The sequence below is a fragment of the Oncorhynchus masou genome, chromosome 16 (genome assembly GCF_036934945.1).
Source record: "Oncorhynchus masou masou isolate Uvic2021 chromosome 16, UVic_Omas_1.1, whole genome shotgun sequence".
Classification (NCBI taxonomy): domain Eukaryota; kingdom Metazoa; phylum Chordata; class Actinopteri; order Salmoniformes; family Salmonidae; genus Oncorhynchus; species Oncorhynchus masou.
Window position 1 is genome coordinate 25449564 of NC_088227.1, and position 144179 is coordinate 25593742.

At 43.2% G+C, this 144179-nt stretch overlaps 2 protein-coding genes across 3 annotated transcripts; both read left to right on the forward strand.

The window, feature by feature from the left end:
* Positions 1-6997: 6997 nt before the first annotated feature.
* LOC135557752 (metabotropic glutamate receptor 1-like) lies at positions 6998-58594 on the forward strand. 2 transcript variants are annotated; one of them, XM_064991320.1, is made up of 8 exons: positions 6998-7745; positions 10956-11208; positions 45775-46010; positions 47635-47881; positions 48643-48811; positions 49944-50070; positions 52949-53879; positions 55164-58594. In XM_064991320.1, exons 1-8 carry the CDS (start codon positions 7019-7021, stop codon positions 55981-55983), a joined length of 3510 nt encoding a protein of 1169 aa, XP_064847392.1. In that variant the 5' UTR covers positions 6998-7018; the 3' UTR covers positions 55984-58594. The 2 variants fall into 2 exon arrangements, with proteins under 2 accessions (XP_064847392.1, XP_064847393.1); XM_064991321.1 differs by having other exon boundaries at positions 55199-55392.
* Positions 58595-58968: 374 nt separating this feature from the next.
* Positions 58969-86754, forward strand: LOC135557753 (ras-related protein Rab-32-like). Its single transcript, XM_064991322.1, has 3 exons — positions 58969-59336; positions 76176-76453; positions 85416-86754. The coding sequence occupies exons 1-3, from the start codon at positions 59123-59125 to the stop codon at positions 85563-85565; spliced, it is 642 nt and encodes a 213-aa protein (XP_064847394.1). The 5' UTR covers positions 58969-59122; the 3' UTR covers positions 85566-86754.
* The last annotated feature ends 57425 nt before the right edge of the window (positions 86755-144179 follow it).

A 144179-nucleotide genomic window follows, 5' to 3' on the forward strand; every position in this document is an offset into this window, starting at 1 on the left:
TGCGTTTACACAGGCAACACAGATCTGATTTTTTTGCCCAATTATTTGCAAAATATCAGATCTGATAGGTCAAAAGACTAATGGCAAACATAGCAAACATATCAGAATTAGCCTGCCTGTGTAAATGAAGCCTTGAACACCTGTAATGTCAGATAGTGAGACCTATCATGATTTTTTATCATGTTGGCCTACATGCTGGTCGAAGCTATAACCACAAGAGGGCGAAATTGTTTCATAAACTATTCTTTGCTCAGACAAGTTACACTACAAAGTTACTAGACCTACAGTGCCTTCAGAAAGTGCACGACTTGACTTTTTCCACATTTTGTTGTTACAGCCTGAATTTAAAATGGATTATATAGATTTTTCTTGTCACTTGTCCTACACAATACCACATAATTAGTTATTAGCTAAAATGTCTTGAGTCAATAACTATTGAGCCCTTTTGTTATGGCAAGCCTAAATAATTTCAGGAGTAAAAATGTGCTTAATTAGTCAAATAATACATAGCATGGCCTCACTGTGTGCAATAATAGTGTTTAACATGATTTTTGAATAACTACCTCATCTCTCTACCCCACACATACAATTATCTGTAAGGTCCCTCAGATGAGCAGTGAATTTTCATTCATTACACTTTGGATGGTGCATCAATACACCCAGTCACTACAAAGATACCGGCGTCCTTCCATGGAGAGGAAGGAAACCGCTCAGAGATTTCACCATGAAGCCAATGGTGACTTTAAAACAGTAACAGAGTTTAATGGCTGTGATAGGAGAAAACTGAGGATGGATCAACAACATTGTAGTTATTCCACAATACTAACCTAAAAGACAGGGTGAAAAGATGGAAGCTTGTATAGAATACAAATATTCTAAAACATGCATCCTGTTTGCAACAAGGCACTAAAGTAATACTGCAAAAGAATTTGGCAAAGCAACTCACTTTTTGTCCTGAATACAATGTTTTATGTTTGGGGCAAATCCAATCCAACACATTACTGAGTAGAACGCTCCATGTTTTCAAGCCTAGTGGTAGCTGCATCATGTTATGGGTGTGCTTGTAATCGTTAAGGACTGGGTAGTTTTTAATAATAAACGGAATGAGCTGAGCCCAAGCAATATCCTAGAGGAAAACCTGGTTCAGTCTGCTTTCCACCAGACACTAGGAGATGAACTCTACCTACATGTAAAGTGTTCTTAAAACATCTTAAAGCATTGTTGGTTAAGGGCTTGTAAGTAAGCATTTCACTGTAAGGTGTTGTATTGATGTTGTATTCGGCGCATGTGACAAATAACATTTGATTGGATTTGAATTCACCTTTCAGCAGGACAATAACCCAAAACACAATGCCAAATCTACACTGGAGTTGCTTACAAAGAAGACAGTGAATGTTCCTGAGTGACAAAGTTACAGATTTCACTTAAATCTACTTGACAATCTATAGCAAGACCTGAAAATGGTTGTCTAGCAATGATCAACAACTAATTTGATAGAGCTTGAGGAATTTGGAAAAGAATAATGGACAAATGTTGCAGACTAAAGGTGTGGAAAGCTCTTAGAGATTTACCCAGAAAGACTCACAGCTGCAATCACTACAAAAGATGCTTCTACAATGTATTAACTCAGGGGTGAGAGTACTTACGTAAATTAGATATTTCTGTTTTTCATTTTCAATACATTTCAAACCTTTTTTTAAGTATGTTTTCACTTTGTCATTATGGGGCATTGTCTCTAGATGGATTATAAAAAAATAGATGGAATCCATTTTGATTTCAGGCTGTAACACAACAAAATGTGGAATAAATCAAGGGGTATAAATACTTTCTGAAAGCACTATAAGAACGTTTAAAAAGATATTCGGCAAACACCAGAGGGCAGTCTGTGCTTTAAAAAAGAAGGTTGGTTGGAGTCACTGTCCTTGGTGCTGAAGCTATCCAACGCATGATGCTGTGTGCCACTTATATGAATTTGTGGATACGTTTATTAATTCATTATTTTTTACCATTGACACAGGCTATATTTTCCCATCAAGTCTATGTGAATTTATTTCTGATTGAGGGGGGTTGCAATAGGCCTACATTGCTCTCTGGCTCAACATACAGTACCAGTCTAAGGTTTGGACACACCTATTCATTCACAGGTTTTTCTTTATTTTTACTATTTTCTACATTGGAGAATAATAGTGAAGACATCAAAGCTATAAAACAACACATATGGAATCATGAAACAAAAAACATGTTAAACAAATATATTTTATATTTGAGATTCTTAAAAGTAGCCACCACTTTGCCTTGATGATAGCGTTGCACTATTGGCATTCTCTCAACCAACTTAATGAGGAATGCTTTTCCATCTATCTTGAAGGAGTTCCCACATATGCTGAGCACTTGGTGGCTACTTTTCCTTCACTCTGAGGTCCAACTCATCCCAAACCATCTCAATTGGGTCGTTGTCGGGTGATTGTGGAGGTCAGGTCACCTGATGCAGCACTCCATCACTCTCCTTCTTTGTCAAATAGCCCTTACACAGCCTGGAGGTGTGTTTTGGGTCATTGTACTGTTGAAAAACAGTGCAAAATAGATGGGATGGCGTATCGCTGCAGAATGCTGTGGAGCCATGTTGGTTAAGTGTGCCTTGAATTCTAAATAAATCACAGACAGTGTCACCAGCAAAGCACCTTCACACCATCATGCCTCCTCCTCCATGCTTCATGGTGAGAACCACACATGCAGAGATCATCCATTCACCTACTCTGTGTCTCACAGAGACATGGCGGTTGGAACCAAAAATCTAAATTTTGACTCTTCAGACCAAAGGACAGATTTTCACCGGTCTAATGTCCATTGCTTGTGTTTCTTGGCCCAAGCAAGTCTCTTCTTATTATTGGTGTCCTTTAGTAGAGGTTTCTTTGCAACAATTCGACCGTGAAGGCCTGATTCACGCAGTCTCCTCTGAACAGCTGATGTTGAGATGTGTCTGTTACTTAAATTCTGTGACGCATTTATTTGGAATTCAATCTGAGGTGAAATTAACTCTAATGAACTTATCCTCTGCAGCAGAGGTAACTCTGGGTCTTCCTTTCCTGTGGCGGTCTTCATGAGACCCAGTTTCATCATAGCGCTTGATGTTTTTTGTGACTGCCCTTGAAGAAACTTTCAAACTTCTTAACATTTCCGGTTTGACTGACCTTCATGTCTTAAAGTAATGATGGACTGTTGTTTTTCTTTGCTCATTTGAGCTGTTCTTGCCATAAAATGGACTTTACCAAATATTTATGGTCCTTTACCAAATAGGGCTATCTTCTGTGTACCACCCCTACCTTGTCACAACACAACTGATTGTCTCAAATGGATTAAGGAAAGCAATTCCACATATTAACTTTTAACAAGGCGGACCTGTTAATTGAAATGCATTCCAGGTGACTACCTCATGAAGCCCATTGAAGAATGCCAAGAGTGTGTAAAGCTGTCATCAAGGCAAAGGGTGGCTACTTTGAGGAAATCTCAAATCTCAAATATATTTTGATATATTGGTTACTACATGATTCTACATGTGTTATTTCATAGTTGTGATGTCTTCACTATTATTCTACAATGTATTAAATAGTAAAAATAAAGAAAAACATTGGAATGAGTAGGTGTGCCCAAACCTTTGACTGGTACTGTAAGGGACTCGGGTTGTCTTGACTGTTAGGCATATTTGGATATGGTTGAGTGGGACAGTCAGTGACTTATAATGTTATTCTAGTGCGTTTTCACACGGTTCTGTCTGGCCTACAGTCACGCCATTGTGCTCAGGTAACATCTGCTGTAGCCTTCAGTATCTTAAATTCCATTCAGTGGTGGAAAAAGTACCCAATTGTTATTCTTGAGTAAAAGTAAAGATAATAGAAATAGAATAATAGAAAATGACTCAAGTAAAAGTGAATGTCACCCAGTAAATTACTACTTGATTAGAAGTCTAAAGGTATTTGGTTTTAAATATACTTTAGTATTGAAGGTATAAGAATAAATCATTTCAAATTCCTTATATTAAGCAAACTAGACAGCACCATTTAAAAAAACATTTTTACGGATACCCAGGGGCACACTCCAACACTCAGATATAATCTACAAACGAAGCATTTGTTTAGTGAGTCTACCAGATCAGAGGCAGTGGGGATGACCAGGGATGATCTCTTGATAAGTGCATGAATTTGACCATTTTCGTGCCCTGCAAAGCATTACAAACTTAACGAGTACTTTTGGGTGTCATGGAAAATGTATGGAGTAAAAAGTACATTATTTTCTTTATGCGTGTAGTGGGGTAAAAGTAAAAGTTGTCAAACATATAAATAGTGAAGTAGAGATACCCCAAAAAACGACAAGTAGTACCTTACAGTATATTTTACTGAAGTACTTTACATCACTGATCCCATTGACTGTTCTCGGTAGGCTATCAAATAGGGTTGTGACTATGTGGTATACCGCTACGACCAGAAGTGACTTTTTCATAGCAGATTAGGAAAATTAACGTAGTAGGATAGGAAAATTAGTTTAAGGTGAGAAAAAGGGTACGGGTCAGCTAAAATGCTCTCCTAACCTGCAACGAAAAGTAACTTAAGGTCGTTGCTAGTCACAACCACCAAATAGGTAGGCAGGCTACTACAGTAGGCTAACGCCGTGTGTCAACCATTCCTATTAAGTGTTCTCGCTCTCTCTTTCTCTCTCTCAGACACATACATAATTATGCGTGGTCTCCATATCCACACTCCACGGGGTGCGTGTCAGGGAGACATGTCCTCGTATGCGCTCCGGTTGTTTACTGATTAAATGCCTTCTGCTACTGGCTCCCTGCGTGCCCACGGAACACGCCCCTCTCTAGCTTCGTGGAGTCCTTGTTAGTTCTAATTATTTTTCCAAACGCTGTTTGATATTATGTACAGTTATTCCTCTGCTGTCGCCCAAACCCATTTGGGCACAGAAATGACCCAACTAAACCAAGCACCCCTCCAAAAATTGCAGAACTTTCGCATTTGCAAAATACCAGTTGACTTTTACCAATTAACTAAATCTATCTCTTCTGCCACCAGCTACCAGTTAAGGTCTTCAACTTCAAATATAGGCGGGAAGCCAATATTTTTCGAACCTTGAGGTGCTTCCTTAAAAGGGTACTACTTCGATTTAAGTCAGACTGCAACAGCAGGCATTTCTGGCATCCATCCAGTGCCCTCCGCTTTTAAAGGTCAGATAGTGTGGATCAACATGTACAATGTATATCCTATAGGTGGATTAGCTAGGGTGGACCACGATGATGGTCTCTCAACCCTTAATATAAAAAAAACCATTTGTTTGATGATTCCTCCATTACCTGGTCAACCATTTACAAAAAAATGGGGTATTCTCACACTGAATGTGTTTTAGCTGTGAGACGGGTCCCGTTGTGGCATGGGGTAATGGCAGGGTCACGATTCTGTAGACAAACACCATTTATCTTACGTGTCTAAGCGGCTCGCGCACCGCTCAACTCTCCATTGCGGCACCAGTTTGAAGCTGATTAACCCTCGTGTGAAGAATGATACCATTGTCTATTGTCTAAGAATAAGTGACCTGTAGTGGGGTTTTAAACGTTCAGCGTTTTGCCGTATTAAGGATGCAGCTTTTATGACCCGGTTTATGAAATGTGGTGAGAAACTGTCAGAGCGAGAGAAGAAGAAGAGGAGGGGTGGGGGGCTCTCGTGCTCTCACTGGAGGAGCGAGAAAAAAACGTCCGTTCGAGCGATACAAACTCAACTATCAAAGCCAAGGACCGCGCTGCAAAGAAGACCGAGCAAGACACGCGATATGTCTCGCGGATTCAGGTACGTCCCAAGTTTTTCTCCCAAATTAATTTATGAAAGAAGAGATGTACAGGTTAGGGCAGGTGTCGGTTTTGATATGCTCGTGACAAGGACAGCTAAAGTGTAAGGACTATGTATCGGCTTCTCTCCTGTTCGATAATGCAATATCATTGAATGTTTGGAATCAGGCCACTGAGGTTTGTGAGCAAGGAATTCGGACAGATGAGGGTGAAAAATATTGCATGCTGCGTGTTGGATTGTACAGAGCATGATATATGGCTTATATACCAAGAGACAGCATGGAAATCTGATCTGTATGTTCAAATATAATTTCACACCACTCAGAGAAACGATGTTCCATGTCATCAGACTGGGTATCAAGGATTTGTTCAGTAGTGTCTAATGAAGAGAATATAAATGGACATTGATTGGTTTAGGAACTCAATTAGATACTTTCTAAACCTTGGAAATACCAGCACATAGCTTCACTAGGCAGTAGCCTACATCAGCAGCACCTGTACGACGCCGTTTCCTCAATTATCGTATGACTTCGTTAGTGCGCTGTCCAATGTGCTGAAATTGCCTTCCAGGCAACTCGGTTTCTCAATGGACCGTACGATTGCCATATGCTCTTATGGGGAAATTGGGGGAAACGATGATAAACTGTCTCAAATTTTAAGTATGCTATAATTTATGTTACCTGTCGGAGACAATCGAACGACTAAAAAAATTGACTTCAGTGTTATTCTCAATAAACTTGTAATGATAATTGCCCCCGTGGGATAAATAAAGTATATTGAATTTAATCGAATTCTTATTTTATGTTCTGCAGTTCTTGTTTGCAAATGGATACTGAATTAGCCTTATTTCTAGTAGGCATGTTGTGTTTGGGCTATGAACCTAGTCAATTTAATAAGAATATGCTCGTGTTTATTGCGAGGGCCACCATTATTTTCAAACCCGTGTATATATAGAGACTATATGATAACTGTAAGACATTGCATATCTGTTGATGCCTTCACAATCTTGCTTGATCTTTTATGATCTCTCTCCAGGTCTGTTTGGATATGCTCAGGGCGCTGTGTTTCCAAACTATGGTCACTGGGTTAAACGTGGATATACTGAGAGACTGTCAACGTTTCTGCTCAACTGCTCGGAGCGGATAGTATATCCGTGCAGCTGGCACCGCTCACAGGATGTGGAATATGGCACATGTAAATATGGGTTTCCTCGCGCTCCTGTGTCTTCCGACGCTGTTCTTCAACGTCCTCGTGCTGTCCCACAAAAGCAACATCTATGAGCGGTCGGCAGTCCCGCGAGCCGCACCCCGCTCAGTGGCCCGGATGGATGGAGATGTGATAATCGGTGCCCTCTTCTCCGTCCACCACCAGCCGTCTGCTGAAAAAGTGGCTGATCGAAAGTGTGGGGATGTTCGGGAGCAGTACGGCATCCAGCGGGTAGAAGCCATGTTCCACACTCTGGACAGAATCAATTCCGACCCTTTCCTGCTCCCCAACATCAGCCTGGGCTGTGAGATCCGGGACTCCTGCTGGCACTCCTCCGTGGCCCTGGAGCAGAGCATTGAGTTCATCCGGGATTCCCTCATCTCCATCCGGGATGACAAGGATGGCTCCAAGTGGTGCATAGACGGCACGCCGTCCAATCAACCCCCGCCCTCCAAGAAGCCTATTGCGGGGGTGATTGGGCCGGGTTCCAGCTCCGTTGCCATCCAGGTACAGAACCTCCTACAGCTCTTCAACATTCCTCAGATTGCTTACTCAGCGACCAGTATCGACCTGAGCGACAAGACTCTGTTTAAGTACTTCCTGCGGGTCGTGCCCTCTGACACGCTCCAGGCCCGGGCCATGCTGGACATAGTCCAACGCTACAACTGGACCTACGTGTCTGCGGTGCACACGGAGGGTGAGTCACTCAACCCACTCAACACAGGGGTTCTGAAAGCTGTGTGTGGGGTAGGATAGGATTAGGCCCAGTAGGCATAGGAGGACTGGCTCGGCTTTGGAGAGGGTTTTTACATGCTGTCAAGTTGATTTTGTCTCGTATGTGTTTGGGTTTGAGATAAGAAATCAATGCTTAAGGTAAATATGCCTAGCTATAGAGGTGGTGGATAAATTGTTAATGTGGTTTGTGCACAGATAAGTACTTGCTAGCAAGCATGTGTGTCCTTCTCCCTGTCGTCCTCCCTATGGGTGTGCTCCTATGTGCAATATTGCTTTGGAGGGAAACTTGCTGTGTAATGGAATTCCCTCTCTGCAGACAGAACGATACATCTGGTGCAGTATAAGTATTCACACACCACAGGCAAAGTCGGTTCTTTAGCCGTTCATCACACCTACACCTCAGCAACACATCCAATCTCTCAAGCCACAATTTACTAAAATTGTGGTCAATGTTATCAGAATGGAAATGCATTTGGGTGTTTATTGGTATCTATTTATATTAAAAGGAAATTAGATGCTAGATGTTCTGTCTCCCAGGATGTTAAATTTGATGCTAATTTTATTCCATTAGAAAATAACAGTCATGCTCTGTCATCTTCATTATTCCTAAGCATGTCTTAATTAATCAATCAGCCTATCATATTCAACAGGGGCACTAATGGACTGTTTCCCCTCTGCTCTGTGCGGTGTAGCCTACTATCAGGCTGGGGTTACAGGTGGTGGAACCACATCATTAAATAGTAATTTAAAGTATCTCTGGGTGGAATCATAGAAATAGAATCCCGCTGGTCCATCTATACTAATATTTCTAATTCTATGTGTGTAACTAATACATACAAAAGTTCCCCCGTTATGTGTATTGATAGAAATCAACTCCCATCTGTGTTATTGCTATTCAGATGTCGAGGAATTACTGTGTTGAGGGTGTTTCCCATCATATCTAACCCCTGGTTGGAAGGGATGTGTAGTCTAAGCACAGCTTGCAAAGGGGTTCTGGCAATGCCCCTCAATACCTGAAATACCAGCACATCAATACAGCAGCCCACATAGCTTCTCAGCAGCACTTGTCTGAAGGTGTTATCGGCTGTTTGTGAGTGTGCTGTCCAGGGTGCTGAACTTGTTAATATACCAGTAGAGTACTCCACAATGCAAACACACACCATGTAACTCAATCACATAAAACTCTTTCACCAGTTTACCACTATTGTAAGTGGAAGAGGGTAGAATGAGATGTGGAGATAGCTAAATTGTAGTTACTACAAGTAAATCTCTGCCATTAGAAATTAGCCAAGGCTCCTCAGCGTAAACCTCAATGAAATGTACCTAATGATGAGAGTAGGTAATGATTGACAGGCGGAGTGTATGGCCACTAAGGAATTCTGAGAGTTGTTAGAGGGATATGTGATAGACAGGCCCTAAAGGGACGGTCGAACTTTGAATCAGCTTGTAAAGGTGGAACCTAGAAACCCGTTTGTCTAGAAAAGCAGACCTTAGGCAACACAGTGACTAAGGTCTGGTTTCAATGATGGACTCTTTTGCAACTACGTCACTGCCTATGCTACTACTTTATCCGCTTGAATAAAATAGTCGCTAGCAAGATGGAAATCACAGAGGTTATTTTTAATGAGTGATTTCCACAAGTGGCTAGTATGCATCAACTATCTTAACCAAAACCACTGTAAAGGTTGTGCCTGAAAACGTTGCTTTTGAATCATGACGTTTTGGCATGTCTGCATCATGATTTGTTGGGAGATTCCTCAGAAGGTTTTTATTCCTCTTATTAGCGTTGAGGCAGTGACGTAGTTCCTCTATGCCAAAAGAGTCCCTCATTGAAACCAGACCTTTGTTACTGTGTTACCTCGGGTCTGTTTTTTAAAGACTAGAAACCTGTAGGGGGGTCACAAAGTTCACAGGTCACGGTCAGGTTGAGGGGCAGGCAGGGCCAGAAGAGAGTGGAGGTGAAGTGCCATGAGGCTCAGCTAGGGGGTGCCAGGTATCTGACTGTCACCAGACTTGGTAGGTAGCAGTCCACTGGGACCAAAGATAAGAGTGTTGGCATAGTAAGGGTGTTTTATATGAAGGAAAAACAGTGGAGGATAACAGTATGTGTAGTAGCCACAGTACAGGGCCACTGTTTTGATCTTCTACAAGGACCATTTTGCCCAATGTGATGGCCACAACATTGGATTCATTGGATCTAATTAAGCATATCTCTTCAGTTTGAACTATGGGCCTACTTGCCTATTTGACGTTTAGAATATTAAGTGTATTGGGTAAATGGTGTTTCTGCACTTTGGGAATGCTTTTGGATTGGTTAAAAGTGTAGTATCTGCGGTGAGATGAAAATTGAATGAATATGTTAATTGATATGAAAAATTTGACTGAATACAACACTGAAATCCTTACATTGAAATGCTATGAATCTAAGGGGTTTATAATTGATCAACCATTATGTGAATTCACCTGTTCAGATAGAACTGCTATACTGGCAAACTAACAATTGGAGCCTAGTCTATAATATCATGCCAGAGTAATGCATTAGTGTGCTGCCAATTCAGCCCTTTCTCATTTTTCAGAATAAGACAGGTGTGTATGATTGTGTAAACAAAGGCACTGCATTAACATTGCAGACACATCTTTGATTGAAGCCAGCACTTTGAATATACATAATCTTCTTTGCGGGCATCCTCCATGCACTACTAGGACTATGTCCCAAATGGCACCCTTCCTCTACAGTGCACTTCTTTTGGCCAGAGCTTCATCAGCTCCGGTCAAAAGCAGTACTCTGCATAGGGAATATGATGCCATTTCAGACACAGTCTATCTATGTAAAATAAGACAGCATTGCAAATATTGTACAACTGATTAGGATGTTATCATGGGAGAATGTAGCGCAGTCCTCTCCACCCCATTCAGCATCCCTGATTGCAATCAGTAGGCACTAGACTATCTGGCTATATCAGAAGATGGATCAGGACAGCAGCACAGTCACAATACACTCACGGCCTGATGACTCAAAGTCATCAGACTACCACAGTTGTTAGTATGGCTGAATCCAGTCACTATCAGCCTGGAGGAACTTGGGCATTTTCTGTTCCAAAATGGTGACTCCTCGTTGGCCATTTTGTGTCTGCAGTGGTGACTTACCCCTCTGTTCCTCTCTGAACCCTAGGAAACTATGGGGAGAGTGGCATGGAGGCCTTCAAGGAGCTGGCCACCCAGGAGGGTCTGTGCATCGCCCACTCTGACAAGATCTACAGCAACGCTGGGGAGAAGCACTTTGACCGCCTGCTTAAGAAGCTCCGTGAACGTCTGCCCAAGGCTCGCGTGGTGGTGTGTTTCTGTGAGGGAATGACTGTACGCGGCCTCCTAATGGCCATGAGACGTCTGGGTGTGGCTGGAGGAGAGTTCCTCCTCATTGGCAGGTAAGGCACAAGCCTTTAAGGCACTGCTTTCTGGGTAGTTTTGGGCAAAGGGTGGCTTTGTGCCGCATACTTCCAGACACGCATGTCACCAAGGCAACAAAATCAAATCAAAGTTTATTAGTCACGTGCGCCGAATACCTTACAGTGAAATGCTTACTTACAGGGTCTAAACAATAGTGCAAAAAAGTATTAGGTGAACAATATGTAAGTAAAGAAATAAAAACAACAGTAAAATGACAGTGAAAAATAACAGTAGCGAGGCTTTATACAGTAGCGAGGCAACATACAGGCACTGGTTAGTCAGGCTGATTGAGGTAGTATGTACATGTAGATATGGTTAAAGTGACTATGCACATATGATGAACAGAGAGTAGCAGTCGTGTAAGAGAGGGGTTGGTGGGTGGTGGGACACAATGCAGATAGCCCAGTTAGCCAATGTGCGGGGGGCACTGGTTGGTCAGGCCAATTGAGGTAGTATGTACATGAATGTATAGTTAAAGTGACTATGCATATATGATAAATAGAGAGTAGCAGCAGCGTAAAAGAGGGTTTGGGGGGGCACACAATGCAAATAGCCCGGGTAGCCATTTGATTACCTGTTCAGGAGTCTTATGGCTTGGGGGTAAAAACTGTTGAGAAGCCTTTTTGTCCTAGACTTGGCACTCCGGTACCGCTTGCCATGCGGTACTAAAGAGAACAGTCTATGACTGGGGTGGCTGGGGTCTGACAATTTTTAGGGCCTTCCTCTGACAACACCTGGTATAGAGGTCCTGGATGGCAGGCAGCTTAGCCCCAGTGATGTACTGGGCCGTACGCACTACCCTGTGTAGTGCCTTGCGGTCGGAGGCCGAGCAATTGCCATACAAGGCAGTGATGCAACCAGGCAGGATGCTCTCGATGTTGCAGCTGTAGAACCTTTTGAGGATCTCAGGACCCATGCTAAATCTTTTTAGTTTCCTGCGGGGGAATACGCTTTGTTGTTCCCTCTTCACGACTGTCTTGGTATGTTAGGACCATTTTAGTTTGTTGATGATGTGGACACCAAGGAAGTTGAAGCTCTCAACCTTACAGCACCGTCGATGAAAATGGGTGCGTGCTCGGTCCTCCTTTTCCTGTAGACCACACTCATCTCCTTAGTCTTGGTTACGTTGAGGGATAGGTTATTCTTCTGGCACCACACGGCCAGTTCTCTGACTTTCTCCCTATAGGCTGTCTCATCGTTATCGGTGATCAGGCCTACCATTGTTGTGTCGTCTGCAAACTTGATGGTGTTGGAGTCGTGCCTGGCTATGCATTCAGGGGTGAACAGGGAGTACAGAACGGGACTGAGAATGCACCCCTGAGGGGCTCCAGTGTTGAGGGTCAGCATGACAGATATGTTGCTACCTACCTTCATCACCTGGGGGTGGCCTGTCTGGAAGTCCAGGATCCAGTTGCAGAGGGAGGTGTTTAGCCCCAGGATCCTTAGCTTAGTGATGAGCTTTGAGGGTACTATGGTGTTGAACGCTGAGCTGTAGTCAATGAATAGCATTTTCACATAGGTGTTACTTTTGTCCAGGTGGGAAAGGGCAATGTGGAGTACAATAGAGATTGCATCATCTGTGGATCTGTTTGAGCGGTATGCAAATTGGAGTGGAATTAAACCAAGTGGAATTAAAGCAGATACCACTAGTGCCAGTGAGAAATTTTTGCCAGTAATTAATCATTTGTATCTGTTAAAGACACAAAACTGGAGAGGAAGTGCTGTCTCTTAATATGTTGTTTCAATGTGTAGCTTTTGGAGACCTTAAGAATTGGCAAGGGCATTGTAGGATAATCACCTATATTCACTACATAAAACATTCCACAGACTATGAGGACCTACCAGTATCACATACTAGGTACATACTGTAGCTATAAGCGTACCGGTATGAAAAGAAAGATTTGTTGAAAGTGATCTTTACAAGTATATCCACAAAGCCTTCAAAGGTGTTACACGGAGTGGAACAGGGGAACCCAAGAGCAGACTCAGATGAGGAGACTGGCATGAAGTAACCCAGGTATTTATTGACACACAGGGGCAGATGGAGTGCAGGTCAGGGGAAGCTCGGGCGGGTTGCTGGAAACCAGGTGCAGAGGCTGAGGCTGGAGCAAGAGGGGTTGAGGCAGGGTAAGCAGGTCCGGAGGGGAGTCCAATGTAGTAGTAGAGTGGGGAATCCAGGACAGGGTAGCAGGATGACGAGATGTGGGACAGGAGACAGAGACCAGAGTCAGAGCGGGCAGAACTGTAGCAGAGAGGAAAACAGCGTCAGGCAAGGAAAACAGGCACAACAGGATAACAGGATCTGAATAGTAACACATGGCTGGAAACGGAGACTGACTGAGCAGAAATGACGATCTGTCAGTGTGGAAGTGACAGGGCTGAGTATTTGTAGAAGTCTTGATTATGGAACACGTTGCCAGCACACCTGTCCCCGCCCACACAAACACACAGAGAGAGAGAGGGAGAGAGTACTGTGGGAGTGGCGTCAGGTCAAGGAGACACAGGATGAGCAATAGAGGGCGTTGCAGGAGCAGATGTGACATTACCCCTCCCCCTCTATTGGCACCACCCAGATAAGCCCGATCAGGCTTATCTGGGTGTGAGGTATAGAAATCCCGTAAGAGGGAGGGGTCCAGAATGTGACTGCGGGGCACCCAGCAGCGCTCCTCAGGCCTGTATTCCTCTCAGTTCACCAGGTACTGCCAGCCACGATGGCGCACGTCCAGAAACCGCTGGACGGTACAGGAAGGATGGTCATTGATGAGCCGAGGGTGTGGAGGAGCTGCTGCAGGAAGAGACAGGGGACTGGAGCAGACAGGTTTAATCAGGGATACATGGAAGTTAGGTTGGATCCTGAGAGAGGTTGGGAGTTTCAGGCGCACCGCAGAGGGGTTAATGACACGGTCAATTTCAAAGGGACCAATGATTCGGGGTGAAATTTTATTCGATGCTACCTTCAATGGCAGGTCCTTCGATGAGAGCCATACCTTTTGACCTGGGGTCTAGTCTGGAGCTGAGGCCTGGCAACGGTTGACTTGGGACTGGGTCCTGTCTGAGACACGAAGAAGGGCAGCCCGGGTCTTCCTCCAGGTACGGTGACTACGGCTGAGATGGTCCTGGACAGAGGGAACCGCAACCTCTTGGGCAGGGAACAAGGGGCGTTCGTAAACCAGAGCACACTCGAAGGGCGACATACCTGATGAGTCGTTGGTGAGGTGGGCATATTCAACCTAGGGTAGCTGAGCGCTCCAGGAGGAAGGTTTAGCAGAAGTCAAGCAGCGTAGGGCAGTCTCCATCTCTTGGTTGGCCCGTTTGGTCTGGCCGTTGGTCTGGGGGTGATATCCAGAAGAAAGACTGACATTGATACCAAGAGCTGAACAGAAGGATCTCCATACCTGGGAGGTAAACTGGGGACCTTTGTCAGAAACGATGTCAGTGGGAATGCCAAGCAGACCAAACACATGGGCTACTAACAGGTCCATAGTCTCTCTGGAGGACGGGAGTTTGGAGAGGGGAAGAAGTGAGCCATTTTGGAAAACCTGCCAATAAAGGTGAGGATGACGGAGTTACCGTTAGCTGGGGGGAAGGCCAGTGACGTAGTCCAGAGCTATGTGTGACCAGGGGTGACTGGGTATGGGAAGAGGGTGCAGCAGACCGGAAGTCGATTTAGTGGAGGTTTTGTTCCGGGCGCAAACCGAACAGGCTGAGACAAACCCCCGGACATCTCTCTCCATGGTGGGCCACCAAAAGCGCTGACGCAGGAAGGTGAGGTTCATACCAGGGTGACAGGTGAGGTGGGTAGAATGGCCCCACTGAAGAACATCAGAGCGAACACAATCTGGAACAAACAGAGCATTACTAGGACCATTACCTAGGTCAGGCTAGTTCTGCTGAGCCTGGCGGAATACGGGACTCGATCTCCCAGGTGACGGCGGCAACATTGCAGGTGGATGGCACAGTGGCTTCTGGCTCGGTACCCGTGTTGTCGGTGGTGAACTGGCGAGAGTGGCCATCAGGCTTGGGGCATTAAGTGAGTGTGAAATTGATTCTACCAAAGAACAAGGCTCACCTGGCTTGCCGGGAGTTCAGACATTTGGCGGTCTGGATGTAGGACAAGTTTTTATGGTCAGTCCACACGATGAAGGGGTTTACAGAGCCCTCCAGCCAGTGACGCAATTCCTCTAGAGCCAGCTCAACTGCCAGGAGTTCCAAACGTTTTACTGGTGAGCCTCAGGGTCCTTGGAAAAAAATCAGGATGTCATCTAAATAGACACAATCAAAGCATCCAATCACATCCCTCAGCACGTCATTGACTAGGTTCTGGAAAACAGCAGGAGCGTGAGTGTGTTCCGTTAGTAAGACCAAAAGGCATTACCAAATACTCAAAGATACCAAGTGGTGTGTTGAATGCAGTCTTCCACTAGTCCCCCTCTCTTATGCGGACAAGGTGGTAGGCATTCCAGAGGTTGAGTTTGGTAAACATCGTGGCACCATGGAGGGGGGGAAAGCAGAGCTGATGAGTGGCAAGTGGTACTTGTTCTTAACAGTGATATTATTCTGCCCACGGAAGTCTATGCACGGCCTCAGTGACCCATCCTTCTTCACAAAGAAAAACCCAGCACCCACTGGGGAGGAAGATGGCTTGATAAGTCCTGCAGCCAGAGAATCCTGGATGTACCTCTCCATAGCCTCTTGCTTGGGGCGAGAGAGGTTAAACTACCGGCTACTGGGGAGAGGAGCTCCAGGCTGGAGGTTAATGGCGCAGTCGTACAGCCAATGAGGCGGCAGCGACAGGGCATGGTGCTTGCTGAACACAGGAGCTAGATTGTGATACTCGGGAGGGACTGATGACAGATCCGGAGGTTCTGAAATGAACTGGGGCACAGACAAGGCAGGGGGAAGGACAAAATGTAAACAAGTTGAGTGACAAAATTAACTCTTCAAAATGAAGTGGTTACCTTTCCGGTGGTCCAGTCAATCTGTGGGTTGTGTAGCTTTAACCATGGATGACCAAGAACCAGGACAGTCGAGTAAGGACAGTCAATGTGGAAACTGATCTTTTCAGAGAGACGCATGATGACAGGGACGGTTCCCTCACAGACACGGGGCGAGGAGCTGTCCATTGAGAGCATTGGCATCGAGGGGTCAATTGAGTGGGACAGTGTCCAGTCCCAACTGGGCAACAACACCTCGGTCCAGGAAGTTCTCGTTGGCGCCTGAATCGATGAGATTAGACAGAGGAAAAGCCTGGCTCTGCCACATAAGGTTGCCTTCAAGCAGGGGTCTGGCGGAAGATGGGCAGGCGATTTGGCTCAACAGTATATCCCCCACTACTGCCGAGCCCCCTCTTTTGCTGGACGCAGGGAACAAGTGGAGACAAAGTGACAAACCTGGCCACAGTATAGGCAGCTCCTAGCACCGATTCGTCATTGCCTCTCCTCAGGAGAGAGACGGGCCCGGCCGAGCTGCATGGGTTCAGGATCAGGATGAGCCTGGGGATGGGATGCAGTCGGAGAAGGAGGACAAGGCACAGAAGCAGATGTTATGGGACATGCAACCCTACCTACCCTCTCCCTCCACTGCTTACGGAGACAGTTGTCGATGCGGATAGTGAGAGAGATGAGTTCATCAAGTCCTTCAGGCTCATCCCTGGACACCAACTCGACCTTGAAGATCTCAGTGAGTGTGTTCCGGAATGCTCCCTGAAGGGCCTCCTCAATCCAGCCACTCTCAGGGGCGAGGGTGCGAAACTCACATCAATCTCAGCAACACTATGGGGGCTATGACGGAGGGACAGGAGTCGTTTAGCTGCATCCTTACCGCAGACCGGGTGGTCGAAGACTTTCTTCATCTCCTCCATGAATCTGGAGTAGAAGAAGCCGATGGGGGACTCTCCCACACCGCCGTGGCCCAGGAAAGCGCTGCTCCACGGAGGCAGCCAATCAGAATGGAAATCTTGGCCCGTTCGCTAGCAGAAGAGTAGGGCTGTTGCTCAAATACTAGTGAACATTGTACCAAAAAGGCTCTGCAAGCTCCAAGGTTGCCATAGTAATGCTCGGCAGTTGGAGCAAACGGCTCTGGGAGTGGAGGACTTGGAACTGGTTGTGAGCTCTGGGTGAAGGGTCAGCCCTGTAGGTCAGACAGGCTCTGTGAAAGCTCCTTGATGTGCTCCAGAAGGGTCTTCAGGGCTTGGTCATGTTCCTCGAGCAGTGCGCCTTGGCCAACGAGGGTTTGCTGGAGAGTAGCAGAGTCTACTGGGTTCATCTCCATGGACAGATCATACTGTTACGCGGAGTGGAACAGGGGAAACCAAGAGCAGACTCAGGCGAGGAGACTGGGATGAAGTAACCAAAGTATTTATTGAAACACAGGGGGAGATGGAGTGCAGGTCAGGAGAAGTTCGGGCAGGTTGCTGGAAACCAGGTGCGGAGGCTGAGGCTGGAGCAAGAGGGGTTGAGACAGGGTAAGCAGAGGATTCCAAGGGAGTAGTAGAGTGGGGAATCCAGGACAGAGTAGCAGGATGACGAGATGTGGGACTGGAGACAGGGACCAGAGTCAGAGCGGGCAGAACTGTAGCAGAGAGGAAAGCAGCGTCAGGCAAGGAAAACAGGCACAACAGGATAACAGGATCCGAATAGTAACAAACAGCTAGAAACGTAGACTGACTGAGCAGAAATTACGATCGGTCAGCGTGGAAGTGGCAGGGCTGAGTATTTGTAGAGGTCTTGATTATGGAACACGTTGCAGCTGGTCTGCTCTGACTCCAGCACACCTGTCTCTGCCCACACAATAAAACAGAGAGAGAGAGAGAGAGAGAGAGAGAGAGAGAGAGAGAGAGAGAGAGAGAGAGAGAGAGAGAGAGAGAGTACTGGGGGAGTGGCGGCCGGTCAAGGAGACACAGGTTGAGCAGTAGAGGGCGTTGCAGGAGCAGATGTGACAAAAGGGCTTTTAGCTGCTCTTTTGAAGTCAAAACAACCCTTCCCCCTCTCTCTACCTCCCACTTTCTCATTCCTCCCCCACCCTCTCTCTGATGGGCTCATCCTGGTGGCAGAGGGCACAGCCATCGGTGTCTGAGAGGCTCTCTATGTGTCACCGCTGGGTGACTCCAGCGTGAATCTCTCCCATTAGAAGAAGAGGAAGGGGGGAAATGGAGAGATACATTCACAGTGTGACAAACATCCAGTACACCCTCAAGACTAGGGTTGCAAAGGGAGGGTATATTACTAAAAACTTTAGTTTAACAGTAAAGTACCCAAATTTTGGTAACTTACAAGTTTTTGGAGGATATTTTACAAGATGATATCTAGTGGTCTTTTTGCGTACTTCGGATGATCACAGGTGTCTGTAATGATCTCTGCCCCTTTGTGTGGCCTTATTAAATGTAAAATAGATTAAAAAAATAAAAAAATATAAGAGGATTTAAAAAAAATAGCATGAATACATTTATTAAAAGTTATTCAAGTTTAAATTACCAAAGTTACCATAAATTGCCATAAATTACATGTTAATTACCAACATTTCAGAAGATTCCGGTAACTTTGGTATATTCCCGGTAGCTTTGCAACCCTAATCAAGGCCTTCAAGGACAAGGACAATCCTCTGTTGTCATCAAAAGTCATGTCTCAAACCTGACCTCCACTGTCTCCTTTCATGGTGCATGACATCCTCTCTATTTATTGGGGATTTTTGGTGTGTGGAGGTTGGTTGTAGGACATTGGTTCTTCTAGCTGCCAGGCTTATGTCTGAGGAGGAGGACAGTGATGAGACAGGCAGAGTGATAGGGGGGGCAGTAGACTCTAAGCCAGGGTAAGTACCGTTCTTAGTGGATTTGACGAACGCTTCTCAAAACATTGCCCAAATGCTGCTCCATCATCAGGGCCATCTTCGTGGAGAGCCCTTCTGTTGTTCCTCTTTTCTCTCACAGCTCTGGAGATGGAGGCTGTTATGTCTAAACAGCAGGGATGAAGGGAAATCAGTTGCCTTCGTCAGGTTGTCTTTGTGTTGTTTGTGTCATATTCTATTCTATGGGAATTCAGGAGTTTTTGGATGGGAAACAGAGGCACTCTCTCTTTTCCATATTAATTATCCATCCTAATGAAGCTCCAGTGTTTCCCACTCTCTCTCTTCTCTCCTTCCCTACTCCTTCCTCGCTCTCTCTCTCTCCTCTCCATAGGAGAGTGGGTCTTTTTTTAACTGGTGTGGAGGTCTCTATGGGAGAGAGAATGAAACTGGTGGCTTAGCTCCACATGCTTCTGGGTCAGAGAGAGCGAGGAGTGAGAGATGAAGAGAAAGAGTGAAAGAAAGAGAGGAGTGAGAGAGAGAAAAAAAGTGAGAGAGAGAGAGTGCGTGAGAGGAGAGAGGGGAGAGAGCGAGAGAGAGGAATAAGAGAGAGAGAGAGAGGAGTGAGAGGAGTGAGAGAGCAAGAGGAGAGAGAGAAAGAGGAGTGAGAGAGAGATAAATAAATTGAAAGAGAGAGAGGGGAGAGAGAGAGGAGTGAGAGAGAGAGATGAGTGAGAGTGAAGAGAGAAAGAAAAAGGAGTGAGAGTAAGAAAGAAAGTGAGAGACAGTGAGAGAGAGAGAGAAAGAAAGTGAGAGAGAGAGAGTGAGAGAGAGGAGTGAGAGAGAGAAATAAATAAAGTGAAAGAGAGAGGAGTACGAGATAGAAAGAAAGTGAGAGAGAGAGGAGTGAGAGGCGTGAGAGAGAGAGCGGAGAGAGAGCAAGAGGAGTGAGAGCCGTAAGAGAGAGAAATAAAGTGAAAGAGAGATTGAGAGAGGAGAGAGAGAGCAGAGTGAGGGAGAGAGAGAGGAGAGAGTGAGAGAAAGAAAGAAAGGAGAGACAGAGAGAGAGGAGTGTGAAAGAGATGGAGAATGGAGTGAGAGAGATAGGAGTGAGTGAGAGAGAGTGGAGAGAGAGGACAGAGAGGAAGAGGAGTGAGAGAGAGAGAGAGAAAGAAAGAAAGACAGATTTTTATTTTATTTTTTTATTTATTTTTTATTTCACCTTTATTTAACCAGGTAGGCTAGTTGAGAACAAGTTCTCATTTGCAACTGCGACCTGGCCAATATAAAGCATAGCAGTGTGAACAGACAACACAGAGTTACACATGGAGTAAACAATAAACAAGTCAATAACACAGTAGAAAAAAAGAGAGTCTATATATATTGTGTGCAAAAGGCATGAGGAGGTAGGCAAATAATTACAATTTTGCAGATTAACACTGGAGTGATAAATGATCAGATGGTCATGTACAGGTAGAGATATTGGTGTGCAAAAGAGCAGAAAAGTAAATAAACAAAAACAGTATGGGGATGAGGTAGGTAAAATTGGGTGGGCTATTTACCGATAAGACTATGTACAGCTGCAGCGATCGGTTAGCTGCTCAGATAGCAGATGTTTGAAGTTGGTGAGGGAGATAAAGGTCTCCAACTTCAGCGATTTTTGCAATTAGTTCCAGTCACAGGCAGCAGAGAACTGGAACGAAAGGCGGCCAAATGAGTTGTTGGCTTTTGGGATGATCAGTGAGATACACATGCTGGAGCGCGTGCTACGGGTGGGTGTTGCCATCGTGACCAGTGAACTGAGATAAGGCGGAGCTTTACCTAGCATGGACTTGTAGATGACATGGAACCAGTGGGTCTGGCGACGAATATGTAGCGAGGGCCAGCCGACTAGAGCATACAAGTCGCAGTGGTGGGTGGTATAAGGTGCTTTAGTGACAAAACGGATGGCACTGTGATAAACTGCATCCAGTTTGCTGAGTAGAGTGTTGGAAGCTATTTTGTAGATGACGTCGAGGATCGGTAGGATTGTCAGTTTTACAAGGGTAAGTTTGGCGGCGTGAGTGAAGGAGGCTTTGTTGCGGAATAGAAAGCCGACTCTAGCGTTTAAGAGCAGTTGGAGGCCACGGAAGGAGTGTTGTATGGCATTGAAGCTTGTTTGGAGGTTAGATAGCACAGTGTCCAAGCACAGTGTCCAAGGACGGGCCGGAAGTATATAGAATGGTGTCGTCTGCGTAGAGGTGGATCAGGGAATCGCCTGCAGCAAGAGCAACATCATTGATATATACAGAGAAAAGAGTCGGTCTGAGAATTGAACCCTGTGGCACCCTCATAGAGACTGCCAGAGGACCGGACAGCATGCCCTCCGATTTGACACACTGCACTCTGTCTGTAAAGTAGTTGGTGAACCAGGCAAGGCAGTCATCAGAAAAACCAAGGCTACTGAGTCTGCCGATAAAAATATGGTGATTGACAGAGTCAAAAGCCTTGGAAAGGTCGATGAAGACGGCTGCACAGTACTGTCTTTTATCGATGGCCGTTATGATATCGTTTAGTACCTTGAGCGTGGCTGAGGTGCACCGTGACCGGCTCGGAAACTAGATTGCACAGCGGAGAAGGTACGGTGTGATTCGAGATGGTCAGTGACCTGTTTGTTGACTTGGCTTTCAAAGACCTTAGATAGGCAGGGCAGGATGGATATAGGTCTGTAACAGTTTGTTCCAGGGTGTCTCCCCCTTTGAAGAGGGGGATGACTGCGGCAGCTTTCCAATCCTCGGGGATCTCAGACGATATGAAAGAGAGGTTGAACAGGCTGGTAATAGGGGTTGCGACAATGGCGGCGGATAGTTTCAGAAATAAGAGGGTCCAGATTGTCAAGCCCAGCTGATTTGTACGGGTCCAGGTTTTGCAGCTCTTTCAGAACATCTGCTATCTGGATTTGGGTAAAGGAGAACCTGGAGAGGCTTGGGCGAGTAGCTGCGGGGGGGCGGAGCTGTTGGCCGAGGTTGGAGTAGCCAGGCGGAAGGCATGGCCAGCCGTTGAGAAATGCTTGTTGAAGTTTTCGATAATCATGGATTTATCGGTGGTGACCGTGTTACCTAGCCTCAGTGCAGTGGGCAGCTGGGAGGAGGTGCTCTTGTTCTCCATGGACTTCACAGTGTCCCAGAACATTTTTGAGATGGAGCTACAGGATGCAAATTTCTGCCCGAAGAAGCTGGCCTTAGCTTTCCTGACTGACTTCATGTATTGGTTCCTGACTTCCCTGAACAGTTGCATATCGCGGGTACTATTCGATGCTATTGCAGTCCGCCACAGGATGTTTTTGTGCTGGTCGAGGGCAGTCAGGTCTGGAGTGAACCAAGGGCTATATCTGTTCTTAGTTCTGCATTTTTTGAACGGAGCATGCTTATCCAAAATGGTGAGGAAGTTACTTTTAAAGAATGACCAGGCATCCTCAACTAACGGGATGAGGTCAATGTCCTTCCAGGATACCAGGGCCAGGTCGATTAGAAAGGCCTGCTCACATAAGTGTTTTAGGGAGCGTTTGACAGTGATGAGGGGTGGTCGTGGAGGTGTATTTGGAGGGCCAGTTGGTCAGGATGACGTCTATGAGGGTGCCCTTGTTTACAGATTTAGGGTTGTATCTGGTGGGTTCCTTGATGATTTGTGTGAGATTGAGGGCATCTAGCTTAGATTGTAGGACTGCCGGGGTGTTAAGCATATCCCAGTTTAGGTCACCTAACAGAACAAACTCTGAAGCTAGATGGGGGGCAATCAATTCACAAATGGTGTCCAGGGCACAGCTGGGAGCTGAGTGGGTCGGTAGCAGGCGGCAACAGTGAGAGACTTATTTCTGGAGAGAGAAATTTTTAAGATTAGTAGTTCGAACTGTTTGGGTATGGACCTGGAAAGTATGACATTACTTTGCAGGCTATCTCTGCAGTAGACTGCAACTCCTCCCCCTTTGGCAGTTCTATCTTGACGGAAAATGTTATAGTTGGGTATGGAATTTTTGGTGGCCTTCCTGAGCCAGGATTCAGACACGGCAAGGACATCAGGGTTAGCAGAGTGTGCTAAAGCAGTGAGTAAAACAAACTTAGGGAGGAGGCTTCTGATATTGACATGCATGATGGAGCATCACATACGCCAAACCTGTGTGTGTGTGTGTGTGTGTGTGTGCGTGTGTGTGTGTGTGTGTGTGTGTGTGTGTGTGTGTGTGTGTGTGTGTGTGTGTGTGTGTGTGTGTGTGTGTGTAAAGCTTGGCTATAGTGTCATGGTCACAGGCTTGGAGGTTGGTTGACAGATATTAGCTCATCAAAACACAGCCTGCTATTCCATGCTAATTTGTGCCCTCGCCTGCCAGCCGAGTGAGAAGCTGTTGCTGTGTATGTGTGTTTGTGAAACAGAGAGAGAGAGAGAGAGAGAGAGAGAGATTTAATTTATAGCTTAGGGTTTTAGAGGGAGTGTGAAAGACAGGCAGAGATACAGAGAGAGACAGAGATGAAACAAGGTTAGGAGGGCTCATAGTTGAAATAGGGAGTGTGATAGAGGGAGAGTGACTTGAGTGAGACATAGCGAGGACAAGAAATGGAGAGAGAGAGACAGAGAGAGTGAGGGGGTAGAGGATCTCTCTCTATGGCTGACAGTAATACATAAAATCACAGTGTGAGAGAGAGAAAGGGCCTGAGAGAAAGAAGGAGAATCAGACAGAGAGAGATACAGACAGGCAGATTGGCAGGTTTAGAGTCTGAGAACTCTTGTTTTACATCTCTGCTGTTGAACACTTGCCTGCTCTTCAGACGAGGGCCAGGTGCACTCTCATACGGGAACACTTTATTCCTGCAGCCCTAGGCCTGCCCCACAACCCTATCTCCCCAACTCACTCTCCTCTGCTCTTCTATTCTATTCTCAGTCATATGGCTCGTCCTTTGTCTCCGTCTCTCTGTGATGTTGCAGAGGGTAGCTAGCGGGGGAAGGAATCAGACTGTTGCAGATTGATCGTCTCCATGGTTTCACTACAGAGCGTTGTATCTTTTGCTCTGGACGTTTATGTCAATCTTTTGGGCCCTGTCTCAACCTGTGCCTGACAGATCTGTCTGTAGAGATCTCTGGGGATTAAACAAATGCCTTGGTCTGTACTTTGAATCAAAGTGTTTTTCATTACTTCAGCCAGTTTCATGTCAGCATAGATAGATAAATGTATTCAGAAATGTGATTGGTAAGCAATTGTATTATGTGTCAAGGCACAGCTAAGCAAAAGTGGAAAGTAGTTAGGTTGGGTGTGATGTTGCATGCCATGTCACTATGGTGAATGGCTCTCATTGTCTGGGAGCTCTTTGTTACATACTTAATATCCCCTTCTATCTCTCTCTTCTGACTGTCATACACTTATGCAGCTCACAATAAATGAGCAATTTTTCATCGATGACATCCGACAGCCCAGAAAATGGGTCTCCCCCCTTTCTTTTTGGCTGAACATTAAAACGTTACTCAGGATCGTCTTAGGTAACTCAAATATTGACTTTCTTAAAACATATTTCGTGGAGTAGCGTTTACATGCAGCCACCCATGGATTTCCCATTAAAAGTGAATAATCCAAGCAGGTATTTTACATGTCTGGTTCCCTACCTTAAATTGTCTGGGTGGTCATTGTGCCTAGCAATAAAATGAAGGTTTCCATTGAGCTTAAACAAGAATGAATGCTCCTCCCTCGCTGAATGGATGAAAGTATATTACTTGCAGCATTATTTATTCAATTACATTTTGTTCCCTGGCTGTCAGTAGATAGAAAAATGAATGAATTTGATCCTGCCTGTTGTGTGGTTGGGTTTGTCTAAAGAGATGTATGGTTCAAGATTAGTTCTATCGTTCTTATCACAGCCATGGGTCCCAGGTTCAGACCAGACCTTCGGGGTTTAGGGTTCTGATGAGTGACTTGGCGTTAGATTTGATATCTGATGGCGTGATGTCTTGGCTGGTGTTGGAGGCATGTGAGAGGAACTGTATATTCGAACCCAGGATGTGCTTGGGTGTGAATACTGAACAGATGTCGCATCACAAGGGGGCACTAGCACCTCATGTCAGGGGGACATCCCGTAGAGGGAATCATAGATCTGGGGAGAAGGGACTATTATCACACGTTGAGCTCTGACCCCGGAGTGAGCTACAGACACTGGTCTACTCTACACAGCCTCCCAGCATAGCGGACTGAGCTGTGGAGAGAAGCACATCTGTGACTCTAGAACCCTTGCGAGCTGTCTCCTCTCACTCATAGTATATCTCTTTCTTGTATGGAATAATATGCCTGACCTTCTTACTGATTTGACTTAATTATCCATGGGGTAAAGAACAGTTCTGTTAGCTCAGCGGTGAATCTGTCTGTTTGATCATGATTGACACACAAAGTAGCGATTAGTGGGGTGAAGAAACACTGCTAAGAGACTATTTCCCTCAACGGTGTTGGCTGTTAGTCGCATCATATCTACCTTTAGTCATCACCACCAGTGCCTGTTCCGTCCATTACCCAAACCTCCCCCATTAGAATGAATGTGTGGGGAGCAGAGTCAGTCCCACCCACCTGCTCGCAATTAGTACCATTCATATCCTATATCTCCCCCTCTAATGCTGCCTGCATCAATGCTGTTATTACTACAGACATTTGCATAAGCTGCTTTTCCACTTGTTGTACTCACTCATTTTAGCCCCAGTCTTTTTTTCATTTAGATTTTTGTCTGTTTCCTATTTTGTATGGCAACCATAAATTCCTCACTCTCTTCAATTTTATCTTGCAAAATGGAGATAGGCAGGCAGAGAGACAGACAGGAAGACAGGCACATTAGCAGCCCAGGGACTTTTGTGTCTGAGAGATGGAGGTGAATCAGTATTTTCTGTCTCTCTCTTCTCTCTCTGTCTCTCCCCTCTCTCTCTTCTCTCTGTCTCTCCCCCCTCTCTCTGTCTCTCCCCTCTCTCTCTGTCTCTCCCCTCTCTCTCTTCTCTCTCTGTCTCTCCCCTCTCTCTCTTCTCTCTCTGTCTCTCCCCTCTCTCTCTTCTCTCTCTGTCTCTCCCCTCTCTCTCTTCTCTCTCTGTCTCTCCCCTCTCTCTTCTCTCTCTGTCTCTCCACTCTCTCTCTTCTCTCTCTGTCTCTCCCCTCTCTCTCTTCTCTCTCTGTCTCTCCCCTCTCTCTCTTCTCTCTCTGTCTCTCCCCTCTCTCTCTCTTCTCTCTCTGTCTCTCCCCTCTCTCTCTCTCTTCTCTATCTGTCTCTCCCCTCTCTCTCTTCTCTCTCTGTCTCTCCCCCTCTCTCTTCTCTCTGTCTCTCCCCTCTCTCTCTCTTCTCTCTCTGTCTCTCCCCTCTCTCTCTCTTCTCTCTCTGTCTCTCCCCTCTCTCTCTCTTCTCTCTGTCTCTCCCCTCTCTCTCTTCTCTCTCTGTCTCTCCCCTCTCTCTCTCTTCTCTCTCTGTCTCTCCCCTCTCTCTTCTCTCTCTCCTCTCTCTCTCTTCTCTCTCTGTCTCTCCCCTCTCTCTCTTCTCTCTCTCTGTGAGGCAGTGCCTTTTCCATTTCCTTAACGACTGGGCTCTGGTTTTTCTCCCAGCTTAAATAAATGAAACATTTAAGGAGGCAGAGAGATGGAGAGAGGGAGAGAGAGAGAGGAGTACGACGACACATTTAGCTGTGTCCTGCTTTTCACAGGCTTTTATCTCTCCTCTTCCCTATCTCCATCTCTGAGGAATGAAAGAACAGGAAGTAATTCCTGCATATTCATTATTGCACAGCCAGAACAGAATGGAGTGAGCAGATTCATTATCTCCCTAAATTAATGGGCTACTTTCTCATTAGATTAGGACTTGGCTCTGCAATCACTGATAATGGTTCAGATTGAATAAGGACCTATGTAGTCAGGTAATGTAGGGCTACATTATGGACATTTGATAGGGAGACTTCTCACCTTATTCTGGATTTACTCCTGTACTGGCATCCCTCATCCCCTGTGTTGCTTGGGTAGGCCTAGGACAGCCTGGGCAACCAGCATGGGCTGTATTATTGTGAAGTAGGTCAGTATAGTGGGACAGAGGAGGCTTGCCTGTGATTCCTGCCTTATAGCTTATATTTGTACCCTTTTCTCAGAGAAGGCTGTGAAGTGAAGGGTGCATTTTTCTTACAATTTCCTACAATTCTACACATTGTGTCATGACTTATGCCATGTTAATATGATATCTGAGTGAGAATGAGAACAAAATCAATGTGGGCCCCTGAAGGTTAAGGCCCTGGGCATGTGCCCCATGTGCCCGGTCAGTAATTGGGCCATGATTACTACAGCTGGCTAGATTAACTAGACTCATTTACCAATCCAACATTTTTTAAGGTAGACTCAGCAGGCCTCCCGACGCTCTAGCGACTCCTCTGGCGGGCCAGGCGCATGCACGCTGACACAGTCGTCAGTTGTACGGTGTTTCCTCCGAAAACATTGGTGCGTCTGGCTTCCGGGTTATGTGAGCAGTGTGTCAAGAAGCAGCGCGGCTTGGCAGTGTCGTGTTTCACAGGACGCATGGCTCTCGACCTTCGCCTCTCGCAAGTCCGTACAATGGGACAAGACTGTAACTACCAATCGGATATCACAAAATTGGGGAGATGACGTTGCCAAACGACGTTGCCATGAGCAGCACCACAGAAAATGAGTGAGATGCAAGACTTCACTCTCCCACAGTCACACACAGATCGCATGTGTACAGATTCACTTCACAGTGTGGAAGCCACGGGACCAAAACAGCAGAGAAGCCTCACTCTATTTGAAGAAATTACCAAGGTCGGGACCTAGTTGTCCTCATATGTAGCTACGGCCCTAGATAGAGGGAGAGGGAGGGAGAGAGAGGGAGAGAGAGTGGGAGAGAGAGAGAGAGAGAGAGAGAGTGGGTGAGAGCGAAAGTGAGAGAGGGAGGGACAGACAGACAGACATAAATAAATACATCTCTACTCTTCTCCTCCCTGTGCCATGTTGCTACCCTTTTTACCCATTTTACAAATCTGGGTTTAGAATCTGGGTTTAGAATCTGGGTTTAGATGTAGTTTATTAGGGCATGTTGTGGGGGCGTTGGCTAGTTGAGTGATATTAGATTCAGTTTATTAGGGCATGTTGTGGGGGCGTTGGCTAGTTGAGTGATATTAGATTCAGTTTATTAGGGCATGTTGTGGGGGCGTTGGCTAGTCGAGTGATATTAGATGCAGTTTATTTGGGCACGTTGTGGGGGCGTTGGCTAGTTGAGTGATACTAGAGTCAATTTATTATGGCATGTTGTGGAGGCATTGGCTAGTCGAGTTATATTAGATTCAGTTTATTAGGGCACGTTGTGGAGGCGTTGGCTGGTCGAGTGATACGAGATTCAGTTGATTAGGGAGGCATTGGCTAGTCGAGTGACACTAGATTCAGTTTATTAGGGCATGTTCTGGGGCGTTGGCTTGTCGGGTGACACTAGATTCAGTTGATTTGGGCATGTTCTGGGGTGTTGGCTTGTCGGGTGATACTAGATTCAGTTTATTAGGGCATGTTCTGGGGCGTTGGCTTGTCGGGTGATACTAGATTCAGTTTATTAGGGCATGTTCTGGGGCGTTGGCTTGTCGGGTGATACTAGATTCAGTTTAATAGGGCATGTTCTGGGGCGTTGGCTTGTCGGGTGATACTAGATTCAGTTTATTAGGGCATGTTCTGGGGCGTTGGCTTGTCGGGTGATACTAGATTCAGTTTATTAGGGCATGTTCTGGGGCGTTGGCTTGTCGGGTGATACTAGATTCAGTTTATTAGGGCATGTTCTGGGGCGTTGGCTTGTCGGGTGATACTAGATTCAGTTTATTAGGGCATGTTCTGGGGCGTTGGCTTGTCGGGTGATACTAGATTCAGTTTATTAGGGCATGTTCTGGGGCGTTGGCTTGTCGGGTGATACTAGATTCAGTTTATTAGGGCATGTTCTGGGGCGTTGGCTTGTCGGGTGATACTAGATTCAGTTTATTAGGGCATGTTCTGGGGCGTTGGCTTGTCGGGTGATACTAGATTCAGTTTATTAGGGCATGTTCTGGGGCGTTGGCTTGTCGGGTGATACTGCACAGATATGTACACTACAGCATATCCCTTTTCTGTTATAACTGGGATTTGTGATTTTATAGAGAAAGTCCATTTTGCTCCCCGATGTTAGCATGTTGCTAACGTTACAATCACCATGGAGATTTGATTTTGTTTGATGAGAGGCTAGGAGGCTTGGCTGATTGTCTCTGAGTCTAGACCTGTCAGTCAGTCAAACAATAGCCTCTAAGGAAAATAGCTCAATATTCTGAAAGTCCACAGTTTTAATTCTAGCATATATCACATAAAATGTCACAGAGAAGGCAACGATAGGTCTGCAGCTTTTCTGGGTGATTATACTCAATAGTAGTTCCACAAAGTATTTTACAATTGACTTATGCATCTAAGTTGCATCTCTTTATGTTTCACTGAACAAGGTTTTAAAAGATGAATTAGAATATTCCTAACGTATCACAGACTTTAATTGAAAGCAGAAAAACATTGTCACGGATGCCTTGTTTTTTTTTCTAGCATGAAGGACTAGTATGAAATGATCAGAAGAGCATGCCTGGGTTGGCATCTGGATGTCATTGTGAAGGAACACGCTGAGGTTGAAACAATGTCCCTGCTATGATGGCCCCCTTGCTTATTTTCTGTTTTTATAGTTTGCACACATACACAAGTAAGCAATTACACACAGTTACACACAGTTACACACAGTTACACACACACACACACACACACACACACACACACACACACACACACACACACACACACACACACACACACACACACACACACACACACACACAGTCTAACTGTAAAATGATCTCTCCTTATGTGGGAAATGTGTAGAGTTGCAGAAAAAAACCTTTAAAATAGCAAAATGTTGTCTCTTCGGCCAAGAACACAGACTCTTACATTTTTGGTGGGAGCCGCGCCATTGGCCATGCCCGCTGTCTGCTTGTGTCAAGTAGGTCAAAACAAGGGAACGCATAATGAATCTCTTACGTGAACTTTTTTGGGAAACTCTTGTACAATCAATTCTTTCCCTCAGGAGACGGTGCATGTGATTAAGATTCTACCCCGCCAATTAATTCATGGCTTCATAAATATACAAATGTGTTAGCTACCCAACTGGAACTAGATCATCTGAAATAGTCAGGGGATTCGTTCGTTTGTTCTCTCTCCTGGCACTCGGCTGAAAGCTCTGTTGTGTTTTAGACATGAATTATCTAACTGTTGGTTCAGCAGCTCCTCCACAGCAATGTCTCACAACACTGAGGATCAGTCAATCATCTAGCCAGTGTTCACACACACACTGATCTCTAATTGACCACTTGATGCATGTGGTAATTTGGACTTGAATATATTTCGGTAAGAATAAAAGGAAGGGTCCTGCCTCCAGTGATTCAAATAGCTGTGATGTGGTGCGACTAATAGTAGTAGCAGTGGTAGGTGTTGAACAGTCTAACTGTGGTTAGGTCTGTGTTTTCATGATGAGGTACAGTGCATTCAGTATTCAGACCCATTGACTTTTTACACATTTTTTTACACATTTTGATTCTAAAATGGATTAAATCATTACTTATCGTCATCAATCTACACACAATACCTCATAATGACAAAGTGAAAACAGGTTTTTAGAAAAAACTGAAATACCTTATGTAAATAAGCATTCAGGCCCTTTGCTATGAGAATTGAAATTGAGCTCAGGTGCATCCTGTTTCCATTGATCATCCTTGAGATGTTTCTTCAACTTGATAGGATTCCACCTATGGTAAATTCAATTGATTTGACATGATTTGGAAAGGCACACACCTGTCTATATAAGGTCCCACAGTTGGCAGTGCATGTCAGAGCAAAAACAAAGCCAACAGGTTGAAAGAATTGTCTGTAGCACTCCGAGACAGGATTGTGTCGAAGAACCGATCTTGGGAAGGGTACCAAAATATTTCTGCAGAATTGAAGGTGAAATTTGATGAAAATCTGCTCCATAGCGTTCAGGACCTCAGACTGGGGCGAAGGTTCACCTTCCAACAGGACAACAACCCTAAACACACAGCCAAGACAATGCAAGAATAGCTTATGGACAAGTCTATGAATGTCCTTGAGTGGCCCAGCCAGAGCCCAGACTTGAACCCGATCTAACATCTCTGGAGAGACCTGAAAATAACTATGCAGCGACGCTCCCATCCAACATGACAGAGCTTGAGAAGCTCTGCAGAGAAGAATGGGAGAAACTCCCCAAATACAGATGTACCAAGCTTGTAGCAGAAACTACTCAAATACAGGTGTGTCAAGGTTGTACCGTCATACCCAAGAAGACTTGAGACTGTAATTGCTGCCAAAGGTGCTTCAACAAAGTACTGAGTAAAGGGTCTGAATATTTAGTTTTTTTTCAATTTGCAATCAATTTGCAAACATTTCTAAAACCTGTTTCTGCTTTGTCGTTATGGGCTATTATGTGTGGATTGATGATACAGTTGAAGTCAGAAGTTTACATACACCTTAGCCAAATACATTTAAACTCAGTTTTTCACAATTCCTGACATTTAATCCTCGTAAAAATTCTCTGTTTCAGGTCAGCTTGGATCACCACTTTATTTTAAGAATGTGAAATGTCACAATATTTCGCAACAAAGAATCCTTCCGTCTCGCCCTGACCTTAGTTATCTTTGTTTTCTTTATTATTTTTGTTAGGTCAGGGTGTGACGAAGGTGGTTTGTTTAGTTTTTGTATTGTCTAGGGTTTTTTGTATTGTCTAGGGTTTTTTGTATTGTCCTAGGGTTTTTTGTATTGTCTAGGGGTTTACATGTCTATAGTTGCCTAGATTGGTTCTCAATCAGAGGCAGCTGTTTATCATTGTCTCTGATTGGGGACCATATTTAGGTAGCCATATTCCTTGGGTATTTTGTGGGTTGTTATTCTGTTTCGTTGCCTGTTCTGCACTAGCCAAATTAGCTTCACGGTTCATTTTGTATAGTTTGTTCAGTGTTCATTCTGTCATTAAATAAGTGTGTACGCTTACGACGCTGCGCCTTGGTCTCCTCCATATGACGACTGTGACACCTTCACTCATGCTGCCAAACATACCCTCGTAAAACTGACCATCCTACCGATCCTCGATTTTGGCGATGTCATTTCCAAAATAGCCTCCAACACGCAACAAATTGGATGCAGTCTATCAGTGCCATCCGTTTTGTCACCAAAGCCCCATATACTACCCACCACTGCAACCTGTACGCTCTCGTTGGCTGGCCCTCGCTTCATACTCATCGCCAAACCCACTGGCTCCAGGTCATCTACAAGTCTCTGCTAGGTAAAGCCGCGCATTATCTCAGCTCACTGGTCACCATAGCAGCACACAGCTGTAGCACGCGTTCCAGCAGGTATATCTCGCTGGTCATCCCCAAAGCCAATTCTTCCTTTGGCCGCCTCTCCTTCCAGCTCTCTGCTGCCAATGACTGGAACAAACTGCAAAAATCACTAAAGCTGGAGACTCTTACCTCCCTCACTAGCTTTAAGCACCAGCTGTCAGAGCAGCTCACAGATCACTGCACCTGTACATAGCCCATCTGTAAATAGCCCATCCAATCTACCTCATCCCCATACTGTATTTATTTATTTATCTTGCTCCTTTGCACCCCAGTATCTCTACTTGCACATTAATCTTCTGCACATGCTACCATTACAGTGTTTAATTGCTATATTGTAATTACCTTCTCTTATCCTACCTCATTTGCACAAGCTGTATATAGACGTTTCTACTGTATTATTGATTGTATATTTGTTTATTCCATGTGTAACTCTGTATGTGTCAAACTGCTTTGCTTTATCTTGGCCAGGTCGCAGTTGCAAATGAGAACTTGTTCTCAACTAGCCTACCTGGTTAAATAAAGGTTAAATAAAATAAAAAAATATTTCAGCTTTTATTTCTTTCATCACATTCCCAGTGGGTCAGAAGTTTACATTCACTCAATTAGTATTTGGTAGCATTGCCTTTAAATTGTTTAACTTGGGTCAAACGTTTCAGGTAGCCTTCCATAAGCTTACCACAATAAGTTGGGTGAATTTTGACCCATTCCTCCTGACAGAGCTGGTGTAACCGAGTCAGGTTTATAGGCCTCCTTGCTCACACACACTTTTTCAGGTCTGGCCACAAATTTTCTATAGGATTGAGGTCAGGGCTTTGTGATGGCCACTCCAATACCTTGACTTTGTTGAATACAATACTTTCTTTTTGAATACACTATTTAAAAGGTATGTACAGCAGGGTACAGCGACAGCATGAAGACAGTGTCATTTTGTCTTTTTTGCAAACTCTGATGTGAATGTAGCAATGTATGTCTACCTTGGCAACAGCTCATGAACCATTTATGGGGGCGTTAAATAAATGCTCCACACACACAGTCTATTTCTCAAACGCACACAAGTACACACACACACACACACACACACAAGTCTATTTCCCTAACCCAATCTGTCTTTGCCATAGCCTGCTGTTGCACTACTCCACTTCTCTGTGTGGACACATATTGGAGGTCCCTGTATAACACTGTATCAAACATAGCACTGCAAATGCAGTTAGCTACCTATGCCCTGAGCATGGACTGGTGATGGGAAGGGAGGGAGGGGTTTGAGGGTGGGGTAGAAGGCACAGTGCACAGTAATGATGGTTGTTTTGATTGTGAATATCTGATGGGAGGAAGAGTGACGGTGGTTTGGGATATGCATGGAAATGCACATAGAGCCTCAGAGGCAAAAGTAACTGTGACTAATCAATTTTATGTGTTTCTGGCCTGAACTCAATTAAGAGAGGGGAAGATAGAATTCTGTTGGCCAACCTTTCTAAAAAATAGAACAAAAACACCCAGAATTCACAAGCGAGTCAGTGTAGGATGATTAGGTGTTAACAATATTGGAGTGGTGAACATAAGTGAGCTCGACAGGGAGACATTTCCCTGTGCCTCTATCAGGGCAAAAAACGGTAACACTACGAAATATTCGAGCAGCCAACTATATCACTCCTTATGCTTCGTTTCTCGTGGATATAGACCCTTAAAATGGTTGGACATGGCATCCACATACACTCCTCTCATACAGACTCCTCACACACACACACACACACACATAGACACTGAGTATACCAAACATTAGGAACACCTTCCTAATATTGAGTTGCACAACCTTCTGCCCTCAGAACAGCCTCAATTTGTCGGGGCTTGGACTCTACAAGGTGTCTAAAGCATTCCACAGGGAATGTTGACTCCAATGCTTTCCACAGTTGTGTCAAGTTGGCTGGATGTCCTTTGGGTGGTGGACCATTCTTGATACACACGGGAAACTGTTGAGCGTGAGAAACGCAGCAGCGTTGCAGTTCTTGACACAAGCTGGTGCACCTCGCACCTACTACAATACCCCGTTCAAAGACACTTATATATTTTGTCTAGCCCATTCACCCTCCGAATGGCACACACACACAATCCATGTCTGAATTGTCTCAAGGTTTAAAAATCCTTCTTTAACCTGTCTCCTCGCCTTCATCACACTGATTGAAGTGGATTTAGCAAGTTACACCCATAAGGGATCATATCTTTCATCTGGATACACCTGGTCAGTCCATGTCATGGAAAGAGCCGGTGTTCTTAATGTTTTGTACACAGTGTTTGATCTTGTCAGGGGTAATGGGCTACTGGCTGACTCACTCTCTAATTTGAGGATAGCTGTCAACAGTACAGGTATTCAAGGATGCTGCAGCCAGCAGCACAGAGAAAATAACAGCCAATGAGTCTAGCCACATTACAGATGGAGAGAGAGAGTATAGCCACCGCCCACAAACACGGACAGCCACACCAAAACGAACACGCCAGAGAAGAGAAGAGCACAGCTTAGAGGAGCACTGTAAATCTAGTCATTTATTTTCTTTGTCTGTCTCAGGCTTCAGATGCATGTCTAAATGAGCTTCATTTAATGGGGAATCTAACACAGAGCGAAAGAAAACAAACAAAGAGTCAAATTGGGGGACAGTGGCAGTCAGTGCTGTTTAAGATGGAGGATGATTGCATTCTTAATGGGCATGGCCTTGTTTCTATTACAGCGTGTTGGATGACTGTCATTCATATTCCATTCACCCAGTTAAATGTAGGATAGGTGTAGGCTACTACATGATACGCAAATTTTCCCTGTAGCCATCATGAGGTTGCTACAACCTAGCCTATGACTGAACATTTACAACGTAGGTGCACAGGTCGAGAGAATTTTGAGTAATCAATGTGACAGTGAAACATTCAATACCTCCTTTCGCACACTTGCCTGCACCTAGCTGGTCTATGGTGCAATCATTAGTCCAACAGCTGCAAACAAAAGTTTCTATTGGACAAATTCAGGTGTGTTTATCCCTGTTTCATTCCGTTAGAGAAACATTTTTCAACAAAATAGGCGCAATGAATACACCCCTGATCACACACCCACAAAGTTAACTTTCATAGCAACCACATACAAACAGCCCGTTGTATACAGTGCCTTCGGGAAGTACTCAGACCCCCTTGACCCCCCCCCCCCAAAAGAATTACGTTACATCCTTATTCTAAAATGGATTAAAAAAAATAAACATCTCCTCAGCATTCTACACACAATACCCCATAATGACAAAGCAAAACAGTTTTTTTGAAATATTTGCAAATGTATTAACATTAAACAGGAATGACCTTATTTACATAAGTATTCAGACCCTTTGCTATGAGACTCAAAATTGAGCTCAGGTGCATCCTGTTTCCATTAATCATCCTTGAGATGTTTCTACAATTTAATTGGAGTCCACCTGTGATAAACACACATGATTTGGAAAGGCACAACTGTCTATATAAGGACCCACCGTTGACAGTGCATGTCAGAGCAAAACCCAAGCCATGAGGTCAAAGGAAATGTCCGTAGAGCTCCGAGACAGGATTGTGTTCCCAAGAACAGTGGCCTCCATCATTCTTAAATGGAAGAAGTTTGGAACCACCAAGACGTTTGATAGAGCTGGCTCCCCAGCCAAGCTGAGCAATCGGGGGAGAAGGGCCTTGGTCAGGGAGTTGACCAAGAACCCGATGGTGACTCTGACAGAGCTCTGGAGTTCCACTGTGGAAATGGGAGGACCTTCCAAAAGGACAACCATCTCTGCAGCACACCACCAATCAGGTCTTTATGGTAGAGGGGCCAGACGGAAGCCACTCCTCAGTAAAATGCACATGGCAGCCTGCTTGGAGTTTCCCAAAAAGCCCCTAAAGACACTCAGACAATGAGAAACAAGATTCTCTGGTCTGAATGAATCCAAGATTGAACTCTTGGCCTGAATCCCAATCATCACGTCTGGAGGAAACCTGGTACCATCCCTACGGTGAAGAATGGTGGTGGCAGCATCATGCAGTGGGGATGTTTGTCAGCGGCAGGGACTGGGAGACTAGTCAGGATAGAGGAAAAGATGAACGGAGCAAAGTACAGAGAGATCCTTGATGAAAACCTGCTCCAGAGTGCTCAGGACCTCAGACTGGGGCGAAGGTTCACCTTCCAAAAGGACAACGACCCTAAGCACTCAGGGCTCCGGGCAGCCGAGCGGAAATGGAGGAAAACTCGCCTCCCTGCGGACCTGGCATCCTTTCACTCCCTCCTCTCTACATTTTCCTCCTCTGTCTCTGCTGCTAAAGCCACTTTCTACCACTCTAAATTCCAAGCATCTGCCTCTAACCCTAGGAAGCTCTCTGCCACCTTCTCCTCCCTCCTGAATCCTCCTCCCCCCCCCTCCTCCCTCTCTGCAGATGACTTCGTCAACCATTTTGAAAAGAAGGTCGACGACATCCGATCCTCGTTTGCTAAGTCAAACGACACCGCTGGTTCTGCTCACACTGCCCTACCCTGTGCTCTGACCTCTTTCTCCCCTCTCTCTCCAGATGAAATCTCGCTTCTTGTGAGGGCCGGCCGCCCAACAACCTGCCCGCTTGACCCTATCCCCTCCTCTCTTCTCCAGACCATTTCCGGAGACCTTCTCCCTTACCTCACCTCGCTCATCAACTCATCCCTGACCGCTGGCTACGTCCCTTCCGTCTTCAAGAGAGCGAGAGTTGCACCCCTTCTGAAAAAACCTACACTCGATCCCTCCGATGTCAACAACTACAGACCAGTATCCCTTCTTTCTTTTCTCTCCAAAACTCTTGAACGTGCCGTCCTTGGCCAGCTCTCCCGCTATCTCTCTCAGAATGACCTTCTTGATCCAAATCAGTCAGGTTTCAAGACTAGTCATTCAACTGAGACTGCTCTTCTCTGTATCACGGAGGCGCTCCGCACTGCTAAAGCTAACTCTCTCTCCTCTGCTCTCATCCTTCTAGACCTATCGGCTGCCTTCGATACTGTGAACCATCAGATCCTCCTCTCCACCCTCTCCGAGTTGGGCATCTCCGGCGCGGCCCACGCTTGGATTGCGTCCTACCTGACAGGTCGCTCCTACCAGGTGGCGTGGCGAGAATCTGTCTCCTCACCACGCGCTCTCACCACTGGTGTCCCCCAGGGCTCTGTTCTAGGCCCTCTCCTATTCTCGCTATACACCAAGTCACTTGGCTCTGTCATAACCTCACATGGTCTCTCCTATCATTGCTGTGCAGACGACACACAATTAATCTTCTCCTTTCCCCCTTCTGATGACCAGGTGGCGAATCGCATCTCTGCATGTCTGGCAGACATATCAGTGTGGATGACGGATCACCACCTCAAGCTGAACCTCGGCAAGACGGAGCTGCTCTTCCTCCCGGGGAAGGACTGCCCGTTCCATGATCTCGCCATCACGGTTGACAACTCCATTGTGTCCTCCTCCCAGAGCGCTAAGAACCTTGGCGTGATCCTGGACAACTCGCTGTTGGCTGGGCTCCCTGCCTGTGCCATTAAACCCCTACAACTCATCCAGAACGCCGCAGCCCGTCTGGTGTTCAACCTTCCCAAGTTCTCTCACGTCACCCCGCTCCTCCGCTCTCTCCACTGGCTTCCAGTTGAAGCTCGCATCCGCTACAAGACCATGGTGCTTGCCTACGGAGCTGTGAGGGGAACGGCACCGCAGTACCTCCAGGCTCTGATCAGGCCCTACACCCAAACAAGGGCACTGCGTTCATCCACCTCTGGCCTGCTCGCCTCCCTACCACTGAGGAAGTACAGTTCCCGCTCAGCCCAGTCAAAACTGTTCGCTGCTCTGGCCCCCCAATGGTGGAACAAACTCCCTCACGACGCCAGGACAGCGGAGTCAATCACCACCTTCCGGAGACACCTGAAACCCCACCTCTTTAAGGAATACCTAGGATAGGATAAAGTAATCCTTCTCACCCCCCTTAAATGATTTAGATGCACTATTGTAAAGTGGCTGTTCCACTGGATGTCATAAGGTGAATTCACCAATTTGTAAGTCGCTCTGGATAAGAGCGTCTGCCAAATGACTTAAATGTAATGATGTAAATGTAAATGTAAGCACACAGCCAAGACAACGCATGAGTGGCTTCGGGAGAAGCCCGGACTTGAACCCGATCGAACATCTCTGGAGAGACCTGAAAATAGAAATGCAGCGACGCTCCCTGTCCAATCTGACAGAGCTTGAGAGGATAATGGAGAGAAGAATAGGAGAAACTCCCCAAATACAGGTGCGCCAACCTTGTAGCGTCATACCCAAGAAGACCTGATGCTGTAATCACTTCCAAAGGTGCTTCAACAAAGTACTGTGTAAGGGGTCTGAATAAATGTGATTATTTTTATTTCTTTTTTATGAATTAGCAAAAATGTTATGCTCAACAGAAACAGGATGCACCTGAGCTCAATTTTGAGTCTCATAGTAAAGGGTCTGAATACTTATGTAAATAAGGTCGTTCTGTTTTTATTTGTAATACATTTGCTAAAATTTCAAGAAACCTGTTTTTGCTTTGTCATTATGGGGTATTTTGCATTGATTTGATGAGGATTTTTTAAAATTTAATCCATTTTAGAATAAGGCAGTAACTTAACAAAATGTGGAAAAAGTAAAGTGGTCTGAATACTTTCCGAATGGACTGTAGACCTTCATTGCAAAACAGTGCGTTTTAATTCATTATTTGGTGAAGTGAATATATTTAGAATAGTTTTATTTAAAAAGGATAACTTTTTAAATGTTTCACAATTTTTCTTTTTTTTAATTCACTGAGGAGGATGGTCCTTCCCTTCCTCCTCTGAAGAGCTTCCACTGTTAGTGGAGCTGACAATTAAGATGGAAGCCATCTTTGTCCTGTCTTTGTTATATTATCCACGAAGAGATGGAGATAGTAGTGGAGAGAGACACTGTGTCACGCCTGCTCCCTCTCTTCCTTCCTCTGGTGCTCTAGGGCGCCAGACTACCCAACATTACACACTCAAGCCACCTTCAGTACGCACAACTGCCGTTCCCCGTCACGCGCATCAGCACTCATTGTACTCACGTGGACTCAATTACTTACGTAATATCCTTCCCTATATCTGTCTGTTTCCTAGCTCTGTTCCCTGCTGTTTGTCATATGACCTTGTTTTCCCGTGTGCTGATGCTGTTCCTGTCGGGTTCTATGTCCATTCCTGAATAAATGTTTGAACCCCCGTACCTACTTCTCCTGTCTGGTGTCACTCCTTACAGAATCCCGAAGCCATCACACAAAGCATACTGGTGTTCCGTTTGGTGGTGACGTCAGTTCTGGGTCGCCACCGATGGAACCCGGGGGTGCCTAGCCAGCTCGTTGGGCTTCCACTCCCTAGCTGGCTCAAGAGGTTTCCTTGCCCCGGTTGGCTCGGAAGGAACCCATCCCACATCGGGCCTCAGCCGGATCGCCAGGTCTTGTTCTCCCAGCCGGCTCGTCAGACTGTCACGTCTCCGTCGGATCATCGAGCTTCCACGTCGCAGTGGGATCGACAGGCGTTCATGCCTCAGCCGGCTCACCAGGCTCCCACGCCCCTGCCGGTTCGTTGGGAGTTTACCCCCAGCCAGCTTGTCCGGGCTCCCATGTCTCGACCGGCTCGCCCAGGTGGGAGGCCGGGTGGCGGTGGTACTGTCACGCCTGCTCCCGCTCTTCCTTCCTCTGGCGCTCGAGGGCGCCAGACTCCCCAAAATTACGCACTCAAGCTACCTTCAGTACGCACACCTGCCTTTCCTCTGCCCCATCTCTTTCCTAGCTCTGTTCCCTGCTTCAGGATTGTTTGTCATATGTCCTTGTTTTTCCGTGTGCTGACGCTGTATCTGTCATGTTCTATGTCCGTTTCTGAATAAATGTCTGACTCCCCGTACCTGCTTCTCCTGTCCGGCGTCGGTCCTTACACATTTATCAATGGCCACAGAGCTAAAGCTAAGGGGCTAGTGATCCCTACAGAGACCATAGAAACTATAGTAGACTTGAAGGTCACTGCCTATTAGCTTGAAGAGCAAAGGATGGACCTTTGCAGTGGTTGTTATCTGATTGTTGGGACGATTTGACACATGGCCTAAGCTCTGCTACACTTTTTTCCCCTTCTCTCTTAATGTGGCCTGGTCTGAAAGGATACTGTCAGTGAACTTAACAATGACAAGACAGTGAGACTGTTCTAAATTGCTCACCTCAGAATGGTAAGCAGCCAGAATGCATTGCTCTGGCTAGCAGTGTCACTGGATAAAACATTTTTTTTCACCTTTATTTAACCAGGTAGCCAAGTTGAGAACAAGTTCTCATTTACAATTGCGACCTGGCCAGGATAAAGCAAAGCAGTTCGATACATACAACGACACAGAGTTACACATGGAGTAAAACAAACATACAGTCAATAATACAGTATAAACAAGTCTATATACGATGTGAGCAAATGAGGTGAGATAAGGGAGGTAAAGGCAAAAAAAGGCCATGGTGGCAAAGTAAATACAATATAGCAAGTAAAACACTGGAATGGTAGATTTGCAATGGAAGAATGTGCAAAGTAGAAATAAAAATAATGGGGTGCAAAGGAGCAAAATAAATACATTAATTAAATACAGTAGGGAAAGAGGTAGTTGTTTGGGCTACAATATAGGTGGGCTATGTACAGGTGCAGTAATCTGTGAGCTGCTCTGACAGTTGGTGCTTAAAGCTAGTGAGGGAGATAAGTGTTTCCAGTTTCAGAGATTTTTGCAGTTCGTTCCAGTCATTGGCAGCAGAGAACTGGAAGGAGAGGTGGCCAAAGAAAGAATTGGTTTTGGGGGTGACTAGAGAGATATACCTGCTGGAGCGTGTGCTACAGGTGGGAGATGCTATGGTGACCAGTGAGCTGAGATAAGGGGGGACTTTACCTAGCAGGGTCTTGTAGATGACATGGAGCCAGTGGGTTTGGCGACGAGTATGAAGCGAGGGCCAGCCAACGAGAGCGTACAGGTCGCAATGGTGGGTAGTATATGGGGCTTTGGTGACAAAACGGATTGCACTGTGATAGACTGCATCCAATTTGTTGAGTAGGGTATTGGAGGCTATTTTGTAAATGACATCACCAAAGTCGAGGATTGGTAGGATGGTCAGTTTTACAAGGGCATGTTTGGCAGCATGAGTGAAGGATGCTTTGCTGCGAATTTGGAAGCCAATTCTAGATTTAACTTTGGATTGGAGATGTTTGATATGGGTCTGGAAGGAAAGTTTACACTCTAACCAGACACCTAAGTATTTGTAGTTGTCCACGTATTCTAAGTCAGAGCCGTCCAGAGTAGTGATGTTGGACAGGCGGGCAGGTGCGGGTAGCGACCGGTTGAAGAGCATGCATTTAGTTTTACTTGTATTTAAGAGCAATTGGAGGCCATGGAAGGAGAGTTGTATGGCATTGAGGCTTGCCTGGAGGGTTGTTAACACAGTGTCCAAAGAAGGGCCAGAAGTATACAGAATGGTGTCGTCTGCGTAGAGGTGGATCAGAGACTCACCAGCAGCAAGAGCGACCTCATTGATGTATACAGAGAAGAGAGTCGGTCCAAGAATTGAACCCTGTGGCACCCCCATAGAGACTGCCAGAGGTCCGAACAGCAGACCCTCCGATTTGACACACTGAACTCAGAGAAGTAGTTGGTGAACCAGGCGAGGCAATCATTTGAGAAACCAAGGCTGTCGAGTCTGCCGATGAGGATGTGGTGATTGACAGAGTCGAAAGCCTTGGCCAGATCAATGAACACGGCTGCACAGTAATGTTTTTTATCGATGGTGGTTAAGATATCGTTTAGGACCTTGAGCGTGGCTGAGGTGCACCCATGACCAGCTCTGAAACCAGATTGCATAGCAGAGAAGGTATGGTGAGATTCAAAATGGTTGGTAATCTGTTTGTTGACTTGGCTTTCGAAGACCTTAGAAAGGCATGGTAGGATAGATATAGGTCTGTAGCAGTTTGGGTCAAGAGTGTCCCCCACTTTGAAGAGGGGGATGACCGCAGCTGCTTTCCAATCTTTGGGAATCTCAGACGACACGAAAGAGAGGTTGAACATGCTAGTAATAGGGGTGGCAACAATTTCGGCAGATAATTTTAGAAAGAAAGTGTCCAGATTGTCTAGCCCGTCTGATTTGTAGGGGTCCAGATTTTGCAGCTCTTTCAGAACATCAGCTGAACGGATTTGGGAGAAGGAGAAATGGGGAAGGCTTGGGCGAGTTGCTGTGGGGGGTGCAGTGCTGTTGACCGGGGTAGGAGTAGCCAGGTGGAAAGCATGGCCAGCCGTAGAAAAATGCTTATTGAAATTCTCAATTATGGTGGATTTATCAGTGGTGACAGTGTTTCCTATCTTCAGTGCAGTGGGCAGCTGGGAGGAGGTGTTCTTATTCTCCATGGACTTTACAGTGTCCCAGAACTTTTTTGAGTTAGTGTTGCAGGAAGCAAATTTCTGCTTGAAAAAGCTAGCCTTGGCTTTTCTAACTGCCTGTGTATAATGGTTTCTAGCTTCCCTGAACAGCTGCATATCACGGGGGCTGTTTGATGCTAATGCAGTTCGCCATAGGATGTTTTTGTGTTGGTTAAGGGCAGTCAGGTCTGGGGAGAACCAAGGGCTATATCTGTTCCTGGTTCTAAATTTCTTGAATGAGGCATGTTTATTTAAGATGGTTAGGAAGGCATTTAAAAAAAATATCCAGGCATCCTCTACTGACAGGATGAGATCAATATCCTTCCAGGATACCCCGGCCAGGTCGATTAGAAAGGCCTGCTCGCTGAAGTGTTTCAGGGAGCGTTTTACAGTGATGAGTGGAGGTTGTTTGACCGCTGACCCATTACGGATGCAGGCAATGAGGCAGTGATCGCTGAGATCTTGGTTGAAGACAGCAGAGGTGTATTTAGAGGGCAAGTTGGTTAGGATGATATCTATGAGGGTGCCCGTGTTTAAGGCTTTGGGGAGGTACCTGGTAGGTTCATTGATAATTTGTGTGAGATTGAGGGCATCAAGTTTAGATTGTAGGATGGCTGGGGTGTTAAGCATGTTCCAGTTTAGGTCGCCTAGCAGCACGAGCTCTGAAGATAGATGGGGGGCAATCAGTTCACATATGGTGTCCAGAGCACAGCTGGGGGCAGAGGGTGGTCTATAGCAGGCGGCGACGGTGAGAGACTTGTTTTTAGAGAGGTGGATTTTTAAAAGTAGAAGTTCAAATTGTTTGGGTACAGACCTGGATAGTAGGACAGAACTCTGCAGGCTATCTTTGCAGTAGATTGCAACACCGCCCCCTTTGGCAGTTCTATTTTGTCTGAAAATATTGTAGTTTGGAATTTAAAATTTCAGGATTTTTGGTAGTCTTCCTACGCCAGAATTCAGACACAGGTAGAACATCCGGGTTGGCAGAGTGTGCTAAAGCAGTGAATAGAACAAACTTCGGGAGGAGGCTTCTAATGTTAACATGCATGAAACCAAGGCTATTACGGTTACAGAAGTCGTCAAAAGAGAGCGCCTGGGGAATAGGAGTGGAGCTAGGCACTGCAGGGCCTGGATTCACCTCTACATTGCCAGAGGAACAGAGGAGGAGTAGAATAAGGGTGCGGCTAAAAGCAATAAGAATTGGTCGTCTAGAACGTCTGGAACAGAGAGTAAAAGGAGGTTTCTGGGGGCGATAAAATAGCATCAAGGTATAATGTACAGACAAAGGTATGGTAGGATGTGAATAAAGTGGAGGTAAACCTAGGTATTGAGTGATGAAGAGAGAGATATTGTCTCTAGAAACATCATTGAAACCAGGAGATGTCATTGCATGTGTGGGTGGTGGAACTAATAGGTTGGATAAGGTATAGTGAGCAGGACTAAAGGCTCTACAGTGAAATAAGCCTATAAACACTAACCAGAACAGCAATGGACAAGGCATATTGACATTAAGGAGATGCATGCTTAGTCGAGTGATCAAAAGGGTCCGGTGAGTGGAGAGGTTGGTTGGGGGTCACGGCGATTTAGACAGCTAGCCAGGCCATCGGTAGCAAGCAAGCATAGGATGGACGTCTGTTATTAGCCATTAATCCAAATCACACAACAACAACAAAAATAAAAACAATAGATATAGTTAGAGGCCCAAGAAGAAAAAAATAAAATAATAATAATAAAAATAAATAAATGATTTGTCCGATTGTCTATTCAGATAGCAGCCGATAAGACAGCTAACGGTTAGCAGGCCGCAGATGGGCGTTCAGGTAACGTCGCGACGGAGGAGCCAGCCGGATAACTCCTTCGGGTAGATAACGTCGGCAGTCCAGTTGTGAAGGCCCGGTGGGGTTCCGCGTAGGCAGTAAAACGGGTCCGGATAGGTGACTGCAGCCCAGGAGTGATTGATGGAACTCTTCAGCTGGCTAGCTCCGGAATAATTGATGTTTGCTCCGGAATCGACGAAAGCCGATAGTCACACGGATAGCAGCTAGCTAGCTGTCAGATCCAGGTATGAATGTCCAGAGTTAGCGGTAGAAATCCAGGGACATGGAGAGAAAAAGTGGTCCGGTATGTTCCGTTCTGAGCCGCGCTGCGCCGTACAAATCTGGCGATAGATTTTCGAGCTAAAGGATAGCTGATGACCACAAACCGTGGTTAGCTGAATACTAACGATTTGCCAGTAAAGAAGCTAACTAGCTTCTGACCTAGCTTCTGATTAGCTTCTGGCTTGCTCCTGGCTAGCTTCTGGCTAGTTTCTGGCTAGCTTCTTGGAGTTTCTGGCTAGCTTCTTGGAGGATTACAGATTTGAGGTAAATAATACTGTTTTATAAATATAAATTGGTGAGGCAAGTTGCAGGAGAGTGTTTTGAAGATGAGTTTATGGAAAAAAAAATGTATGAAAAAAGTTGTAAATATATATATACGGGACACGACAAGACGAGGACAAAAGACGTCTGAACTGCTATGCCATCTTGGATGATTGCCGAATGCCGGAAGTCCTCCTTATGAATTCATGTGGAAATGTAACACAGACATAATTCTTTAGTAAACTATTTAATTGGTTATCTTTTGGGTTGAAAGCTTTTTTCTTCAGAATGAACTTGCCCTTCCCTCTCCAAAATATTGAACTGACTGTGCAACAAGGCCCTGATTGAACTATTACATTAAACATTCATTATACTGTAGTATAAATAGCCTTTCTTGATAATTGATTAGTTAACCATGCACGATTTAAGTGTAATTGGGAGTTAAGTGAAATGGGGTTTTACCAATAAGTGCCTGATCAGCGACATTTTCATTGTTTTACAAAAGTCTCTCTCCCCCCCCCTCTCTCTCCAGTGATGGATGGGCAGATCGTGATGAGGTGGTAGAGGGGTATGAACAGGAAGCTGAAGGTGGTATCACGATGAAGCTGCAGTCAGAGGAAGTGAAGTCATTTGATGACTACTTCCTGAAGCTGCGTTTGGACACCAACACACGGAACCCATGGTTCCCAGAGTTCTGGCAGTACCGCTTCCAGTGCCGTCTGGCCGGACATCCACAGGAAATTAAGAAATACAAGAAAGTCTGCTCCGGTGAGAATCACTAATAAACTACATTACCCAGAGTCATGAGGAATTAGCAGGGTTTACGTTGGTAGGAGGAAGGAAATACATCTTAAAATAAACGAAAGCAATTGGAAGAAAATTATCTAAAATCATCACAAAAAAGGAGGTTATATATTGACTGCAATTTCAATACATGATGAGTTAGGCCGGGATAACATGAATAGTTAATCTTAATGTTTTGAAATGGCAATTGTATGATAATGATATTGATGTCTCCCTTTTTCCCCCTTTCCAAATACTCTCTCTGCTTTCGAACAAAAGGTGATCTAGGTAAACTGAGTTGTTGCCCCACCAAAATCACTAACACATTTTTTTATGGATATTATTCACAACAAATCGCAATTAACATACCGATTAGATGTATCACCTGAAACAATGCTCAATAAGCATGCTTTCAAACATTTGGTTAGAAAAGCTTTTCCAAGTATCGATGCTGTTGTGAGTATATTCACCTCAACCTCTCTGAAGACTTATTAGACCAATATGGGTTGATCTATGATAGTTTGCTGTATCTCATGTTATGTTCTCTTCCTAAAGATCTCCAAGGTGGTAAGTGTATATCTCAGGATTAAGAAGATGATGAGTTTTCCTGCACTTGCATCGTACTGTATAAGCACATCACTTCACTTCGGCAAGACTTGTAGAGTTTGACTGGTGCCATCTCTGAGGATCATGTTGGACCCTTGTTCTACCTCTAGACCAGTGAAATAAATAGAACGCTTCAAATTGGCTGCTGTGTTCGGAGAAAGCCTGGGGTAGGGTCAAATCAGTCAAACTCTACTGTACAAGCTTTTGGGTTGTTTTTTTGAAAGTACTGCAATGTGGAGGGAGCACAAGGAAGAATGAGTCACTGAAACACACTAATCACGACCCCTTTCAGTAGAACACCAGAGTATGAGAGCGATGTGTATATAGAATACCCCAATGCTGCCTATCTGCATGATCACCACAGACAAAATACGGCCATTTTCTAAATGAATTAAGAAACAATAGGAAAATATGGCAAGAAAATAGTTTGAGATTTAAGCAGTTAAACATTTCACGAAGTAGCACCTCAGGTACAGTATGATTATAGGGTGAATGAATGTATCTTTACAAAAATGTCACTATTAGTGCTATGGTTGCCCTATTCCCTGTGCTTTGTTAATGTCCACCTTTGATTTGCCAGTTGTATTGCCTGACAATGCTTTCAGCTAGCTGACCAAAAATGCCTGTTACACAATATGGTGTCCACAGACTTAACTCTTTCTCCCCCAAGATTCCTCCAAGTTCTGTATCCTTTGGAAAAAACAAGCCTTTGGACACCTTATTGTGATTTACTGTATGGTGTGTGCCAATTCTATTGTGCTGCAAAAGAGAGATGTTTTTGTTGTACGTTTTGATCCAATTATAATTCAAAACTCAGTTCTTCATGGGTTGGAGAAAGAAGTTGTATAATTCTCTTGTAGTACAATATTCTGTGTGATAAAATGTTCCCATTGATACGACACTGTAAATCCAGCACAAACAAACAACATGTTTGCCTCCTTAGGAAAACAACATCAACCAATCCTCCATTTTGACATTCTGTAAATTTCTCACCAATCCCTAGGTAACGAGAGTCTTCATGAGAACTACGTCCAAGACAGTAAGATGGGCTTCGTCATTAATGCCATCTATGCCATGGCCCACGGTCTCCATGACATGCACAGTGAGCTGTGCCCTGGCCAGCCAGGCCTGTGTGAGGCCATGGACCCCATCGATGGCAGTAAACTGCTGGATTACCTGCTCAAGACCACCTTCAGAGGGGTATCAGGGGAGGATGTGTACTTCGATGAGAACGGGGACACTCCTGGCAGGTGAGGGCGATGGATGGAGTAGGAGGAGAAGGATGTAGGGGAGGTGGAGAAGGAGGAGGAGGAAGAGGGGGATGAGGGTTGCTATGGAGAATTGTTGGCGAGCAGATTATGTGTGAAATAACTATGAAAACATATGCATGGGCACACACACACACACACACAAACACAAAACACACACACACACACACACACACACACACACACACACACACACCTTAACCACTCAGAATGAATGCATGAACTGTTAACCTTTTAATTATTTTAACCCTTTAACCACGTGGAATTAATGCATCGAAAATAATAAGTTGAATTTTAAATGGAGAATATGAGATCTTGTTGCCAGTCAGCTACAGACAGTCTCTGAAAGACAGGTGAAAAACACCCCCAGTCATCTGTTTTTCAGCCAGAGGTCAGAGCTAGTACTTAGGCATGGCCTCATAATCAAAATAGATCTGGGTTCTAAGCCCAAAGGTGATGTTCTGTACCCCTCTGAGTGGCTTTACCTGAAATTGCTTGGCAAAACTTCCAACCATATAGTCTATAAACTGTTAGTGATTTTGAATAAAGGGGTCTGCTCTAAGCAAAGTATTTAGGGGTTATCATTAAAACACCTGCCACTAATTCACTCTTAATTTCTCTTTCTCCATTTTGTCCTTGCTCTGTGTCTTTCTCTCTCTCTCTCCCTGTCCCTTTCCATGTCTCCCCCCCTCTATCTCTCTCTCTCTCTCTCACCCATTTACCCTCTCCTTTCCCCCTCTCAGGTATGACATCATGAACCTGCAAAGTGTGGGAGACGGTAGCTATGACTACCAGCAGGTGGGCTCGTGGCACGAGGGCATTCTGAACATCGATGACTGGAAGCTGTGGATGAACAACAGTGACATGGTCCGCTCCGTCTGCAGCGAGCCCTGCTCCAGGGGACAGATCAAGGTACAGACACTGAAAAACCACGCTGAGCCAGGCTGAGCCAGGCTGGATTTGGATAGGTCCTGAACCAGTCTGTCAGGAATACCTAGAACTCAGTTTAGTGCACAACTACTTTCACTATTTCTCTAATGCTTTTTAATGCTTTTGTTTAATCTTATTTGAACTAAGTTTGCTCTGTAAATTGATCCCTAGCTTAGGAATTGATGAGCAGATTCCATTCCTGGTTGAAAATGTATACTTTCATTGTGTATTAACAAAATGCAGTGGAGCCTATATTATCTTGAGGAAACTCAAATCAAATCAAACCAAATGTATTTATAAAGCCCTTCTTACATCAGCTGATATCACAAAGTGCTGTACAGAAACCCAGCCTAAAACCCCAAACAGTAAGCAATGCAGGTGTAGAAACACCTTGAGTCTCTTCAACCAGGGCCAGTATTATTCGGCCTGGCCATAAGCCCACCATAGGGAGCATGACCACTCTCCTGTCTGCTTTAGTTGGGCCCGCTAAAGCTTTGTTTACAGTCCTGTGCTGTGCATCACCCTGTTTTACAAAGCACTGCTCTGGTAGCATACACTCTGGGAACAGGACAAAGTAAATGCAGCTGAGCTTGTCTTTTGGAATATAATTTGTGTACCGCTAAGGAAAAACTGTTACACCATATAGGTTCTTATAAAATGGGCTCCCGAGTGGTGCAGCAGTCTAAGGCACTGCATCTCAGTGCTATAGGAATTACTACAGACCCTGGTTCGATTCCAGGCTGTATCACAACCCTGCTGTGATGGGTTTTCCATAGGGCAGCACACAATTGGCCTAGCATCGTTTGGGTTAGGGTTTGGCCGGGGTAGGGCGTCATTGTAAATAAGAATTTGTTCTTAACTGACTTGCCTAGTTAAATAAAGATTAAAAACATAATACCAACAAAAAAAAAACTATGCACCTGACTTGACTTATTCATTTTAGCTCCTAGTGGTGCGAAGGGCCTAAACTTGCACCATCAAGGCCATATTAGACACTAATACCCGTCTTTATATCTGATTGGGGTTAGTGGTGTGGGGGTTGTGATTTGTTGTGGTTTGGGTATTGTTACTGTATTGACTGATAGCCTCTGACCTCTGACCTCTGTGTGATCAGGTGATCAGAAAGGGCGAGGTGAGCTGTTGCTGGATCTGCACTACCTGTAAGGACAATGAGATTGTCCGGGATGAGTTCACCTGTCAAGCCTGTGACCTGGGCTGGTGGCCCGATGACGAGCTGGAAGGTAACTAACTAACTGGGAACTATGTATTTATGAGCCATGATGACTGACTACATGGATCTACCTGGCTGTATCTCCTCCAGGTCCTACCCCCTCTAACCCTAACATCTTCTCTAACCTGTATGTCACTATCCCCTCTATCTATACCTCCCCCAGCCTTGGCCCATCTCCTCTAACACCCACCTCCCTAGTCTCCCAATCCACCACCACATACTGACAATATATCCCAGGTTTCTGCTTGTTCTCCCTGTGAAGGGGCTGCCAATGTCTGTCTATTCTTCCCCCTTCCTTGCTGATATACTGATTTATTTTGTAAAATATTTTTTTATTTTATCATTCTCTTGTGGGGGGGTTACAGACAATAAACAAATTCATTGTAATTTCATAGCTTGCACCCACCTGTGGAATGCCACTCAAAAATAGGAAGTTTAAAAAAGTACACAAATACAAATGATCATACCACAGAGACAAAAAGCAACAATACATTTAGTATGTAAAGAAACAACTAGTGAAGTTCTATTCTTGACAAAATACATTATTTACCATTCATTTCTTTTGGGTACAAAATAATCGGAAACACAACCAAAACAAACAGCACATGCATTCAACAAATTTGTAGAGTCACAAGCTTGATGTCGTCATTGTGTGCTATGAATATGGGGCCAAATACTTACATTTTTACGACTTTAGTACACACAAATGAATCGGTCCTAATACGTTTGGTCCCCGAAAATGGGGGGAGCATGTACAAAAAGTGCTTTAATCTAAACGATTCACCTCGTATGGATGACAATACCCTCAAATTAAAGCTGACAGTCTGCACTTTAACCTCACAGTCGTAGTATTGTAACAAAAGTGCTGGAGTGCAGAGCCAAACAACAACAAAATTGTCACTGCTTTTGGAGCTCACTGTATTTTTCCATATTCTGTTCCAGTTATTTTTTTAATAGCTCGCTCAGAATGAGATTTCCAAAAGTTGTTTATACATTATAGAGAGCACAGATAATTGATATAAAAACTAACATGATTGGATGGTTTAGTAGTTGGGTTTACGGTCCATTACTGTCCATGATATCAGGAGGATTCCACATTGAGACCATTGGGGGCTAAAGGCTGCCCTGCAGATCGCAAGGCATTGTTGTGAATTATTGGATTGTGGCCATTTTGATTCCCAGTTAAATTGTTTTGAAATGTTCCACCGAATAGAGATTGTGTAAGCAATAATAGAACCAATCTGTAGTTTACATAGTTTAAGGGATCAGTGAAGAACACTGCTTCCAGGGCAATAGGAGACACCATACTTCTTGCTATACTTAGCCAGGGGGTGGAAGGATCATGTCTAAACCAATTCAGGATGGGATTAAATGCCTGGAAACAGATTGAAAATGTTGGTATGGATTTTGGCTACGTCTTCCCCTCTTTGTAGGTTTGTTAATTTTATCCAGGATCACTTACTTTGACATATACATTTTTAAACCGAACTATGGATTTTATCCCAATAGCCAGAAGGGGGAGTCAAGGGAATCATTGACCTCCAGAAATGCAGCTGTGGCAATATATTCACTTTGACAATCGATATTCTGCAGGTTAAAGCAACTGAGATGTTTTCCCATCTTTTGATTTCTATACTCTTATCACCTAAAGACATTACTCTCTCCGTCATGTGCTCTGCCTTCCCCAACTCTTTTCATCTCACCTCCTGCTCTCTTACCTGCTGTCTATCAGTCTGTCTGTCTCATCTTCCCCTCCCTCTTACCTTCTCTTCTCAGCTCTCTCTCTCTCCACTGTCTTCCCCCTTCCCCCTGACCCAGGAGTTGTTTTGTCAGCGATTCGAACTGAGGGGAGCTCTCTTCTCTCACAGCTGATAGGCGAAAAATCCCATTAGCTATTTTAGAGGACACGGATAGATTTCCAACAGTTTGTCATCTGAGATGAAATTGCTCCCTTTCCTGTGTGCTCCTAAGCATGTCTGGGGAATACTAATAGGGAATATCATTCCCACATCCGAAAAGTGGAAAGGTGGATATTTTTATGACTAGTTGTTTTGGTTCACATAGCTCTGTCATTCTTGGTTACTGGGGAAACCCACGTTTAGAGAAAGGAAGGTGTTGTGAACTTGAGGAGCGAGGAGGGAGTGAATCTTTTATAAGTAATGTTGGAATTATTCAAAGGTCTTCTTAAAGCTTTGACAGGATTGTGTAGGGAAGAGAAATATGGGATTTGAAGATTTTTGAGCGAGAGGATGATGATAAGTGCATTTCATATTTGCCTCCCTTTTCCATTGGCGGTGTGTGAGCCTAATTAACTAAGCTTGGAGGCCAGAAATGTTAAAGTTCTTGTGATTTGGCTTTGAGGACTAAATTATGCTGGTTGTGGCGGCATAGATGTAGGCAGGCCTAGCCTGTGGTGGCGCTGTAATGCTATTAGCTAGGAGCACTGTAATACAGGGGTTTTAAGCTGAGTCTGGGGACGTCACATTCCTCCCATTAAGCCCTTGCGACTCTCAGTGTGTCAGATGACAAATCACCACCAATGAGGCATGATGGACAGCCACACACACACACACACACACACACACACACACACACACACACACACACACACACACACACACACACACACACACACACACACACACACACACACACACACACACACACACACACACACACACACACACACACACAATTTACGCTGCAGCATAAGCATGGGAGGAAAATCTGACAGATTTGGAGCGTATGTGTGTGTTCTTGAGTAATTCTTTAGTCTACCCATGTTCCCCTCTTTTCCATTTACAGAGCTTCCTATTTATTTTCCACAATTTACACGCTTCAATGATTAGGTAGACAACAGCATCTCTCCTTTCCTCTGTCATCTGCAGGTTGTGTGCCCCTGCCTCTGAATTACCTGGACTGGTCAGACGTGGAATCCATTGTGGCAGTGTGTTTGTCCTGCGTGGGCATCCTGGTCACCCTCTGGGTCATCTTAATCTTTGTGGTGTACCGCGACACGCCCGTGGTCAAGTCGTCCAGTCGTGAGCTGTGCTACATCATCTTGGTGGGCGTCTTACTGGGCTACATCTGCCCATTCACCCTGATCGCCTATCCCACTGTGGCATCCTGCTACCTGCAGCGCCTCCTAGTCGGCCTCTCAGCCGCAATGTGCTACTCCGCCCTGGTCACCAAAACCAACCGCATCGCCCGCATCCTGGCCGGCAGCAAGAAGAAGATCTGCACCAAGAAGCCCCGCTTCATGTCGGCCTGGGCCCAGGTATTCATCTCCTTCTTCCTCATCAGCCTGCAACTCATCCTGGAGATAACCCTGATCATCCTGGAGCCTCCCATGCCCGTCAAGTACTACCCCAGCATCCGTGAGGTCTACCTCATCTGCAACACCAGCACGGTGGGCATGGTGGCCCCGCTGGGCTACAACGGCCTGCTCATCATGAGCTGTACCTACTACGCCTTCAAGACGCGCAACGTCCCGGCCAACTTCAACGAGGCCAAGTACATCGCCTTCACCATGTACACCACCTGTATCATCTGGCTGGCCTTCGTTCCCATCTACTTTGGCTCCAACTACAAGATCATCACCACGTCCTTCTCCGTGAGCCTGAGCGTCACCGTGGCGCTGGGGTGCATGTTCTCGCCCAAGATGTACATCATCATCGCCAAGCCAGAGAGGAACGTGAGGAGCGCCTTCACCACGTCCGATGTAGTCAGGATGCATGTGGGAGACGGCCAGGCGGCTCAGCAGAGCAAGAGCATTCTCAACATGTTCCGTAGGAAGAAGAACAGAAACGGAAGCACCAAGTGAGTAACCTTCAGTGACGTTCAGAACTCAGGGCCTAAAGAGGAGGGCATATAGAAGGAGAGAATAAGGCCTGCACACGTATTTGGATCCAAAAGGTGTCTTGTGACTACAATTAACAATTTTTTGTAGACCCTACTCTTTCATTCTACAGTTTTCTGCCCAAATATGATGACATATAATGTGTGGTAGATTAGCCAATTAAAAACAAAATGTGCTAGATATTAACATATGTAATCTTTAGGTAATATATGTTGATTTAACTCAGAACTGGGCGTATCTTCAAAGCTAGTCCGATTGGAAGATTAGCACTAAATAATGGGAGCGTATACTATGTATGATGATTCAAGAATAGATTGTATAGATTTAAAGTGGATTCCTAATAGGCGTTCCACAAAGACACTGACAGTAAGGATTGAGACGGAAGATGAGAGAATGTTGTCTTTGAGTGTTGTTTCTCACCATTGCTCTAATATGCTCCTATCAAACTCTTCCAACGGACAGAGGTTGACTCTGACAGGCTAATTTTTAGACAAAGGGCTTGGCAAACTCCTATTCTTGAGGGCTGCAGTGTCTTCGGAAAATAAGGGCTCAGTGGTTAGTAGGAGGGTCTACTAATCTTTCTTTATAGCTCCAGACTGGTTGGTGATTACAAGGTATGAATGACAGCCAGTAGACACTGCAGCCTTCAAGGGAAGAAGAAGCACACCCCTGGTTTAGGTGCTTTTGGTGTATCCTGAATTGCCCTCACATTTATCCCAGTGTCGAAAGCATGAATGCCTCTCTGTCTCCCTCACTAATCACATAAGAGAGACAAATCTAACCTAGCCGGCTAAGCACAGCACTAAAACCTTGTGTCATTACTTTGTGTCAGTTAGTACAGGCACCACATTTTGCAAGTGCATGTTGCCCATCTCAGCTTGATAAGCACTTACTGTAGATAGACAGGTCTACATTTGGTGGACGGCTCAAAATGCTTTGAATTCAGCCATCTAGGGTTCATAATTCTGTTCAAACAGAACATTATGAAATGATGAATCGCTAAGTATTTAGTTAAGTGCGCAGAATGATTATTAAAAGCATTGGCTCTTAGAATGAATGAATGACCCACAGCATTGTTGCCTCTTAATGTTGTTAAAATGTCTTTAAAGTATTTTAACATGCATAGAGAAATGTTGAAATGCTGCTGTTATGTTCTATTGTGCTATGTTGTTTTTTGTTGCTGTTGTCTAACCCTCCCCCCTGGTTGTCTCTGTTAGTAACGGCAGTCTTTATCTCGTTCATAGTTCTAATGGCAAGTCTGTGTCATGGTCTGAACCAGGTGCAAGACACCCTCAGAGGGGGGGGAATGTGTGGCACAGACTGTCTGTGCATGTGAGGAAACAGGAAGCCGGCACGAATCAGACGGCGGTCATCAGGCCCCTAACTAACGCCACCGTCGACCCCCACAGCTGCGACCCCCACCACCATGGCCCTGGCACAGACCCCCACCTCCCCCACCCCGGCACCAAGGCTCTGTACAACCTGGCGGAGGAGGAGGACGAGGGGGGGGAAGCACGCCCTCTCTGGACTCCCTCCCACTCTGGAATGCTCCACGGGCAGGACTCGGAGGAGCCACCCTCTTATTCTCACTTAACGGACTGTACCACTGAGCATTTGCAGGGGGCGATGGTGGACACGCACAGCTCCAATGTCCCTGGATTTAATGACACAATGGGTGCCTCCGGCATTCAGGCCAGCTCCACCAACCAATCCCAAAGCTTCACCTTCTCCCAGCTTTCCCATCCCCTGCAAGGGGGTGCTTCTTTTGGAGAGGAGGACCTCATCTCCTCCCTGGAGGGGGCTGAGGGGGAGGCACTGGACCTCCTACACAGCTACACAGAGGAGGAGGAAGAGGACGATGAGAAGGAGGAGCTGGCTCAGAGTAAGCTGACTCTGGAAGACTCCTTGGCTTTGACTCCCCCCTCCCCCTTCAGGGACTCAGTGTGTTCTGCCGGGTCGGTTCCCGGCTCCCCTGTCTCTGAGTCGGTCTTCTGCAGTCCCCCGAGCTCCGCTTATTCCTCCGTCATCCTCCAGGACTTCAGACAGAGCTCCTCGACACTGTGAGAGCTACCAGGCACTGACACACCACACACACACACACACACACACACACACACACACACACACACACCATGTTACTAAGAGGTAACATCAACAATTGTATTATTTATTTATTTATACATTTGCTTTGTCATTCGCTTGCTTGGATTATACAATACTTTTTACATCAAGGGGGAGTCTAAGTGAGAGAAATAAATAAATAAATGGAATAGTAGCAATCATGTTTCTGAAGGGCTGTGAGTTCCCACCAGCCTGTCAGCAAACTTTGAGACAGTTCCCAAACTACCTGGTTCTTGAGCCAAATGGATTGGCAATCACAATGATGGCTGCAGCTATATGGTTTGGTTTTGCTATTGTTGTGCATTTAACATATTCTATGAGACAAATGGAGGGAAGCCCTATTGCTGTGTAAAAGGTGCTTGAGACTTCTATGATTTCAGTGAGATACAGGGACAAAGCTGGCTAAAGACTACAGATCACAGAATGCACTGCCTGTTTGGTCCAATACTGTACCTGTGCAGTTTATAATATTATGTGTAGCAGACGCAGCTGTTTCAAGACCCTTTGCCTTTTTTCATAGACTTAGTCGTCAATAAGAAGCATTCACCTCAGCTTACCAGTACTTTTACTACTGACCTCATTGCAGCTCAAACATTTGCTCTCTGATAGGAAATAAACTTTCTTTATGAACAGCAGGATATGCTACAGTATATTATATAAGACTGATGTTTTCATGCAGTATTATGTGTCTCTGACATTGCATACAAGGCCCCAAGGTACTGTAACATAGTATACTTGAATTGGAGATTGAGTATTTGCGCTGTGAGATACTTTGCAACATGTTTTGTTATCGTGCCATTGAAAGTAGGTTTCCAGTTCTCTGCATTAATGTTTACTGTATTGCTCTTTGATCGCACATTGCAGAGACTGGTGATAAGGCATATTCAGGAGATTCTGAGATTGTGTACAGTATTCTACATTATATGGTGGGTTTGATTGTAGGCGACAGTAATGTTATGATATAGGTTTAAACATATTCTATGAAATCCTGAGACATGTTTGGTTCACACAGAACGCTATGAAGATGTGGTTCTGTTTTCCATACTGTGTAGGGTGTCCACCCACATTGCCCAGAGTTTTTGAAAACATGTTTTGGTGATGAAATTTCACTTCCTTATGTTATACAATACATTTTAACCAAGACAAATATTATTCTTCATGTTCTGAATCATTCAGTCTCTAACATATCATTAACATTATTACCAAAAATCCGGATTTCTTAACCTAATACATTCGATAATAAGCACAGAGCTCCGTTGACATACAGTAGCGTTGCAAGTTTCTCCTAACAACTTTTGAGGATTTAACATTTTGTGGTCGTCGTCTCCAAAGTTGTTTCCGCGGGTCGCAAAAAACAAAATATGCACGACGAGCTGAATTAAAGGTAAAGGGCTTTGAAAATAAAACGCTTGGTATACGCTCTGTGCTTCATTGACATTTCACAGAGATAAGCATGTTTTGGTGACAAATCTTTAAAAATGACAGTAATTTTGAATTAATATGAAAAGCATATACTAAAATATGAAAATACTACATGACACGTCTCAAAATCAATATCCCATCTATATTTTTATAAGGCCCTGCGAATTCGGGAAGAAAAATGACGAGTTCAACAGGAAAGTGAACCTGTCAGGTAACCATAGCCTTAATTCTTGCACATAATCCAGCCTATCTGACACAATGTACATTTCCTGATTTTTGTACCACTTCTTTTCTATCCTCCATTGATTTAGTCAACCTAATTCTGGCCATCCTATAAGGGTAAATACTCCAATAACATTTGAATGGATTATGATAGAGATATGAGGGTTGGACCATTAGTTTTCTTTGAGGATTATCTACACAATTAACATATTTTACCCAAAGGTCAAAAGATGTGTTTCTGATTGGACACCCTATACTGTGTGTGTGATGATATTTTTTTTTCTGAGGTCGCAGTGTCATTGTAATGGGAATCTACTTGTGTATGTTTTCAAAGTTTGTAATACTGTTGCGCCATCTCTCATTTTTTCACACGAATGGTATGTTTGTAATATCAGTAAATGTTTATATATTGAGAATGTTAAACTATTTATACATTTTAAAACTTGTCTTACAGATGCTTGTGGAAGAGCTGTGTGTTGACATTGATTTTGCGTAACTTTTCAGATAAACTTTACAAGTCAACTGTATCCACTTGGAAATATTAAGATGTAAAGCTTACCAATGGGTAGTTAGTTGCTTCTTGTGGTAAGATTATACACGCTTCAATCTCGCTTAGATCTTGTACTATAAAATTGCAGTTGGTTTACTTGATCATAAGTTTATTAGTACTTTATCTGTAAGAATGAAAATCCAAAGTATATAAACATGAATATACAGTATGTATAGTACTATAGTATTGTAATTGTTATTACAAAATGTTATATTTAGTCTATTAGTGTAAGTTGATTGAAGATTTTAACATTTCTTAAATGTAAAGTAACAGAAAGATCACGTTTTACACAGTCTTAGCTTGAATGAGATAGGCCTACATGTTTTTGGCAAGGTTGAACAATGCTGTAAAATAAACATATTTTATAGTAAAATGACTGTTGATTGCATGATTTCATTATGCTTTAATTTGGGTTAATCTTCATTTTTTCACCAGTTAAATGGCAGTCCCGATAAACTTTACAATGCATTTGGTCTAAATAAGTCCCTACTATTTGTTTGGACGTTTTGATTACAGGTCAAATGTGCATGTATAGAAAACATCATATATGAGGAGCAAAAAGTGCGTTTCGGGAATTAGCATGAGCAGAACCGCTCAACAAAAACAAAGTGCAAGTGTGTCTCTCTGTCAGACTCACCCTGGTTTCCATGTAAACACTGGAGTAGAGAAAAAAAGTTGAACCGAAAAGAAACATTTCCGGGTCCTATGACTTATCAGGTGGTTTGAGCAACGAGGAGGAGGCAAGTAGAGCGCTTTCTATTGTAGTTACCATATTTCCAAACAACACAGAAACAGAGAGGACAGATTCATTTTTCCTCATCTAGTGAGAAAAAAAGAGGAAGTTGTTGAGTTTGAGAAAGTTGTCAGTGTCACTCAGAGTTTTACACCATGGCAGGCGGCTCGGTATCGGAATGTAAGGAATACTTGTTCAAAGTCCTAGTCATCGGGGAGTTAGGTGTGGGGAAAACCAGCATCATCAAACGATATGTCCACCAGCTATTCTCCCAACACTACAGAGCGACTATTGGGGTAGATTTTGCACTCAAAGTGATCAACTGGGACAGCAAAACGTTGGTGCGGTTACAACTATGGGATATCGCAGGTAGGACATGGATGCACATTTTCATTCATCAATATTTTTGAGATTATGTTACAAAAAAATGAGAATGAAATGTTATGCACTGAAAAGTGATTGAGTGCAATGACTGCGCACTTCTAAAGGGGAAGTGTTGGAAATCACAGGCGCTCGTGAAATCACGATGTTCGCACAATCGCAATACGTTTATTTTTTTCACTTTTTACCCAAGTACGTAGGAGAACATTCAGATTGAATTTAAAATTCCTGTATAGACTGGTCTGTTTTGTTCCCCCCGTGGTATGATGATCAGGTTAGCGCATATAATTGCCAACGGAATGTAGGTCATGGGCTGGTCGCCTGAGTGCCCACCCTGTACGGAGAGAGGAATCCATCATATTTCTACAGGTTGAGTAAGTTTCAGTTGGCCCAGTCCACATACAGAGTAAGAGAGAGACTTAAGAATAGCCTACAATCTAGTCTGTGGGGTGTTTTCCAAACTCAGTCATGCATGCCAGCACATTTTCTCTGTTCTCTTTCCAGTCTCTCTAACCTCCATTCTTTTGTCAACCTTATGACAACCCATTTTGGAAACCTCATGACAAGTCCTCCATTCAGGATCTCAAAATGTAAGATTCTAAAATTAGATTGGGAGGCAGATTGCCACAGGCCACTTGAAACTGTTTACACTGTTTAAAAAGATCCTCATCACACGTTTTGAGTTGTGACTCTGCAAACATTTACAATGGATGTTGGTTCTATGACCTCAAGGCACTTCACTGCCATATGAGGCCTTACTTCTAGTGGGGGGAATTCGGTCAGGGATTCATGGGAAGAAATCATAATCCATCATCACAATAAATCAATTAGTTTGACTTAAAGGCCAACCTCAGCCTCCTACCATGACCAATACACATGATCCTATATGTAATTCTATTTCTTCTCACATTTCTTCCCCCCCCAGTCGCAGACACAGACTCTTCTGAACTGACGGTAATGCAATCTGCCAACAGGACTCTCAATGAATGGATACGTTTAGTATTGGCTTCCACTATGCGTCACATGCAAGTCCTTTATTAGGCCAGGCAGGAATACAGGCAGCCATATGGGCACAGCTGTCTCTGTTATACACAAGTTAGTCATTAGCCAGCAGTCACGGTCAGGCCAGGAGTAAAAGCTCTGTGATTCAGTTTTAAAAAGTGGTGTGTGAGAGAGAGAACGGGAGAGTGATCTATTGGTTTTATAGCCAATCATGAGGTTGTGGGATTGGGATCATGACATGCACTGTAGTCTATAACTGTCATGATTTGAATTTGTGAATTACGTTGTGACGGATGTTAAATTTACTATGAATGAGGTTGCATTTGAAACTAGATATAGGACTAGGGAAAACCACTCTGAGGAGACAAGCCTGACTTGTAGGGTGGCAGACTGACATGGACAGAGACAGACCGGACACACAGTCTACACAAAACAGTCTTCAACAGTCTTTAACCGTCTTTGTGATCTCATCACACACTGGCAGCGCTATGAGAAAGGTCATCTCGACAACCATCGTCTGTCACTAGCTCTGATAGGTGACACCATTGTCTCCAATCAGATGGCGTCACTCCTCCGTGACGCTGGTCCCTCAACTGATCTGTCTTCTAAGACTTTGAACTGACATTCAAATATTGAGCATCCACCATTAAAAAAATTGCAAACATCGTTCCACATTTTTGACATCACTGATCTCGTATGAAATAGGCAGAATAACTATCTTGCTAAATTGTGATTTAATAGTTTGCAATTGTGAGAAAATAAAAACTAACCAGTGGCTATCTCCTGCACAGATTCTGTGCAGGGACGTTGGTCGCCAGTGCAGTGGCTTGGTCAGCTGTGTAGCTAACTGTTGTAGCTAGCTTACTGACATAGATAGCTAGGTAGCTCTTCCATCACTGACATAATAAGCTTGCTTAGCCTGTTGAAATGACCCTGAAGTTGTAGACATGCAGCTCATGCACAATTAAGAAACACTGTCAGTTATCAGGAATCAGTCTGTAGATCAGCATGTTTCTCTATGATCGTATTGTTGGGTCTGCTGAGCACAGCAGCTGACTCGGGAGGCTACTGTAATGTCTCGTAGCAGAAGATCTGCTTCATGAAAACCAATACTAATGTAAGCATAAGCACTACTAGCTGCAGTAGCTTGCTAGCTAGCTTTTGTTGGAAGATTCAACATTGTGTGTGCAGCACTAAGTAGGTAGCTAGTTGGTCAGCAGCAGCATTTCACTTAGAGGATTTCAGTGACTGGCTCAGCTGTTAGACATGTTTATGCTAGCTTCCGTGCCCATAGTCAAACTTCAGAAATACTGCTATTTGAAGCACAATAATCCTTAGCTAGATGTAAAATGGGGTGACACTTTCTCACCAAAAAAACAATTTTTATTGTTTTAACAGATTAATTCAAACAGTTTTGAGGCAGAAATGGGGTTCAGCAGACGATGTCACCGAGGTAATATTTTTGAATGTTATGGCAGCCCATTGTCGCCAGACTACTTTTGTCTATCCCATTACCCTTTGCGAGATACAAGACTGCACATCTATTCTGCCTGCACTATCTGATGTAAGACAATGAGGTGATACAGAGAGAGTGGGACAGGGTGCAGATACCGGGCATGGGTGTTAGCTCATACCAGGAAAGGCTGCCTCTCACAGCTTGAAAGGAGCTTTGCGGGCAAAACACACACTTCCTCATTCATATTTACTGATTGTATCATTGCGAGAGACAAGCTGTGAGAGAGAACACACTCACACCCACACAGATATCACATCGGATGAGCTCTGAGGGGGATCACACACACATACACAATTATATACATTATACACACCCTCCCACACACAGACATATACACACCTATACACCAAGGCCTACTCTGGAGACCTTGAGGATGACAATGAGTCAGAGAAGAGAAGGAATGATGGAGAGAAAGTGAGAGTTGTATTGCCAAGTTTTTTTGTAAGTTTTTTTTTTTAAACCTTTATTTAACCATGCAAGTCAGTTAAGAACAAATTCTTATTTACAATGACGGCCGAGGAACAGTGGGTTAACTGTCATTAAGAACAGTCGTTAAGCCTTTTAATTGTGCAGAAAAAAAGGGGTGGGCTTGTCCTCATGGCAACGATAAGGACCAACCAACGTCAAACCAACATCGTCTTTACTCTCCCATAATGATTACAATCTGGGATGGAATGATGGTAATCAGGGCCGAGTGGAAGATGGATGTACGTTGGAAGTCAGCATGAAGCCAGGGCCTTGCCCGCCCCTGTGGCCCAGAATAGCTGCCCCTTCTCTGGGCTTGTCTGATCTTGGGGACAGGATAATTACAACCATGAGGTGATGGTGAAGTAAATAAGCCAGCACCTTGTGCCAAGGATTTAGACATCCTGAGAGAAGGGCACCTCACTGGTTCACTGGGAGGGGAGGTGAGGAATGAAAAGCAGAATGGGTGAGAGGGAGGGAGGGGCAATTGTCCAACAAGGGTATTACCATATTACAGTATGGGATTATGTGGCAATGGTCATAGTCTTAAAGACTGTAGAGAGTAACGCTTAGGTTTGCATGCTCTATAGTGCAATGTGACTGTGAGTCATGTGGTTTAGTTATGGTCTTTGTTTTACAGCTTCTCCTATGCAACTCACTCTGCATGTTGCAACTTCCTATTGGCCCTAGCTGTCTCGTAATAACCACCATATGTACAGTATCTCTGCCAGAGAAATGTTTGGCTGGCATTTGAATATAATTCTGTGGGGGTTGGTTCATACCCCCGAGCCTCCAAACAACTAGAAAGGGTCTGTAATGGAAAGCAGCCATTTTATGGGCTCCTGACCAACACTGCTGTTTTGTGTTTTTTTGCGCTAATCACATTTTTGGGGGGACATAATGTTTCTACAAAGACCGAAAGAGCTTCTGGATATCAGAACAGCAATCACTAACCTTGATTTGGATGAAGATTTCTACTTCAACGAGTCAGGCTCACTTCATACTGCTCACGCCGGACCAGGCCCTAATCCTGGAGACTCAAAAAAGAACAATGCGGTTCAATTGGATAGTCTCGAACGGAGCTCGTCCAGTTTGTTCTCCGGTGATTGTACGTTCGCCAATAGAACTGAGGGTAGAGGTAGTTTATGCACTCACCGTTTCCTCTGCGTGCCCTCCTCTCTTAACAGGACCTGAATAACTGTAATATACTAGGTTTCTTGGAGTCGTGGCTGAACAAGGACATTGATAATAAACATCTAGGTGGTTTTTCTATGCATCGGCAGGACAGAACATCAGTGTCTGGTAAGCTCAAGGGGAGAGGTGTGTGTCTCCTTGTTAACAGTTGGTGCGCCAGCTCTAATATTAAGGAAGTCTCGAGGTTCTGCACGTCTGTTAGAATACCTCATGATAAGCTGTAGACCATATTATTTAACAAAAGTGTTTTCATCTATATTTTTCTTAGCTGTCTATATACCACCCCAAACTGATGCTGGCACTAAGAACGCACTCAATGAGCTGTATAGGGCCAGAAGCCAACATGTAAATGCTCACCCAGAAGCAGAAGCGTTGGTGATGGCCTGGTGATTTTAATGCAGGAAAACTGAAATCCGTCATCCTTTCAGATGAAGGGCACTGCATTAGGTGAGGGAACAAAATCTCCTCACAGGAACCACTGACAGGGTCAGGGAGTCAACTTAGTGTATGTAACCTTCTGACTCACTGGAATAGTGATACAGATAATTATATGTGTAACAATCTGTCTGTAAACAATTGTTGGAAAATTACTCGTGTCATGCACAAAGTAGTTGTCCTAACCGTTTTGCCAAAACTATAGTTTGTTAAGAAGAAATATGTGGAGTGGTTGAAAAACAAGTTTTAATGACTCCAACCTAAGTGTATGTAAACTTCCGACTTCAACTGTATCTACCTCCAATTACCTAGTACACCTGTATATTGACTCTGTACTGGTACCCCGTATATAGCTAAGTTAACATTTACTTGTGTTTATTATTACGTATTTTACTTCTCTCTTTTTTTTTCTCTGCTTTGTGGGAAGGGCCCGTAAGTAAGCATTTTACTGTTAATATACACCTGTTGTTTACGAAGCATGTCACAAATAAAATTTGATATGGTTTGGGTGCAACAGACTGGTGAGACTGTCTCTGTTGCCCCTGCAGCATCTGTCTTGGACAGTTTCCATGGTAACCCACTCACTGATAGCATCTCAATGGAGACCGTAGAGCAGGAATCAACTACAATCAGTCACAGGCTATACATTTTTTTTTTTTACTACAAATAATTTGTAGACTGCAAATTGACTGCAAGAATCCCAAACAAATATAATAGACTTATACAATAATTTCAAACCTTGCTTAAAATTGTATATGATCACGTGTCTCTCTATTGTGCATGGGAATACTTAGGAATAGATTTCCAAAATTAAAATTAATTTAAGCTGATTTCCTGTTTTTTTTTGTCTTATGTTCAACAGTATATTTTTTTAAATAAATAATTGCCAAGATTGCCAAGATTCAGCCTATGGCCCGCCAGTTGGAGAACACTGCCGTAGAGGAATCTCAGTCTCCTAGGGCGCAGGATGATGAATAGATTCACATTCTATGTTTCCCTCTTTCATGAATACAACTCCCACAAGGACCATGGAGAAAATGTACACACTTTCCATTATGTGTCTGTAGAAAGGAAAATTGACTTTCCCTCTCTGACTAACACTGCATGACCTAAAGTATCTTTACAGTATGTGTACACCTGCTTGTCCAACATCTCATTCCAAAATCATGGGCAAAAATATGGAGTTGGTTCACCCTTTCCTGCTATAACAGCCTCCACTCTTCTGGGAAGGCTTTCCACTATATATCGGAACATTGCTGCTATGACAGCCTCCAATCTTCTGGGAAGGCTTTCCACTAGATGTCGGAACATTGCTGCGGGGACTTTCTTCCATTCATCCACAAGGGCATTAGTGAGATTGGGCACTGATGTTGGGCGATTAGGCCTGGCTCGCAGTCAGCGTTCAAATTCATCCCAAAGGTGTTCTACGGGGTTCATGCCAAAGGTGTTCAAGTTCTTCCACACCAATTTCAACAAACTATTTCTCAATGGACTTTGCTTTGTCCACGGGGGCGTTGTCATGCTGAAACAGGAAAGGGCCTTCCCCAAACTGTTGCCACAAAGTTGGAAGCACAGAATCATCTAGAATGTCACTGTATGCTGTAGCTTAAGATTTCCCATCACTGGAACTAAGGGGCCTAGCCCGAACCATGAAAAAGAGCCCTAGACCATTATTCCTCCTCCACCAAACTTTACAGTTGGCACAATGCATAATGGGCAGGTAGCGTTTTCCTGGCATCCGCCAAACCTAGATTCGTCCATTGGACTGCCAGATGGTGAAGCGTGATTCCTCATGATGCTGCCACCACCATGCTTCACGGTTGGAATGGTGTTCTTCAGCTTGCAAGCCTCCGCCTTTTTCCTCCAAACATAACGATGGTCATTATGGTCAAACAGTTGTATTTTTGTTTCATCAGAACGCGTCTCCTTCCTGAGCGGTCTGCGTGGTCCCATGGTGCTTATACTTGCGTATTATTGTTTGTACAGATGAACGTGGAGGTGCACCTGTGGATGTATTTCAAGGCTGACCTTCAAACTCAGTGTCTCTTTGCTTCAGGCGTTTGGAAATTGCTCCCAAGGATGAACCAGACTGGTGGAGGTCTACAATTTTGGCTGATTTAAAAAAATAATAATAATAATCACATGCTGTCAAGCAAAGAGAGACTGAGTTTGAAGGTCAGCCTTGAAATACATCCACAGGTGCACCTCCAATTGACTCAAATGATGTCAGTTAGTCTAGCTTCTAAAGTCATGACATAATTTTCTGGAATTTTCCAAGCTGTTTAAAGGCACAGTCAACTTAGTGTATGTAAACTTGTGATACAGTGAAATAATCTGTCTGTAAACAATTGTTGGAAAAAATTACTTGTATCATGCACAAAGTAGATGTCCTAAAAGACTTGCCAAAACTATAGTTTGTTAACAAGAAATTTGTGGAGTGGTTGAAATTTTTTTTTTATTGACTCTAACCTAAGTGTATGTAAACTTCCGACTTCAACTGTAGCTACCGAAAAATTATCTGAGGGGAAAAGGTTGGTCACTCAACAACACATTCATTGACATGACGTCATCCTAGCAGCTAGCTAGCTAATGTTAAGCTCTGTGTTTTTAGCTTGCTAAATAATTATGAGATCATTTTTGCTTGCCTTGTTATTTAACTAGGCATGTCAGTTAAAAACAAATTCTTATTTACAATGACGGCCTACCGGGGAACAGTGGGTTAACTGCCTTGTTCAGGGGTAGAACAACAGATTTTTACCTTGTCAGCTCTGGGATTTGATCCAGCAACCTTTCGGTTACTTGCCCAAAGCTCTAACCACTAGGCTACAGTATTTCTGTATGGTGGACTCAATGTCTTGTACTGTAGTTGAGTAGCCAGCCTATGCTACCGCTCAGTTGTTGCTGTAATAGGCCTACATGTTTCTCCTTTGCATGGTGTTTTGATGCAGGTTTAGTTTTTTTGTTATTCATTCTCAAGCTTTAAAACCCGAAGCCAGACTGCAACATTTTAGTAGCCTAGCTAGTACTGTGGTATGTACACTTTCCCTCTACTATGCGTTGTAAACTGGACACATGAAAGCAGCACAATTGAAGTTGAATTCACTGCATCAGGCTGTAATTTCATAAACTGTTGACTAATTTTTACTGGTTTGTGTGTCCTGTTGTCTATTGTTCTTTAGTAGTGATTTACAATGCATTCAGAAATGTTTCAGATCCCTTGACTTTTTCCTCATTTTAAAATTTAGTAAATAGTTTTCAATCTACACACAATATCCCATAATGACAAAAAGCAAGAACTGGTTTTAATTTATAAATAAAAATTTGATGCCATATTTACAACCTGTACCCTTGCACATTGACACATTGGAGTTTGGTACTCCTTGTATATAGCCTCGTTATTTTGTTTTTATTTTATTTTCTACTTTTGTTTTATTTAGTAAATCTTTTCTTAACTATATTTCTTGAACTGCATTGTTGGGCTTGTAGGCAAGGGCTTGTAGGTAAGAATTTCACAGTAAGGTTTACCTACAACTGTTGTATTTGGCAGATGTGACAAACCCAATTTGATTTTATTGCATTTTCTGTAGGTTTCAGCAATGAGCTGTTGGAACCCGAAACTTGGCCGTTTAGCCTTCAACATGTTTAAACTGTCGGTCCGGTAGCAGATTCGGTCAGTGCTATTCGTGATGATATGATATAGTGCACTGGCTTGCTCATGTGTTTGTGGTTCTGGGAGGAGGGTTATGTGTGCGTGTGGCAACGCACTGCCGTTTGGTGTGAAGCATGTTGGCACTGCTTGCTGTGACTAGTGCAACGCTGCCTGTATGGTAGGGGGTTGGGGTCGACCGATTAATCGGAATGGCCGATTTCAAGTTTTCATAACAATCGGAAATCGGTATTTTTTTGTGTGCCGATTTTAAAAAAAATTTTTTTTTAAGAAAAATATTTTGAATGTAATTTTTTTACAGCTTTTATTTAATCTTTATTTAACTAGGCAAGTCAGTTAAGAACACATTCTTATTTTCAATGACGGCCTAGGAACGTTGGGTTAACTGCCTCGTTCAGTGGCAGAAAGGGGCGGCAGGGTAGCCTAGTGGTTAGAGCGTTGGACTAGTAACCGGAAGGTTGCGAGTTCAAACCCCCGAACTGACAAGGTACAAATCTGTCGTTCTGCCCCTGAACAGGAGTAGATAAAGCATGTCTGGTTGGAGGGGTGTATGCTGGGCAAAGAACCGTCAGAAATCTCTTCCAATACTCATTGCCTGTGAGCATCAGGGTTGAGATGTCTCCACGTGGCATTTTCCTGTAAAGATTAGAAGAATGAGTAAAGTTAGAAAATATTTAAACACACTTTGCTTTAGGTTACTAGTTAACAAAAAATCATGTACGTCATATAAAATATATTCACCCCACCCAGTATTGTAATCAGAATTTACCAGAAAGCATGTAGTCCTTGGCTCCGACAGTGTAGTAGTGTGGGATCAATAGCATCTCATTAGTGTGCAAGATCATGAGAATCAGCTGTAGATATGATGGAAGTGCATGCAGAGGGTTGCAGAGGGTTGCAATTCCATTGAATTGGGGATAGTTTAACTAAAATATGCCTCAAGACCTAAAATTGCCTTGTGCGTGTCCCACAAAAAAGGCTCACTGTAATTACTTCTTTGATGAATTTAAGCAAAATTCCCCAAATTCCCGGGCTCAACTTTCCATGGAAAATATACCGGAAAGTTTCCGACCCTTTGCAACCCTAAGTGTTATCCTGTTCAACATTAACAATGTTGAATTGCAGCCTGCATTGAAGTAATGCCATCGGGGAGCTATTTACAAGACTGCCTTGGAGGTTGCAGTATAATAGATAGATAGCAAGTCATCTATTGCCTCGAATGGCCAAACACCTCAGCACAAACTAAAATCATCACTATGGTGTATTGAACGCTTTAATCAATCTCTATGAATCGATGATTCTCCTTTGTGTCTTTCTCAATCAATCAGGCACAGCCACATACAGCCTCCAAGTGCTGCCCCCTTCCATTACAACTGTTGGATTTTCAATTCCAAGCAACGAGAGGTCTCAATCTCCCAGAATAAAAAATGTTTGAGAGAACCAATCAATGCGTCCGCTCAATTTCTGAACAAATATTGCATTAACAAACCGCCTTCTGTCCAGACCAGTGAGTCTGTGTAATCTCTTCCTCGCTGTGTGGTCACATGGGTTGTGAGCAAGGCTAGAGGTCTACTCCAGCAGAATAGCAACGCTTACATATCGAACACACCATCTGAGTGGCACTGAATATTGAGCCAGGTGTTGAAGGAAAAAAGTTACATTTCCTTCTGACATCATCTTCCCCTAAGCTTCTAATCTTTTATGATTGCATTGAAGAAATCAATTTCCAATGGCTTTCAATAAAGTGAAGCTTATTAAGTCGGCTCCAGGTTGATTCCATGCCAGCATGACACCTTCAGTGTGTAGGTACAAACCTTTTTCATTCAAAGCAATCGATGAGCACCAGTGTTGCTCCTCATCTGCCAATCAGGGATCTGGCTTCCCTTGTCTACAAGTTACATTCGCAAAAGTACAGAATTATAGGGTATGGATGCAGGCACGAAGGGTAATTGGGGGGCATCAGGTGCAAACTGTTAATGAATTAATTGCCTTAGGTGTCTACTCACTTCGATACATTATATATATTTATGAGATAGCTTTCCACAAAGGACCTCCGCATCGGCCGTTCTTAAATGTGTGGGGCTAACTCATAAATGATATGCAAAATATGATATGGACACTTGAACAATGGTCTAAATTTGGCCTGTAGGAAGGAGGTAATCTAGTTGTTTAAAACGTTTAAAACGATATGGCTTCTCTTTGGAGCAATTTGTTGTCATAATCAACTCCTCTGCGTGGTGGATTTTTTTAAATCCCGACGCAACACAATTAATGATTAATGATTAGTGATTTTGTTCTAGAAAGTGTTTCACACCACGGCGTACTTTCAAGGTGCGGGATGTTTTTCCAATATAAATCTTATTGCAAGAACATTGTAAAATATAAATTACTACTTTAGTAGTGAAAGTTATACATGACTTTAACTCGTATGCCCACAGACTTCTAGGACCTATAAGTACATTTTGTTATCTTCCTACATGATCTACCTGAGAAACATCCTTTTATGAATGTCTCTTTTCTCTCTCTGACCACATCTGATCAAACCAATATGTTTGGTAGATTTCTCGATCGTTTTCTAGGTAAATAAAAGGTGGATTCTGGACGGCAGAATGCAAAGAGGAGTCTGATAGTATATGTAGTATATGCCAGTGCTTATTGACGAAGACGTGATGCCATTACGGCTGTCATTGAAAGTAAGTAAACAGTTTACAGAAAACTGTTTCTTCGTTTTTTTTGGTTGGGATTTATTAAGTAACTGGCTTCAGTTCAAGCTTTTAACTTGTTTTGGAGCTTCATCAAGCCAGGTCTTGGGGTGTTCTCGAGCTGAAATGCTCAAGGAGAGAATTTTTATTGTCCATCGTATTCTTCCTCTGTGTCACAGATATGCAATGCAGTCTATGAAGTTGGCTGACTAGTAAGTAAACTTATTTTTAGGGGGAGAGGATGGTACAGTAACTATCATCCGTCAGTATGGTATTTTCATCTGTAGGTTTTCTGTAGTATTTAGAGATTATACATTTCTTAGGTTACAGAAAAGGGACAGAGTTGATATTATTTTCCATAGTGAAGGAAATTGATTGTACCCTAGAGTTAATGTAGTTAAGAGATTCATTTTAATTTAATTTCGGATCCCGTCCAGATCATAAAGAAATCGTCTACATCAGGGGTGGGAAAAACTCCAGTCCTCAGGGGCCTGATTGGTGTCACACTTCTGCCCCAGTCCCAGCTAACACTCCTGATTCCAATAATCAACTAATCATGATCTTCAGTTTAGAATGCAATTTGTTTAATCAGTTGCGGATGCTAGGGATGTGGACAGAGTGTGACACCACTCCTGCCCTGAGGACTAGAGTTGCCAATGTCTGGTCTATAGCGGGTCCAATATTTGACATGCTCTTTGTATGGATTATTTTCATAAATTTAAATCCAAAGATATTTGCTGTTCCAAAGGTCTGTAGGTAGTAATATTAGTCAAATACAAAATAGTTTTTAGTGAGCACTAGTTGCACAAGTTCAATTATATAATTTGAAGGCACAAGGCATCCGTGGTCGGAGAGGAAGAATTTGAGGGCCTCCATCATTCGTAATATTGGTATATAATGATGAGACACCGAGTGACTGGCCAATTTCCTTCATTAATAACTGGTATACTGTGTATTTTTGATATAAAGTCAGTGGTGTCTTTTAAACAGGATGGCAACTGCATGTTGGAAGAATGTTAAACATGCTTTTTACATTTGTATCACACGTTTTTTTTTTTTTATCATTCAAGTTTGTCCGACACACTGAACTCTTCCACTGCTATATCTATCGCTATATCTGCCATCATTGAAGTTGTTTGTGTTGACGAGGGGCGTTGTGCAAAATAGTTAACAGCGATTGAATCGTCTAACCAATCAGAGTATCAGAATTTTCAAAACGTTGATTTACTTACGTGTGTTCAGGCTCTGGTCCAACCCATCAGTTTCTGGGACCAATCAGACAATTCATTTTCCCATTCACTGTTTTGGTGGTGCTCATAAAATGTATCAGAACTTTAAAAGTAGCAGAGAGCTCACTGTAGTCTGACAACAGTGAATAGAGGAGAGAGACAAGGCCATGTGCAGGGAACATTTCATAACATCTTGTCTTTTGCACAGTGGTGAAAAGAGGAAGAACAATGAAAAGGAGAGTTTCACTGCTTTGTCGTCACTCACAACCTGGAGACAGGTTCACATACTATACATGCCAGACTTAGAAAGTGAGGTTTTTGCGAAAACAGACTTCTAAAGTTCGGTATTTACAGTATGTGAACCTGTTTTGAGGTTGGGAGTGAAAACCACATAAAATCGAATCAAAATGTTTTGTCACATGCGCCGAATACAACGTGCTCTTCCCAACAATGCAGAGTACAAAAAAAATTATAACTCAGAGGAAAAGCATACACAAGAATGGGGCTATACAGAATGGGGCTATATGTAGCAGTACCAGATCAATGTGCAGGAGGGGTATGATGCATTGGCGTGGTAAAGTGATGAGGCATCAGGATAGGTAATAATAAGAGAGTAGCCTTCAGAAGCTTCTCAATGTACCAATCCTCTCTCGTCTCTCATCAACAAATAGCTGACATTTTTAAAGTATTAGTGTACCTCTGCCAGTATATTTTCTCTCTCTATTGACTACCCAGACTACTAGTTAATTTGATTCACACTGAAAAGTATTTTTTCCTTCGAGGTCGGACTGAGCCTTAAGTGTGTGTGGAGCCTGTCGACTAAAAGCCAATAAATGGTAACACTTTATTTTAGGGGTACCTAATTGACCATTTATAAGGCATATATAAATTGTGTATTCACTGTTTATTAATCATTACTCCCACAATTTACTAATCATTTAAGTATTTTTGCAGTCCCTAATCTGAAGTGAGCGCTTTATACTTTATAAGTACTTTATAAATGTGTTGATTGACCAGTGTGATTTCTCACAGAAGCATGGGCATGTCATTGGGATACATTCCGTCAGTATCTATATATACAAGGGTGACTAACATTTTACAAATGTGGGAGTAATGATTAATAAATGGTGAACACAATTTATAAATGGTTTATTAGGTACCAGGGGTGTCATGCACCCCAAACATCTGAGGGGGCACAAAGTATGTGAGGATGGCTGGGGGGTGGTTTGACAAGGGGCTAGGTCTGGAAGTTGTAGGAATTTAACATTTTTTGAACACCTGAAACACATTTTTACTGCAATCTAGAGACATAATCATTGTGCTTAATTCTGTGTAAAAAAAAAAAAAGAAAGATTTTTCTGCTTAACTAAGCATACCTCTTGAGCCGTCGGTATCCACCTGATGTGTGTGGTAATTTTATATATATTTACATTTTTTTTTTTTTACTGAATCTGCTTCTCTGAATCTCGGTAAAAGATTGAAAGGAATGTGAGTCTTATTTAGTAAATGCTTTATTTTCTAAAGTTGTTGCCAGCAGGCATGCCAGCTAAAGTAGTTAGGCAGGCTAGCTACTCTAACTTGATTGATAGCCTGAAATGGCTTCTTGGTAGCTAGTTATGAGGTTGGTACATTGGGAGTCTCTGGGCAGCTAAAGCCAACTTCATTAAATGTCTAGGTGGCTAGTGGTATTACAGAGAAACGACAACATTTTTACATTTAAAAAATATGTATATATTAAAAAGGACATCTAAGGGCTTGACACCTGTTTTCGTTACCCTTTAAAATAAAGTGATACCCGAGAAATATGCTCGGAAAACGTTGAATAAAGTGAGTTTTTTTATTTCTGTATTCCTCTTCTAAGACTTCTTCTCTTGGATCTCTGGGCACCAAAAGGCCTGGAAATTAAAGCCTTTATTTCAATCCATCATCTCGCCTTCCCACTGTGCCGTGTCCCCAGTGAATTCACCTGGGGTTAAACCGACTAAATTTAGACCCTCAATTATGAGCAATTACTGAGCAGGCCTGTAGGCCCCTCAGTGTATTGACTCCCTCACTCACACCCGCACTGCGACACGCAGTTTCAAAACGTAGCTGGGTAAGTACCTGTAATGAAGTGAAACTGCAGGGGGAGAAACTGCCGTCACGGTTCCTGAAACAGCTCTCTTTATTCAGTGTTTAACTTGGATGCAGTGGAGACTAGTTCTGTGCAGTGAGGTGAGCTACTCCTCATTCTTTAATTGGATTGTGTGCAGCAGCAGCAATGTCCATTTCTGTTGTAACTTACATGTGTTCAGACAGTGCAACCATTTTTAAACACTGCCACGGCATTATCCTTCTAATTTGATGTCCACATTCCAACACGAAGTTATTTCTTGGATGGTCATTTTAGAATTAGGTGAGTAGGTAACCATGAGTCATGCAACCCCTTAAAATATTGGCATTGGCATTGGCCATCTGCTCTCAGAGCTGGTACCTACTAGTTTGTTGTTTGTGGAACTGGCAATTAGACCATAAATCAATCATTCACCGGGCTCAGATGTATCAAAACCAACTGAGCTGTTGCCATATTAGCATAGCAACCTGCCAGATCTCTCCAATAACATACCATGGGTGCTCTGTTGTCTTCTAATGAAACTCTTCTGTCATAGTGAAAGGGTAAAGCACCCAGAGTGATATCATTAGAATAGATAATCTCTGTCTGTCTCCTCTCTCTTTCTCTCTCTGCCTGCCTGTCTCTACATCCGTGCCCACATGGTTGTAAACAGCCGTACAGACACGCGGACATGGTTGTAAACAGCCGTACAGACACGCGGACATGGAACTGAGAGCCTCCTTGCATTCTAAAAATGATTCCGGAACATTCTGGGATGCTTGAACAGAACACCCCAGAACAATCTGAAGTCTTGTATGTTCCATTCCGACTAAGTATTCTGCTGAGAGACGGCAGAGGTGTGGATTCGCAAGAGCTCAGATATGGGAGGATGATCACAGCTCTGTCCGTTCCACTTTTTTCCTCTCTTTTTGGACTGTGTCTGTGAGGCAGTGGGGCAGGCAGCAGTGTTCAGGGTTCAGTGGAGTGCAGAAGCTCTTTCATCCCCTGATATGGCTGTCAGTCTCACACACAACCTGCCTGACCCAACTGTAGGAAGCCTTATGATCTGCAAATGACGTAACATGTAGAAGAGGCCTGGATCAGAGAGAGAGAATTGCTGCATTGGTGTGATCCTGGACCCCAAACAGGTGAAGCAGAGGTGAAGTCTTCCCATTAATCCCCCGACCAAAGATTCACCTTTAATTGAGGTACGAACTCCGTGAACAATCACTCACAGGTTGATTGATTTCAGCAGTCTTGAAGGTTCTATAAATTCTTGTCCTGGAAATAATTTGTGGGGATGGGGCTCCACCTCAAATCTGTTTGCTCTAAAGGTTTTGTCCAGTGCTCATTAATGTAATTTGATGGAACTTCGTGAGAAATCAAAACAATTGTTAGGGTCAATTTTGTTGCAATATCCCAGTGAGAAACCGAAGGGGGTGATTTAGATATTATTATTGAGTACAACCCATGCTCCATGTCAACTAAAGCTTGCAGATCGAAATCCCATGCATGCAAATTGTTAATCAATGCAGCAGGCGTTTGGCCATTCATTTATCAGGGTTTGCATTTTCACTCCCCTCTGAGATTAATAGCTAATACACAGACTGATAATGTGGCTATGGAATAATAGTCTTGCCATCATTGTGACTGTATTTTGAGTAGTGCCTTGCTCAGATTGGTAGTGACACCCAGTATCCCGGTGGTAATTCCACTTGCTTTCACTTTGTAAAGCATCATTCCAGATTTCTCCCAGTAAGACTGGAGAGAATGGGTTCATTATCGAGGAGGCAGATTTCTTCCTTGGCTTGAGTCTTTGGATTAGAGTCATGACAAACTAGAAAAAGTGGGTCAAGATCCGTTTTGGTCATTTGTTGGGGAAGGGGAACCAAAATGAAGGCAAAACACTACTCTCACACAGCACTTTAGAGCAGGAGAATAAAATCTGTTTGTCTTCTGAATACCTTCCTTTGACATCTGATGAAACACTGGCAAATCCTAACTCAGTTTTATATCCATGTCTAAAACATGTACATATTCCTGGTAAACTGGGCTAATTCTCCCCAAACTGGCACCTTTAAATGTCTGATGGGAGTGTGGTGAGTGATTTTAGTGGAGTAATCGATCTCACAAGTGGTCCTTGTTGTGCTGTACTCACTGCGCTGGGTAATGGGGCCTGTGGAATCTCCTGTCACAGGTCTATCTGTGTGTGTACAGAAGGAACAGACCCTGCTTTGCTGCCTCATTAGCAACACTCAAAGGCTAAGTCGCTTCCACCCCTCTATAGGCTCCTGTGTTTTGTACATTCAGATGTCTCTTGTTTTTTCCTTGAATCCTTTCTGATGTCCTCTTATGGGCTAACAGAATCTCTGCATCTGGTAACCCATTGAGCATTTGACCCAACAGCCTTTTGTTTACTAGTCCATCTCCTTAGTTACTTTGACGCAGGCCTACTAGGTTTAATTGTGTACTGTACCATTGACCCATTGAGTTACTGATCGTGTTGCTTCCCTGTCCCCATGCAGGTCAGGAGCGATTTGGGAACATGACGCGGGTGTACTACAAGGAGGCGGTGGGGGCATTCGTGGTGTTTGACGTGACGAGGGGCTCCACGTTTGAGGCCGTGTCAAAATGGAAACACGACTTGGACAGCAAGGTGAAACTGGCCAATGGGAGCCCTATCCCCTCAGTGCTGCTGGCCAATAAGTGTGACCAGAAAAATGAGACCTCCAACAACACTTCCCTCATGGACAACTTCTGTAAAGAGACTGGCTTCCTGGGCTGGTTCGAGACCTCGGCCAAGGTAAGACACGAACACACACAGACACACAAATATGCCTTCACCATAAGACTATAACACAGTGGTGGCTGGTGGTACTTTAAATGGGGAGGACAGGCTCATAGTAATGGCTGGAATGGAATGGTTTCAAACACATCAAACACCTGGTTTCCATTTGTTTGATACTATTACATTCACTCCATTCCAGACATTATTATGAGCAGTCCTCCCCTGACTAGCCTCCTCTGCTATAACAGTGTGCTTTGTTGCCATTAGATCTCCCCTAGTCAGGAAGCATTAACTACAGTGATAGTACTATTATTGCTAGTGTGTGCATTAGGCTTTTTTTATCAGCTTGAATGGAAGGTAAATGTAGGTCTTTGTTTCCAAGGTTGTTTCCTAAGGTTTTACAGGTTTGCTTTTCAGTAAAAAAAAGAGAGAAAAAATAAAGTTGATTGTCAAATAAAGTCTTATTGGTCACATGCGCTGAAGACAACAGGTATTCCTTTTGTTTGATTAATTCCAAATAAATTCACCTAACCGTGAAATGCTTACTTTTACAAGCCCTTTACTAACATTGCAGTAAAATAAATAGTTAAGAAAATATTTATTAAATAAATGAAAGTTAATTTTAAAAAAAAAAAGTAACAAGAAAATTACATAAATTACATAAAATTAACGAGGGGGTACCGGTACCGAGTCAATTTGCGGGGGTACAGGTTAGTCAAGGTCATTTGTAAAGTGACTATTTATAGATAATAAACAGCGAGTAGGAGCAGTGTAAAAACAAAGGGAGGGGGGAGGGTCAATGTAAATAGTCCAGCTCGCAGTGCTCACAGTCCTATGGCTTGTGGGTAGAGACTGTTTAGAAGCCTCTTGGACCTAGACTTGGCGCTCCGGTACCACTTGCCGTGCGGTAGCAGATAGACTGTTCTATGACTTGGGTTACTGGAGACTGATACATTTTGGGCCTTCCTCTGACCATACCTTACCTAAGTTCTGTTATACTCACAGACATGATTCAAACAGTTTTAGAAACTTCAGAGTGTTTTCTATCCTAATAATATGCATATCATATATTCTTGGCATGAGTAGCTGAAAGTTGAAATTGGGCACGCTATTTATCCAAAAGTGAAAATGCTGCCCCCTATACCTTAAGAAGATAATTGGGGTGTATTTGGCCCTCCTTTTCCTATAGTCCACGATCAGCTCCTTTGTCTTGCTCACATTGAGGGAGAGGCTGTTTTACCACCTGTCTATAGGCTTTCTCATCATTCTCGGTGATCAGGCCTACCACTGATTTGTCATCAGCAAACTTAATGATGGTGTTGGAGTTGTGCTTGGCCACGCAGTCGTGGGTGAACAGGGAGTACAGGAGGAGACTAAGCACCCACCCCTGAGGAGCCCAAGTGTTGAGGATCAGCATGGCAGATGTGTTGTTTCCTACCCTTACCACCTGGGGGGTGTCCGTCAGGAAGTCCAGGATCCAGTTGCAGAGGGAGGGGTTTAGTCCCAGGGTCCTTAGCTTAGTGATGAGCTTTGTGGGCACTATGGTGTTGAACGCTGAGCTGTAGTCAACTACAGCATTCTGACACAGGCCTTCCTTTTGTCCAGGTGGGAAAAGGCAGTGTGGAACATCGAACACTGAATAGATGGGGAAAAGTCAAAGGCAAGAATAGCATGAAAAAGTAATGTAACAGACGTGTTTAGTCACTGGTGGTTTAAGCCCTGACTGGGGGGAGTTAAATCATTTGATAGCAGTACTCCTCGTGCTACCAAATCTAACTGTTTGTACTGTGGGTCATTGTGCTGTTGAAAGGAGCAGAGTTGGGAAACACAAGCATACCCCACCGTGCCACGCTGAGCACTTTTAGTTAGGAGAGACAGAAGCATGCTCGCCAACAGTTCCAGCCAGCATCACAATAACAACCAAAATGGAAGCTGTCTTCAATGCCATTCCAAGATATGTTAAAGGCCTTCAATTGAGTGCTTTTCCTCATCTGAAAACACTATTTTGTTTGACAACTTAAAGGAGGTTGTTTAGGCAAGGCCTTTAGGCAGAAATTAAATTAGGGATCAGTGAGCAGGATTCAGTTAGTTTGTGTATGTACAGTCGTATGAAAAAGTTTGGGCACCCCTGACAATTTCCATGCTTTCCATTTATAAATGATGGGGTGTTTGGATCAGCAATTTCATTTTGATCTATCAAATAACTGATGGACACAGTAATATTTCAGTAGTGAAATGAGGTTTATTGGATTAACAGAAAATGTGCAATATGCATCAAAACAAAATTAGACAGGTGCATAAATTTGGGCACCCTAGTAGAAAAATAATATCAATATTTAGTAGAGCCTCCTTTTGCTAAAATAACAGCCTCTAGACGCTTCCCATAGCCTCTAATGAGTGTCTGGATTCTGGATGAAGGTATTTTGGACCATTCCTCCTTACAAAACATCTCCAGTTCAGTTAGGTTTGATGGTTGCCGAGCATGGACAGCCCGCTTCAAATCATCCCACAGATTCTCAATGATATTCAGGTCTGGGGACTGGGATGGCCATTCCAGAACATTGTACTTGTTCCTCTGCATAAATGCCCGGGTAGATTTTGAGCAGTGTTTTGGGTCATTGTCTTGTTGTAATATCCAGCCCCGGCATAACTTCAACTTTGTGACTGATTCTTCAACATTATTTCCAAAAATCTGCTGATATTGAGTGGAATCCATGCGACCCTCAACTTTAACAAGATTCCCAGTAGCGGCACTGGCCACACAGCCCCACAGCATGATGGAACCCCCACCAAATGTTACTGTGGGTAGCAGGTGTTTTTCTTGGAATGCTGTGTTCTTTTGCCGCCATGCATAACGTCCCTTGTTATGACCAAATAACTCAATATTTGTTTCATCAGTCCACAGCACCTTATTCCAAAATGAAGCTGGCTTGTCCAAATGTGCGTTTGCATACCTCAAGTGACTTTGTTTGTGGGGTGTGTGCAGAAAAGGCTTCTTCCGCATCACTATCCCATACAGCTTCTCCTTGTGCAAAGCGCGCTATATTGTTGAATGATGCACAGTGACACCATCTGCAGCAAGATGATGTTGTAGGTCTTTGGAGGTGGTCTGTGGGCTGTTTTTGACCGTTCTCACCATCCTTCGTCTTTGCCTCCGATATTTTACTTGGCCTGCCACTTCTGGCCTTAACAAGAACTGTGCCTGTGGTCTTCCATTTCCTCACTATGTTCCTCACAGTGGACACTGACAGCTTAAATCTCTACGATAGCTTTTTGTAGCCTTCCTCTAAACCATAATGTTGAACAATCTTTGTTTTCAGGTCATTTGAGAGTTGTTTTGTGGCCCCCATGTTTCCACTCTTCAGAGGAGAGTCAAAGAGAACAACAACTTGCAATTGGCCACCTTAAATACCTTTTCTCATGATTGGATGCACTTGTCTATGAAGTTCAAAGCTTAATGAGCTCACCAAACCAACTGTGTGTTCCAATTAATCAGTGCTAAGTAGTTACAGGTATTCAAATCAACAGAATGACATGACTGATTTCATACAACTTAATATTGCTACACTAAAAATCTTTGTCTGGACAATACCCCAGTACTCAGCTTTTATCAGAAAATGAATGGCATGCCACTGTGATCATTTTATGTGAGGACAGAGTAAATTATTATGCAGCCTCAGGGGTGCCCAAACTTTTTCATACGACAGTATGTATGCTGAACAAAAATATAAACACAACATGTAAAGTGTTGGTCCCATGTTTCATGAGCTGAAATAAATGTTCCCAGAAATGTTCCATATGCACAAAAAGCTTATTTATCTCAAATGTTGTGCACAAAAATTCTTTACATCCCTGTAAAAGAACATTTCTCCTTTGCCAAGATAATCCATCCCCCTGGCATCTCCATCCAAGTGGCATATCAAGAAGCTGATTAAACAGCATGATAATTACACAGGTGCACCTTGTGCTGGTTACAATAAAATGTGCAGTTTAGTCGCACAACACAATGCCACCTGTTTTCACTTTGTCATTATGGGGTATTGATAAGGAAAAAAATATATAATTTAATCCATATTAGAATAAGGCTGTAACGTAACAAAATGTGGAAAAAGGGGTCTGTATACTTTCCGAATGTACTGCAATCGGCTCTCTGTGTGAAAATTAGGTCAACTGGGGTCTGCCTGTCATGAAGCATTGGAGTGAACTCTCTCTCTCTCTCTGTTTGTGTGTGCCTCAATTCACTGGGGCTTTAGGTTTCTGCTTGCCCCTGTCACCTCAATTCTAATGCCCCCACTAGCCACCAACCCTGGGTAAATGACAGTTACCTCTCACACATGTCCCCCTGCAGTGTCCCTGTCCCCTACACACAGTAGCACCATTCCAGACAGACACTGTACCGGGTCTGAGCAAGGGGTCACACACACCAATGAAACAATATGGTGTATGTGTTTGAGCAGAGTTTGTTTAGGCAGTTGTATCATTTACGCATGCGCGCACACACACACACACACACACAGGGACATCCCCATTCCCTAGCCCAGTGGTTTCCAACCTTTTTAGGTTACTGCACCACCAACAGATGTTTTTCTCTGCATGGAGAACCCCTGAAGTACCCCTTCCTATGCATTTTACCAGTAGGACTATGGCCTCATGAATCTTCTCAAGTACCCCCAGTGGATAGGTAGTCCTGGTTGGGAACCACTGCGCTAGCCCATGGGGAAACCTTTTAGAGCCAAACAAACTGTGTCTTTATCAGCTTTGAGGATGTGATACCCTCAGCGTTTCCCAGCTCTAATCCTGAGCTGTTAGACCTGTAAGAGCGTAGACATGTCCTTTGACTGATCATAGCGTGTGCCACTAGAAACCAAAGCAGGCCACTGCTATTTCAGCCCCATCTCTGCTATAGGAGAGAACTCCTCTCTGCAGAATCGGTCAAGTCTAACCTACTACAGATACTCATAATAGGCCATCATGTGTTGAATCTTGTAGCACAATCCATATTCATATCCAATGTAAAATGGCCTTCATAAAGCCACCCTGATTGTTGCAACAGCTTGATGGTCAAATACTGATGTACTGTAGAAGGTTCTGTGCTTTAAACTTGATTTCCTGTGTAATTTCTCATAGGATCACCTATTAACCTTCATTGTGAGAAAGACTATCTATGTCTGCTCAAAGTCTTGAGAATTGTGTGTGTGTGTGTGTGTGTGTGTGGGATTGTATGCAGTAAGCACTTCTGTCAAACAGTTCAACAGAATGGCAAACATTAGCCTTCAGGAAATCTCAGCCTTCGTGAAACGCAAAATGTCCCTGCTGCTGAATTTACTTTTCTGTCATCACCTGCAGCTGTGCATACGCATGTGAGTGTGTGTGTGTGTGTTCATGTGAATGACAGAAGGTGTGCTAGTACCCAGCATGCACCAGCACATGTTCCTGAGATAAATAACTCTATTAGGGGACATAACTCAGATGGTTGGCATGGAGCTCTGGCTGTGAAGGCACGTCCCACACGTGTGTTTTAGAGACATGTCTGCTCTTATTTTGTGCTGAACCTCTATTCCAACAACCATCTCCTTAAACATGAGACTCAAGGGAAATATCACTCTCTCTTTCTGCTTCTCGCTGTCTTTCTCTATTTACCTCTCTCCATCGGTCCCCCTCCTTCTCTCCCTTTCTCCTTCCCTTCCTCATCTGTCTTTCTCTCCCTCTCTCTACATGAAAGGCTCTCTGAAGAGCTCACCAGCCTCATGTTTCTGAATTACTGAGGAATTCTGAAAAAACTACTTGGCTCTAGGGAACCGACCAGCTACACCACATATATACTGTATAAACCAGGAAAAATAGACTCAAAACAACAAACAAAACGCTAGTTGAACTTGTTAGAAGACAAGGTATACCACCCCACGTTCATGGACACACACGCAGTTTGCACAATCATTTGCCCTAGACATTCACACTTCAGCTGATGCTCAGTAATGCGTTGGCCGCGTTAGCCATACAGGATTCATCTTTTTATTATACATTTTTGTATTGAATTTTCCAAACATACAATCTACCTGTAATGTAGCCACTCAACAATTACATTTAGTCATCTAGCAGACACTCCCATCCAATGTTGTGTTTTTAAAGATACAATACATAATATGGTACACTTAGCATAATTAGGTTTTAGTCCAGAGAGGCCAGAAAAGTTCTCTTCAATGAGACATTTCAGAGATCTTGCTTGCAGACTTAATATAGAACTTCAGTCAACGGCATACATGGACACCTTTGTTTTTAAGCCTTGGATTTCTAATCCTCTAATATTGTTATTTGATCTAATTTTAATAGCTAGCATTTCGAAGGCCATAATGAATAGATATGGTGACCACGGACAACCCTGTTTAACTCCTCTTCACAGTTCAAAACTGTGAGAAGTAGCCACAATTTACTATTTTACACATGGGTTTGCTATACATTTGAAGAAGAGACTCACCAAGATTAGACAAAATCCAGGCATTTATATATACAATCCATATATAAAAAGCCTTTAAAAAATCTTCTATGAATACCAGGCCTGGCTTCTTGGATGTTTCTTCTTCTATTTCTAGTAGTTGTTATACAGTATATTGTCTCCAATGTATCATTCATGTAAAAAACCTATCTGATCAGGATTAATAACATCTGGTATAACCTCTAATTCTGTGTGTTAGGCATTTCGCTACCTTGAACATTTAAAATTCTGTGCAACTTCCAGCGCGCGTTTACTGTGAACACTGAGGCTGTACCCGCTTTTAAGTTACATTTTTAACAGTGGCCAAGTAGGCGACTGTGGCTATTTGATCATAATGTAGGCCTATCAGAGTGGTCTACCATCAAAAACAATGGCTAAAATGCATCCCATAACATTTTAACATGGAAATAGCTGTTCTCATTCAGCCTAAAGTAGCAGCCAATGTGTTGTGTTCAATGTAGGCCTACATCCCATGAGACTTTTGGAAAAAAACTAAACATGCAGAGCTTGACATTAACCTGTTTGTCCACTTGTCTTTCAGACAAGGAGGTGACTGAAAATGTTGTTTGATGCAAGAAACCACTTTACAAAATAAAATGCATTATTTTTATGCTCTATGAGCTAAATCTGCACATGTGGCTACATGCAGCTCTCGCTTTGATCTTAAAACAAGTGCATCTACTCACAACCGCTCATGCTGTAAACACAGTCCAGTTCAATGTAAATGGCACAGATCCATATATGGCAATGGTCTATTTGCATATAGGCCTACTGCAGCTCTGAATTGTTTATGCCACACTGGTCTGTGTAGACAAGTACGGGCTGAGTAGTGCATGTCAATGCAATAGAATCCTACACCGATGAATTGCCCTGCCAATGCATAGTTTTTCGGGCCTTTGAAAAAATTATATTACAACATTTGAGGTATGCTATATGATCACACCAGTAATAGATGTGATGTTGTATTACTTGTGAAGCACAGCTGAGTCAGCATACATTTAAATAAGTTGCTTTTTATTGGGCTGATTGTGCCTGTATCTCAGCAGAGGGTGAGAGCAGCAGACTGAGGGTCCACCTCTCAACATCCCTCCGCTCTCCCTTACCAAAAAGGAGCACCGTCTTCCATATGATGGTGAAACTTGAGTCGCACCGCATTATTTCCGCCTCATGCACAAATTCATGCTACTCCTATTGAACAGAAAAAGTTAAATATTCCTCCATATTAAAAATGACAACAATGCAAGCTTAAAAGATACACTTTCCTACTTTCATTACTGCTGCAGTGCTTGTTGTAGTGCTGAGGGGAAATAGGAAGAATGTGCATTTTATGGTTTTTAGCGTGATCGACCGGTTGGTGACCACTGCTATAGAAAGTTGAGTGAAGTTCAATCTCGTGCTTTCTCTCTGTGGATATTGTAGCTTGTATAGCTCCCTGGGCAAAGCCCCCCTTCAGCACCCCCGCTGCCACGGCAAACATGTGGCCCCTTTCTGCATTAACTGTATTATTACACTTACCCTATTGCTAACAAAAAAACACAAATAAAACTAAATTGCACAAATCCTATATCAGACAAAAACACATAGAATAACACACTTATAAAGAAGAGAACCTGATTTATTACACTATTGCACTTCAAACAAGAAACACAAACTAAATTTGCATTACTAATTGCATTTGTACTGTACAAAGTTAGAGGTGCGCTATTTAATAGATTCCCCCGCTCCCCCACCTCGGGCTTCCAGTGGGGGGAGACCTAATGTCAACCTATTCCCCCCCCCCCTCCCCCATCTCGTACATCTGAGTGGGAGACCATCCCAGGCAGTAGGCTGCCTGGCTCACAAACTAGAATCAGGGTGCCCACTCCAACAAGGTTAATTGACCCACAGTTCCACACAGTGACATATCATTGACGTGGTGTGCAAATGAGCAATAGAAAACCAATTTGCGCAAAATTTTTGTGCGGGGGCCCTGTGCCGCCCCCGGCAAGATGGCGGCTGTCCATGTCGCCTATACCTAAATCCGCCACTGCTCTATGGGCTAATATTTCTCTGCGGCAGTCCCGGGGGCGCGTGCACAGCTTAGAGGGAACATTGGTCACCATGTGAAGCGTTGGCCAAGCATTCAGAAGCACGCCTCAGGCTACAGTCCCTAGAGGTTGGGGAAGGCACACGGGTCACATGACTTTGTGACATCTTGTGGTCAGGACATCAACTGTTGGACAGCTTAGAGAGAGACCCTGCATCGTTCCATAATTTGACAGCTGAGAACATAACTTATTTTACTTGGATAGAGGAGAAAGCTAGCGAAATAACCAGTGGTTTATATATTTTTAAGACTAATGTTCTGTGTAACAAATGGATGTGGCCATACCGGTTTCACCTCATTAGGTAACTGCCAAAACCAATATCCCCCAGCAACTGTTTTCATGTGAATTGATATAACCTTTAACCCTAATTCTGTTGACTTTGTTTTACCTTTCCCAGGACAACATCAACGTGGATGAGGCAGCTCGGTTCCTGGTGGAGAACATCCTGCTGAATGACAAGGGCCTGCCGTACGAGGAGAGCAACGGAGACCGCATCAAACTGGACCAGGAGACGATGGCTGCCGAGAGTAAGTCAGGCTGCTGCTAGCAGTGAGGACTCCTTCTGTGTCCACCCTCCGGCTCGCACCCCAGCCCGCCTCACACAGAAGGTCTAGAGGTCAAGGACTGGGTCTCCGAGCCCCCCCTACCGTAGCCCCCATCTTCTGTCTCTACTATCACAACAGGGGCTGCTTTTCAGGGAGGGTGTGACCCTGAACCCAATTCCTCACTCCAAGCTGTTGTTACTATGGACTTCCTAACTTCTAACCCCCCCCATGCGGAAGGGGTACTGTCCAGGGAGTGGGTCCCGGCAGATCTCAACCCACTGACTCTGGACCCTGCCAACCCCATCCCAACACCCCACGTTTCCCCCCTCCTTGCCCCCAGACGTGATCTAGTGCCCTTCCTGATGCTGTGTTATGAGGCTCTGGTTGTGGAAGACAGAGGAGCACCCTGATGGAGGTGACATTAGATATAGAATCTTACCCTCTTACCGTTACCAGTATGTTCTCATTGTTCTGACACTGTTGTCACAATCACACATGTAACTGTCATGTTTCATAAATGGTGCCAAGAGGTTTAAAAAGAATAATAATGTTAAGGTGGGAACAAAGGTGGGACCAAGGCTGTGGCATAACTAATATGTTTTTGTCTGTTTTTTATCATGATGATCTGTGTAATGTTTGAGTGTTCTAGACAATGCTAGTCACACAAATAAGTCTTGAAAGAAAAAAAGAGGCTACCATAGGATAGATCAGTTTTAATATTGCAGATAATTTGATAGAACCTAAAATCTAATAGTTTGCATAATTTCTAATCCCGTTTATTTTTACCCAACACTACCACCCCTCCCCAGATTGGAGTAAACTAACGGACAACAATACTTATACTGCTACTTACAGCTTTCACATGTACGGTGCATGTAGTTAACTAATTATACATATATTCCTAATTTCCTCTTTCTGCAGTTGCTGGATTTTCACTTGATGTCTTTGTGATAGATGTACTCTTTCGTACTAAGAGGTGTATTTTTTTAAACATTGTGTTTGATCATGGATGTATAATTCCTTGTGAGGTACAAAAAGCATCAGGCAGGGGAGTGAACCATCCCTCTGCCCAGGAAGTTGAGTATCATAGGTAAGTGTAAATGCTTTTTTAAAGTGCTGGGTCTATCAAATGTATGTGACATTATACATTGAATCAACTACAAGAACAAAAAATAAAACATTTTAATTGCATGTTTTGTCATCTTGGCTTAATCCTTTATTAGTGACAATATTTAACAGAATGGCATTGAAAGTGTGTGTTAATGAAAACACTAGTAGGAGGTGATCCCTCAAGACTCAACATAGGAGGAACTGAATGTGATCAGAGAAATGGAAATTCACGTTATAAAATGTTTCACAACATCATTTGCTGGTCTCGTGTGTGTGTGTGTGTGTGTGTGTGTGTGTGTGTGTCAAGCATGGCCATGCGGTATCACTTAGGGGAGGCTGTGTGTTTGTGTGATAGTCATCAGACTGTTCTGCTCACCACTGCAGCTCGTGCTCTCCCATGCTCCTATTATTACCAGAAAAGAAACCAACGTCACAAAGGCCTCCAGGACACAGACACAGCGATGTCTACTACTGCCCATTCACTTTCTCACTGACTTCCGCTCATTTATACTGTAAAACAGTACTGGTCTATCAGTGCCAGTTCAACAAAACTAAGCCTCTGATTACTTGTATAAAGTGGACACAAGTGTAATTTTATAAAGGCAGAACGTACACTAGGCCTACTTGCTACTTCCCCCATATACAGTAAAGCTGTTTTCACATTATGCCAAGTTGGCTGATACTTAAACACACTCCAGCAGTGTCCCTTAATTTAGTAATAACAACAATGCTTTTAACTACCCAATGTAATGTATACAAAAGGAAAATGAAAAGTTGCTACATTCCCTTCTGTTTTGATTTGAATGCATAGCTTTGACTACTCAAATAGTCAAATCTTTATAGGATATGTAGGATAAGTAGCCGATTAATGTTTTGTTTAAGAAATCGCAACAGTCAAATTAATCTCATTAATGACAATACCCAGAAATAGACAAGGAAACAGCAGGAGCCAAACATACATGGAAAATTAGATTAGGGCTGCACACAGGTACAATAGGCCTATATAAATCTGAGTGAAATACAGAATTTTAAAAAGCAATGTTATTTTAATGCACACTTCTTTTCTTCTCAGTGTATCTTGTCAGTGTATGAAAACTAAAGTCCCCCATAAATGTTAAAGGGAAGAGAGGAAATTGCTGAGTTTGACAAAAATGTAAATATGCATGAGGGCAGATGCAAGTCATGACAAGACGGGGTAACTGGATCCCAATATGGCAACCGGAGTATGGAAAGGAAAGTAGTGGGCGTGTGGAAAGGAGTGGGTGTGTTGAAAGGAAAGTAGTAGTGGGCGTGTGGAAAGGAGTGGGTGTGTTGAAAGGAAAGTAGTAGTGGGCGTGTGGAAAGGAGTGGGTGTGTTGAAAGGAAAGTAGTAGTGGGCGTGTGGAAAGGAGTGGGTGTGTTGAAAGGAAAGTAGTAGTGGGCGTGTGGAAAGGAGTGGGTGTGTTGAAAGGAAAGTAGTAGTGGGCGTGTGGAAAGGAGTGGGTGTGTTGAAAGGAAAGTAGTAGTGGGCGTGTGGAAAGGAGTGGGTGTGTTGAAAGCGTTCTAGACGGTTTTGATTGAGTGATGTTTTATTTTTGTGACCATACTGCAAGAGTTTGTCATCTGTTTTGAGACTAGAGACTAGAGGATGAGTCTGAGTACTGTTAGTTTTACACATATTTGTAAATGTTCTGTTATAAAACTGACAATATCATTTTTAAAATAAAAACTACTGATGATGGGTTTACTGTTGCTTCATGCATTGTATGCATGTGCTTACTGTGACTGTCACCCATATTGCTTATGGACTACCAGGTAGCTACTTCCCTCACTGTTGCCGGACAGTAGTGCTTGTCAAGCGGGAGCGAAGGGCACTGTGTCCCGGTGTTGTTGTTGCCCTCCCAGTTCAGTAGTAGACTGTATGCATGCATGTACTGTTGCAAGGTGAAACTATAAACACAACATGCAACAATTTCAACGATTTTATACCTGTAGCCTAATCTGATTGACTGTTACCTTAAATATAAAGCATTCTAACAACAGATTTGTTGGTATTTTATTAGGATCCCCAATAGCTGTGGCAAAAGCAGTAGCTACTCTTCCTGGGGTCCACACAAAACATGAAACATAATACAGAATGACATAATACAGAACTGCAATAGATAAGAACAGCTCAATGACAAAACTACATACCTAGGTGTCTGGTTAGACTATAAACTCTCCTTTCAGACTCACATCAAACATCTCCAATCCAAAGTTAAATCTAGAATTGGCTTCCTATTTCGGCAACAAAGCATCCTTCACTCATGCTGCCAAACATACCCTTGTAAAACTGACCATCCTACCAATCCTCGACTTTTGGCGATGTCATTTACAAAATAGCCTCCAATATCCTACTCAATAAATTGGCTGCAGTCTGCAGTGCCATCCGTTTTGTCACCAAAGCCCCATATACTACCCACCACTGCGGCCTGTACGCTCTCGTTGGCTGGCCCTCGCTTCATACTTATTACCAAACCCACTGGCTCCAGGTCATCTACAAGACCCTGCTAGGTAAAGTCCCCCCTTATCTCAGCTCGCTGGTCACCATAGCAGCACCCACCTGTAGCACGCGCTCCAGCAGGTATATTTCTCTGGTCACCTCCAAAACCAATTCTTCCTTTGGCCGCCTCTCCTTCCAGTTCTCTGCCGCCAATGACTGGAACGAACTACAAAAATCTCAAACTGGAAACACTTATCTCCCTCACTAGCTTTAAGCACCAGCTGTCAGAGCAGCTCACAGATTACTGCACATAGCCCATCTATAATTTAGCCTAAACAACTACCTCTTTCCCTACTGTATTTATTTATTTTGCTCCTTTGCACCCCATTATTTCTATCTCTACTTTGCACATTCTTCCACTGCAAATGTACCATTCCAGTGTTTTACTTGCTATATTGTATTTACTTCGCCACCATGGCCTTTTTTTGCCTTTACCTCCCTTATCTCACCTCACTTGCTCACATTGTATATAGACTTATTTTTCTACTGTATTATTGACTGTATGTTTGTTTTACTCCATGTGTAACTGTGTTGTTGTATGTGTCGATCTGCTTTGCTTTATTGTGGCCAGGTTTCAGTTGTAAATGAGAACTGGTTCTCAAATTGCCTGCCTGGTTAAATAAAGGTGGGGGGGAAAACATGCAGCTGATGGGATTGTGATCATAGTCACAGTTCTAACTTCCAATTTCATTAACTAAACATGGCCATTAATAATTTCTTAATAACACAAGGCTACAAGAACAAGAAACTGAAGTTATAGGCTTTTTATTAAACCTGTTTGCCAGCTCCAGGCAGGCTACACAAGTGGCACAAATTGACTTGCAATGACTCCAGTGATCATCATTTCAACGCATTTATTGTATAACGTGGAAGACTACAGTAGTCTACATATGCATATAAATTAATAGGATAATTGATGGACAACAGATGTAAATGTATCATTGCCCAGATTTAATGTCAGTTTCTTTGTGGACTCCCCAGAAGACTTCCAGAGAATTCTTTAACTTCTATTTTAAATTCCCACTCGCGCAGCGCTCGAGGCCCAAGAACTAAGCATGCGTAAAACCCATGGCTTGATATGGTCTTCCATAAGCAAAGTCGATGTTAGAATGCAGTTTAAACCACCTCCGAGCGAATTTATGTAATGTGCTCTAGATTGCCAAAAATCGCTTTTCTGTGCTTTGTCACCGTTATTTCTTGATGCGCATCAGTTCTAGCGCATTAATATGTTTTATCGAAAAAGGGTTGGAAATTGTTCTCCATAATGGCAATTTAAATAGCCTACCAACAATTTGGTAAAAGGTTGTCACGACGTGCGCTCGTGCTTCTGTCCCCTTTCACTCACGAGACTAAGCTGCCTGCTGCAGCCCACAGTCTCAACACACACATCCGCCCGGGCCTCCCGCCCTTCCCACCACTCACTCAGAAACAGGCTGACTCACTGCCTGATAGTCAGCAGCAGAAGGGCACAGTGAAATTGCCGCGACCAATGCATTTTCGTCAAACGAGATAGTTTTCAAAGTCGTACAAGTCGATTTACTGCGAACATGGCAACCCTGTCGTCACTAGTTACCACAGCCACAACATCATAAACCCCGCCTATTTCTACAATTTATATTCTTAAAATCAGATTAAGTTTAGCCCTAACCTTCACCACACTGCAAACTCTATGCCTGACCTTAAATTCAGACCAAAAAACTAATGTTTGTTTTCAATAATTTGTTGTTAAAGTCCACTGACATTGTGGCAGTGGTAACTAGTGACAACCCAGGGACCAGGGAGGCTCCAGCCAAAGGTCTCCTCGATCTTCTGTGGCTGGGGCTTTGTCGCTAAGAAACATGTCAAACTTTCTCTGGCTTCCCAGTCAAAATAAACTGCTCTCTCAAGTCATGTAACATTAACATTAGCTAGCTAGCTAACACTATAATTTATTTTAGGTACTAGTTCAGGAGAGACAGCCAGAATGTCAAACGCTCCACCAAAGAAAAATGAGTATTCCTCCAGCTGAGTCACACAATGACAGACACCAAAAAGAGTGAGGGTGTGGTTGTAAATTCAGAGTGCTCAAAGTGCGCTCTGGGCATTTGTAAATTCAGAGTATTGTCAGCTTGTCTTTTCATAAATTCAGTAGACTGATTCAGAGCGTTTTGCTCTCGAAGGGTTCAGAGCCACACTGGCGGAGGAGTAGGGTTGATCTGAGCTTTCGGACCTCACAATGGCAGTCAAGCACCCAAGCTAACCGGCTAAAGTTGGCTAGCTTGGTAGCTAATGCCAGACAAATGAGAGAACACCTCACTCTGACCATTTTACTTGCTCTAGCTGAGCTGGGTAGGCTGTTTTCATGATATTGGGTGGCAACCCTAAGTCTAAATATTGCTGTTACATTGCACAACCTTCAATGTTATGTCATAATTATGTAACATTTTGGCAAATTAATTACAGTCTTCACACAGTTCGCAAACGAGCCAGTTGGATATTCTCTGACTCTGCTTGCAGTAAACGCAAGAGAAGTGACACAATTTCTCTAGTTAAAATTGCCTGCTAACATGAATGTATTTTAACTAAATATGCAGGTTTAAAAAAATATGCCTCTATTTATTGATTTAAAAAAAGGCAAATGATGTTTATGGTTAGGTACATTTGTGAAACGATTGTGCTTTTTTCGTGAATGCGCTTTTGTTAAATCATCACTCGTTTGGCGAAGTTGAAGTATGCTGTGATTCGATGATAAATTAACAGGCACTGCATTGATTATTTGCAACACAGGACAAGCTAGTTAACCTAGTAATATCATCAACCATGTGTAGTTAACTAGTGATTATGTGAAGATTGATTGTTCTTTATAAGATAAGTTTAATGGAATAAGATGTCCACATTCACACACACATCTGACCACTCAGGGTTCAGATAACTGAGAATCATGTCTTGTGAGAACTGACAAAAAACTCGGTGGTCCTGAAAGAAAAGAGGTGAACGAAAACAGGCCATAGCACTTCTATAATATGAATGACATCGCTGTATAAGCTAGCACAGGTAACTATAAAACAACAAGGGGTATACACTACAGCAGGCAGAAGGCCTAGTCACATGGCAATAGACCAAACAGCCTACGCTCATGCATTCATGCAAAATGCTAACAATAGTGCTAGCGGGAGCGCGAGCTCGCTAACAAGCTAAACACACGGTAATTGTACACAATAAACCACCAAACTTAGCTTTAGATGCACTCACAATTAAACATCAGACATACAGGTACTCAATCCACAGGAGGAAGTTCAGCAGGATGGGAAAACTGCGGAAGTGCTCATCAGCGTGGGGAAAGCAGTTTTCTGACCGCACAGCGGGCTGGGGTCATATACTAATTGAAACTGTAGTCCCGCAAATCAAGGCCACTGATAGGCTGAAGGAGATGTCGGGATAATTATTTGGTGTGACCTTGACCACTAAGACACTAACAAAAGTGGGGGTCCTCTGAATGGGAGACTAAACTGTCCCACTAGAACTAACCGGAAGGGATGGCTAGAATCAGCTGTCCGTTTTAACTATATAATTAGTCTATCATTATTTTATAGGCTACCTGCTGCTGAAATGTCTCTCTCTTGCTCCTCTGACAATGGCCCATTTCCACTGGCACACACTCAGATGATACACAGCACACACAGAGAGACACAGGTTTTAGGCCTAATTCTGATTATGGGTGATATGTGATATGTAGATTTTTAAGTGATTCATAATATATTGAAAAAGGAAAACACAATATTAACATTGCTTTACTTTTCTTTTTTCATAACCATAAAAACCCTAATTTGACAATTTTGAACAGTGCATCCTGCGCATTCAGGCTTGCGCATTTTCAATCTGCGCATTCTCAAACTCAAAGTCTACTGGTGTGCATAAACCAGATTCACAGACTAGTGGAAATTAATCTTGAATAAGGATTTGAATTCCCACTCTCCATTGCTATTCAATGACAATGTATTGTATCGTTTTGACAATATCTCAATATTGTTTTTGCCTTAATTGGCTGTACATGCACCCAAACTCCAGTATTTTTCCTTCATAGCTTGTTCTCCTTCTTCTTTTTAATTAGGGAGCCAATTTGTTTTTAGCACTTTTATTTTAATGACTGATCAAAACTAGTTCTCTCAGGGCTCTCTCTTGTCACTCTGCAGCAGACATATGGTGAGAAATATGTTTGGACCATTGAATTGCAATATAATCACAGTATTGAATCGCGGTACATATAGAATCGTGAGAATTGCAATACATACAGTGCGGCAAAAAAGTATTTAATCAGCCACCAATTGTGCAAGTTCTCCCACTTAAAAATATGAGAGGCCTGTAATTTTCATCATAAGTACACTTCAACAAAATGAGAGAAAAAAATCCAGAAAACCACATTGTAGGATTTTTAATGAATTTATTTGCAAATTATGATGGAAAAAAAGTATTTGTTTATCTCAATACTTTGTTATATACCCTTTGTTGGCAATGACATAGGTCAAACTTTTTCTGTAAGTCTTCACAAGGTTTTCAGACACTGCTGCTGGTATTTTGGCCCATTCCTCAATACAGATCTCCTCTAGAGCAGTGGTGTTTTGAGGTTGTTGCTGGGCAACACAGACTTTCAACTCCCTCCAAAGCTTTTCTATGGGGTTGAGATCTGGGACTGGCTAGGCCACTCCAGCACCTTGAAATGCTTCTTACGAAGCCACTCCTTCGTTGCCCGGGCAGTGTGTTTGGGATCATTGTCATGCTGAAAGACCCAGCCACTTTTCATCTTCAATGCCCTTGCTGATGGAAGGAGGTTTTCAATCAAAATCTCACGATACATGGCCCCATTCATTCTTTCCTTTACATGGATCAGTCGTCCTGGTCCCTTTGCAGAAAAACAGACCCAAAGCATGATGTTTCCACCCCTACTGCTTCACAGTAGGTATGGTGTTCTTTGGATGCAACTCAGCATTCTTTGTCCTCCAATCACGACGAGTTGAGTTTTTACCAAAAAGTTATATTTTGGTTTCATCTGACCATATGACATTCTCCCAATCTTCTTCTGGATCAACCAAATGCTCTCTAGCAAACTTCAGACGGGCCTGGACATGTACTGGCTTAAGCAGGGGGACACGTCTGGCACTGCAGGATTTCAGTCCCTGGCGGCGTAGTGTGTTACTGATGGTAGGCTTTGTTAATTTGGTCCCAGCTCTCTGCAGGTCATTCACTAGGTCCCCCCATGTGGTTCTGGGATTTTTGCTCACCGTTCTTGTGATCATTTTGACCCCATGGGGTGAGATCTTGCGTGGATCGAGGGAGATTATCAGTGGTTTTGTATGTCTTCCATTTCCTAATAATTGCTCCCACAGTTGATTTCTTCAAACCAAACTGCTTACCTATTGCAGATTCAGTCTTCACAGCCTGGTGCAGGTCTACAATTTTGTTTCTGGTGTCCTTTGACAGCTCTTTGGTCTTGGCCACAGTGGAGTTTGGAGTGTGACTGTTTGAGGTTGTGGACAGGTGTCTTTTATACTGATAACAAGTTCAAACAGGTGCCATTAATACAGGTAACGAGTGGAGGACAGAGGAGCCTCTTAAAGAAGAAGTTACAGGTTTGTGAGAGCCAGAAATCCTGCTTGTTTGTAGGTGACCAAATACTTATTTTCCACCATAATTTGCAAATAAATTCATTAAAAATCCTACAATGTGATTTTCTGGATTTTATTTTTCTCATTTTGTGTGTCATAGTTGAAGTGTACCTATGATGAAAATTACAGGCCTCTCTCATCTTTTTAAGTGGGAGAACTTGCACAATTGGTGGCTGACTAAATACTTTTTTTGCCCCACTGTATTGTATCGGCACCTAAGTATTGTGATCGTATAGTGAAGTTTCTGGCAATTCTCAGCCCTACTACATAGTATGAGGACGAAAATGGTCCACCCACACAGACAGTGTGGTGAAGAAGGCGCAACATTTCCTCTTCAACCACAGGAGACTGAAGATATTTGGCTTGGCACCTGAAACCCTCACAAACCTTTACAGATGCACAATTGAGAGCGTCTTGTCGGTCGGACTGTATCACAGCCTGGTATGGTAACTGCACCGACCCCAACAGCAGGGCTCTCCAGAAGGTGGTGTGGTCTGCCCTATACATCACTGCGGGCAAACTACCTGCCCTCCAGGACACCTACATGTCACAGGAAGGCCAAAAAGATCATCAAGGACAACAACCACCTGAGCCACTGCCTGTTCACCGCGCTATCATCCAGAAGGCGAAGTCAGTAAAGGTGCATCAAAGCTGGGACTGAGAGACTGAAAAACAGCTTCTATCTCAAGGCCATCAGACTGTCAAATAGCCACCAGTAGCATGTTAGAGGCTGCTGCCCTATATACATAGACTTGAAATCACTGGCCACTTTAATAATTGGAACACTAGTCACTTTAATAATGTTTACATATTTTGCACTACTCATTTCTTATATACTGTATTATATTCTATTCTACTGTATTTTAGTCTATGCCGCTCTGACATTGCTCGTCCAAATATTGATATATTCCTAATTCCATTCCTTTACTTTAAATTTGTATGTATTGTGTGTATTGTTGTGAAATTGTTAGATATTACTTATTAGATATTACTGCAGTGTTGGAGCTACAAACACAAGCATTTCGCAATACCCGCAATAACATCTGCTAAACATGGGACGGTAGGGTAGCCTAGTTAGAGCGTTGAACTTACTAGGCAAGTACTTACTAGGCGTTGAACTTACTAGGCAACCGAAAGGTTGCAAGTTCGAATCCCCGAGCTGACAAGGTACAAATCTGTCGTTCTGCCCCTGAACAGGCAGTTAACCCATTGTTCCTAGGGAGTCATTGAAAATAAGAATTTGTTCTTAACTGACTTAGTAAAATAAAGGTAAAAAAAATGTGTATGTGACCAATACAATTTGAAATAGACTAGCAGTATTTCATCTGCTCGTGTAACAGTTAGGAAATGAGGACAATTCAGAGTACAAGGCATTTTTCATCCCTCGATTGAGGAACGTTTGTCAATCAATCATCATGTCCCTCTCAGTTAATGTAGTGTGGGAGGGGCGACCTGGGCGGGGACTCCAACCAGGCTTACTGCTGTACGTGATTCGTCTTCTTTGCGCTGAAGCCCTTGAAATTTGAACCTCTGCCATAAGAAATATAGTTAAAGTTGCGTAATTTTAGACACAACAAGTTTAGACAATTTTCAGCATCTTTCTCACTGGCTAGGTAGCTTGCTCTTAAATAACAGCTTCTTGTTATTTTGGACATGTAGCAAGCCTGCAAGCTGCCATTAGTTTTCTCAAGCTTCAGGGTTCGCTTTGCTCTCGATTTCCAAAACGCCCAACCACTGAATTCATGCACCAGCTGTACAGGGGGCAACTTGCCAGGGTTCTGCTTTGAAATCCCTGCCCATCGGCTCTTCCCATCCAAGCTACTGACTGTGTGGGGAAGGGGTCATATTATTGTGTCAATACCACCACCAAGGAAAATGTATCAGTCTATATCAGAAGTAATATGCATAGCCTAAACAGTGCTGTGGGTAGAATTTCAGCAACTGTGAGGTCAGAGGAAAGCTATTCATCATCAGTTGAAGATAGGCCTATGCCCTGCTTCCACAAAGCACTGGAGGCCTATGCCAGCGAAGAGAGGAGTTACTTGAGCAGGCTGGATAAATATAGGCATCCCTTTTCTTTCATCTTGGGTTTATGGATCCCACAGCATGGCTGGCCTTGCACTACACACACACACACACACACACACACACACACACACACACACACACACACACACACACACACACACACACACACACACACACACACACACACACACACAAACACACACACACACACACACACGGTAAACGGATTGCATTTAGATTGTGTGTCACTGATCTACACACAATACCCAATAATGTCGAAGTGGAATTATGTTTTTAGACATTTTTACAAATTAATCAAAAATGAAAAGTTGAAATGTCTTAAATCAATAAGTATATAAAACGCTGTTGCTATGGCAAGCCTAAATAACTTCAGGATAAAAAATGTGCCTAACAAGTCAGATAAGAAGTTGCATGCCATGGACTAGCACTTTGTGCAATAATGGTGTTTAACATGAATTTTGAATGACCACCCCCTCTCTGTACCCCACACGAAATTATCTGTAAGATCCCTCAGTTGGGCAGTGAATTTCAAGCACAGATTCAACCACAAAGACCAGGGAGGTTTTCCAATAGCTCGCATAGAAGGCCACCTATTGGTAGATGGGTAAAAAAAGAAGCAGACATTGAATATCCCTTTTAGCAAGCATGGTGAAGTTATTAATTACACTTTGGGTGGTGTATCAATACACCCAATCACTAGTGAAAAGAAGGAAGCATGTACAGAGTATGCTTCCTGTTTGCAATAAGGCACTAAAGTAAGTTTTTAGTGGCAAAAAAATAACTTTTTGTCCTGAATACAACAATTTATGTTGGGGGCAAATCCAACACAACACATCCCTGAATACCATCACTGATATTTTCCAACATGGTGGTGGCTGCATCCTGTTGTGAGTATGCTTGTCATCAGCAAGGACTAGAGAGATTTTTAGGATAAAAATAAAAAAAGAATAGAGCTAAGCAGAGGCAAAGTCCTATGTAACGGCAGATCTCCTCTTCGTCTGAAGAGGTGTAAGGACCAAGATGCAGCGTGGTAAGTGTCCATAATGTTTTTAATACAGACAAATGAACACTCGAACAAAAACAATAAACGATAACGTGAAATCTACAACAACCGAAACAGTACCATGTGGCGACAAACACACACACGGAAACAAACACCCACAAACCAACAGTGAAACCCAGGCTACCTAAGTATGATTCTCAATCAGAGACAACTAACGACACCTGCCTCTGATTGAGAACCATACTAGGCCGAAATAGAAACCAAACATAGAAAAACAAACATAAACTGCCCACCCCAACTCACGCCCTAACCATACTAAATAAAGACAAAACTAAGGAAATAAAGGTCAGAATGTGACATCCTAGAGGAAAACCTGGTTCAGGTTGAACTTTACAACGACTTGCGGGTAGTCGGTTCAGAATAATGATGACAAAAAAAATGTTTACATTTTTTTGGGGAATCATACCACCACTGAAAATGACACTTTGGAGAATGGAAAGACAAAGGGGCATGTGCTCTGCATGTACCTAAGGGTATCCATCTATGGAAGGTTTTCATAGACTCTGTAGGCCTGCAGTGCTTCTCATTTTTCTTTGGCTCTTGTCCACATCTGGTTGCATCGTACACAAATAGGGTTCACATCCTTGTAAATTTTTCTTTGGTCCAGTGGATCCTATGAATGAGTTTGCATTGAATGAGACCGTCTCGAGCGCAAATAAAAGAGCTATGTACCCTTTTGAGTGCCCCTTCCCATAGTTCATCAGATATTTCCTCACCCAGTTCCTCCTCTCATGAGGATTTAACATTGTTTAATGAGGTGGTTTGTAGTGAACAAATTTGACTTTAGATTATTGACACGGTGCCTTTCACAGTAGGAAGTGGTATAAGAAATGTGTCAAACTGTGTTTTACCAGGAAGGGTGGGGAATCAGGGATCTATGCTGTGGATGTAACTCCGGACTTGTAAGAACCTAAAGGAATGACGTCTGGGGATACCGAATTTAGCTGTTAATTAATCAAACCTACTAAATGTATTATTAATATAGAGATCTCTGAAGCTTTTAATACCGAGACTAGACCATGTTGAGAAAGCACCATCAACCATAGATGGGGAAAAGCTGGGTTTGAGGCCACCAGAGCAAAAGAAGAGGTTGTCTGAAACCCAAAGTGGGGCCGAAATTGATTCCAGATCTTCAATGTTGTTTTGACACATATATTTTTGGTGAAGGAGGAGTAAGGGTCTGTTACGGAGGAGGGAGCGAGGGAAGACAATGATGCCGGTATAGATGAGGCGGCCTCCATCTCGAGCCAAATTGGGGGTGGGAACATCTCTCTGCTCTGTAACCAGTACTGAATGATCCTAAGGTTAGCGGCCCAATAATAGAATCTGAAATCTGGTAGAGCTAGTCCACCATCTGGTTTGGGCCTCTGCAAAAGCTGTTTTTGTATCCTAGGGGGCTTTTTGTCCCATGTTCACATCCATTCTTTGAGGATCCAGAGGGGAAGGTTGGGCTGCCGCCGTCGCTGAAAGTGTTCTAGAATAGCATTGTTATGGATTATTGTATTGTTGGGTTTGAGTTTTCAAGAAAGGCATTTAACTGTACTTGTGCATATGACATTAAAGACATGAAACTTGAAACTACTAGCCCATATCACAAAGTTCAGCAGAATGCCATAGATGGCCAGGCCACACCACCATGTCGTGAGCAGGAATGTGTGGCTGTTAACAAAGAGTAATTCTTTTCCACCCTGTAACACGGCCTAATTAACAGAATCTTCTCTCTGTGTCTCTCTCAAATGTAGTCCCACTGTAGTGACATCTCTCCACTCCCCCACTCTTTCACGTTCTCTTTCTTGCTTTCTTTCTTTCTTCTCTCTCTCTCTCTCTCTCTCTCTCTCTCTCTCTGTGCAACACTAAGCAATTAAGCTTCCCGCTCTTTGAATTAGTGCTTACCAGCACAGGTCATGGGGCGTCTTCCACTCAGCAATGTCAAAAGGGTTTCATTAATTTCCTATTAAAAGGAAATGCACAGGAATAATCACCAACGCAATCAGGCACAGATACTGTTCTGTTCTTCCTTCCCCTTTCCACGAGCCGCATTCTAGAACCCCTTAATTGGCGGAATGAATCAAGGTTTTGGCTTTTATGTACGGTTGCCATGACAATGGAAGGGCGCTCCATGAAGGGGGAGTGTGAGAGAAAAAATTAATAAAAAATCCCCCTTGACCCAAAGCAATTGGTGATCGGTGGGGTCTTTAATTCGTATTTGATTAGTTTCCTTTTGGAGTCTATTAACTCCCTAATCAAATATTCATTGAAAACATGCCCTCTTGAGGAGTCCTGGATAGATTCTGGCAGATTCTTTAAGAGAAGCATATTTGAAAAGTAAGATTATTGAGTTTCATGAACATTTCAATTTTAAACGGGTAACCTGTTTATCAGAGAGTAATCTAGTAATCTTCCCAATGCCGTTTGACAAAGATTGTCTGTGTCATGTTGCATTTTGAAACAGATTATGCAGTTCAGTAACATTCAGAGCATCATCGATTGCACAGAGCCCACTGAGCACCTGCTCTGCAGTGAGGTGAGCTCTCGCCACACACTGTTGTAATCTATCTGTGTGATATCTGATGAACAACAATGAATGAGATAGGGACACTCATAGATTAAGTGATTGATCGATTTGGTTCATTCAAGTAATTGATTCATTGATTTATTAATGAATTGATTGTTTTGTTATTAAACCATTATAGGTCTCTGTTCCTTCGTGTTTTCCATTATCTCTCTTCCCCAGCTCTTCAGGTGGATAGTGAGTGAGATTTACATAGTTTGGAAGATCTGTAATGGCCGTCAGTAGAGCAGGGGTCTGACGTCTGGAAGCCTTGGGAACACATCTACTCACTGTGTAAGGTGGTCAAGGGCCACAAGCCTCTCTATAACGTCTATGGGGAGTACATGGTCAAACTTTACTGGATGGTGAGTCATAGCGATATCCTCTAGGGTTAGTATGAATACAGCTAACATAAATGTCATTTTCAGCCAGTTTCATAGACCCACATTTTTAGTCTGTGAATCTGGGTCTGTGAAAACTCTTTACAAGATGCAGTGAATGCTACTGTATTTGTTGCTTCCAGATGCTTGAATTTACCCCCATGTTCATACCATGTTAAATCCTGGAACGTCCCCATACCCGAAGACAACCTCGCTGCCTCTGAACTCCACCGGTCAGCTAATTTCTACCGGTGCAACTGGGAGAAAAAGACAATCCATAATTAATTTCAGTGGGCTGCACATAGAATGGAGGACGCAGTTGCAGGCAGCCTTATCCACTCAGGCACGAATCAATCAGTCTCGCAGCTGTGCTGATGCTTCGCACGTCGTCTGATGAATGAATAGGGCTTTGCAGGAGTCCTCAGCCTCAGGATATCACCTTTAAGACAGCAAGGTGGTGGCACTCCGCGTCTTGCTATGGGTCGTCCTGAATTGGATAATTCCAAGGCAATGTCAGTAGTCGATAAGGTATGATGACGGAACTCACTTCTGTCAGACTGCATTTGCAAATGTTTTTTAGGAATATGGTAATCTATTTCCTGTACTTGTGTTGTCTTTTCCTACAAATTTTGAGTGGTGAAGAAAGGCCTATTCCATTCTTATCAAATTGTTGGATTTTCGATGTGAAGTAGATGTTTCTGAAAATGAAAACACTGGACTATGTCAATGCTCAAACACAGTAATAACAGAGAGATTGTGAGATATAGATATAGGAAGAAAGAACCTAACAGTTAAACTCACTGACACGCATGACAAGATTGGAAGTAGCAGCTCCCGTGGCAACACTGACAAGCCAACAGATGGATATGGAGACAAAAAACGGCCTAGGGTACTCTCTTTCTCATCCCCTCTCTCCTTTTTCATCTCTCTCTCTCTCTCTCTCTCTCTCTCTCTCTCTCTCTTTCTCTCTCTAATGTTCTCCCCTCTCCCCTCTCTCTCTGTTCTCCCCCTCTCTCCTCTCTCTCTCGTCCCCCTCTCTCTTCTTGTTTATCTCTCTCCCTCTCTCCCGTCCCCCCTCTCTCTCTAATGTTCTCCCCCTCTCTCCTCTCTCTAATGTTCTCACCCTCTCTCCTCTCTCTAATGTTCTCCCCTCTCTCCTCTCTCTAATGCTCTCCCCCTCTCTCCTCTCTCCAATTTTCTCCCCCTCTCTCCTCTCTCTAATGTTCACCCCCTCTCTCCTCTCTCTAATGTTCTCCCCTCTCTCCTCTCTCTAATGTTCTCCCCCTCTCTCCTCTCTCTGTTCTCCCTCTCTCTCCTCTCTCTAATGTTCTCCCCCTCTCTCCTCTCTCTAATGTTCTCCCCCTCTCTCCTCTCTCTAATGTTCTCCCCCTCTCTCTCTGTTCTCCCCCTCTCCCCTCTCTCTCTGTTCTCCCCCCTCTCCTCTCTCTAATGTTCTCCCCCTCTCCCCTCTCTCTCTGTTCTCCCCCTCTCTCCTCTCTCTAATGTTCTCCCCTTCTCTCCTCTCTCTAATGTTCTCCCCCTCTCTCCTCTCTCTAATGTTCTCCCCCTCTCCCCTCTGTCTAATGTTCTCCCCCTCTCTCCTCTATCTAATGTTCTCCCCCTCTCTCTCTGTTCTCCCCCTCTCCCCTCTCTCTAATGTTCTCCCCCTCTCTCCTCTCTCTAATGTTCTCCCTCTCTCCTCTCTCTCTGTTCTCCCCCCTCTCCTCTCTCTCTGTTCTCCCCCTCTCTCCTCTCTCTAATGTTCTCCCCCTCTCCCCTCTCTCTAATGTTCTCCCCCTCTGTCCTCTATCTAATGTTCTCCCCGTCTCTCTGTGTTCTCCCCCTCTCCCCTCTCTCTAATGTTCTCCTCCTCTCCCCTCTCTCTCTGTTCTCCCCCATCTCTCCTCTATCTCTCGTCCCCCCTCTCTCTTCTTGTTTATCTCTCTCCCTCTTCACTTCCCTCCCACTCTCTCTCCCATACTCCTATGCATCTTTCCCTGTCTCTTAATGAAGTTAGCTCCTTCACAGCACGTCCAGTCTCATCTACAGAGAGGTTGAGCAGCTCCTGAGGGTGATGATTAGGATGGGGGGAGGAGAGAGAGAGACAGAGAGAGAGAGAGAGGCACAGCTGTGATCAGTCAGTCAAATTACAGTGTGCGTCTAAAGACTGAAGCTGCACATCACTGTATAACACTGTGTAACTCCCAAAGACAACCAGTGGACATGGAGAACATACACTGACAGTCTGCCACTGGTTGGAAGGGAAATATGGATGCCTTGAAGCAGATAGGTAGGGTAAATGGAATGGTGGGAGTAGGAATCTCCTTCATCAATATCTATTTAATAGGCTAGCTATAGGAATGAAAAATATATGGGGTAAAAAGGACAAAAAGGACCATTTTCACTTATCAACAGTGCTGTGCGAAAGAGTCCCAGCCCACCACTTCTCCATCTCTTCCCTTCTGTATTCAGTAACTGTAGTGGTGCTCTGGGGTGTGTGCAAATCAAACCAAGGGTGCAGCAATTAAATACAGTACTTACATGACGAATGGACAATGGAGGTCATAACGGCCGCATATAGAGCTCCGTTTCAAAAAGCATTGCTTACACAGCGCTCTTACAGAGCAGGTCACTATTGGTCCTTAATGTTTTAAACAGCCAATCTGTTGAAGCAAACACTTCCATATTATGTCGTCATCTCAATGTTAACTGTCTGGCCAGTGGAAATTAGATCATATGTAGCTATTAAACCTATAAAAAAAATAAAGAACGATACATTGCAAGTATTGCTCCTGTAATGGTCTGGGAAATGAAACTCCATGTTCTCACTTTGTCAATTCCAATTTCCCTCTATCTCTCACACGCTCTCTAACTCCCCTCCTCTCAATTCAATTCAAGGGGCTTTATTGGCATGGGAAACATGTGTTAACATTGCCAAAGCAAGTGAAGTAGATAATATACCAAAGTGAAATAAACAATACAAATGAACAGTAAACATTACATATATATACAGTGTTGTAATGATGTGCAAATGGTTAAAGTACAAAAGGGGAAATAAATAAACATAAATATGGGTTGTATTTACAATTGTGTTTGTTCTTCACTGGTTGCTCTTTTCGTGTGGCAACAGGTCACAAATATTGCTGCTGTGATGGCACACTGTAGTATTTCACCCAGTATATGTGGGAGTTAATCAAAATCGTTTTCTTTTCTAATTCTTTGTGTATCTGTGTAATCTGAGGGAAATATGTGTCTCTAATATGGTCATACATTTGGCAGGTTAGGAAGTGCAGCTCAGTTTCCATCTCATTTTGTGGGCAGTGAGCACATAGCAGGTCTTCTCTTGAGAGCCATGTCTGCCTATGGTGGCCTTTCTCAATAGCAAGGCTATGCTCACTGTATCTGTACATAGTCAGCGCTTTCCTTAAGTTTAGGTCAGTCACAGTAGTCAGGTATTCTGCCATTATGTAGTCTCTGTTAAGGGCCAAATAGCATTCTAGTTTGCTTAGTTTTTTTGTTAATTCTTTTCAATGTGTCAAGTAATTATTTTTTTTTTGCTGCGCTGGGGCTCTGTGGAGTCTGTTTGTGTTTGTGAACAGAGCCCCAGGACCAGCTTGCTTAGGGGACTCCTCTCCAGGTTCATCTCTTTGTAGGTGATGGAATGTTTGGGAATAGCTTCCTTTTCGGTGGCTGTAGAATTCAACGGCTCTTTTCTGGATATTGATAATTAGCGGGTATTGGCCTAATTCTGCTCTGCATGCATTATTTGGTGTTTTACGTTGTACACAGAGGATATATATTTGCATAATTCTGCATGCAGAGACTCAATTTGGTGTTTGTCCCACTTTGTGAATTCTTGATTGGTGAGCGGACCCCAGACCTCACAACCAAGTATTTTTAGCCAGATCCTAATAAATACTCTCTCTCTCTCTCTCTCTCTCTCTCTCTCTCTCTCTCTCTCTCTCTCTCTCTCTCTCTCTCTCTCTCTCTCTCTCTCTCTCTCTCTCTCTCTCTCTCTCTCTCTCTCTCTCTCTCTCTCTCTCTCTCTCTCTCTCTCTCTCTCTCTCTCTCTCTCTCTCTCTCTCTCTCTCTCTCTCTCTCTCTCTCTCTCTCTCTCTCTCTCTCTCTCTCTCTCTCTCTCTCTCTCTCTCTCTCTCTCTCTCTCTCTCTCTCTCTCTCTCTCTCTCTCTCTCTCTCTCTCTCTCTCTCTCTCTCTCTCTCTCTCTCTCTCTCTCTCTCTCTCTCTCTCTCTCTCTCTCTCTCTCTCTCTCTCTCTCTCTCTCTCTCTCTCTCTCTCTCTCTCTCTCTCTCTCTCTCTCTCTCTCTCTCTCTCTCTCTCTCTCTCTCTCTCTCTCTCTCTCTCTCTCTCTCTCTCTCTCTCTCTCTTCTCTCTCTCTCTCTCTCTCTCTCTCTCTCTCTCTCTCTCTCTCTCTCTCTCTCTCTCTCTCTCTCTCTCTCTCTCTCAGAAGAGCGAGAGAGATGTTGGAGTGGTGCTTGGTCACTCAGTTGTGGGTAAACAGGGAGTACAGGAGGGGACTAAGCAGGCACCCCTGAGGGGCCCCAAAAGCTTCTAAGGAACCTTTTGAACCTAGACTTGGCGATCCCGTACAGCTTGCCGAGCGGTAGCAGAGAAAACAGTCTATGACTTGGGTGAGTCTTTGACATTTTTGGGCCTTCTTCTGACACCGCCTAATTGGTATGTACAGTTGAAGTCAGAAGGTTACATACACTTAGGCTGGAGTCATTAAAACTCTTTTTTAAACCACACCACAAATTTCTTGTTAATCTCTCTTGGGTAGGGGGCAGTAATTTTCACCTCTGGATGAAAAGCGTGCCCAAAGTAAACTACCTGTTACTCAGGCCCAGAAGCTAGGATGTGCATACAATTTGGATAAAAAAACACTCTAAAGTTTTTAAAATTGTTAGAATAATGTCTGTGAGTATAATATAACTGCTATGTCAGGTGAAATCCCAAGGACAAACCATCCAGGGGAAAAACAAATTGAGGTCATAGGATTTTCCAATATTTTTCTATGGGAATCCATAGACATTTTTACCAGGATTAAACATCAGGAATTGTGAAAAACTGAGTTTAAATGTAGTTGGCTAAGGTGTATGTAAACTTCCGACTTCAGCTGTAGGTCTTGGATGGCAGGAAGCTTGGCCCAAGTGATGTACTCGGCCGTATACACTACCCTCTGTAGCAACTTACGGTCGGATCCCGAGCAGTTGCCATACCAGGCGGCGATGCAACTAGTCTGGATGGTCTCGATAGTGCAGCTATAGAACTTTGTGAGGATCTGGGGTTGTTGTCCTGGCACCACACTCCCAGGTCTCTGACCTCCTCCCTATAGGCTGTCTCATCGTTGTCGATGATCAGGCCTACCATTGTTGTGTCGTCAGCAAAATTAATGATGAAGTTGGAGTGGTGCTTGGCCACGCAGTTGTGGGTAAACAGGGAGTACAGGAGGGGACTAAGCAGGCACCCCTGAGGGGCCCCAGTGTTGAGGATCAGCATGGCAGATGTGTTGTTAACTACCCTTACCACCTGGGGGCGGCCCGTTAGGATGTCCAGGATCCAGTTGCAGAGGGAGGTGTTTAGTCCCAGGGTCCTTAGTTCAGTGATAAGCTTTGTGGGCGCTATGATGATGAATGCTGAACTGTAGTCAATGAATAGCATTTTCACATAGGTGTTATTTTTGTCCAGGTGAGAAAGGGCATTGTGGAGCGTGATTGAGATTGCGTCATTTGTGGTTCTGTTGGGGCGGTATGCGAATTGGAGTGGGTCTAGGGTTTCCCGAAATGATGGTGTGGATGTGAGTCATGGCCAACCTTTTAAAGCACTTCATGGCTACCGAGGTTAGGCAGGTTACCTTCGCTTCCTTTGGCATAGGGACTATGGTGGTCTACTTGAAACGTAGGTATTATTGACTCGGTCACGGAGAGGTCGAGAATGTCAGTGAAGACACTTGCCATTTTGTTCGCGCATGCTCTGAGTGCATTTCCTGTTAATCCGTCTGGCCCCGCGTCCTTGTGAATGTTGACCTGTTTAAAGGTCTTGCTCACATCGGCTATGGAGAGCTTGATCACACAGTTGTTCGGAACAGCCTAATGCTCTCATGCATGCGTCTGTGTTTCTTGCCTCGAAGCGAGCATAAAAGATATTTAGCTCGTCTGGTAGGCTTGCATCACTGGGCAGCACGCAGCTGGGATTCCCTTTGTAGTCCGTAATAGTTTGCAATTTGACGAGCAATTTGACGAGCCTCATAGCCGGTGTAGTAGGATTCAATATTAGTCCTGTATTGACTCTTTGCCTGTATGCCGATTCATAGCAAGCAGGATTAAGTATAAGTGTCCAGATTAGGGTCCTGCTCCTTAAAAGCGGCAACTCTAGCCTTTTAGCTCGTGCAGATGTTGCCTGTAATCCGTGGATTCTGGTTGGGATATGTACGCACGGTCACTGTGGGGACGATGTCGTGCACTTATTGAGGAAGCCGGTGACTGAAGTGGTATACTCCTCAATGCCATTGCATGAATCCCAGAACATATTCCAGTCTTTGCTAGCAAAACAGTCCTGTAGCGCAGTACCCGCGTCATCTGACCACAATACGATATTATCAAGATAATTAGGTGCCAATATGTATTTTCCGATTCTCAAAATTCTCACGATTCTATATGTATTACAATCCGTATTGCGATTTTATTGCGATTCGATATTCCAAACATATTTCTCACCATGTCTGCTGCAGAGTGACAAGAGAGAGCCATGATACATTTTTCTTGATCAGTCAGGGAAAGTGCTGAAAACATGTTGGCTCGCGATTTAAAAAGAAGATACCGTCGTTTTGGCACAGGTACAGCTGACTAGATCTAGCTAACTCTACCGAGCAAAAATCTAATCTAGACTTGGAGTCAAAGTATCGATATGATATCATTGAAAATGTTATTGTGATATGTAACTGTATAGATTTTTTTTACGCCATCACAAGCTTACACAGGACTTTAATACGGTATTCCAATTCAGAATGCAAATGATTTATTGTATTTTAACAGCAACAGTTACAACCTAGATTTTACATGTACATGTACAGTAGGCCTGAATCTTTCATCTGTACTGTTACTTAGGGTTGCACTGACAAAACTAAAACGCATTTATTATATTTTAACTGCAACAGTTCCAACCTAGAAAGTGTTTTTAATGGCTATAGCTATTTACATTTCATTTCATTGTTATTTGTCCTTATTGCATTTGTTTTAGACTGACATCAGGGCAATGAAATGTACTGATTGTCACGTGTGCTCCCTCTCCGGCTTCGAGGTCATTATGGTGCACACCTGTCACCATCGGTACGTGCATATGCGCGTCATCAGACTCACCTGGACTCCATCACTTCCCTGATTACCCTCCCTATATATGTCACTCCCTTTGGTTCCTTCCCCAGGCGTTAATGTTTTTGTTTCTGTTTAATGTCTGTGTGCTGTTAGTGTTTCTTGTTTTGTATTATGTTCCGTTTATTTATTAAAACACTCCCTGAACTTGCTTCCTGACTCTCAGCGCACATCGTTACACCGATATTTACCTATAGTGGCATGTTTTCATAAGCCTGGGTCCCAGGAAAACAAAGCATTTCTTATTTGGGTCCCAGAACCCCTGCTGTACATGCTGGGGACACACACACACACACAGTCTAGTCTCTCTCACACACACACACACACACACACACACACACACACACACACACACTCCGCTGGGCTCCTTTGCTGACATTGCAAAAAGAGATACACCGGGTCGATTACCCAGTCTGTCACTTTATAATTTGGTGACGTGTGTGTGATTATTGGATGTACACTACCGGTCAAAAGTTTGAGGACACCTACTCATCCAAGGGTTTTTCTTCATCAAGGCAAAGGGTGGCTATTTGAAGAATCTCAAATATAAAATATATTTTGATTTAACACTTTCTTTGTTACTACATGATTCCATATGTGCTATTCCATAGTTTTGATGTCTTCACTATTATTATACAGTGTAAATAATAGTCAAAATGATGAAAAACCCTTGAATGAGTGCAGTGTCTTGCAAAAGTATTCACCCCCTTGGCGTTTTTCCTATTTTGTTGCATTACAACCTGTAATCTAAATGGATTTTTATTTGGATTTCATGTAATGGACATACACAAAATAGTCTAAATTGTTGAAGTGAAATGAACAAAATAACTTGTTTGAAAAATATAACAAAAATACGGAAAAGTGGTGCGTGTATATGTATTCACCCTCTTTGCTAAGAAGCCCCTAAATAAGATCTGGTGCAACCAATTACCTTCAGAAGTCACATAATTAGTTAAATAATGTCCACCTGTGTGCAATCTAAGTGTCACATGATCTCAGTATATATACACCTGTTCTGAAAGGCCCCAGAGTCTGCAACACAACTAAGCAAGGGGCACCACCAAGCAAGCGGCACCATGAAGGCCAAGGAGCTCTCCAAACAGGTCAGGGACAAAGTTGTGGAGAAGTACAGATCAGGGTCGGGTTATATCAGAAACTTTGAACATCCCACGGAGCACCATTAAATCCATTATGAAAAAAATGAAAGAATATGGCACCACAACAAACCTGCCAAGAGAGGGCCACCCCCCAAAACTCACAGACCAGGCAAGGAGGGCATTAATCAGAGAGGCAACAAAGAGACCAAAGATAACCCTGAAGGAGCTGCAAAGCTCCACAGGGGAGATTGGAGTATCTGTCCATAGGACCACTTTAAGAGGTACACTCCACATAGCTGGGCTTTACGGAGAAGTGGCCAGAAAAAAAGCCATTGCTTACAGAAAAAATAAGCAAACACGTTTGGTGTTCGCCAAAAGGCACGAGGGAGACTCCCCAAACATATGGAAGAAGGTACTCTGGTCAGATGAGACTAAAATTGAGCTTTTTGGCCATCAAGGAAAACGCTATGTCTGGCGCAAACCCAACACCTCTCATCAACCCGACGAGAACAACATCCCCACAGTGAAGCATGGTGGTGGCAGCATCATGCAGTGGGGATGTTTTTCATTGGCAGGGACTGGGTAACTGGTCAGAATTGAAGGAATGATGGTTGCCGCTAAATATAGGGAAAATCTTGGGGGAAACCTGTTTCAGTCTTCAAGACATTTGTGACTGGGATGAAGGTTCACCTTTCAGCAGGACAATGATCCATACTGCTAAAGCAACACTTTAGTGTTTTAAGGGGAAACATTTAAATGTCTTGGAATGGCCTAGTCAAAGCCCAGACCTCAATCCAGTTGAGAATCTGTGGTATGACTTAAAGATTGCTGTACACCAGCGGAAACCATCCAACTTGAAGGAGCTGGAGCAGTTTTTCCTTGAAGAATGGGCAAAAATCCTAGTGGTTAAATGTGCCAAGCTTATAAAGACATACCCCAAGAGACTTGCAGCTGTAATTGTTGCAAAGGTGGCTCTACAAACTATTGCCTTTGGGGGGTGAATAGTTATGCACACTCAAGTTCTTTTTTTGTCTTATTTCTTGTTTGTTTCACAATAAAAAATATTTTGCATCTTCAAAGTGGTAGGCATGTTGTGTAAATCAAATGATACAACCCCCCCCAGAAAAGTAATTTTAATTCCAGGTTGTAAGGCAATAAAATTGAAAAAATGCCAAGAGGTTGAATACTTTCGCAAGCCAGTGTAGGTGTTCTAAAACTTTTGACCGGTTGTGTACAGTCGTGGTCAAAATATTTGAGAATGGCATAAATATTAATTTTCACAAGGTCTACTGCCTCAGTTTGTATGATGGCAATTTGCATATACTCCAGAATGTTTTGAAGAGTGATCATTAATTGCAAAGTCCATCTTTGCCATGCAAATTAACTGAATCCCAAAAAACATTTCTACTGCATTTCAGCCCTGCCACAAAAGGACCAGCTGACATCATGTCAGTGATTCTCTTGTTAACACAGGTGTGAGTGTTGACGAGGACAAGGCTGGACATCACTCTGTCATGCTGATTGAGTTCGAATAACAGACTGGAAGCTTCAAAAGGAGGGTGGTGCTTGGAATCCTTGTTCTTCCTCTGTCAACCATGGTTACCTGCAAGCAAACACATGCTGTCATCATTGCTTTGCACAAAAAGAGCTTCACAGGCAAGGATATTGCTGCCAGTAAGATTGCACCTAAATCAACCACTTATCGGATCTTCAAGCACTTCAAGGAGAGCAGTTCAATTGTTGTGTTGAAGGCTTCAGGGCGCCCAAGAAATTCCAGCAAGCTTAATTCAAGTTAATTCAGCTGCGGAATTGGGGCACCACCAGTACAGAGCTTGGTCAGGAATGGCAGCAGGCAGGTGTGAGTGCATCTGCACGCACAGTGAGGTGAAGGCTTTTGGTGGATGGCCTGGTGTCAAGAAGGGCAGCAAAGAAGCCACTTCCCTCCAGGAAAAACATCAGGGGCAGACTGACATTCTGCAAAAGGTACAGGGATGGACTGCTGAGGACTGGGGTAAAGTCATTTTCTCTGATGAATACCCTTTCCGATTGTTTGGGGCATCCGGAAAAAAGCTTGTCCGGAGAAGACAAGGTGAGCGCTACCATCAGTCCTGTGTCATGCCAACAGTAAAGCATCCTGAGACCATTCATGTGGGAAATTGCTTCTCAGCCAGTTGCTTCCTTTGCCTATAAACACAGCCATGAATATAGAATGGTACCAACACATCCTCAGAGAGAATCTTCTCCCAACCATCCAGGAACAGTTTGGTGACAAGCAATGCCTTTTCCAGCATGATGGAGTACCTTGCCATAAGGCAAAAGTGATAACTAAGTGACTCGGGGAACAAAACATCGATATTTTGGGTCCATGGCCAGGAAACTCCCCCCTGACCTTAATCCCATTGAGAACTTGTGGTCAATCCTCAAGAGTGGCCTCCCGGGTGGCGCAGTGGGTAAGGGCGCTGTACTGCAGCGCCAGCTGTGCCATCAGAGTCCCTGGGTTCGCGCCTAGGCTCTGTCGTAACCGGCCGCGACTGGGAGGTCCGTGGGGCGACGCACAATTGGCCTAGTGTCATCCGGGTTAGGGAGGATTTGGTCGGTAGGGATGTCCTTGTCTCATCGCGCACCAGCGACTCCTGTGGCGGGCCGGGCGCAGTGCGCGCTAACCAAGGTTGCCAGGTGCATACTGTTTCCTCTGACACATTGGTGCGGCTGGCTTCCGGGTTGGATGCGCGCTGTCTTAAGAAGCAGTACGGCTGGTTGAGTTGTGTATCGGAGGATGCATGACTTTCAACCTCTCCCGAGCCCGTACTGGAGTTGTAGCGATGAGACAAGATAGTAGCTACTACAACAATTGGATACCATGAAATTGGGGAGAAAAAAGGGCTCAAATTAAAATAAAAAATTCCTCAAGAGGCGGGTGGACAAACAAAATCCCACAAACTCTGACAAACTCCAAGCATTGATTATGCAAGAATGGGCTGACATCAGTCAGGATGTGGCCCAAAAGTTAATTGACAGCATGGGCTGACATCAGGATTGCAGAGGGCTTGAAAAAGAAGTGTGAACACTGCAAATATCGACTTTTTGCATCAACTTCATGTAATTGTCATAAAAGCCTTTGACACTTATGAAATGTAATTATACTTCAGTATTCCATAGTAACATCTGACAAAAATATCTAAAGACACGGAAGCAGCAAACTTTTATACAAATTAATATTTGTGTCCTTCTCAAAACTTTTGGCCACGACGGTATGTAGTTGTGGTTGTATGGATGTCAAAGGTTGGGACATAAACGTTTAATCCCAGCCAGGAAATCTTACAGCTCAGAGGAGAGAAAGCTCTGAAGGAACTTTCACCATGTCTGTCTGGACAGCTCCTCATAAAAAGCATTTTCTAATTCTGGAATCTTCCATATCCGTTTTGGTATAGAGTTTTTGGATGGTTTATAGTTTTCAGTGTTAGAGTAAGGCCATACGGTAAACATCGATCAACTTCCATTTTGCGATTCATTACTGTCTACTGGACAGGTTGGGCACAGTGTCCCACGAGGTGCAATTAGACCCACAACCATCTGTTTCATTACAAGAACACTACCAGGACACACGCACACACAGACTCAGACACATGCACACAGAAAGACAGATACACACATGCAGATCATATGATAGAGTTTCTCTCGTATCAACTTCTGTTTGTGTATTTCATAAACAGTCAGCATAAAATGACATTGTTTTCCTCTGTATGCCTGAGAAGCTACTGTCCATCTCTGACTATCCCTTCTAATAGCTGCTGTGATACTGTGTGTGTGTGTGTGTGTGTGTGTGTGTGTGTGTGTGTGTTGGTGCACACTACAGTGGTACAATCTTGATTTACTCTAATGTGTGCAATGTATGTATGTGTGTTTGTGTTGCAGTGTCGTGTCAGGACGGAGCTGGGAGAGTTTACTGTCATCTACGCTCTGATCGGATGGATCCAAGGACATATAAACACTACATCAAGAGACACACTTGCAGCTTTATTTTTTCACAGCCATACTTCATTAGGCCCTTGTTTTATACAATAGAATGTGTTCTCAACTATTGCTGTTGTTGCTAAAAAAAACATGTAGTCCATTTTGACCTATGATGTCGGGTACCTAAAGGCCTGGTACCCAAAGGCCTGGTACCCAAAAGCCTGGTACCCAAAGGCCTGGTACCCAAAGGCCTGGTACCTAAAGACCTGGTACCCAAAGGCCTGGTACCTGCAACCTAAAGTGGATGCAGTGAGTCTTAACTTAAAGTGGAGAAACTGTGTTTGCGGAATTAGGAGGGTGTTGTTCTCTCTGCCTCAGTAAATTAGCTGTGTTTATTGGACCCCTTGGGGACACTATCAGCCAACACAGTCAGAGAGGGTGTGGGTGTGTGCAGTGGCGGACTGGGACCAGAAATGGTCCCTGGCATTTCTAACACACCGGCCCATTTTTTGCCTCGAGGCCCAACACAGGACCATTTTTTGCTTCGAGGCCCAACACCGGCCCATTTTTTGCCTCGAGGCCCAACACCGGCCCATTTCTTGCCTCGAGGCCCAACACCGACCCATTTTTTCCTTGAGGCCCTTATTATTATTAGCCAAATAATTACAATTTCTCTCTCACTTTATTCTATCACAGACAGACACACAGACACCCACCAGGCAAATGTTAGTGCAGCAGCTCTACAGGGGGCTGTGGGAGGTCCCATTGTAATTTACTCTATGTTAAATCTGGTTCGGGCTGGGAACACACACACTACTAGCTAACACTACTGTGGGGTTGGGGACACATGCATGCACACACGGACACACACATGCACACACACTAGGGCTGACCTCAATTAGTCAACTGGCCGATTGTTTGGTCGTTAGGCTGTTGGTCGACCGAGATTGTTTTAGTCGAGCAGATTGTTTTAGTCAAGCAGTAACAAATATATATATTTTTTTTCACCCATCTCAGTCAACTAATCCATTGCGGCGCCTAGACTAAAAGACAATTTATGCTTGATTTGAAAATGTGGTAGGAGGCTCCATATTGAGGGCGTGACACAATAGCGTAGTCTCCAGGGGCTTGCAGAGGCCAACACGAGCTCCCCTCCGACATTTTTGTAACAATGCAGAGGGCTCTGTATAGCACCACATTGACATTATTTTTTGATGGTGGATGGGGGCAGTACCTCCTGTATAAACACAAACTCACTTCCTTGACAACATCTCTGCACTGCTATGCAAAGCACAAGAAGTTTGAATGGCCTGACTTCTGCTGAGGCCATATAACCAATAACCAATATATATATATATAACCAATATAACCAATAATTCTGCATGGCCACGTCGGATTGACCATGCGCCCAGCACAATGCCCTTCTCTCTCCAGAATAGTTTGCGTTTGATTGTTAGTGTATATCAATTCCCCGGAACATACAGTGCCTTGCGAAAGTATTTGGCCCCCTTGAACTTTGTGACCTTTTGCCACATTTCAGGCTTCAAACATAAAGATATAAAACTGTATTTTTTTGTGAAGAATCAACAACAATAGACACTTTAGACACAACAACAAACGACACTTTTTATGAATATCTTTAAAAAATGGCTCTCTTCTTGCCACTCTTCCATAAAGGCCAGATTTGTGCAATATACGACTGATTGTTGTCCTATGGACAGAGTCTCCCACCTCAGCTGTAGATCTCTGCAGTTCAGTGGTCATGGGCCTCTTGGCTGCATCTCTGATCAGTCTTCTCCTTGTATGAGCTGAAAGTTTAGAGGGACGGTCAGGTCTTGGTAGATTTGCAGTGGTCTGATACTCCTTCCATTTCAATATTATCGCTTGCACAGTGCTCCTTGGGATGTTTAAAGCTTGGGAAATCTTTTTGTATCCAAATCCGGCTTTAAACTTCTTCTCAACAGTATCTCGGACCTGCCTGGTGTGTTCCTTGTTCTTCATGATGCTCTCTGCGCTTTTAACGGACCTCTGAGACTATCACAGTGCAGGTGCATTTATACAGAGACTTGATTACACACAGGTGGATTGTATTTATCATCATTAGTCATTTAGGTCAACATTGGATCATTCAGAGATCCTCACTGAACTTCTGGAGAGAGTTTGCTGCACTGAAAGTAAAGGGGCTGAATAATTTTGCACGCCCAATTTTTCAGTTTTTGATTTGTTAAAAAAGTTTGAAATATCCAATAAATATCATTCCACTTCATGATTGTGTCCCACTCGTTGTTGATTCTTCACAAAAAAATACAGTTTTATATGTTTATGTTTGAAGCCTGAAATGTGGCAAAAGGTCGCAAAGTTCAAGGAGGCCGAATACTTTCGCAAGGCACTGTATATCACCAGTAGTACATTTACCAACCTCTTAAGGATCTGCCCTTTTATTTCAATTCTTGCCTAAGATATACCAAAATCTAACTGCCTGTAGCTTAGGACCTGAAGCAATGATATGCACATTATTGATACTACTTAAAAGGAAACACTTTGAAGTTTGTGGAAATGTTAAATTAATATAGAATAATGTAACACATTAGATCTGGTAAAAGATAATACAAAGAAAAAAACTACAGTTTTTTTGTATTTTTTTTGTACCATCATCTTTGAAAAAGAGAAAGGCCATAATGTATTATAATGTATTATTCCAGCCCAGGCACCGTTTAGATTTTGGCCATTAGATGGCAGCAGTGTATGTGCAAAGTAGTAGATCCAATGAATCGTTGCATTTATGTTAAAAATGTTGCATCAAGACTGCCCAAATGTGCCTAATTTGTTTATTAATAACTTTTCAAGTTCATAACTGTGCACTCTCCTCAAAAATGGCATGGTATTCTTTCAATGTAATAGCTAATGCAAATGGGACAGTGAGGTTAGATTAACAATAGTTTAAGCTTTCTGCCGATATCAGACGTGTTTATATCCTGGGAAATGTTATTGTTTCTTGCAATGTCATGCTAATCACATTAGCGCACATTAGCTGAACCGTTCCGAGGGTGGGACACCGATCTGTAGATATCCTTAAGAGGTTTTAATTCCTGTAATTTCTAATCTACAATGTTCATTAATTTGGTTAAGGTAATATATTTTAATGCATTCAATATTATTATTCCAGTTTTCTCATTCTCATTGTCGGAGTGGACACATTGTTTACAGAGTGCACAACCTATGCTACACTTGTTTTGTCAATTTATTCATTGTCTTTTGTTTGGAGCGCTCCTGCCAATGTTGAGTAAGTACACGCACACATAGAAGTAGGCCTATAGGCTATCTGGCCTGCACTCAAATGTAGGCATAAAAATATTCTCATTTGGGGATCTGATAGTATTTCTGATTGGCGTAACACACCACAACTAATGAACTGTGGAACATCTCAAAGTAATGTTTTCTTCACCTCAAACAGCAAGCAAACAAAGTCTGTTTTTACATCTATTGATAATTACAATAGTTCTTCAATGTATAACCACAGCGTGAAAGGGAAACATTTAATAATTTGATCCAATAGAAACGTCATAAAATAGGCCTACCTGATTACTTCTTATCCGTGCTTGATTTGGACTGAAATAGGTTCCGGCACTCATTTTGGGTGCTGGTACCGTTTATATTTAAGGTGCAGGAGCTCCACAATACTTTTGAGCTATCAATCAATCAATCAATCAAATCAATAAAATGTATTTTTAAAACCCTTCTTACATCAGCTGATCACAAAGTGCTGTACAGAATCCCAGCCTAAAACCCCAAACAGTAAGCAAAACAGGTGTAGAAGCACGGTGGCTAGGAAAAACTCCTTAGAAAGGCCAGAACCTAGGACGAAACCTAGAGAGGAACCAGGCTCTGAGGGGGGCCAGTCCTCTTCTGGCTGTGCTGGGTGGAGATTATTACAGAACATGGCCAAGATGTTCAAATGTTCATAAATGACCAGCAGGGTCAAATAATAATAATCACAGTGGTTGTCGAGGGTGCAACAGGTGTGAGTAAATGTCAGTTGGCTTTTCATAGCCGATCATTGAGAGTATATCAACCGCTCCTGCTGTCTCTGGAGAGTTGAAAACAGCAGGTCTGGGACAGGTAGCATGTCCGGTGAACAGGTCAGGGTTCCTTAGTCGCAGGCAGAACCGTTGAAACTGGAGCAGCAGCACGACCAGGTGGACTGGGGACAGCAAGGAGTCATCAGGCCAAGTAGTCCTGAGGCATTATCCTAGGGTTCAGGTCCTCCGAGAGAGAGAAATAATGAAAGAAAGAGAGAAAGAGAGAGAGAAAAAGTGAGAGAATTAGAGAGAGCATACTTACATTCACACAGGACACCGGAAAAGACAGGACAAATACACCAGATATAACAGGCTGACCCTAGCCCCCAGACACATAAACTATTGCAGCATAAATACTGGAGGCTGAGACAGGAGGGGTCGGGAGACACTGTGGCCCCGTCCGACGATACCCCCAGACAGGGCCAAACAGGCAGGATATAACCCCACCCACTTTGCCAAAGCATAGCCCCCACACTACTAGAGGGATATCTTCAACCACCAACTTTCCATCCTGAGACAAGGCCGTGTATAGCCCACGAAGATCTCCCCATGGCACAACCCAAGAGGGAGCGCCAAACCCAGACTGGAACACACTCAAGTATTCTATGAGGAAGTATTCTACTATTCTATGAGGAACAGGAGCTCAAGCAGTAGAACATTTGAGGTGTCGGTATTCAGCTCCGGTGAGCTCCTGTCCAAGTCAAGCACTGCTTCTTATCCCTTGTGCAAATAGCCTACAGCTGTGTCTGTCCCGAGCTCACTGGTGCAGGAAGCTGAGGGCCCAGAATATTTTATACAATGTTGCAAGTTTGCTAGCATAAGCTTCGGGCCTTACCCAAGTTTATAGTTGATACAATGTTTGAAGTTCTTTGCAGACAGGCCATGTATAGCCAATGTGATTTATAGGATATTTATTTTTATCAGGTTATTTTCTACCTGTAGGCTGCAATGTTTTATTTGTGTCACGCCCTGCTCTGTTTCACCTGTCCTTGTGCTTGTCTTCACCCCCCTCCAGGGGTTGCCCATCTTCACTATCATCCCCTGTGTATTTATTCCTGTGTTCTCTGTCTGTTTGTTGCCAGTTTGTCTTGTATGTCCGTCTTGTAGTTCGTCTTGTTACTTTTTAGGTTTGTATCATTTTCATTCATTTTGATTAAACCACTTGACAATGATTTTGAGACATGATAAAAATGTGTTTAGAGGTTGGAGATATGTTGTGAGTAGATGAACATGCGAGGTAGTAATGGAGCCCTTTGAAGTGATTGTTTGACAATCAGATGAAGACATCATGACTGGTTGAGGTTATGCCATGGTAAAAGGTCATACATTTTAAAAGTTCAATCACAAATGTTTAAGACTCACAGAGATCCTATTAAATTAGTAGGGATTCTATATGTAGTTCTATGATTAGGCCATCAAGGTCCCTCACCATAAGTTCCTCACCATACAGCAGGTCCCTCACCATAGGTCCCTCACCATAGGTCTCTCATCATACAGTAGGTCTCTCACCATATGTCCCTCACTATAGGTCCCTCATCAGAGGTCCCTCACCGGGAAGAAATTGAGTCTACTTCCACCCTTGTATACACATACATACACATGGATACAAACACGTACACATACATAGAGTCACAGACTGTATAAAAATCTTAGTTGTCTAGTGTTTCTTAGTCTAAATATGGTGTGTATGGGTAAGTATGCATCATTGTGTGTATGTGGGACTGTGTGCTTGTATGTCAAGCATGTAAACCCAGCAAAAAAAGAAAGGTCCCTTTTTCAGGACCCTGTCTTTCAAAGATAATTCGTAAAAATCCAAATAACTTCACAGATCTTCATTGTAAAGGGTTTGAACACTGTTTCCCATCTAAACAACTGATGAACACGCACCTGTGGAACGGTCGTTAAGACACTAACAGCTTACAGACGGTAGGCAATTAAGTTCACAGTTCTGAAAAGTTAGAACACTAAAGAGGCCTTTCTACTGATTCTGAAAAGCACCAAAAGAAAGATGCCCAGTGTCCCTGCTCATCTGCGTGAACATGCCTTAGGCATGCTGCAAGGAGGCATGAGGACTGCAGATGTGGCCAGGGCAATAAATTGCAATGTCCGTACTGTGAGATGCCTAAGACAGCACTGCAGGGAGATAGGAAGGACATCTGATTGTCCTGTTTCATAAAAATGTGCATATGAAAACCATAACTGGCATGCAAATCGGTAGAAATGGTAAGACAAATTGCCATTCCACATGAGAAAGTTTCCAGACTTCTCATGTAACCTATTACCAGCAACTTCAAGAGAGTAATGGTAGAATCTGCAAAAGCCAGCAGGAGCGGGAGGAGAATAGTTGAGTCAGTTTAATTTTTTTCTTCTTCTGATGATCTAGATACTGTATCTGCCGCCCACTTGAGGCATTTGTCTTATTTCATCAAACCGCAAGCTTTAAGCATCAGACAGACACAGGGCGTACAGTATAGATCATTTTATTAAAATGTCTTGTCTATGAAAAAAAAATAACACGTTTAAATATGTCGACCAAAGGACAGACAACTTTCACTCAACCAAGATTTTGTTTAGTTGGGGGCAGCCCTAACACACACACTGCCAGCTAATGTTACTATTTTACCTCCAGGCACATCTTCACAGCGACTCCAGAGCAGGCAGCCAAGGCTGGACGAGACAACAGTCAAAAGGCTTTTTATAAACAGCATTTTGCTGTCAATGAGTCATCATAAGCATAATGACAACCAAATCATTCAGTTCGCCTAATTAAAATGCCTGGGTTGGAATCACCATCGGGAAGTCTCCAAATAAAGCCTGCAATGAATTCATATGGAACATGTCCAGAGGTAAATATCATGGATCACCACTCACAACACTCATCTATTTTTACACGTATTCTGCATCATTATGGCTAATCGACAGGACTAAAACTACATAGAAGACACAAATCACATTTTAATTAGTCAGAAAGTGCTTTAATTAGCGCACTGTACCTTATGTTCCAACTCAGCACTAGCATGTCTAATTCTATAAATCTAACACACTTGGATAGGGTGTTCGTAAGTGCTTTATTACAGTGTGATGTACTGGACCTGGGAAAGGTGTGGGATTTCCTGAATGGCACCGTAATTGAGAATTAGATCTTAAATGAATTGCCTCGTTAAATAAAGGTTCAATAAAACCACAAATGTATGTGAGGAAGAGCTTGGTGGAGAAGGACCTGACCACGGGAACCACCAGAGGTAGGGGATCCAGACACAATGATTGTCAGAGCGTGTCTGCCATGGCAACCAGGACCCCAGAGAATTGCTCTCTCTCTTTGTCTGTCTGTCCCCCTGAACCTACCACAGATAACAATTACACATGGACTGATTAAACTGCTTTGTCTGTCTGTCCCCCTGAACCTACCACATATAACAATTACACATGCACTGATTAAACTGCTTTGTCTGTCTGTCCCCCTGAACCTACCACAGATAACAATTACACATGCACTGATTAAACTGCTTTGTCTGTCTGTCCCCCTGAACCTACCACAGATAACAATTACACATGCACTGATTAAACTGCTTTGATTACACACCTTCTAATTGAGAGAGTCAATGAAGTCATTGAATAGATAAGTATCACTTCTGTGTGTGTGGGGGGGGGGGGGCTGTTTTGTCTAATCGAGTGTAGAGGGTTTGAGTTAAGCAACTGGTCAAAGGATTGACTGAACTGTCTCTGGGAGAAAATGTAGGTGCTGTGGTAGACAGAGCTTCACTACCTTTTCCCACAATGGAAATGATGTTTTCCATCTTCCTATTCATTCAGGTATTTGGTATGTTTTCCCTTTGAGTGCTATGTCGGTGTCAGATTCAGCCAAGAAGAAATGGAGAGATATGGACAGGGACAGAAAGTCATCCCAGCCCAGTGCTGTCCAGACCAACACTATAGACAGTAAGTCACACACACATACTGTACATTAGGGCTGTGACGATGCCAGTATCACAATATTTTTTTCCATGGCAAAAATGAAAACACAAAGCAGACCAAAGTCTTTGGTCCTTTAAACACATGCTGTATGTAAAACAGTGTTCGCTACTGACTTGCCTAGTTAAATGAAGGTAAAATGAAGGTAAATGAAGGTAAAATGTGCCTGGATGACAATATAATGATGTTTGTTTCCAACATTAGGAAAGCCTACGCTCCAAAATGCAATGTTGTTCAATGACAACACTGACATTTTGCCATGGCAGAGATGAGTTACCGACACCGAGATGCGCGTTGACAGTGTGGGCGCATCAATTCGGGCCTAATTATAATCGCCAAGTGTCATTACACTTTTTGGTGTGTTGTGTAGAAGAGGTCTCTTTCCATTCACCACTGTTTAGAGGTTGGAGATATGTTGTGAGTAGATGAACATGCGTGGTAGTAAAGGAGCCCTTTGAAGTGATTGTTTGACAATCAGATGAAGACATCATGACTGGTTGAGGTATGCCAATGTAAAAGGTCATACATTTTAAAAGTTCAATCACAAATGTTTAAGACTCACAGAGATCCTATTGAATTAGTAGGGATTCTATATGTAGTTCTGTGATTAGGCCATCAAGGTCCCTAACCATAAGTTCCTCACCATACAGCAGGTCCCTCACCATAGGTCCCTCACCATAGGTCTCTCATCATACAGTAGGTCTCTCACCATATGTCCCTCACTATAGGTCCCTCATCAGAGGTCCCTCACCGGGAAGAAATTGAGTCTACTTCCACCCTTGTATACAAATGCAGTGGGGAAGACACTTAAAAAGATGAGAGAGGCCTGTAATTTTCATCAAAGGTACACTTCAACTATGACAGACAAAATGAAGGAAAAAAAATCCAGAAAGTCACATTGTAGGATTTTTAATTAATTAATTTGCAAATTATGGTGGAAAATAAGTATTTAAACTATGTCTAAAGACTGTTCACACCTTAGGGAAGCCATAGAAAAAGGAATATTGTTGATATCCCTTTAAATGGAGGATAGGCACGCATAGGAACAGAGAGGTTTCAAAATAAGAGGCACTTCCTGATTGGATTTTCCTCAGGGTTTCGCCTGCAATATCAGTTCTGTTATACTCACAGACAATATTTTGACAGTTTTGGAAACGTTAGAGTATTTTCTATCCTAATCTGTCAATTATATGCATATTCTAGCTGTATAGGCTGTTTACTCTGGGAATTACATTTTTCCAAACATAAAAATAGTGCCCCCTAGCTTAAAGAGGTTAATGCAGCTGGTGGCCACACCAGATACTGACTGTTACTTTTGATTTTGACCCCCCCTTTGTTCAGGGACACATCATTCCATTTCTGTTAGTCACATGTCTGTGGAACTTGTTCAGTTTATGTCTCAGTTGTTGAATCTTGTCATGTTCATACAAATATTTACACATGTTAAGTTTTCTGAAAATAAACACAGTTGACAGTGAGAGGACGTTTATTTTTTGCTGAGTTTTTGTGTATGTGTGTATTACTATGTGTGTGCTAGTTTGTGTATGGGTGTGTATTACTATGTGTGTGTTAGTTTGTGTATAGGTGTGTAATACTATGTGTGTGTTAGTTTGTGTATGGGTGTGTATTACTATGTGTGTGTTAGTTTGTGTATGGGTGTGTATTACTATGTGTGTGTTAGTTTGTGTATGGGTGTGTTATACTATGTGTGTGTTAGTTTGTGTATAGGTGTGTATTACTATGTGTGTGTTAGTTTGTGTATGGGTGTGTATTACTATGTGTGTGTTAGTTTGTGTATAGGTGTGTATTACTATGTGTGTGTTAGTTTGTGTATAGGTGTGTATTACTATGTGTGTGTTAGTTTGTGTATAGGTGTGTATTACTATGTGTGTGTTAGTTTGTGTATGGGTGTGTAATACTATGTGTGTGTTAGTTTGTGTATGGGTGTGTATTACTATGTGTGTGTTAGTTTGTGTATGGGTGTGTATTACTATGTGTGTGTTAGTTTGTGTATGGGTGTGTAATACTATGTGTGTGTTAGTTTGTGTATGGGTGTGTATTACTATGTGTGTGTTAGTTTGTGTATGGGTGTGTATTACTATGTGTGTGTTAGTTTGTGTATGGGTGTGTATTACTATGTGTGTGTTAGTTTGTGTATGGGTGTGTATTACTATGTGTGTGTTAGTTTGTGTATGGGTGTGTAATACTATGTGTGTGTTAGTTTGTGTATGGGTGTGTATTACTATGTGTGTGTTAGTTTGTGTATGGGTGTGTATTACTATGTGTGTGTTAGTTTGTGTATGGGTGTGTATTACTATGTGTGTGTTAGTTTGTGTATGGGTGTGTATTACTATGTGTGTGTTAGTTTGTGTATAGGTGTACATGTATATGTGAAAAGCTCCAGCTTTCTTCCCAGTCCATAATTCAGATAGTAAGGAGTGTGAATATTAATATTTTATTGTCATACAGAAACACTCCATATTCTCTTTGAAAACACACATTAATAATTATACCCTGTATGGTGGCAATAATACCCTTGCACCCTAAATTATTTATTGATCACCCCTAAAACTCACCTCTCACCCCATCTCCGTGACCACATGTGACCTGACCAAGGTCAAGGTCAGGTTACATGGTCTGTAAAACACGCTACCCACCCCAGGTAGCAGGAAATGGTCCAGCCTACTTGTTCATGCATCACTTCCTGTTATAGCCCTTCTTCTCATGCAATATGGATCCATGCAGCCAGCCCAGCCCAGCCCAGCCCAGTGTAGCTTGATGTGTGTATCACCCAGCCATGAATAAACCAGTCAGCACCTGACAGAGAGAGCCATAGCACAGAGCCACAGAGTCACAGAGCAGGCTGAATTATTTGGTGAGCCTGCAGGGCTAAAGATCTACCCCAGTCAAGGGTGGTTAAAGTCTGACAGAGCACCCAGAATAAACATTCACCCTAATAATGTGGCACCTGTTGAGGTAATGACTTTTGTGATAACTACATTTAATATATAGGGGTTTTATTTTATGTTATCTTGAAGATACATGTTGGACAGTATGATGCAGAAGAGGTGTATAGAAGTCGTTAAATCACTGTTGCGTTGGTTGATTTGTTTGGAACTGTTCTGTCGGTTGTTCTAGCTCCTGCCCCCTCTCTGTTTTTCTGTCTCTCTTGTTTTACACACAAATGGTGTTACTTTTGAAGCATATACACACACACATCAAATTAAATTGTATTGTGGAATAAATTAGGAAGAAATAAACAATGAGTAATGATAACTTGGCTACAGTGCCTTGCGAAAGTATTCGGCCCCCTTGAACTTTGCGACCTTTTGCCACATTTCAGGCTTCAAACATAAAGATATAAAACTGTATTTTTTTTGTGAAGAATCAACAACAAGTGGGACACAATCATGAATTGGAACGACATTTATTGAATATTTCAAACTTTTTTAACAAATCAAAAACTGAAAAATTGGGCGTGCAAAATTATTCAGCCCCTTTAAGTTAATACTTTGTAGCTCCACCTTTTGCTGCGATTACAGCTGTAAGTCGCTTGGGGTATGTCTCTATCAGTTTTGCACATCGAGAGACTGACACTTTTTCCCATTCCTCCTTGCAAAACAGCTCGAGCTCAGTGAGGTTGGATGGAGAGCATTTGTGAACAGCAGTTTTCAGTTCTTTCCACAGATTCTCGATTGGATTCAGGTCTGGACATTGACTTGGCTATTCACCTGGATATGTTTATTTTTGAACCATTCCATTGTAGATTTTGCTTTATGTTTTGGATCATTGTCTTGTTGGAAGACAAATCTCCGTCCCAGTCTCAGGTCTTTTGCAGACTTCATCAGGTTTTGGGTATGGTGTGTTCAGGGTGATGAGCTGTGTTGCTTTTACGCCAAACATAACGTTTTGCATTGTTGCCAAAAAGTTCAATTTTGGTTTCATCTGACCAGAGCACCTTCTTCCACATGTTTGGTGTGTCTCCCAGGTGGCTTGTGGCAAACTTTAAACGACACTTTCATGGATATCTTTAAAAAATGCCTTTTTTCTTGCCACTCTTCCATAAAGGCCAGATTTGTGCAATATATGACTGATTGTTGTCCTATGGAAAGAGTCTCCCACCTCAGCTTTAGATATCTGCAGTTCATTCAGAGTGATCATGGGCCTCTTGGCTGCATCTCTGATCAGTCTTCTCCTTGTATGAGCTGAAAGTTTAGAGGGACGGCCAGGTCTTGGTAGATTTGCAGTGGTCTGATACTCCTTCCATTTCAATATTATCGCTTGCACAGTGCTCCTTGGGATGTTTAAAGCTTGGGAAATCTTTTTGTATCCAAATCCGGCTTTAAACTTCTTCACAACAGTATCTCGGACCCGCCTGGTGTGTTCCTTGTCATGATGCTCTCTGCGCTTTTAACGGACCTCTGAGACTATCACAGTGCAGGTGCATTTATACGGAGACTTGATTACACACAGGTGGATTGTATTTATCATCATTAGTCATTTAGGTCAACATTGGATCATTCAGAGATCCTCACTGAACTTCTGGAGAGAGTTTGCTGCACTGAAAGTAAAGGGGCTGAATAATTTTGCACGCCCAATTTTTCAGTTTTTGATTTGTTAAAAAAGTTTGAAATATCCAATAAATGTCGTTCCACTTCATGATTGTGTCCCACTTGTTGTTGATTCTTCACAAAAAAATACAGTTTTATATCTTTATGTTTGAAGCCGGAAATGTGGCAAAAGGTCGCAAAGTTCAAGGGGGCCGAATACTTTCGCAAGGCACTGTATATACACGGAGTACCAGTACCGAGTTCTTGTGCAGGGGTACGAGGTAATTGAGGTAAATACAGTTTCAACATATACACTACCGTTCAAAAGTTTGGGGTCACTTAGAAATGTCCTTGTTTTTCAAAGAAAAACACATTTTCTGTCCATTCAAATAACATCAAATTTATCAGAAATACTGTGTAGACATTGTTAATCTTGTAAATGTATATTGTAGCTGGAAACGAATGATTTTTTAAGGAATATCTACATAGGCAGCTTCAATAAATAGTACCCGCAAAACATCAGTCGTAACGTCAACAGTGAAGAGGCGATTCCGTGATGCTGGCCTTCTAGGCAGAGTTCCTCTGTCCAGTGTCTGTGTTCATTTGCCCATCTAATTTTTTGTCTTTTATTGGCCAGTCTGAGATATGGCTTTTTCTTTGCAAGTCTGCCTAGAAGACCAGCATCCCGGAGTCGCCTCTTCACTGTTGACGTTGCGACTGATGTTATGCGGGTACTATTTATTGAAGCTGCCAGTTGAGGACTTGTAAGACGTCTGTTTCTCAAACTAGACACTCTAATGTACTTGTACTCTTGCTCAGTTGTGCACCGGGGCCTCCCACTCCTCTTTCTATTCTGGTTAGAGCCAGTTTGCGCTGTTCTGTGAAGGGAGTAGTACACAGCGTTGTGTGGCCATTTTGAGCCTGTATGTCACGTTGGTATATGGTAGGGAGACAAGCGCAGGAATGTGTAATAGGGGTTTTTATTTACCCAAATTACAGCGTGCCATGTTCAGGCACGGGGACAAAGACCAAACAAACATTATACAAAACACAGGGTTGAGACGCAAACGAAAGAGCCAGGAGTACCTCAAATAAATACACAAGCGCACAATGATTCCACACAGGACGAGACCCGTAATCATCTGCACCATACACGAGGCACGAAAGCCAAAACAACACAGCACAAGTACTCACACGACCAACGGACATTGGAACAATAATTGATAGGTCAAGGGTGAACCAAGGGCAAACTTATACAATTACTAATCAAAGGGAATAGGGACCAGGTGTGCGTAAAGGCAGTTCTCGAGGGATACGTGACACTGTAACTGAACCCACAAATGCTGATGCTCCAGATACTCAACTAGTCTAAAGAAGGCCAGTTTTATTGCTTCTTTAATCAGGACAACAGTTTTCAGCTGTGCTAACAGAATTCCAAAATGGTTTTCTAATGATCAATTAGCCTTTTAAATGATAAACTTGGATTAGCTAACACAACGTGCCATTGGAACACAGGTGTGATGGTTGCCGATAATGGGCCTCTGTATGCCTATGTAGACATTCCATTAAACATTTTTTATTTCTAGCTGCAATATTAATTTACAACATTAACAATGTCCACTGTATTTCTGATACATTTAATATTATTTTAATGGTCAAAAACAAGGGCATTTCTTAGTGACCCCACACTTTTGACCGGTAGTGTAGGTAGGGGTAAAGTGACTCGGCCTGTCTCTCTGGTAGACGAGAAGCAAGTACAGGGAGTGACATTTTTATTAACAACGGACATGGAACAGGACAGGATAGCGTCTGGACATGAAAACATAACGACGTTAATGCTGACACGGGGAACCAACGGAGGAACAGACAGATATAGATGGAGCAATCAACAAAGTGAAGGGGTCCAGGTGAGTTCAGTGAGCTCTTATGTTCGTAATGATGGTGACAGGTGTATGTAATGAAGGGCAGCCTGGCACCCTCGAGCGCCAGAGAGGGAGCGCGGGAGCAGGCGTGACATGCTTGTGTTTCTTGGCCCAAGCAAGTCTCTTTTTCTTATTGGTGTCCTTTAGTAATGGTTTCTTTGCAGCAATTAGACCATGAAGGCCTGATTCACGTAGTCTCCTCTGAAGAGTTGTTGTTGAGATGTGTCTGTTACTTGAACTTTGTGAAGCAAACACACACACACACACACTCACACACACACACACACACAAACACACAAACACACACACACACACACACACACACACACACACACACACACACACACACACACACACACACACACACACACACACACACACACACACACACACACACACACACACACACACACACACACACACACACACACACACACACACACACACACTAAAATGTTATATTTATACAGTAGATACATTTACCTTGCATTTTCATATAGATTGTATTATTAACCTTGCATAGATTCATCACGTCATTCCTTCTCCATTCAATTCTCCATGTATGCATCTTCTACAGTATATCAGTCCCTCAAAGATCCAGTGTCTGTGTATTTACCCTGCACTACTCAAATTGATTTTCCATGTTTCCAGGCCTACATACTATTCCCCAATCTCTCTCTCTCTCTCTCTCTCTCTCTCTCTCTCTCTCTCTCTCTCTCTCTCTCTCTCTCTCTCTCTCTCTCTCTCTCTTTCTCTGTCTGTCTTTACACCTGAAGCAGAACACCTCTTTACTGGGACACATGGTACACTCTATCCAGCTGTGGTGGTTAAATCCTATTTATTTTTAAATGAGCCTTTAGGTCCGTCTAAATTCTTTACATTATAGCACGTCCAGGCACTTGTCACGTTGTAACTCTAAAACCTGCTTATTTAAAACATTTTACACAGAAACTGATCACTATCCATGTAAATAACAATCCCTAATAACCTATACAGTGCATTCAGAAAGTATTCACACCCCTTGACTTTTTCTACATTTTGTTGTGTTACAAGGTGGGATTAAAATTGATTGAATTGTCATTTTTTGTCAATGATCTGTAGAAAAAAACTTTGTAATTTGAAAGTTTAAGAAAAATTCTAACATTTGTAATAAACATTATGAAAATTAAACACTAAAATATCTTGATTAAAAAAGCATATATGTGTCAGAATGACCTTTGGCAGCAATTACAGAGAGCCTTTCTAGGTACGTTTTTAAGAGCTTTGCACATCTGGATTATACAATACAATATAAAATATGGTTTTGCACATTAAAATTCTTCAAGCTCTGTCAAGTTGGTTGTTGATCATTGCTAGACAGCCATTTTTAAGTCTTGCCATAGATTCTCAAGCCGATTTAAGTCAAAACTGTAACTAGGCCACTCAGAAACATAACATTTGGTCTTGGTAAGCAGCTCCAGTGTATATTTGTGTTTTAGGTTATTGTCCTGCTGAAAGGTTATTACCAGCAGACTGAACCAGGTTTTCCTCTAGGTTTTGTCCTGTGCTTAGCTCTATTCTGTTAAAAAATCCCTTGTCCTTGCCGATGACAAGCATATCCGTAACATGATGCAGCCACCACCATGCTTGAAAATATGAACGTTGGTACTTAGGACATAAAGTAAATGTATTTGCCAATTGTTTTGCAGTTGTACTTTAGTGCCTTGTTGCAAAAAGGATGCATGTTTTGGAATATTTTTATTCTGTACAGGCTTCCTTCTTTTCACTCTGTCATTTCGGTTAGTATTGTGGAGTAACTACAATGTTGATCCATCCTCAGTTTTCTCCTATTACAGCCATTAAACTCTGTGACTGTATTAAAGTCACCATTGGCTTCATGGTGAAATCCCTGAGCTGTTTCCTTCCTCTCAGCAACTTAGTTAGGAAGGACGCCTGTATCTTTGTAGTGACTGGGTGTATTGATACACCATCCACAGTGTAATTAATAACTTCACCATGCTCAAAAGGATATTCAATGTCTCCTTTTTATTTTTACCCATCTACCAATAGGTACCCTTCCTTGTGAGGCATTGGAAAACCTCCCTGGTCTTTGTGGTTGAATCTGTGTTTTAAATTCACTGCTCAACTGAGGGACCTTATAGATGATTGTATGTGTGGGGGTACAGAGATAAGGTAGTCATTCAAAAATCATGTTAAACACTGTTATTGCACACAGAGTGAGGCCATGAAACATATTGTTTTTTTATAACAAAGGGGTTGAATAATGATTGACTCAAGACATTTTAGCTTTATATGTTTTATTCATTTGTACAATTTGAAGGTATTGTGTGTAGGCCAGTGACACAAAATCTCAATTTAAGCAGTTTTAAATTCAGGCTCATTCGTCCCGCAGGGTGAGGAGAGAGAGAGGGTGAAATAGGAAGGGAGGAGAGAGAGGGAAGAGAGGGACGGGTGAGGGTTGGTTAAGAGGGAGGGCAAGGGGTGAGGTAGATGGGAGGGGGGATGACAATGCTGCGCAACAGTGGGCTAGAGTGAGGGGTGAGAGAGGGTGAAGGGAGAGGACGACAGGGGCAGACGAGGGAAGGATGGAAAGAGGTAAGAAGGACTTTAAGTTAGCTAGTTGGGTGGATGTGGGGTCCTTGGAAGTCAGCACACTGTGACGAAAGCAATTGAAATCTTAGAAAACTAGAAATTCAAGTAGAAATTACAGAGAAAAATAAAATGCTATACATCATAACGTGTTGTTCTCTGCACAGAACCAGCGGTGGTGAAACCAGAACAGGTCATCGAGGTCTCCAGCCCCTTCCTCAACTAAAGGGTGTTGACCTGCCTGCTGCCCCAGAGCTGGACTTACTAGACACAGCTACACCACACAGTGGGTTTATTCTGAATGGACAGAACGAGGCAGTCAGTGGAGTCCCAACAGACCAGATTCCTTTGCCCCCAGGGTATATGTATATGTGTGTGTATGTGTGTGTGTGTGGGTGTGTGTGTGTGCACATGTATACAGTATACATGACCTGTAGCATGAGAGCATCTTGGCTAGGCTGTTTAGCAGCGTGGATGTATGTATTCAATGCCTTTAGACACAAATGCTGCTGGACATAGCTAGTTTTTGGTAGGTCTCAGATAGTAGTGCATGTGTACTGTAATTCTACTAGATGAACGAGAGCCCACACATAAACATAATGTATGCTGAAAGCTTCAATGCTCAATGCTCTAAATCAGCCCAAATCTCAAACTACTTTCATTGGTTGAACATGTTATGGTTTGTAGAATGTGTTAATGATGTGTAGAACATATTATGGTGTGTAGAACATGTTATGGTTTGTAGAACATGTTATGGTGTGTAGAACATGTTATGGTTTGTAGAATGTGTTAATGATGTGTAGAACATGTTATGGTGTGTAGAACATGTTATGGTGTGTAGAACATGTTATGGTTTGTAGAACATGTTATGGTTTGTAGAACATGTTATTGTGTGTAGAACATGTTATGGTTTGTAGAATGTGTTAATGATGTGTAGAACATGTTATGATGTGTAGAACATGTTATGGTGTGTAGAACATGTTATTGTTTGTAGAATGTGTTAATGATGTGTAGAACATGTTATGGTGTGTAGAACATGTTATGGTTTGTAGAACATGTTATGGTTTGTAGAACATGTTATTGTGTGTAGAACATGTTATTGTGTGTAGAACATGTTATGGTTTGTAGAATGTGTTAATGATGTGTAGAACATGTTATGGTTTGTAGAACATGTTATGGTTTGTAGAACATGTTATTGTGTGTAGAACATGTTATGGTTTGTAGAATGTGTTAATGATGTGTAGAACATGTTATGATGTGTAGAACATGTTATGGTGTGTAGAACATGTTATGGTGTGTAGAATGTGTTAATGATGTGTAGAACATGTTATGGTGTGTAGAACATGTTATGGTTTGTAGAACATGTTATGGTTTGTAGAACATGTTATTGTGTGTAGAACATGTTATTGTGTGTAGAACATGTTATGGTTTGTAGAATGTGTTAATGATGTGTAGAACATGTTATGATGTGTAGAACATGTTATGGTGTGTAGTACATGTTATGGTGTGTAGAATGTGTTAATGATGTGTAGAACATGTTATGGTGTGTAGAACATGTTATGGTTTGTAGAACATGTTATGGTTTGTAGAACATGTTATTGTGTGTAGAACATGTTATTGTGTGTAGAACATGTTATGGTTTGTAGAATGTGTTAATGATGTGTAGAACATGTTATGGTTTGTAGAATGTGTTAATGATGTGTAGAACATGTTATGGTGTGTAGAACGTGTTCTGGTGTGTAGAACATGTTATTGTGTGTAGAACATGTTAATGATGTGTAGAACATGTTATGGTGTGTAGAACGTGTTATGGTGTGTGAACATGTTATGGTTTGTAGAACATGTTATTGTGTGTCGAACATGTTATTGTGTGTAGAACATGTTATGGTTTGTAGAATGTGTTAATGATGTGTAGAACATGTTATGGTTTGTAGAATGTGTTAATGATGTGTAGAACATGTTATGGTGTGTAGAACGTGTTCTGGTGTGTAGAACATGTTATTGTGTGTAGAACATGTTAATGATGTGTAGAACGTGTTATGGTGTGTGAACATGTTATGGTTTGTAGAACATGTTATGGTTTGTAGAACATGTCAATGATGTGTAGAACATGTTATGGTGTTTAGAACGTGTTCTGGTGTATAGAACATGTTAATGATGTGTAGAATGTGTAATGGTGTGTAGAACGTGTTATGGTGTGTGAACATGTTATGGTTTGTAGAACATGTCAATGATGTGTAGAACATGTTATGGTGTTTAGAACGTGTTCTGGTGTGTAGAACATGTTATGGTTTGTAGAACATGTTATTGTGTGTAGAACATGTTATGGTTTGTAGAATCTGTTAATGGTGTGTAGAACGTGCTATGGTTTGTAGAATGTGTTATGGTGTGTAGAACATGTTATGGTTTGTAGAACATGTTATTGTGTGTAGAACATGTTAATGATGTGTAGAACATGTTATGATGTGTAGAATGTGTTATGATGTGTAGAACGTGTTATGATGTGTAGAATGTGTTATGGTGTGTAGGATGTGTTATGATGCGTGTGTATGACGTGTGTGATGTTCCCAGGGAAGCCCAACAGAGCAATCACAGGAAGTGTGCTAGCAGCTCCATGCTGGCATCCTTCATTTAGACAGAGGAGAGTGAGAGCCAAGAGACCCAGGAGACTGACACTGCACAACACAGCACCAAGTCACTGGATGGAGTGGAAACAGCTGAGATAGAGTGGACACCACAGCCAATCAGCCACACTTGACATGGCATCCTAGAGAAGACAACACCTAACTCATAATCTTTGTTCCCCCTAACCCCCTCAGAGATCTCTCCTGTCAGATCTCTTGCTGTTAATAAACATACATTCATACACTGACCAAAAGCATTAGGCCTACAGAGGGTCACATATCTCTCTCCTCTAGTCTGTTCAGGCCAGGCTCTCTCTCTCTCTGTCACTTTCTCTCTCTTCCTCTGTCTCGCTCACTCTCTCCACCTCTCTTCTCCCTCGATCTAGCTCCCTCTTATCCTACTAGTCTGTTTAGGGCTCGTTCAGGGCAACGTTCAGTCGTAGCGACAACGCGAGAGTCACGTCCCATCGTCCCAATGTCACTTCTGCTGTCTCCCGGGCGACCAGTGACCAGGGGAGATCTGTACTATAGAGAGAAAAAAATAGATGGATGGAGATGGAGAGAGATAGAGATATATATAGAGAAAGTCAGTGGTGAAAGCGACACGTTATTGCATAAAGGGAGAGGTCGTGTGCTCTGGCGATAAAAAAAGCAGCTCAATTAGATGGTAAGCCATCAGTGTCTGTCTCCTAGGGGGTTCATTACACTTCACTCCTAGCTGCTGCCTGCTGCCACCGCAGAATAAAAAAAAATAATAATTCATTGCCCTCTTGCATAACAATAGCCAGTTATAGAGAGGTTAGCACTGTATATGCAGGGTAATTTGGTGTGTGTGTGCATGTGTGTGTGTGTTCCTGTGTGCTCAGGGCCATACGTCATTTGAAGTATAAAGGGGGTGTGAAGTGAACCTTTGTATCTCCCTTAGTAAGGTAACGATCACATGATCTCCATAATGCTCTGGAGTTCTGGGCCCACTAAGCCAATTAAGAGGAGAGCAGAATTAGACTCTCCTATCAAAGAGCTATTTTTACCTCCGGAATGCTAAGAATGGCGGTTCAAAACCTAAACCCACTGCAGTGACACAGGATCAGCAATACTACATTACTACAGATCCCAAAATTCAACTGACCTCTCAGTACTAGAGGTCACATGATCCTGTAGTCTGTTCCACGTCACTAGCTAGATTTCCAGCTTTTCATGCGAATATTCTAAAATCTGCATTTAAAAATATGCGCATTTTTCCACCCCCAAACAGACTTTTTGATAAAAATCAGTGCGTGATGCACACAAAATGTGAGTAGCAAATGTGCATACTCTGGTCTTAGCACCTGCACTCCAGCCCATTGCAGATACAGTGCGGGTAAACCTTGTGGGTAGGCTAGTCCACATTATGAGATTATTAAGATGTAGACGACACTACCAAGAGAGTTTCCATCTATATTTTTCGTAGCTGTCTATTTACCACCACAAACCGATGTTATCACTAAGACCGCACTCAACGAGCTGTATAAGGCCATAATTAAGGAAATAACAAAATGCTCACCCAGAGGCAGACCTTGGAACTTCAATTCAGGAAAACGTAAATCCGATTTACCTAATTTCTACCAGCATGTTAATGTACAACCAGAGGGAAAAAAACTCCAGACCACCTTTACTCCACACACAGAGATGCATACAAAGCTCTCCCTCGCCCTCCGTTTGACAAATCTGAACATAATTCTATCCTCCTAATTCCTGTTTACAAGCAAAAACTAAAGCAGGAAGTACCAGTAACTCGCTCAATACGGAAGTGGTCAGATGACAGAGGCTAAGCTACAGGACTGTTTTGCAAGCACAGGCTAGAATATGTTCTGGGATTCATCCGATGGTATTGAGGAGCATACAACATCAGTCACCTGCTTCATCAATAAGTGCATCAATGACGTCGTCCCCACAGTGACCGTACGTACATACCCCAACCAGAATCCATTTGATTACAGGCATTATCAAAACTGAGCTAAAGGGTAGAGCTTCCGCTTTCAGGGAGTGGGACACTAACCCTGACACTTATAAGAAATCCCTCTGTGCCCTCTGACAATCCATCAAACAGACAAAGTGTCAATACAGGACTAAGGTTAAATTCTACTATACCGGCTCTCAGACTCGTCGGATATGGCAGGGCTTGCAAACTATTAATGACTACAAAGGGAAGCCCAGCCATGAGCTGCCCAGTGAAACAAGCAACCCAGAGGAGCTAAATTACTTCTATGTGTGCTTCGAGGCAAGCAACTCTGAAGCATGCATGACATCAGGTAACGTGCCTAAATGACTACCGACCTGTAGCCCTCACGTCTGTAGCCATGAAGTGCTTTGAAATCCCCTGGGACTAAACACCTCCCTCTGCAACTGGATCCTAGACTTCCTGACGGGCCGCCGCCAGGTGGTAAGGGTAAGTAACAACACATCTGCGACACTGATCCTCAACACGGGGGCCCCTCAAGGGTGCGTGTTCAGTCCCCTCCTGTACTCCTTGTTCACCAATGACTGCATGGGCAGGAACGACTCCAACACCATCATCAAGTTTACAGATGACACAACGGTGGAAAGCCTGATCACCAACAACGATAAGACAGCCTATATGGAGGAGATCATAGACCTGGCAGTATGGTGCCAGGACAACAACCTCTCCCTCAATGTGATGCCCCCATTCACATTGACAGGTCTGTGGTGGAGCAGGTTGAGAGCTTCAAGTTCCTTGGTGTCCACATCACCAGCAAACTATAATGGTCTGAACACACCAAAATAGTCGTGAAGAGGACTTGACAACTCCTATTCCCCCTCAAGAGACTGAAAAGATTTGGCATGGGTCCTCAGATCCTTAAAAAGTTCTACAGTTGCACCATCGAGAGCATCCTGACTGGTTGCATCACCGCCTGGTATTGCATCTGCTCAGCTTCTGACCACAAGGCGCTACAGAGGGCAGTGCATATGACTGAGTAAATCACTGGGGCCAAGTTTCCTGCCATCCAGGACCTTTATAGCAGGCGGTGTTAGAGGAAGGCCCTGACAACTATCAGACTCCAGCCACCCTAGACATAGACTGCTCTCTCTGTCACCGTATGCAAGCGGTACCGGAGATCCAAAAGGCTTCTTAACACTTTCTACCCCCAAGCCATAAGACTACTGACCAGTTAATCAAATGGCTACCAGGACCATTTACATATTTTGAGTTGTTTTTGGTTACTACATGATTCCATATGTGTTATTTCAGAGTTTGGATGTCTTCACTATTATTCTACAATGTAGAAAATAGTAAAAATCAAGAAAAACCCTTGAATGAGTAGATGTGTACAAACTTTTGACTGATACTGTAGGTTGGGGTAACGTGACTATGCATAGATAATAAAACAGTGAGTAGCAGCAGTATAATAATCAATGCAAATGGTCCTGGTAGCCATTTGATTTAATAAAGAAAAACCCTTGAATGAGAAGGTATGTCCAAACTTTTGACTGGTACTGCACATATACTGTCACCTATACTCCCTCTCCGGCCTCAAGGTCATCAGGCTGCTGATTATCCCGCACACCTGTCACCATCGTCTCACACACCTGCGCCTCATGACACTCACCTGACTCCATCACCTCATTGACTATCTTCACTATATCTGTCACTCTCCTTGGTTCTTTCCTCATGTGTTATTGACTCTGTTTTCATGTCGGTGCGTTGTTTGTGTTACGTGGTTATTGTTTCATTTATTTATTAAAACACTCACTCCCTGAACTTGCTTCCCGACTCTCAGCGCACTTGTTACATGTACATATTACCTCTATTACCTCGACTAACCTGTACCCCTACACATTGACTCAATACCGGTACCCCATGTATATTATTGTTATTTTATTTCTGTTGCTTTTTTATTACGTTAGTTTATTTAGTAAGTCTTTTCTTAGCTCTTATTTTGTCTTAAAACTGCATTGTTGGTTTAAAGGCTTTGTGAGCAAGCATTTCACTGTAAGGTTGTGTTTGGCGCGTGTGACAAATACAGTTTGATTTGATTATGGATAACGCCAGTCAAGCCCTAGATATTTATTGGAAAGGAGCATCAAGCTCATCACCATGCACTTTCACCACCCTGTGAAGTTCATCATAATTTACTTGTATTTCATCTGGAGCCTAACAAACATTTCTCGCATAATTCATTTTACTAACACGAAAAAAATACATGTCAAACAATCAAATGAACTGTCTGCATTTATAAAATTCTACTGAATGTTCCTGTATCCATCACAGCTTTCGTGATTTTTTTTAATACAGTATGCCTTTACTTTACTGACTAAAAACTGTGGACGGAAACGTGGTTACTGATCCCGTTGAACTACGGAGCAATAAATTAACTTCAATGAACTACATTTCACACAGTGCATCTGGAGTTCGTTAGAGTTTTCAAAAAGTCGTTCATTGCAGTCACTTACAGTAGGAAGTAGCTTGAAGGTTGAAAAGCATGTCTTAAGACGACAGGCCAACTCTGGCTGGTGCTTGCTGTTGAAAATTAAAGCAAAATCACTTCACGGTTGAATTGGAGTCGGCCCCATGAAGGAGGGGATTAAATAAAAGATAGTACCCATGCCAGCTGTACTGCCAGGGGGAAATAACATTGATGTGACTGTTGAACACTACTAGCATAGAAACACTGGTCTGGACCCTGTGGTCAGTGTATGGAGTTTTCTTTTGTGTTGAAAAGGATATGCTAAGTGAGTGACTTCTTTCACGGCTGGACTCCACCACCTGCTGTTGTATTATCCTCTCTCTCTCTCTGCTCTCGGTCGGAGGAGGAGAGGAGGAGGGCAAGTGTGTCTCTCCCATCACAAAGCCCAGCTCTTTGTCTCGTTCCCTCGTTCTTTTCCAAACGAGTGGGGATTCACACACACACACGCACACACACACACACACACACACACTCTGTGACACATAGCAGGCCGTGGTCTGAAGTTGCATCAAAAGAACCTGTAATTGGCATTCACAACTAAATTGGCTCAGTTGAAGCAACTCCTGCCCTGCCTTCTTATGAATATATTTAAAGTGGTGTGATTGCGTATCAAGGTGGCAGAAAAAATCTTTATGAGTTAGGTAGTCAGTATTCTGCCTTTGTTACCATGGTATCAGAGTTGGTTTGCACTGCGATACATCTTGTCTGTCTGTTGTTATGGGGATAGTTAAAAGATGGCATTTGAAGGATTTGATGCCATACATATCCTGTTTTCATCTGATGTAGCATCCTAATCCCTAGATAGTGCACTACTTTTGAACAGAGCCCAACACAGTCATTGCCCTCTGTAACTGTTAACTAGCTAAGTTCCTGATAACCCAATACATTGTTAATTTAGCTAGGGAGGAAGGAGACCCCTTACCTTGTCACATTAAGGCATGTCTGCCTGGTGTTCGAATGACAGATAACGCTCTGTCTCTCTGTCTCTCTCTCGCTCTCTCTCTGTCTCTGTTTCTGTCTCTCTCTCTCTCTCTCTCTCTCTGTTTCTCTCTCGTTTTCTGTCGCTATCAATTCAATTCAATTCAAAGGGCTTTATTGACATTGGAAACATATGTTTACATGTTTTACATATCTGTCTCTGTCTCTCTCACTCACTCTCTCTCTGTCTGTCTCTGTCTGTCTCGCACTCCCTCAGTCACTCTCTCCGTCTCTGTCTGTCTCTCTCACTCACTCTCTCTCTGTCTGTCTCTGTCTGTCTCGCACTCTCTCAGTCACTCTCTCTGTCTCTGTCTGTCTCTCTCTCACTCACTCTCTCTGTCTCTGTCTCTCGGCCTGCAGCTCTGTTAGATGGGAGGATTACTATATGCAGCGACTGTACAGACCCTCTGATGCTCTACTGTGACTTGCCTCTGCTTCTATCTCCTCTCTCTCCATCCCTGTTTGTAAATCTGTTACTCTCCTCCGCTGTAGTACTGCTTAAAACTTTTTCAGGATTGGTGGGTCCCCTGCGAGACGGTTGAGGCTAATGCGATTAGCATGAGGTTGTAAGTAACAAAAATATTTCCCAGGACATAGACATATCTGATATTGGCCGAAAGCTTAAATTCTTGTTAATCTAGCTGCACTGTCCAATTTACAGTAGCTATTACAGTGAAATAATACCATGCTATTGTTTGAGGAGAGTGCACAGTTTTGAACATGAAAAGTTATTAATAAACAAATTAGGTACATTTGGGCAGTATTGATACAAAATATTTAACAGAAATGCAATGGTTCATTGGATCACACTAAAACTTTGTACATACACTGCCTCCATCTAGTGGCCAATATCTAAATTGCACCTGGGCTGGAATAATACATTATGGCCTTTCTCTTACATTTCAAATATGATGGTACAAAAAAATACAAAAAAACAGTTGTATTTTTCTTTTTTATGATCTTTTACCAGATCTAATGTGCTATATTCTCCTACATTCCTTTCATATTCCCTCAAACTTCAAAGTGCTTCCTTTCAAATGGTACCAAGAAAATGCATATCCTTTCTTCAGGGCCTGAGCTACATGCAGTTAGATTTGGGTATGCCCTTTGAAAGGAAAATTGAAAATAAGGGGACGATCTTAATATCCCTCAAAGTCACAAGAACATATATTATGAACCAAGCTATATTAATTAATGGTACAGTAAGTGTATCTATTTATTTGTTTAGGAATGATGTGTTGTTTTCTCCATCCTCTTTCTCTCCTCCCCTCCCTTGGTTCTTTGGCTGAGACTTTGAAGATGCATTATGCCTCATGACAACCGGCCAATTATCCGGCCTTCCTCTTCCCCTCGTTTAGTTGCTTAGTAACACCTGCGGTTGGAGTAACAAGACAACCATTGCTCAGCACAGTGCTTTGTCTGTAGCTCTATAGCTCCACAAGCAAACTTTTTTTTAATGGTTGAATCAACGTTGTTTCCATGTAATTTCAACCCCCAAAATCAATATGATGACGTTAAATCAACTTGGAAACGAATTGGATTTTCAAAAAGTCATCAACTTAAGGGCATTTTGTATTTTTTTCATCCAACTTTTAACCTATATCCAATGAAATGGTGGGTTCACGTTAGTTTCACGTTGGATTCACCTTAGTTGAGAACTCAAACTGTAAATCAAAACAAGACGTTGAACTGACGTCTGTGCCCAGTGGTTCTTCTCTTTCAGTGGAACTTCACTGATATATGATAAATGATATGTGTTTAGATGGAAGCATTATGTGGGAGTGAGCCGTGTTGAACTCAGTCTCCAGGATATATGTTAATGTGTGGGCCCCAGACCCCACACAACCCACTGTAGACCAGCATAGACCAAGTTCCCTATGAGTCATGAGAAAAACACTGCTATTTATATTTAATAGCAACACTTTATCTCACAGCCATAAAATGGGCAATAAATAAGTTGATATCCTATCCTCTCAAGATGATGATTAATTCCCTTAGTCTTTAATTTGTTTAATTTGTAAAGGATTCTAAGGGTTTTGACAAGATGGAATACAGTTTCGGACAGAAGTGACGTTTTGTAAGAGGTTAGTTGAACTTGCTCAGCAGGTTAGGAGGATTAACGTATCAGGTTAGGAAAATTAGGTTAAGGTTAGCTTTAGGAAAAGGGTTAGGGTTAGCTAAAATTCTAAAATTCTCAATTTTTTTACCATAGCGGTATACCATCTAGCCACAACCGTTTCTATATGGATTGATTATGCTTGATCTACTGTACAGTATATTGATAACTCTCATGTGCTGTATATCACAAGCAGCTAACAAATCGATTATATAGCTCACACAAAGCTTTCACATTGTGATCTGTGACAGTTTGAGATGCTCTCTAACAATTCATTGACAATCAGTGTGTGACCTGTCCTCTCTACAGATAAGGAGTGTGTGTGAGTCGTCCCCTACTCCTGCCTCAGAGCGCCCCAAATCGGCTTAGGAGCCCAGCCCGGCTCTGCTGAAGTCTCAGAATATGTTTGTGTCTGAGAAGCCCATGATACAGGACACGTAGGTAGACTTGGAGGACTTCTCCAGGTGCTTCCAGTCAGACCTACAGGATACATATATCAATGGCTCTGAAGAGCACTACTCTCTGTCTTACAGTCTAGGCCAGGGTCAAAGCAAAACACTGCTTTGTTTTTTTCAGTCCAAACACGTGTCCAAACCCTTTTCAGGTAAACGTATTCCTCACACAGTAAAGAAAGGCAGTGTAAAAAGGACAGTGTTGACTTAACCCAGGATGAGTATTCCAACATTATGAGAAGTCAATGAGCTCTGGTGTCGGAATTCAATCGGAGTGTAAAATGATGCAGACATTGCAGTGTAAATTCAACTCAATTCAGTGGAATGAAAACATGTTTATGTGTGAATTTTAACACCATTTCGAGTCAAATTAACTCTGAAAATATGACAATACCTGTAGAGTAACTTTAACACTATGGAGACTGGGACCAAATGTTATCTGAAACAGTGTTGAATTCAACTCTATATGAGTTAAATTGACACTATTATTTTTACTGTGCAATATCTAACTAATGTTGTGTAATTCACAAGTTAATAATCTGAAACAGATCTTGGCCATCTATACAAGACATGGTGTGATAACTGGCGCCACTCACCACTTTCACTAAACATGCCTAGACACACTCCCACCTCCCTAATGTGACTTCCCTGTAGCCCAGCCACACCTCACAGCGCCCTCTACTGTTGAGTCTCCACAGGTACACCTGCTCTACTGATGGGCTCTACTGTCTACTAGGCTAGACCCCCCAGCCCAGGGGAATGGCTGGGTGTTTTCTTCTCCAAGCACACAGCACACTGCACTGCACCTGAGATTGTTATCAGCTCACAGTGTTAGGACAGCAGCCACTGCACTCCCTCTTTTGGTGTGTGTGTGTGTGTGTGTGTGTGTGTGTGTGTGTGTGTGTGTGTGTGTGTGTGTGTGTGTGTGTGTGTGTGTGTGTGTGTGTGTGTGTGTTTGTGTGTGTGTGTGTCTCTTGCTCTGTGGCTCTCTCTCCTTCCCCTACCATCTCTGTCTCTTGCTCCGTGGCTCCCTCTCCTCTCCCTAACATCTTATCATAATCCATCCTCCTCCTCTTTCCATGTGTTGCTGCCTTACAATATCCCCCCCCCCCTCTCTCTCTCTCTCTCTCTCAATTCAATTCAATTCAATTCAAGGGCTTTATTGGCATGGGAAACATGTGTTAACATTGCCAAAGCAAGTAAGGTAGATAATATATAAAGTGAAATAAACAATAAAAATTAACAGTAGACATCACACATCACACATACATAGATAATATACAATAGTGAAATAAACAATTAACAGGAAACATTAAAAATTAATGAAGTAAACAATAAAAATGAACAGTAAACATTACACTCATAGCAGATCCAAAAGAATATTATAGAAAATTATGTATACATACAGTGTTGTAACGATGTGCAAATGGTTAAAGTACAAAAGGGAAAATAAATAAACATACATATGGGTTGTATTTGCAATGGTGTTTGTTTGTCACCGGTTGCCCTTTTCTTGTGGCAACAGGTCAATCAATCGCGCTACTGTAATGGCACACTGTGGTATTTCACCCAGTAGAGATGTGAGTTTATCAGAATCGGATTTGCTTTCAAATTCTTTGTGTAGCTGTGTAATCTGAGGGAAATATGTGTCTCTAATATGGTCAAAAATGTGTCAGGAAGTGCAGCTCTCTCTCTCTCTCCCCATACCCTCTCTCTCTCTCTCTCTCTCCCCATACCCTCTCTCTCTCTCTCTCTCTCCCCATACCCTCTCTCTCTCTCTCTCCCCATACCCTCTCTCTCTCTCTCTCCCCATACCCTCTCTCTCTCTCTCTCCCCATACCCTCTCTCTCTCTCCCCATACCCTCTCTCTCTCTCTCCCCATACCCTCTCTCTCTCTCTCTCCCCATACCCTCTCTCTCTCTCCCCATACCCTCTCTCTCTCTCTCTCCCCATACCCTCTCTCTCTCTCTCTCTCTCTCTCCCCATACCCTCTCTCTCTCTCCCCCACTTCTTCCTTAGTATTTAGCTCCCTCTCTCTTTATCCCTCTGTCTCTCTACACCATTTTCTCTCTCTTTATCTCTCCCTGTCTCTACCCGTTTCTCTCTCTCTCTCTTTACCTCTCCCTGTCTTCTATCCCAGTTTCTCTCTCTCTCTCTTTATCTCCCTCTCTACCCCAGTTTCTATCTCTCTCTCTTTATCTCTCCCTGTCTCTCTACCCCAGTTTCTCTCTCTCTCTTTCTCTCCCTGTCTCTACCCCAGTTTCTCTCTCTCTCTTTATCTCTCCCTGTCTCTACCCCAGTTTCTCTGTCTCTTTATCTCTCCCTGTCTCTACCCCAGTTTCTCTCTCTCTTTATCTCTCCCTGTCTCTCTACCCCATTTCTCTCTCTCTTTCCCTCTCCCCCTCCCAGTTTCTCTTTCTTTCCCTCTCTAACCCCCTACCCCCTTCTCATCCCCTCCATACTGATGTCTCTCCAGTCTCCAGATGAGAAGGGTTCTTACTACTACAGCCTGCAGCCTTCCCACATCCTCATCAGCTTCTCTGCTCTTGTGCACTGGGGAGAGACAACTGACGACAGTAAGGGCTTAACACACACACACACACACACGCACGCACGCACGCACGCACGCACGCACGCGCGCACGCACACACACACACACACACACACACACACACACACACACACACACACACACACACACACACACACACACACACACACACACACACACACACACACACACACACACACACACACAGTTTATTTTACTCTCTTTGTTTGGGGACCAAGCAATTTATTCCCAGTCAAAATCCTATTTTCCCTAAACTTAACCCGAACCCTTAACATAACCCTAACCCCTAACCCTAACACTAAACCTAGCCCCTAACCCTAATTGTTAACCTAACCCTAGACCTACCCCTAAGCCTAAATAGCCTTTTTCCTTCTGGGACGGGCTAAATTAATTTTCCTGGTTTTACTATCCTTGTGAGGACTTTTGGTCCCCACAAGGATAGTAAAACCAAAAACACACGCATGTGTGCGCCCCCTGTTTAAGATCTGGCCCCACCTGGCCTGACCATCCTCACCACCAGCCATATATAAACACAGCACC

Coding starts and splice junctions, on each gene's coding strand:
- LOC135557752 (XM_064991320.1), top strand. CDS start 7,019: ATGTGGAATATGGCACATGTAAATATGGGTTTCCTCGCGCTCCTGTGT. Junction 11,209..45,774: donor GAGTTCCTCCTCATTGGCAG/GTAAGGCACAAG, acceptor CTCTCTCTCCAG/TGATGGATGGGCAGATCGTG. Junction 50,071..52,948: donor GCCCGATGACGAGCTGGAAG/GTAACTAACTAA, acceptor TGTCATCTGCAG/GTTGTGTGCCCCTGCCTCTG.
- LOC135557753 (XM_064991322.1), top strand. CDS start 59,123: ATGGCAGGCGGCTCGGTATCGGAATGTAAGGAATACTTGTTCAAAGTC. Junction 59,337..76,175: donor ACAACTATGGGATATCGCAG/GTAGGACATGGA, acceptor GTCCCCATGCAG/GTCAGGAGCGATTTGGGAAC. Junction 76,454..85,415: donor GGTTCGAGACCTCGGCCAAG/GTAAGACACGAA, acceptor TACCTTTCCCAG/GACAACATCAACGTGGATGA.